Below are 129,377 nucleotides of genomic sequence, written 5' to 3'. Positions count from 1 at the left end.
TGGCTGACTCTGTTATTTGTTTTAAGTGAATGCTGAAAACTCATTTTTATATATTATCATTTCCTTAATCCATTCCCCTTCATTTGCTGCCATAGTTTGAAAGCACACATGTATGTTTGTGTGAATGTCTGTCGTTATGGCTGATTATGATTTAACATGCACACTTATCCTCAATATGTGGTTTTTATTAACTGTGAAGCACTTTCTAACCCTGTTTTATCAAATAAATAGTTATTATTATTATTATTATTATTGTTGTTGTTGTTGTTGTTGTTGTTATTATTGTTGTTGTTGTTGTTGTTGTTGTTGTTGTTGTTGTTATTTGTAGATGATCAAAAGGTCTGTCCTGGTGTGCCTCTAGTCTGAATACCTGTCCCAGGATTGTTAGTTGCATAAAACAAGAATTGCAAAAATTTTTGAGAATAAATTTGGAAACTCTTTGTAAACTAGTGTTGCTCTCTCTGTTGTACCACCACGACTTTTGACACATGCAGGGATAATGAGTAAAATAATGTTTGGTTTGTCATTGGGCCAATACCAGACCTCACCTGTTATATAAGCCCGTGTGGTTTTCCACACGTTTCTGGAGTAGCTGTGATGTGGGCAGTCTGTAAATTGTGTTAGACGAGGTTAGTTTGTTTGTGATGTTAATGTTGTGGTCTTCACATTCTGTTGATCGCCTCCCTCTGGCAGTAGCAAAGCATCCACTAACACACTGATCTTGGACATTTACTTCCCAATTTAGGATTTGGAGCACACCTGTGCCATTTTCCTGATGTTTAACGATGTTATTGTCAAGCCACCTGCTATTTTTTTATACTAAGAGCAATACACAGAGTTTCAAACATACGATGCTCAAAAAAACATAAAGGACCACCTTGACAACAAATCAGAAAATAATCATGCATGTGTTTTCCTCCCAGATCTGATCCAGGGCATCACTGAGCTCCTGGCTAGTGTGGGGGCCAGTCAATGGTATCACCTCCTTGATCCTCAAGTCCCTACCTCCATATTTTTACCACATGAGGCCAGGCAATGTTGTGCACCAGGAGGACCCCAGAACCCATTACGCCTGCATAGGATCAGGATTTCATCCTGAGAACTAATGGCAGTCAGCTTACCATTGCCTTGCCTATAGAACTTAGATGGATATGCCTCTCCAGACCATCACTGATACACCACCAAAGCAGTTATGCTGAACGATGTTATAGCTTCTCCAGATCCATTCATAAATGTCACATGTGCTCTGTGTGAAGTACAGGGCAGCAGTGGTGAACCTGCTAAGCCTGATATGCTATGGGAAGTGCCAGTGAGACTCCACAGAGCCCAGCAGTTAGCACAGTGCCTACAAGAGGACGCCAGTTCTTTAGGTCATCCTCGTGAAGTCTTTTACTGATTGCTTGGTCAAAGATATTTAAACCAGTGGCCTGCTGGAGGTCCTTTTGTAGAGCTCTGGCAGTGCTCATCCTGTTCCTCCTTGCACAAAGGACATTCTAAGACCTTGTCCAGCTCTCCCAGAGCAACTGTCTATCTCCTGGAATCACTTCCATGTGCACTGTGCTGGGAGAGACTGCAGACCTGGCAATGGCACGTATTGATGTGCCATCCTGGAGGACCTGGGCTACCTGTGCAACCTATGTATGGTCCATGTATTACCTCATGCTCCCAGCAGTGACACTCAGCCTTGCCAAATCAGTCAGACTACTGTCTCACTGTTGCCTCCTCCAGTGCACCTGTTACTAACTTCATTAACACCAACCTGCTGAAACTGATTAACAACCCCCTCGGCTACTTAACTGACCAGATGAATATCCCAGAAGTTAAAATGGTTTGATGCTTTAATCTTATAAAAAAAAAAAAGTGTCCTTTTGATTTTTTTGAGCCGTGCATAACAAAGCAGCTGTCTGTTCTCACATAAACTGCTTCATATTCTCTCTGTCTTTCTCACCAACAGTGAAAAAAGAAAGAAGTACAAATTAAAATGCATCATGACTCCGGCTGTCATTCTGTGTATATTCATGATTTGGCCTTTGGCTTGTCCTGAATAACACATCAAATTGACATCTTTGATACACAGCAGTGGTAACCTGCATATGAATTTAGGTTCAATTTAGTATATAGAAGGGTCACTGATGACAGAGGGGAAAACACCTAAATGAACCCATTTGACTTTGTATTTAAGCAGAAAAAAAGGGAAGCAAATGTGCAAGTAAAAAAGTCCTGCTTAGATCTGCTAAATCTGTGGATGTGCACATGCCGCCTTTCTGGCTTATTTAGTGATCAGTCCTGTGGCTAAATGCATTAGGCGGTAAAGACTGACTCATCGTGAATAAACTCAACCTGTGTGCCTGAAGAAAGCTGACAAGCTGATGCCTGTGGGACAAAATGTGCTGTCCTAATCCCCCAACTGTGCCATCCTTTTTGTAAAAATGTCTACTTTGTATTTTTTCAGTGTGTTCTCACTCTCACACTGATGCTAGCTCATGAACCCTTGTTATTAAAGTTTCGACTTTGCTAGGCATATTGTAACATTTCAGATTCTCGTAAGTAAGCTGCTGGAGGACAATTTTTATGGCTCTGACATTATTCCCCCTCCTTCCTCCTGACACAAATAGCAGATACCCAGCCTGACAATATGTTGATCCCTTTCCAGCTCACTTCACGTAATGGGCTATAAACTGATATCAGAGCATCAAACTTTCTTGTGACAACATCCGTGGATATAACATCTTTAAGGAGCTGGTGAGTTGTAAGATGTAAAGCTGTTCTGAATGGGAACTAAAAGGCTAAACTGAAAACTGACAAAGAAGTCTGGCTCCATAAATTAGCAATAATATGCTCACACTACATCAACAACTTGCAGCATATCCTCTGACTAAAATCATGCCAAAGGCAGAATATTCTCTTTTTCTAACAACAACCAGAAGTTAAGAGAAATCAAATTTTTCACCAGCCTTTTATGTTCATTTCTAAAATTGGACGTCTAGATTTTCTAATAAATTTGCAGTTTGTGTTTTGTAATGAAAAGCCACTTGTCATCAGCTGTTGAGGCTGGTCTATAACCTCTGGGCATCTCAGCCAGCTGATATGTCTAACGATGTCAACAACTGCTGGATTTCACTGAAAGGACAAGCTATCATACTGTCATAGCTATAACACAATCCACACTGACACCACAGCGCCTAAAACAATAACTCTGACAATCCAGCTCAGCGTTTCTTTCTTTTTAGTGTCACTGGAGGGACTTGCACGGAAAGCACACAGAATTAACAGGATAAAACATTGGCTCCAAGAGCTGAAAACAGGAACTCATTTTTATTTAAATGTTTTTGCCCTACTGAGCACAGCTGCAGGCATACATAAAACACCCCTGATTGTAATGTTTAAGGAACATCTGTGGACATGTGTAATATCCACATCACACACTGCTCTTCTTTCTATCATCTGGTAATTGTTTTTTAACCATTATCAAAAAAAGACAGACAAAGATATTCTTCATCTTTCCTTCTTGTTCATTATTGTGTTTTCCCCCCCAGATGATAGTAAGAACAAGCAAAAGGTCAGGGTGATCCTTTAATATGGATCTGTCCTGTCAGGTGCAGGCAAACAGCTGCTCAATAAGGTTTTGTCATTCATGAAAAACTAAAATGCCATGAGACGCCTGCTTGCTACTAAATCATTCAATTACTCTCCTGAAATGAGGAATATGAGTTCATTAAAATGCTGGTAATGAAATTACTTTCCAAAGTCCAAATGTTCACTGAATCAGGCTCTGTGAAGCTGTGTGATTTGCCGTGATTGCTGGAATAGATTCAAAGAGCCCTATCTGATGTATCGCTCAGTGAAATGGAAGCTTTCACATGAAATTATGTTGCCTCAGCCTCGTGTTTTAAGTGATCAGAGGCTGAAATGTTTCATCAGTCTAAATTAGCATATTTAATTTCCAGTGGATTAGAAATTAAATATTTTTGGCCCCAACTGATTTTGCAAATGATTGAACAAATACTTCTAAAAAGTTCTTTAATTATATGGTCACGAGTTAAAACTGCCTTCCAGATAATAATTTCTGCATTTCTCAAATAAATACAGATGGACTTGGAAGATTTTGGTTCATACTGACATGATAGCACCATGCAGCTTATTGGCATGATGGTTATCCTGCTGGAAGCAGGTGTCAGAAGAAGAATACATAAAGGGGTGGAGATGGTTAACTACACTACTCAAGTAGTCTGAGGTGACTAAACAATGCTCAGCGGGGTCTTAGAGGGCCTAAAGTGTGCCTAGGAAATAGTCTTTTTGTGTCATGTTAATCATGTTTCCCTCTTCCTGTTTCTTTATGTGTTGACTCAGTTGTGTCTGCAGCTGTGTTCCCCACCTGTTCACTATTACCCCTGTCTTCCCTTGTCCTTTGTTGAGTTGTCCCACTTACTGTAGCTGTGTGCTTTGTGCTTTGGTGAGCAATCAGCATTAAAATAGTTTTTCTATGCTTGCTTTCCAAGTTCTGCTTTTGGCTCTACAATGTGCCTGCCACACAGCTGTTTTTATTGGCATTAGCATCTTGAGTTGAGTGAGGATATTATTGTGTCATTTTACTGATCCAGATGTTTTCATCTGCCCAGTTACTCCCCACTTTAGATTAATCTTACACTTGTCTTTTCAGGAACTAACCCCTTAACTCCAAAAAGTACTTTTTCAAACAGCTGGATATCATCTAAATGCAATACTGTGTGTTTTCCCAACTTTCCTTTACATGCCATCTCTAGGACAGTGCCTATGAGTGTCACGGTTTGACAGGCAGACCGTGGGGGTGTAGGGAAGGAGGACCCAGGCGCGGTGCTCTGTGTGCGAACAGTGCGTTTATTTACAGTGTATGGTGCAAAACAACAATAAATCCCCGTGTTTCCCAAAACTCCCGTGTCGTGTCCTCCTTGTGCTCTCTGCTCCGTGTCTGCACTCCCGGTGCTCGCTGCCCTTTGAGCCTCCCACGCTCCTCCTGCGGGAAACAATAGCGGCAGCTGTCAGGACACTTAACCATAGCAGGCATGCACTAAACGACTAACCCTAAACTGGGTGACTAACGTGGCATGCGCATATATATATATCACGCAGTGATCCCACGTCGGTGGGAGCTCCAAGACTCTCCTAAGTAGCTCCCCCGACGAGGCCTAATGAGCAGCAGGTGTGTGGCTTCGGGTGTGGCCAGTCCGCCAGCAGGGCCACACCCACCAGGCCTGAAGGCGCCCGCAGAAACAGATATACACACACACACACACGTGCAAACAGGGAGAAGGACAGCAACACCAAATATACATACAATAATAATATAACTCATATCTGCTCGGGGATCCTGGGTCACTCAGACCCAGGACCCTGACAGTGAGAGCTAATAATCAAATTCAATTGAAAAAATGTTGCATAAAAAAGCTTAGTAAATATGATACTACACAAAAGATTATGGTGAGAATCAGCATGCAGTTCGAGATGTTCACATTAAGGGCTTCAAAGCTATAATACACAATGTGAGACAAAGCAGCAGGAGATAAATGGATAAAGTGGAAAACCGCATTAAAAACTTGCAGGATGCTGCAGAGGTTCTATGAATGCACTGAGCAGAAGTAATTGAGGTATGTCTGTGGATTCAGCGACATCTTTTCATTGTCACTTTGAATCTGGCTCCGTTCTTTGAAGAGTTTTCTAAGGTGAAGCAGGTGACAAAGCTGCTCCTCTGATGACAACAAAAGAGCGTTTTCAAGCCTGTAAGTCACACAAGTTTTAGTGGTTTCAGATGCTCATGAAATAAAACTGACACGCGTAAAGTCACATGATATTATTAGAAGAGAGAAAAGCTTTTTTTCCATGTTTGCTAAGTTCCTGCTATTTTACTTTTATAAAATGGAACAATTTAACAATCATGATGCAGTTATCTGCTGTTTTAAACCTGGTCATTCAGCTTTTTAGCTATTCGGTTTTCATCAGTATCACCACACACAAACTGCTCTTGTAAAGATATTAAATGATATTTGCCTGAATCCAGACTCAGGTTTGATCTTAGTGCAACATTTAACATTTCTAATTGAAAAAGTACTATTGGACAGATTAGAAAATTTGATTGGTCTCATGGGAATGTGAAATACAGATATATGGCATGTGTATATTTACAACACACATGTCATATATCTGTGTTTCACATTTCTCACACTATCTGAAGATTACATATATGTCCTGTGTCCTTCCTCTGAGACTTGGTACACTTTATCATCATACATGGGAAATATCTTATTCATTGTCACCGATGACTCATGACTCAAATGACCGCATGCATGACTATTCAACAAAGAAAAAAATTCTCCAATCCTTCTTTCAGCTGCTCTAGCAGTGTCTACTCTTGTCTTTGACACTTATTTATCGTTTGAATCAGTACAAAATATACAAAAAAAAAAACTTATTAACATGAGTAAATAATAATAAAGTGCTATCAGTATTTCACCACCATTTACAAGAAACCACAGGTGCATCCTGGTTTAGGTCGAAATAACCTTCAAATTGGAAGAAGCAAACAGTAAGAGTAAAAAGCCAAACATATTGTTAATTAGACTTGAAAGTGTCATGTCATGATTATTGCAATAAACTGTGAAGTGTTAGATTTTATGTTGCCACTGTAGCCAGTTCTTACCCGGATGCATCAAAAGTAAGAAAATAAACTGTAACTGCTGCATGAGTAGTTCTGGAAAAGGTCATATTTAATGCTTTGGTTACATAAAAAAAAGAAGAAAACACACACACACACACAAACTTTGCTATACAAGAAAATCTAAAAAGTGCTTGTCTTTTTAAAATGTGAAATAACAAGAATATAATGTATATAAAATATATGTAAAAATTCAAGCTGATGTAAGACAACTCCAGGTAGTTACTTCTTATGTTTAGTCAAGCAAATTATGTGCATGATGTCAATTTCAGATTTAAATAAGTCAATTTTTTATTTATTTATTTATTTGGCCAGTGCCAGACTCAATAGTCACAGGGCTGAGCAATGAACAACCATATAGAAACGTGCTGAAATGCATTTTTAAAAATATGACAGATTACTTTAAATCAGGGGCGATTCTAGGATCAGAGCTTTGGGGGTGCTGAGCACCCAGAGAGCTGCCCATCCAGGCAAGGTAAACTTTACTCATCACAATGAGACGTCTTCCCCGTCTCTGTCAGTCCCTGCATCCCTAAATGCCTCCAGTTGTCCCGAGTTCTGTCTGACTGCCTCCTTGGTGCATTTAAACCCCTGTTCCTCCCTGTCCTCATCGTCTGTTGTCTTCATCTCCATTATCAGTCATCATAATTTTACCCTCTCTGTGCAAGTCTGCAAATTTCTTTATTAAATCATAAGTTTCTTAAATTCATCAAGTCTCTCTGTGCCTGGGTCCTCGTCACAAAACATGACATCACTGTTTTGTACATTTTAACACAATTTAATCCCCACATTTTTGAAAGAATAGCAAAACTTTTTTGAAAAGTCTGTAACAAAACCATCAAATCTGATCAAGGTTATTAAAATGCTGTCAAAGAAGAATGGATTGGAATTAAAAAAAAAATACATATCCTAACCTTAATTACTGGGGAAAAATGATGAATGATGCTCATAGTGAGTAAAAAGTAAACTGTGTGCATATTTTGGACAGAGATTCACTTCTAAAGTGTATGTATAATACAATACAGATACATAAAAAATACACTCCAAAAATAGAAGAGTCCTTGAAATATACAAAATATTATTAGAAAATGGAGACACTTGGCCTTTGGTACAATGTATACAATGTATGAAAAGATCTTTACTGCAGATACTACTATGGCTCTGCAGATTTTTTCTTTTCTTTTAACCTATGTCGCCTCACCTTGAGGTTGGTAAATCTGTCTATCACATTTTGGTGGTCAAGTCTCTCACGCATCTCTTTCTCAACTGACATCACAGCCAGGTGCTGGAGTCTGCTTTGACCCATGGTCCTTCTCAGCCAGGTATGGAGCTGACTCAAGACACTAAAAGACCTTTCACAGCTACAGCTGCTAACTGGGTTTGTTAGGGCAACCTGAATAACAGTTTTCAGTTTGGGGAAGATCTGATTATCCAGAAGATTGTACAATGTTAACATATCTTGAATGGCACCAGCCTCACTCTTGAGCTTTATAAAGTCTTTGGCAACCGTGACTTCCTCTGACTGGAGCTCAATATGGTAATGCAGTGCCAGGGCTGACAACCCAGTTTGTTTTGCAGATTCTGTATAGCAGCTTTAATATAGGGAGAACACAACTTCCAGATTGTATGAGTTGTTTGTATTAGTTGTTTGTCTTTCTTTTTCTTTGCCAGTTAAACAGTTACTGTTTTGCCTGTTAGTACTCCCTGTCTGTTTTCTTACCTGGTACTTCCTGATCTTGTACTTTGTCCTCATGTTCCCCTCTCTCCTCTTTGGACTGACAATCTGTACACACACACACACACACAACAGGAGTTATAAGGTTAATGGGCATCCAGTCAGTTAGTTAGTTAGTACCTTGGGTTCAATATCGGCACATGCACATATGGCAAAATAACCAGTTTCTCTCATTACATTTCAAACAGGACAGTGGTAACAACAGCAGGCTACGGACAATGTTAAGTTTTAGATTTTAAATAGGCTGTATACATTTCAATAAGATCAACAGGGCAGTCAAATATCGCTAATTTTACTACAGAGCAAACATCGTCGGAAAACACGTTTTCAAATAGGGCTGCCACAAACGATTATTTTGATAGTCGACTAGTCACCGATTATTTTTGCAATTAGTCGACTAATCAGATCATGCATCCATTGGATGTACAGCATACAGCTTATTGCACCAGCAGCATCTGCTCTCATATAACTATCATTAGCTTACAGCTCTAAGTGTTTAAGGTATGTGCTAACTAAAAATAAAGACAAGATGATAGTTTATTAAATTTGAATGAAATTTGCAGATTGTTTCGGTGAAGTTTAATAAACTCATTGTTATCTAAAATATAACGGGACGCCAGAGTATATTCTCGAGCATCTCACACTTCTGATAATCAGTTGTCTGCTTGACGTTTATTCAGCTGTGTAAAAACTATAACTTTAATCTCAGCCTAACCGATTTACTCAGGAACAAATAAAATACTAAAAAAAGGTGGTCTCGGCCACCATCGCTCTGGCAGCAACAGCGCTAGAGCGAGTAGGAGAGAGCCGAGCTGGAACAAACCATTTTGGGAGGGGGGAGGGGTTATCTATACTTTTGTTGTTAAAATGTTCCATCTCAATTAAGTACTGTATGCTTTTTATACTTTTAGTAGTGTGTCCCACAAACAGCAAATATTTTCAAAAAAAGTAAGACATCTTTGGTTTGTGTGTTAGAAAATATTGAATTTATTGTATCAGTAAAATTGTATGAATACATTTGTATGCCTATATGGGCCATCAGCACATTATTTGAAAGCAATATGAAAATTGCTATAAGCACATGTGCGCGTGTGTGTAGAGAGAGAGAGATCGAGAACAAGCTCTTATTTTGAAAGTTCAGTTAGCGCTCACCACGCCCTCCCTTCCTGTGTCCTATTTTCCAACATCTGGAATGGTCAGCTGGAGACTCTCCCACCAGCAGCGGGCTGAGAGCGGCGTCATGCGTCGCTTAAATGTTGCTTTACTGAGGCTGCAGAGGAGATTTAGGGTGCTTTGTTGGAATGTTAGGTGCTGTATTTTGTAGTTTACAGAAGTTTTGGTGCAAAATCTGAAACCTTTAAATATTTTTGGGCTGTTTAAAGAAACAAGCACAAACAAGCTTGAGTCCGAACATAGTGCTTATCGTCCAGCATTTAATTTTCAGTGAGTGTGGTCACTTTAGATAGTCACAAATAAGAGTTTTACAACAGGGTGTCAACTGTCTCCATATATTTATGTCTCCCTGTATTTCCTGTTTAAAATATATATATTTTAAAAAGTGGGATGCAAATTTGTCCACACAATGGTAAATTAGGAACATATAGATCAGGGGTAGGCAACTCCAGGCCTCGAGTGCCGGTGTCCTGCAGGTTTTAGATGTGTCCTTGATCCAACACAGCTGATTCAAATGGCTAAATTACCTCCTCAACATGTCTCGAAGTTCTCCAGGGGGCTGGTAATGAACTAATCATTTGATTCAGGTGTGTTGACCCAGGGTGAGATCTAAAACCTGCAGGACACCGGCACTCGAGGCCTGGCGTTGCCCACCCCTGATATAGATAAATCGTTCTCAGCAGGATCAGTCAGCTATGTATCAGAATCCACCACAGCACACACAGAGTTAACTACCTGTTGTGAATGTGCATCCTCTTTATCTCCCATTCAGAAAAACCAGTCAACCAGCAAAATTAGAGGGTGATCACGGTGGGAGCTAACTATGGTTTTGATTATATGCTTGGTGCATATGAAAGGTTAGGTGTGCATACATTTCACCTCCACCCACAGTACTGAACCTTCAACAGTCCCAGATATTGGCACATTTAAGTATTGATTATACACCAGGGCAGAACACACACAAAGAGAGAGCTTTCAAATTAAAATTCACTTTGCAGTAGAAACATGGCAATTATGCCAAATGGTAACTACGCTTGTTTTAGTGTGAAGTATAAACAAAAAGATTTCAATCGATTGAATGAATAGTTGTTGTCATCATAAGGTGTGCAATGAAATTTAGTTTGACTTTTTCTCAAGATAAAAACAACAACAAATAAATAGAATGTATTGGGGTGAACCACAGTTCAAGTTGTCAACGAGGGAATGTTCTCCCTCAGACACCTCAACAAGATTATGTTATAACTCTGCATTGACAGTCTGACCCTGGGAGACAGTTTCACTCAGCACCACTGGGAACGTCAAAACGAGAAGCATGCTTCTGATCACGCTCATCTCCTGTTGTGTCGTCTTTGGGGATACTGCGGGCTCTCTATCTGAAGACCGCTGATTGGTGTCTGAATTGTTGTGAGACATGAAAAACGTGACTGTTTAAAACAAAAGTTGTTATTTGTTTTCTGTGCAGGTCTGCAGGTCCATAGTGAAATTGCAATATATACAATGTGTAACCAGGCAACACGGGATATGTTTGGCTCGTTAGACGTGGTACTGAGCAGCATTAGAAGACAAATTCAGGTAAAACAGTCAGTTTGGGCCTTGCTATTGCTGGACTCACGTATACATTAATTTTGCATAAATATTTATCCATAAAACTGTGTTTGCAAAAACTGAAGACGAGGAATACACTTCAAACATACAAAAACAGCTTAGTGTAGGCAACCTGTATAGTCACATATTAATATGTCCACCAAGCTGTGGAGGAGATGAACAAAAGCTAAGTAATTTCCGACTGAAAACCACTGCTACGCCACTCTAGCAACGAGGTTTAAGGAAAATTTCCAGCTACACATGGAATTGTGCGAAAGTATGTTTTACAGTCTACTGAATTAAAACTGAAAGCTGAGTATCTGCAAGGGTTTTTATTCTCAACCTTAAGGGGGTTCTGAGTGAAGTGAGCGCAGCTCGTATTCCTACTTTAATATCATCATAGTCATTCGAATCTAAGTGTTTGCAATGGAAAGAACTATAAATGTTGTTTTAAATGTCTGCCTGTGTTTGAACATCCATGTCTGAGAGTCTGACGTGCAGGAAGGATGACAGAAAAGGGGAGAGCGTGTGTGTGTGTGTGCGCAATATGTATGTATGTGTGTAACTGCAAGTGAGGCTGGAGGAGAGTGCGACAGACCAGGAGGAGAGTGCAGTGAAAGAGCCGCACATTGTTCAGACTTAAGGCTTCAACCTGAGTTTACGCAAAGGAATAACAACACAGGGACACACTGGAGGTAAGAGCATTTATATCCAGTAAAAAGCTAGAGATGCTCCAGTGCAGAGCTGCAGTAAATCACTGTAATGTTTATTCACTATCTGATATAGGAGGCACTTCATCGTTCAGACTAAAAAAAATCTCGGGTGTCATTGTGTAATCAACCAGTTCATTAAACTACTACTTTGTAATTACCTTTGTTTACACAGTAACAGCGCTTTACTGAGGATTGCAGAACTCTCTCTTAATTCTCCCAAATTATTATACGCTACATGTGATCAAGTCAATATTTACTTGAAAAGGAAGAGATTCGATTTCTTTCAGCTCTTTTACAAGTGTCACATACAAGTTTTTATTGAATCCAAAACAATGCATTTCTGACTTTTTTGTATCTTGGTGCATCAGCTGTTAATTTACCAATCAATCAGTTATTACGTCTTTACATACTGTAAAGCAGATAAATGAGGTTCAAACACTCGCAGGTCTTTTTCTTGTGGCATTAACTCCATTACAGACTATTACATGATTTGACCTGTTTAGGACAAAGAACGTGTTGAATGAATGAAAATGTGATGTGTCAAAAATGATAAAAGCAGTGAGGTATAAAAATAAATCATGAATATTGCAAGATACAGAAAAAAATACAAAAAAAGATATGTTCTGTGTTCTCAGTGCCCCCAAATGAATTGAAAAGTGTGCAGTGTTATTAATGTCTGACTTATAGTCAGACATTAAAGTTCCCTTTGTATAATTCCTGCAAACCTGTACTGACTTCATGCAGTTTTAAAGCTTGTGAAAAAACACTCAAGAAATGACATTTTTGACTTTCATAAGAGACGGTGTCATGGAGACTTTGCTGAAACAGGTTATTTTTGTCCACTGACATGATTCGGACTCACGATTTTGATTATTTATTAAATCATAGCAGAAAAGTGAAAAGTATGGTCTCTACTTCAGGGACAAAAGCTCTGACAACTGGAAAAAGCTTCTGGGTAACATATGGATTGTGGTGCTGTGTTAACAGCTGCAGATTAGATAATTGATTGCATTGCTCACTAGCCTCAAACAATGACCAATTAACATTCAAAAAAAGGATGTTTTTCCATTTTCCTCAGTGATTTCTATAAGTGGCCAACATGTGATCAAATATACAATCTTTCAGAAAACTATTCTTACTCATTTTAGGGCAATACACGTTACTTCCATAGGTCATCATTGCTTTCTACACCTATTTAGCATCTTCTGTAAAGTTGAATTCCTTTAATGCAACTCTGTTTAAAACAGTTCAGGCTTGTATTAACTATATTGTATTATCTATTGTTTAATTCAGTTTAATGCACACCAGTTTAATTTGATACATTTCAGGGCTGTGATAGATTGAATTGAAACTTAATTCCATTAAACTGAATTAAAGAGTTTCTTCTCCCCGCCTTGAGGTCTGGCATTGTCACTCAGTAGATACATTTGTCTGAATAATTAAAAAAAATGTAATAAAAAGAAATTGTCTATAGAGACTTAGAGACAAAACAAAAGTGTCTGGCACAACGGGGCATTCAGATCATGATTGTGCCTGTTAAAGCTGCCCGACAGGACAGGTTAAAAAAATAAAACTACAGTTCAGGACAGTGTACACGCAGGTGTTATGTCAGCCAGAATGATGTGGTATTCTGTTCTGGCACCAAACTAAATAAATCAGTCCATTTGCAAGTTTTATACATAGCAATGTCAAGTGGGTTCATGTTTTGCAGCTGCCAGGCAGATATTCAGTCAAAGAGACAGAAACTAATGTTACTCCAAGGTCCTACATCTACAGTCAAACCACAAACTTTGTTCCTTTTCATCCTTGTCTATGAATTCTTACCTTTAGATCTCAGTAAACTCACAATCACTGTTCTTATATCCAGCAAAGCTACTGTACCTATAGACGAGTAGTAAAGGTAAAATATATCCTTTTTATCTGAAGTGGTAGGTTATTTTAAATGTAGACCTTTAAGGTGCTGAGCAAACACCACTAAACACACAAGATGTTTTCATCATGCAACTTGGCCCCAGTGGAATTTGCCATTTTATATTTTCCTTTTATGAAAAACTTTATTAATGTTAAAATGTGATAAACTCAAAGATGTAGAACGACATAAGAAAGGTAGAGAAATTATAAATTTTTATTGATGGGCTCAGTTGTTGCCTCAAGGTGCTTTATGATGTAAGGTAAAGACCCTACGGTAATACAGAGAAAACCCCAATAATCAAATGACCCCTATAAGCAAGTAAGAGTAAGAGAACCAGGCTCAGGCCATTGGCCGCGCCCGGCTGGGGCAGACTGTGGAAGACAGCCAGAGTTCAATAATGAATAATTTTAAAATTAGTGCAAGTTTAAAATGGCTATATTTTAATAATGGACAATTTTGCGTGGTGCAGAGCATCTTGTGGTAGCCATAGTTACTATGAGCCATCAGTCACATGGGCCAAGAGACTAGTTAGAGCGGTGCCGGGAGGTTGCTGGAAGTCCTGAAAGTGATCCAAAAGAGGGCGCTAGTATTGTCTTTGTCTAGTTTATGCCAATAGTTTTCCCGCAGACCTTTCTGGGAGTAATGTTAATATATATCACATACAATATGAAATTCTAATATTATAATATTCAATAATTGACAATACTGATGGCAATTTTGCACAATGTGAAAGAAAACAATCATAGGGCCTAATTTTATATGTGAGACATACAGGCCAATGCATCAAAGGTTGGCCAAGGTAACACCATCCAGAGTACCTTGTTATCCTGCCTCTCACTTTTTTAGGGCTAAAACACTTTAGTTTATTCTAATTTTAGGATTAGAACATTACAGGTCATCCATGCTTTTTTGTCTTTAAGGCTTGGTGAAGTGAAACTTATTGTTTCATCTTGTTTCATGGATATAAAAAGCAAAGTGTGCAATGAAAGTAGAATATATACAACTGAGGGTAATAATGCTTGATGTCAAAAGCATATGTGAACCCTTTCTAACCAATTTTTAAACTAATTTATACTCCAGCTGCGTTATATTTGGTCAAATAACCGAATCCATAGACTTTTATGTAACTATGTAGTGTAATTTTTTCTTTCTTCCTATAATGACACATCTGAAAGTAGTCCTACAAGATGCTCATTTGCATCCATAGTCACTGGGCAGGTCACTTAAAACTGTAACGCTGTCTACAGAGTGTACCGCCACCTTATGACAACTGAGATAGGGTCCAGCGTGTCCCGATCTTGAATTGGTTTAATGGGAAAAAATGGAGAGATGGAACAGTATATCACACAAAAATGAATTGGCAAGATGGTAATACGATCGCAAACTCTCAGATATATAACTTGTAAAATTCGTAGACAGACAATAGGTCAGCTATAAGCACCAGATCTATTCTCAGTTTTGTATTCAAACGTGTACGGATGCAGGATGTATTTGTTATTCATTGCACTGCGTACACTGTGTTATTTCTTGGAATAGAATGAGAATCAACATATGCTGTGTCATTATGTCCAAGCTTCTCTCTAAAAATGCAAATATAGTCAAATCCTTTTGCATTTTTCTTCCAATAAAACAGAACTAACTTGGACATCAGGGACTAGAACATGGAAATACCTATGACACTACATCTAATTTATGGCAAGCTAGTACACTCTGCAGCTGCAGGGGAATAGTTTGTGGTATGTAATTCATTGTAATGCACTAGATGTGCCCAGTGCAGTAGTATGCAGCAAACATACCAGATCACTCAGCACATTTTCTGTCCACATATCCCAGAAGGTTTTAATCACCAAGTAAAGTACATAATACTTAATGCAATGCACTGCACAGAAACTCTGCTAGAGGTATAGGGGCTCCTCCATCACATGTAATTGTTGTATAGACTCTTTGTGGTGTTTTCCAATAAAGTTTTATGAATCTGGGAAAGAAACCATTTCCTTTCATTAACACCATCGACTTGGAATATTGAATCTTACCAACTTCTCAGAAATTTAAATTCAGCTGCTACACCAGGTGCTTTAGCTAATACCAGAGCTATTATAGTGTCTTTGGAAATATTTAACTGTTTATCCACCAGAAAATAACAAATTACCACAAAGGGCGAGTAACAAATACCCTGAAAATTAGAAAGGAAGTTTACTTCCTTTTCTGTCACATAGACTCAGTGTGAATACACCCATCACAAACTCAGTCTTTTAAGCTATCTTTGTGACATCACAGGATGCCATATTAATAAATAAGTGTGTTGTACAGCTCTCTCCGTGCCCTTTTATGTGATATATTACTCAATATGGTTTCTCTGAATTTCTTTTCAATGTCAACTTTGACCTTAGGCGCTAACACTGAACTACCTAGGTATTCTGCAATTCAATTCAATTCAATTCAATTCAATTCAATTCAATTCAATTCAATTCAATTCAATTCAATTCAATTCAATTCAATTCAATTTTATTTATATAGCGCCAAATCACAACAAATGTCGCCTCAAGGCGCTTCATAGATACAGAGAAAAGCCCAACAATCATATGACCCCCTATGAGCAAGCACTTTGGCGACAGTGAGAAGGAAAAACTCCCTTTTAACAGGAAGAAACCTCCGGCAGAACCAGGCTCAGGGAGGGGCGGGGCCATCTGCTGCGACCGGTTGGGGTGAGAGAAGGAAGACAGGATAAAAGACATGCTGTGGAAGAGAGACAGAGATTAATAACAGATATGATTCAATACAGAGAGGTCTGTTAACACATAGTGAGTGAGAAAGGTGACTGGAAAGGAAAAACTCAATGCATCATGGGAATCCCCCGGCAGCCTACATCTATTGCAGCATAACTAAGGGAGGATTCAGGGTCACCTGGTCCAGCCCTAACTATATGCTTTAGCAAAAAGGAAAGTTTTAAGCCTAATCTTAAAAGTAGAGATAGTGTCTGTCTCCTGAATCCAAACTGGAAGCTGGTTCCACAGAAGAGGGGCCTGAAAACTGAAGGCTCTCCCTCCCATTCTACTTTTAAATACTCTAGGAACAACAAGTAGGCCTGCAGAGCGAGAGCGAAGTGCTCTAATAGGGTGATATGGTACTACAAGGTCATTAAGATAAGATGGGGCCTGATTATTTAAGACCTTGTATGTGAGGAGCAGGATTTTGAATTCAATTCTGGATTTAACAGGAAGCCAATGAAGGGAAGCCAAAACAGGAGAAATATGCTCTCTCTTTCTAGTCCCTGTCAGTACTCTTGCTGCAGCATTTTGGATTAGCTGAAGGCTTTTCAGTGAGTTTTTTGGACATCCTGATAATAATGAATTGCAGTAGTCCAGCCTGGAAGTAATAAATGCATGAACTAGTTTTTCAGCGTCACTCTGAGACAGGATATTTCTAATTTTAGAGATGTTGCGCAAATGGAAGAACGCAGTCTTACATATTTGTTTAATATGTGCGTTGAAGGACATATCCTGGTCAAAAATGACTCCAAGGTTCCTCACAGTGTTACTGGAGGCCAAGGTAATGCCATCCAGAGTAAGAATCTGGTTAGATACCATATTTCTAAGCTTTTCAGCGCCGAGTACAATGACCTCAGTTTTATCTGAGTTAAGAAGCAGAAAGTTAGTGGCCATCCAAGTCTTTATGTCTTTAAGACATTCCTGCAGTTTAACTAATTGGTGTGTGTTATCTGGCTTCATGGACAGATAGAGCTGGGTGTCATCTGCATAGCAGTGAAAATGTATGCTATGTCTTCTAATGATGCTGCCTAGGGGAAGCATGTATAATGTAAACAGAATTGGTCCTAGCACTGAACCCTGTGGAACTCCATAATTAACCTCAGTGTGTGAAGAGGACTCTCCATTTACATGCACAAATTGGAGTCTATTAGATAGATATGATACAAACCACTGCAGTGCAATACCTGTAATACCTACAGCATGTTCTAATCGCTCTAATAGGATATTATGGTCAACAGTATCGAATGCTGCACTAAGGTCAAGAAGGACAAGCACAGAGATGAGTCCACTGTCAGAGGCCATAAGAAGATCATTTGTAACCTTCACTAAAGCTGTTTCTGTGCTGTGATGAGCTCTGAAACCTGACTGAAACTCTTCAAATAAACCATTCCTCTGCAGATGATCTGTTAGCTGTTTGACAACTACTCTTTCAAGGATTTTTGATATGAAAGGAAGGTTGGAGATTGGCCTATAATTAGCTAAGACTGCTGGGTCTAGAGATGGCTTTTTGAGTAAAGGTTTAACTGCAGCCACCTTGAAGGCCTGTGGTACATAGCCGATAATTAGAGATAGGTTGATCATATATAAGATCGAAGAATTAATCAATGGCAGGACTTCTTTGAGCAGTTTTGTAGGAATGGGGTCTAAAAGACACGTTGATGGTTTGGAGGAAGTAATTATTGAAGTTAACTCAGAAAGATCGATTGGAGAAAAGGAGTCTAACTTAACATCAATGGTACTAAGAGTAGCTGTAGATAATATTACATCTGTGGGATGATTATTGGTAATTTTTTCTCTAATGATAAAAATTTTATTTGTGAAGAAGTTCATGAAGTCATCACTAGTTAACGTTGCAAGGCCTGATGTATTGTTTGAAGTTTGAAGACGATCGAATGAGGTGAACTCCAGCTTTGGTCGACTCTATTTTTTTCTTTTTTTTGCCCCTGTCACAACTTTTTTGAAATTTGTTACTGGCATCAAATTCATAAATTAGCATACAGCTTTTAAAAGTCAATAAAATGTCACCGTCTCAACATTAGATATGTTCCGTTTGATGTGTGCCAATTACATACGGTACAGTCAATGTTAAATAGCTCCCCACTAACAAAATTAATTAGTGTCATTCATCATTTACCATTATGTGGATATTCAAAGAGAGAACTGTATCCCACCACTTTCGCTAATCCTCGTCTTTTCCACCCACCTGACATCAAAGGGCCAAGGGAATGGAAAACAGAAGAATGCCAGATTGGACATTTCTTGTATTGCAGGCTCCTCCTGCCTCCAAGTGTAGACGTGTCGGCCTGTGCAGGTGAAATACATCCAAAGAAATGATAAATAGACTAATAAATTGCGCTTGTAATAGTTTTTTTCTGAATGTCAATAAATCCCATGAAAAGACACAAACTAGCAATTACTTTATACTGCAAGTGTTGCTAAATGCAACCTGAATCCTTTGCCTGTTCAAGTAATATTTGCAAATAACTGTAGCAGCAAATTGGAAGAAAGAAAAATATTCAGCTCCTTAAAAAAAAATCCACTAATTTTGTCTTTTTTCCTTTTTGGTTTTTGGCTGAGTGGATGCTGCAGCTGCAGCTGAGAAAGTCTCTGAGAGGGCAGAGTGGTTAGAGCAAGCCAAAACAGCAACATGACGGATCTGAAAAACAAATAACAAAAGGAATAAGAACAAGTGTCTAAAAGTCACTCTGAAGTCTGTTATTTTACTGAAAAAAATGTGATAGCAACAAAATATAGACTGGAAACAGTCGCTTCCTCAAAAATACAGATTTAGTGTCTGTTGGTCCCTCTTTCAAACATCTCTCACAGACGAATGACTGTATTTCACAGACCTGTGTTTGATGTCAACAAAACAGTCTGACTGAGGATGTCACCTTTCACATTAGTTTCCAGAACATCATCACACATCTTAAAGCTTTTAAAGATCTATATGTGCAGGAAACAGCAATTTCAGCTTATTCAACCACTCAGAAGTTAAGTAAAAACAACAGTAACAACTGATGTAATTAAAATTGAGAGAACTGGTTGGGAAAGATGTAGAAAGATGAACAAAACGTTGTTAAAAAGGATCTATTTTAGATGTCATGACAAATGTGTTGTGACAGAGATGTATAATGACTCACTCATTACTTATTAACTCGTCAGTAATTTATCTACTCTACCTCATTTGTTAGTGTGATACACCATACTGAGCAGCCAGTGAAAAATCACTCATTTTTTCATCATTAAAAAATTTTTAGTTGGCAAACCAGTGTGAATGTCAGCTGAAATATTTGACCATGGAGTTGTGTGGAAAGGCACATTCTGCTTTCATGGTTGATGTTAAATATTCCTGTGTTGAATAATGATTGGAGAAATAAAAAGTGCAATTAGATAACTGCACATGCATCAGTCAGTGACAAAAGTCTCTTTGGCCACATTGAAGGTGAGTTCAACCTCACTAAAATTCAATTCAATTAAATCTTATTTACACAGCACCAAATAACAACAACAGTCGCCTCAAGGTGCTTTACATTGTAAGGTAAAGACCCTACAATAATACATACAGATTGTTATTATGACCCCCTATGAGCAAGCCCTCTGGTCACAGTGAGAAGGAAAAACTCCCTTTTAACAGGAAGAAACCTCCGGCGAACCAGGCTCAGGGAGGGGCGGGGCCATCTGCTGCCACCGGTTGGGGAAAGAGAAGGAAAGAGAGAGACAGATTCAAAAAGGTTAAAATAAACACTTTAGGGTATAAAGGTTAATAATGGTTAATTGATCATTTTAAGCTAATCAAGATGAGGAATCATTTGCTTAAAGTAAATTGAACTACTAATTACTCAATATCTGTTTGGTTATAATTGCTAGGGATGGGTATTGATAAGATTTTCACGATTCCGATTCCATTTTCGATTCTGTTTAACGATTCGATTCTTTATCAATTCTTTTTTTTTAAAAAAAGGAGAACAATAAGGTTGATTAGCTTAGAACTTTGTTTTATATCTTCTCTTTGAACAAGATAGAAATTTAGGAGTAACATGGCCTTACAAACCCAACAGTGAGATCTTAAGAGATCCACAGCCTACGGCTCTTCAATGGGGTGTCACAGGGTCCCCGGAAAAACATTGTAAATGTAAAATAATGAAATAAATATTCTTCTGTAGCAATAACAAAGGATAACATAAATTATTCTGTAGCAATTACACAAGAATATCCAGTAATGTCCCTGCCTACAATTAAACACATTCACTTACTGAAAATCATCTGCTGTGGCAAATGGGTGCAAGCCTTTGTCCACAAACTTAGTCACTGTCACTCGGTGACATTCGTCTATCCTGGCCTGAAAGGAGACACTACCGGTAGACTGCAGCGACAACTGCCAGCATCTGAGCCAGACTCTGTCTCTCTCATCATGGTCACCTAAACGCACAGTAATGGCAGGTTTTGTAATAAGGAGCGGAATTAAAAACACGACATTCATTTAAGGTTATCGCGTGTTTTGTGAGCAAATGCTTTTGCATATTCGTAGTGTTTCCTCCCTTAAATGAAATATCTACTTTGCAAGTATTGCAAGTTCTCCTGTTGTCATCCGTTCTCGTAAAGTAGAACCAAACTTTTTAGCGTTTGAGCTGCTTAGGCGTCGTGTTTCCTGCCAGGTAAATGACGCTCCGCAACGTGGTGACATCATTCGGGGCGACTGGAATCGATAAGGGAATCGTTTGCAAAAATGGCAAACAATTACAAGGAATTGAAACAGTGGGAACCGGTTCTCAACAAGAACTGGGTTTCGATACCCATCCCTAATACTTGCTATACAAATACATGAGGAATCCAGTAATCAGTTCATAATCTGTTGCACAACCTCTGATTTCTTTATATTTTCTTATTTTTTCGGGGGTTTTTTGCTACGTGAGGTTACTTCCTGAAACAGGTGCGAACATGAAAAGGAAAACATGTGGAAAAAACGTTTGTATAGTTCTGATGAGTTTGAAAATCAGTATTTGGTGCAGTATAGCCACCTTCAAAACAACCTAATCTCTCTAAGGCAAGCTTTCTTGTAATTTCTTTAAATAGGAATAGTTACCCAGGCTTCCTGAAGTGCGATCCAGAGCTCTTCTTTGGATGCTGGATTTTTTGAGTGCTTCGGTAATGTTGCAGTCTGACCTTTAGATAGATCACGCCATGACAGAGCCTCTACCATGTTCTACAGATGGCTATAAACCTCTCTCCTAACCTTCTCTGTACATATTGACAACAGTGTGAAAAATATGATTTTTTTGGATATTGTTTATCTGCTTTAGATGGAGTTTTAGGCCTCCCACTTCTTCTTTTGTCCCCCACTTGTCCAGTTTCCTCAGATTTAAGGACATTTAGAAACTCTGGAGAGCTACTGCTCAAGATTACTTTAAAAATGACAATAAAGTCTGGCTCCTTGGAGGGTAGATATAAAGAAATGGAGGTGGCTCAAAGCTTTTGCACAGTGCTGTAATGATTCTCATATACATATAGATGAACATTACCTGACAATTAAGTGATATAAGTGCCAGAAGTAACACTTTCTTTATCTGCTATATAGTCCTGCGTTCAGGGTTGAGGTAGGAAATACTCTCAGTTTAATAATTATCACGCAGTTCTTGATTCTTTCCTTACTTATTTTGAAACTCATTATTTATCCTCACTATTCAGTGTTGTCTACTGTGTGTTCAACTGGATTGATGCTAATAACGGTTTCCTCTACTTTTTTCCAGCCAGTGAGCTCGGCTAAGTCGGCAGGATGTCAGCTTTCAACTGTTCATTTGATTTAATAACTGAAAACGAAGAGTGGCTTTGTCCTAAAGGAGAAGCGTGCACCAATATTACTCATGCCATGAATGGGACCTTTCATAATCTCACACATCTGACAGAGGAGGGGTACCTGGAAAAATATCTGGGTCCTCGTCGATCACCTGTGTTCCTCCCCATCTGCCTGATGTATCTGATCATCTTCCTGGTAGGCGTTGTGGGGAATGTGCTGACGTGCACCGTCATTGCACGCAACAAAGTCATGTGGACACCAACAAACTACTACTTGTTCAGCTTGGCTGTGTCAGACCTGTTAGTGCTACTGCTTGGCATGCCATTAGAGCTGTACGAGCTGTGGCAGAACTACCCCTTTCTTCTGGGAACGGGAGGCTGCTACTTTAAGACCTTCTTATTTGAGACGGTCTGCTTGGCATCCATCCTCAACGTGACGGCACTGAGCATAGAGCGTTACATCGCCGTGGTCCACCCGCTGCGAGCAAAGTATTATGTGACACGTACTCATGCTAAGAGAGTCATTCTCACTGTGTGGGGTGTATCAGTTTTGTGTGCTGTGCCCAACACAAGCCTGCATGGGATTGTCTTCTTGCACAGTTGTCCCACAGACCCTGCTGGAACCATAAATGTGGAGATTCCTGACTCAGCCGTGTGCACGTTAGTGAAACCACGCTGGATGTACAACCTGACAATCCAGATGACCACCTTGCTGTTTTTTATTCTGCCCATGCTCACAATCAGTGTTCTTTACATGCTCATTGGGCTGCAGCTAAAGCGTGAAAAGATGCACCAGGAACTGGAGCCAAAATCTGGTTTCGGACAAGATAGCTGCTGTAACATCCGCACACAGCAGCAGAAGGCACGTCGCCGGCAAGTCACTAAAATGTTGTGTGAGTATATGGATCTGCTAATGTGCCAACTTTTACCTTCTAGTTCACAGTCTTGTTATGTAGTTTGTGCAGAATTGAGTTGCTTAGTTAGAGTTAGTTAACTTTACCTTTAGGGACACTGCTGGTGTGATCACATAATCCCATCCCTTATGGATAGTAAGTCTGTAATCTGATGTAAATCAATTAAAAAGATGTTTTAATAAGGAAAACAAGAAGAAAAGGTTAACTCAAGTGTCACTTTGTTATATTCTATCAGAAACATAGCTTTGAAAGGGTTTGTCATGGCTCACATGTGCTTTTGCATCACTCAGTGGTGAAGGTGACGTTAAATTGCCAATCTTTCTCAGATGTGATGTGATGATAAATAATTTATTGACCTCTATTTCAAAGCAGCGTTCAGCGTGCATGATAGGAAGACCTCTAGGCTTATTGTCCTCCTCATCTCAGGTCATATTCCTTCAACAAAGTGCAAAATATCGAAGCGCTGTGACTTTTAAAAGGTCATAGTATTCTTGGAAGATTTTCATCAATATGCCTGAAAGGAAGGGATCAAAGGAGCTCAAAGAAAGGAAGGCAGTTCGTGCCCAGCTGTCAAGAAAAGTCACTGAATGCTTGTGATGAAAGCAACAGAAACAGCTCCTGTTGAACAGTGTGATTGTGAACATCAGTGCTTCTTGTTTTCTCAAGCAAACAATATTCTAGATAGTTCAAGCCAAATACAACAAGCTAGCTCTGTCAGTTTATTTTTAATTAACAGCTTCTTCTCAATGTACATCTTATATGCTTTGTAAGATTCAGTACAGATCATAACTATGTGAAGTTACCGTTTCACCTCTTAGAGTACAGTCACACAGACTGAACCAAATTCAGAAATGTTCATGTTCATTCACTGTCTGCGCAAAGGTGAGATGTGCACACTGTACAAGACACCTTTGGAGTGTTTTTCTGAACATGGCAGCACTAAAAGAAGTATTTTCACTGAATTCACTTGAGGAGATGATATAAATCCCTGGGAATGTTCTGGATACAGTTTAACCGACCTTTGAAAAGTTGGGCCAAAACAAAGCAGAAGTTTTTTTTTTCTGGTAACTGTTCTCTTTTCAACTTACTTCCTCTTTCATTAGTGTGTCTCATATTTTTGCTGTTTTCCTCAGCATCTATAATATTGCCACTTTTTTTAAAACATATTTATATTCAAGGATGTGACAGGTTCTGTTAAAATAAAAATCAATCAAGTTTGGTGAATAAATTTCCTTGGAAAAGAAAATGCCTCAAAAACCTGTACTCTGCCGAAGAAAACTGCAATTAGCTTCAAAGTAACACAAACAAATCTTTTTTTTTTTTTTCATTTCATTTTTTATTAGTTGTTGTAATTTTCAGCAACAATAATCCAGTCGAGAAGTCTGCCAGACAGAATAATGTCTCAACTAATTAGAATGCACAATTAAAGTCCAAACAACAATTAGAGAAGGTGAAAATGTGGTCTGGCATTTTGAAAAATTCTTGTTGTCTTATTCAGCCTTTTGTTTGAGATGTTCTTTGAAGTCATGACTGTTATTTGGCTGGGAAAGGGCTAAAAATGAACACAGGCACCTAAATCAAGGCTCAAATACTCATATATTGCATCGGTTAAGCACGAGGAAAACACTAATGTTGAAACATCCCCTCTCATTGTGTTCTTGTCTCTCTCGTGCTGTTTTTCAGTTGTCTTGGTTGTGGTTTTTGGAATCTGCTGGGCTCCGTTTCACACTGACCGGCTAATGTGGAGTTTCATCAGTGACTGGACTGACACCCACTTGGAAATCTTCCAGTATGTGCACATCACCTCCGGAGTGTTTTTCTATCTGAGCTCAGCAGTCAACCCGATCTTGTATAACCTCATGTCAACGCGCTTTAGAGAAATGTTCAAGGAGGTCATGTGCCATCGGCCACATCCCATCACTCCCAGAAAACATTCGCTCAGTGTCACCCGGGTGACGCTCCGCAGTACCCTGAGTGACGCGGCGCTCAGCAACGGAGCTGCTGTCGTTGAGGCAGAAGACGAAGAAGTGAGAATGAAATATGAGACCAGTTTTTCTTGTTAAAAACACATTTTATGTCATGTTATGGGGGACACATTAAGAGAGACTTGCTTGTTCTGAGCCAGTGCATCCATCAGCTGTCATCAACATCCAGTCTGCACAGATGCATCAGCAAAATATCTAAAATAGTCTTAAGTGGAAGAGTTGCAGAAAAAAAAGTGCACTCCTCTGCTAAAGCTGTCAGACCGCTGTCTGTTTTGAAAACTTAACCCATAACTCAGCAAATCACACACCCCACATGAACACTAAACTTTTTAAAGAGGGGAGGCTTATGCTGATCAAGCTATAAAATATGTTCCATGAATGTACACACCCATCGGTTTATAAAGTTCTCAATACAGGTCACTACTATACATTGCAACAAAAAAAAGTACTGCAGTACATGTGGTTACATTACTTTGTTGTTACTCCAAAAAGCACATTGTTACATAATTACCAGTTAACAATATAAACCTCCCAATCTACTTCAGATTATCCTAGGAACCACAAGAAGCCTGCAGTCTGTCAGTGAAGTGCTCGATTTGGATGATATGATCCTGTGAGGTCTTTAAGACTATTTAAGATCTTGCATGTCAGGGGGAGGATTTTTTTTTATGACCCAAACTTTATTAGATTTTAATATACATATAAAAAACAACAACAACAACAATACCCTAAAGATAACAGAATGGACATTCCCAGTAAACATAAGAACAAATTGAGAATCAATGCATATTGATTCTCAATTTGGGGGAAAAAAAAAAGGGGGGAAAAAGGGGAAAAAACCTGCAAATACACAATGATGCCAATATTTCACATAGACCAGATTACAGCTATCCTATTTAGCCCAACCTTAACTACTTTAGCTGGATACGTCACTGACCTGTATGTAAAAAGTAGTTAGCCCACTTATCATTACAGTCTATTTAGCAGTCTATATGATAATCTTTCGTAAGCTGCCACTTGTCCCAAAGAGGTATACCACTGAGAGAAGGTAGGAGTCGATGAGGCCTTCCACTCTTTCACCAGCAGCTTCCTCCCCAGCAGTCAGGGGGAGGATTTTAAATTAATTCTGGATTTAACAGGGAGCAAATAAAGAGTATATATATGTGCTCCTTCTAGTCCCTGTCAGTACTCTCGCAGCAGCATTTTAGAATGAAGGATAGCTGGTTATAGCATACTTTTAAATGATGACATCGGTGTATTCTGAGAACCTGCATTCTCAACTTGCATTACAAAAGAGAAGCGTGGAACTCAACTAGTCCTGAAATCTACAGGTTTCTTTATATAATAACAGCCACTGAAAAAACAGTTTATTTAAGCAGGGCCTTAAACATAACTCCCCAAATTTCTGCCAATAGACATGACCAAGATGGCTGCCAAGTGGTCAGACTTGTTTCTATGTGAACCAATAAATGTGAAAGTCAGAAAGAAGCCACATTTGTGTGTACAGTAGAAAATGCTTTAAATGATGATATTATTGAGGAGTAATCTAGGCATACAGTTTGCAGACAAAATAATAAAATGACCAGTTGTGTTGAATTTATTTGTTATTTGTTAAAATACTATGAATATAATTTTGAATGTAAAATATTAATGTCTTTTGATGTAAGAGGTAAACTACACTGTATGTATATCAAATTATTGGTTATTTCTATCATCACAAACTACCTTGATGTGCATTTGAAAAATGTGTATGTGTACTGCTTATACTGGTGTTTTAATGCTTTGTGTACTTCTTAGAGTTGTAATATAAATGTTCTTTACTCACTGTTGCCGTTCAAAGTCTCAAAGATGTAACGTTTACACTCAAACCTTTTGAGTGGATTTTTTCAGAGTATTGTGTTGAAAACAAAACATATTCAATCTTGGCTGTAAATGTGTTAAAAATACACATTCAAACCCATTTTTAAATTGAGTCTAGAATTTGTTTGTTTAGTTTTGTATCAGGAATAAAATGTTACTTTTACAGTGATTAGCCCCACTGTGAAATGTAGGAATGGCAAAGCTTGACTTTATATCTTAATTGGTCAAGCATGTCGTGAAAATTCACCTAAACTTTCTCACCAACCAGCTAAGGTCCCACTTCCACACTCTCCTGTCGTTCCTGTTATTAGCAAAGGGACTCCATAACAATAGCGACTAGGTGAGTGATGATGCGTCACAACAGTTCACGTTATTGTCCTTAATTCAGCCTCGCCACCCCTGAAAAAGACAAAAAAAACAAAAAAAAACAAATCTCCTCACTTTAACTTTATTTCCGGCAGCCACCTGTGTGTAACAGAAACACATAACAAGTTATAGGATTCACATTCTCATCATTACGAAGACAACAGCTAAAACAATCTTATCTGCAGACATGCAGATGAAGGAGTCAACATTCTAAATGATTTTCAAGTCAGCGTGTCCTGGCACGTGTCACATGGTACTCTCAGTGAAAATTGGCCACATGTCGATTAATCAGCCATTCACCATTTTATTCTCCCTCCAAAAACAGTTTTGAGTACTTTGTTTCTGTGCCAGAACAACATATCACACAACAAAGCACCTAAAGGTCTACTTTAGAAGATAACTCAGAAAAGCTGCAGATTTCAGCATGTTAACGTCACTGTTTTTCCACAGAGGACCCTTTTAACAAGTGCTGCAGGCTCCTGGGATGCTGAGTGTTGCGCTGCTTTGCAAAACACCGCATGTCTAGCTGACAGCAGTGTGGGGTAGCAAGTAGAAAATAATAGGGTAAGTGCTTTGGCATTTTGGCAGCGTGTGCTTTTGCTTTTACAAGTTTAAATTGAGGCAAATGAATGAAACCTCGGACAAGTCAAAAGCTCAGCAGGAGTGAGAAATGCAGCTGATGGTCACAGATGGTGTGAGCAATGCAGCGGTTTGTCTTTCTTACCAGTTTACAGCCTGCTGTGGCACAACAGGAAAAGTAATGAAAGTTGTTTTGTTTTTTAAATCAAAAGGGTAAAATTACAATAAACGGATTCGACATTTTTCATGACAACACTAAACCAGTGGGGGCGAACAACAGCAGGAAACAAATTTCACAGTCCGCCTCCTGAAATTAGATCCTTTTGTTTCCATCTATTCATCGTAGCTCGACAGGGGAACTGTAAAGGGGAGCGCTTTCTTATCTCAAAAAGGACCATTTAGAAAAATTGAAAATACAAGTTTCAGTTAAACTTTTTACCACACATTGCACATGAGTTTCCTCCTGTCTTACTTCTCTCTCGCAGCAGATGGCCCCGCCCCTCCCTGAGTCTGGTTCTGCTGGAGGTTTCTTCCTGTTAAAAGGGAGTTTTTCCTTCACACTGTCGCCAAAGTGCTTGCTCATAGGGGTCATATGATTGTTGGGTTTTTCTCTGTATTTATTATTGCAGGGTCTACCTTACAATATAAAGCGCCTTGAGGCGACTGTTGTTGTGATTTGGCGCTGTGTAAATACAATTGAATTTAATTGAATGAGGACTGCGTATCAGGAGAAGTGCATCAGAACGAGAGCATCTAATAACTTCAAATCTGTTCACTAAAAACTCAAGAGATGCAGATTTGTTCACACTATGTGTCATCACCTCTCAAACGGTCTTCTGTTTAAACCTGGATTTTTAGTGACATCTCAAAACATCGGCGTTTTAATTCCTGCCGGCCTGTTATTTTGCTAAAATAGCTGTATGACACCACAAAACAATTTTAAACATCTCCATCTGGCTTTGTTTAGCAATCTATTTGTGCTTAGGGCCAGAAGTCCACTGAAGGAAATTCACACAAGTGATGTGTATTTACAGGTATTAACCATGTGTGCCTCTTCCTTAAAATTGAAAAGGCATTGCTAATAGATTTTCAAGGCATTTCAAAATAATCAAATCTCTCAGGGCTGGAGGCGGCGTCATTTTAGCTGTTGTTAAAACAATATCTGGTTTTCAGGCAGAACGTTTCTCCTGAGGCATCTGCTGGATCAGCGTAATCATTACCAACAGGTACCATCAGCCACATGATTCTCTGGAACATCTGCAGTTTTCATATGTACCTACACAGTGTTGGGGAGTAACGGAATACATGTACCGCCGTTACGTATTTAAAATACAAAATATGAGTAACTGTATTCTGTTACAGTTACCGTTTAAAAAGGTGGTATTTAGAATACAGTTACTTTGTTGAAATAAATGGATTACACGGCTGTCACGGCAAGTGAGATGAGCCGTGTGGAAAATAAAGGAGGATCCAAACGCAGGCACTTGTAAAGGTGTGATGGTGGTTTATTAAACACAAAATAAAAATGGACAAAAGGCAAACCGAACAAAGACTAAACTATACTGGAAACAAACTGAGTACAGAACACAAACCTGAACATGAACGAGAGCAAGCAGAAACAGATTGACAGCAGGGAACACACGGATGAAACATGGTGGGAACGCAGACGGACCAGCAACAACAATGACAGAGGACACGACTTAAATACACACAGAAAAACACGGGAATTACACACAGGTGGTGGACACAGCTGGGAATAATCAACAAGACGAGACAGAGGGAAAACTGAACACACTCACATGAGACTCAAACCTTCACAATAAAACAGGAAACGAGAACACTACACGAAGACGCAGACCTGACACTGAGAGACAGACGGAGAATGACACATGGAACCTGAACTAAACTAAACGTGAGATACAACCGAGAACAAATCCTTAACATGAATAAACAGAAACATAGAATTCTAATAATAATAATCCTCATAGTGCCCAAAACCACGACAATTAGTCAAAAATAAACTAACAATCCAAAACTCAAAATACTGGGTCGAAACTGACCCAGAACCGTGACAGTACCCCCCCTCCAAGGGCTGGCTCCCGACAGCCCTAAACAGAAAACAGGACAACAAAACCGAGCACCAGACCAGGGCGGGCGGAGGGGGTCCAGGAAGGAGGGTCCGAAACAAAAAACAAGGAGCACAACAGTCCAGATCAAACCAAAAAAAACAGGTCAACACAAAACAAGACTAGTCATGAGTCCACAGGAATGTCCGGGGGTCGACAACACAAGAGCCAAAACAGTTCCGGGGGCCGACCGTGCACACGGCAACGGCGGCGACGGGCAAGCAGTTCCGGGGGCCGACCGTGCACACGGCAACGGCGGCCAAACAGTTCCGGGGGCCGACCGTGCACACGGCAACGGCGGGCAAACAGTTCCGGGGGCCGACCGTGCACACGGCAACGGCGGGCAAACAGTTCCGGGGGCCGACCGTGCACACGGCAACGGCGGCCACAGCGCAGGTCCGGAGGTCGGCCGTGAGTCCAGCGGCGGCAACGAACCCTTTCCGGAGGCCGTCCACAATGGCCATGATGCCAACTCAGAGGCCTGGAAAATGGCCGCCAGAGGCGAGGCAGAACATGCCGAGCGGGCTCTGACGGCGGCGTTGCAACCGCAGGACCAGACGAGGCAGGACCAGACGAGGCAGGACCAGACGAGGCAGGACCAGACGAAGGCGAAGCTGCGGCTGGACCAGGCGTGGATGAAGACACAGCGGCTGGACCAGGCGTGGATGAAGACACAGCGGCTGGACCAGGCGTGGATGAAGACAGCAGCGGGACGGCTGCGGAACCTGACGGCAGCGATGCTGCAGGAGGTGATGTGGATGCAGGCAACGGTGTAGGAGACACAGGGGATGATTCAGCAGGTGGTGGCTGAACAAACTTCCCCGGACCGTCAGAAGACGTGAGGATGTGCTTGCTGGGTCCTCCAGGACCCCCAGCAGACGAGGCGTGGTGCTGGGTGGGCTCCTCAGACCCACCAGCAGATGACACTCGAGGCTGGACGGGCGACACGGGCCCTCCAGCAGACGACACTCGAGGCTGGAGGGGCGACTCGGGCCCTCCAGCAGACGACACCTGAGGCTGGACGGGCGACTCGGGCCCTCCAGCAGACGACACCTGAGGCTGGACGGGCGACTCGGGCCCTCCAGCTGACGAAACCTGAGGCTGGACGGGCGACTCGGGCCCTCCAGCTGACGACACTCGGGGCTGGACGGGCGACTCGGGCCCTCCAACAGACGACACTTGAGGCTGGCCGGGTTCTCCCGAACCCCCAGCTGACGACACTTGTGGCTGGCTGGGTTCTCCCGAACCCCCAGCTGACGAAACCTGAGGCTGGACGGGCGACTCGGGCCCTCCAGCTGACGTGGCGTGAGGCTGGACGGGCTCCTCCGGCCCTCCAGCTGAGATAGACGGCTGAATGGGTCCCTCTGGTCCTCCAGCAGAGGACAGGGGCAGAGGGGTGAACTCACTGGACCTCTCAGCAGGGGATGACGGCTGAGACTGCTCAGTAAAGTCCTCTAGTGAAGCTGCTGGTGCTGGCATCTTGACCTCTAGGGGTCCAGAGTTGGCTGGTGGCTGACACCCAGCCTCTGGGGAGGCCCTAGAGGGAGCAACTGTCTCTGAGATGGCCAGCTTAAGTGAACCAGCTAACGTTTGTATGAAGTGTATTCCCTGCTTGTAATGAGGCTGTGAGGATGATGGCTGAGTGAATGAGTGGGTGGGCTGCTGAGCTAGTGGCGACTGAGCTACAAGTAGCAGAGACGATTGTAGTGGAGGCGTAATAGATGGTGAAGTGGCTGACTGAACTGGGGGCAGCGCGGCTGCTGACTGAACTGGGGGCAGCGCGGCTGCTGACTGAACTGGGGGCAGCGCGGCTGCTGACTGAACTGGGGGCAGCGCGGCTGCTGACTGAACTGGGGGCAGCGCGGCTGCTGACTGAACTGGGGGCAGCGCGGCTGCTGACTGAACTGGGGGCAGCGCGGCTGCTGACTGAACTGGGGGCAGCGCGGCTGCTGACTGAACTGGGGGCAGCGGGGCTGCTGACTGAACTGGGGGCAGCGGGGCTGCTGACTGAACTGGGGGCAGCGGGGCTGCTGACTGAACTGGGGGCAGTGTTACAGGCCTGGCATTTGACTGGGATGGAAGTGAGGATGGGACAATGGAGCGGACACGGTCATAAACATGGAACGAGGGTTCAGAACAGGCATTCTCAGACGCTATGGCCATGGATGAGAAATCATTGTTATCCTCAGTCGACACATAAAAAATAGCCCCAGAATAAACAGTCACAGAAGCAACAGAGTCAACAAAAATGTCCCTTTTACTCACCACAGCCGGCTGCTCTGACATTCTGAACTCCGGCTGTGGGGTGCCGCGCCGGCGGCGCGAACGTCGCTTCCTCCATGGAGACGGCTCCGACGGGCCGGGTAACTCCTCATCCGGCGGTACGGATGGCATGTCCTCCGTTGAGGCGAGCGGGTGAGCAGTAGCGGCGGGAGGGTGGAGGTGTAGTTTGTGGAGAATGAAGTTTTGCACGAGCGGGTGCAGTGAGTCCAATAGCCAGGGATAATCTGAAATCAGCTGTTGTAGCCTGACTTCCAGAACGTAGAGAAACGCTTCTCCCTCATGCTCAAGCCACAGGTTGATTAATCTTGACACTGAGTCCGTTATGAGCTGTCGAAGCTCCGTGGGTGGGGTGAATGCCGCTGGATCCATATCGGGCTGGTCCGTACTGTCACGGCGAGTGAGGTGAGCCGTGTGGAAAATAAAGGAGGATCCAAACGCAGGCACTTGTAAAGGTGTGATGGTGGTTTATTAAACACAAAATAAAAATGGACAAAAGGCAAACCGAACAAAGACTAAACTATACTGGAAACAAACTGAGTACAGAACACGAACCTGAACATGAACGAGAGCAAGCAGAAACAGATTGACAGCAGGGAACACACGGATGAAACATGGTGGGAACGCAAACGGACCAGCAACTACAATGACAGAGGACACGACTTAAATACACACAGAAAAACACGGGAATTACACACAGGTGGTGGACACAGCTGGGAATAATCAACAAGACGAGACAGAGGGAAAACTGAACACACTCACATGAGACTCAAACCTTCACAATAAAACAGGAAACGAGAACACTACACGAAGACGCAGACCTGACACTGAGAGACAGACGGAGAATGACACATGGAACCTGAACTAAACTAAACGTGAGATACAACCGAGAACAAATCCTTAACATGAATAAACAGAAACATAGAATTCTAATAATAATAATCCTCATAGTGCCCAAAACCACGACAATTAGTCAAAAATAAACTAACAATCCAAAACTCAAAGTACTGGGTCGAAACTGACCCAGAACCGTGACAACGGCGGTACTTCCCTGTTTCATAATGTGGCGGGTCAGGACTGTTTGGGTTTTGTTTGACAGCTACGTTCTGTTGTTCCAGGTGGCAGCGTTAAGGTTGCCATGGTTACAGGGTGACGCTCTCTCTGCGTGTTTCCTGGGTGAGAGAGGCCTTTTTGTTGTTGTTGTGCTAAGCTAATAGGCAGAATGCTACCGGTATAGCTCTAAAGAATGTAGCATCATAGGCAGTGTAGTCCGTGCTGCAGGGAGAATGGACTGCCATAACGGGTATGGCAGTTGTGCGATAGCAGAGAGAGCAAAAGAGAGAACGGGTGAGAGTGGGAAGCATTTTTTCCTTGTAGTTTTGTGAGATATTTCTCATAATGCTACTTGAATCTGACTTTTCGAGGGGAAAATTTACAAATCTCATAAATGCAGACTGTTTTATCCTCAGACTTTTATCCACTTACTAGATTTCATATTATATCTAACCCACAACTCTGTAACTCGCTCCATAGATAAACATGTTATGTTACAGCAGCATATTCATTACTGAGACGTGTAAGTATTGTAGATATACAGTATGCACAGTTTCCCGATATATATATATCTACATATAATGTTTGATCAAATTTAATATGAGAACATTTATGAACGTTTCCACATTCATGGATAAATCACATCATGAGAAATAGAAGTTATACAGTGCATACAAAACAAATATTTACTAGTGATGGCAATTCATAATTCAAGGTTTTTCAACCCTTTCATATTTGAATTGTAATAACTATATATAAAATTAGTTTATATTTAAATCAGTGCAGGACCTGAGGAGGTCTTCTGATCTAATTTAAGATGATGACTAAGTCTAGTTGACTGCCCCATCCAGACAGCAGCGTGAAACAATGTCGGGGCTCCCACTGTGCTTATCCAGCCATGTAAGAGTAATCCAACAACGTAGTGGTGAATGGAGCCCATTTGTTCTGACTTATCACGCCGGTCTCTGTCCAGATCCATGTGTGCTGCAGGACAGTGAGTCCTCGACACAGTTAAATAAAACGGTCTTGATTGCCTTTTATTCCTCTTAATTAGCTTTGGGACCTGCAGTAATTTAACAGCTGTACTGAAATATCTACATACTTAATACATTTTATTTAAAAAAAAATAGCGCCTTTCAAAGCACCCAAGGACACTGTACAACAGATAAAAACAAAAAAACTGGAAATATACACAATAATAAGAATAACAGATAAGAGTTAAGAGCATACAGAGGTTTAAACATAAGCCATTTTAAACAGATGAGTTTTGAGGGTGGACTCAAAAAGAGGGAATGAACTAATATTTCTGAGGTCAGGGGGTAAGGAATTCCAAAGTCGAGGGGCAGAGCAACTAAAAGCCCCGCCCCCCATTGTAGTAAGACGAGCGGAAGGAACAGAGAGAGAAAGGGAAGATGAACATCTGAGGCACCGGGATGGGAAGTTCATCTGTACTAAATCGGAGAGGTATGGTGGAGAGAGAGAATGAATAGCCTTAAATGTATAAAGGATTATTTTAAAATGGATGCGAAATTTAACCGGGAGCCAGTGAAGCTGCTTCATGATTGGGGAGATGTGGTGGGTAGAGGAAGTCCTAGTAATAATACGGGCAGCAGAATTCTGGACACGTTGAAGCTTGTTAATGGATTTTTGTGTAAGGCCAAATAATAGTGAGTTACAGTAATCAATTCGAGAGATAACAAGATTATGGACGAGAATGGCAGTGGCATGAGGAGTGAGGAAAGGGCGGAGGCGATTGATATTACGGAGTTGAAAATATGCTGCACGTGTGACATTATTGATATGTGAATTAAAGGATAATGTGCTATCAAGAATGACACCCAAGCTTTTCACAGAGGGAGAGATAGGGACCAGCGAATTATTGATGGTGAGAGAGAAATTGTTAATTCTGGATAGTAATCGTTTAGTGCCGACCAGGAGAACTTATCCTGCTCTAACCAAAGACTGTGATGAGGCAAGAAAAACTCGGTCCCTTTGTTCTCACTTGGCCAGTGTGAAGCAAAGCAAAGAGTAATCAGGAGTCTGATCAGGTGACATCATGTCCTTGCTGAATATGGGACCCCAGGGTGAACATCAGTTGGAGGTGTGAAAAGGGAGCGTTTTGGGAAACCGAGTGAGGTCCTACATCAGTCTCATGCTGTGTTAGTCAATTCAATTCAGTTCAAAGGTCCTGGGTTCAGCTGGCTGGCGCTTTGCTAAGTGGAGATTTTGTGCTCTTCCTGTGCCTGTGAATAACTGTCTGGCTCTCGCTGTGTGTACGCCTTATGATAAACCGCTGGCCTGTCCAGCATGCATGCTTCTTCTTGCTCTGTGACAGCTGGGATAGACGCCTCACTGGCACAACCCTGGCTTGTAGAAGCAGAGGGAAACAGATGGATGGCTAAATGAATAAAACTGTGTGGATCAGCTGTGAGGCATGCAATCAGGAAGCACTTATTAAACATTAATACTGACACTATGGGAAAAGGAATTTATTCATTTAGGAGTTTCAGCATAGGTGCTTTCATTTGCATGTTCTCCCTCCCTGTCATTCCTCCCACAGTCCAAAGAGGTGCTTATGAAGTTAACTGGTCTAAACAGACTGTGGATGTGAATGTGAGTGTGTGATTGTTGGTCCTGGTTGTACCTCACCTCTTGTCCTTTGACAGCTAAGATAGGCTTCAGAAAATGGATAGATGGGCGGTTTGGCTCTATCCTCACATTTCTTCATTGTATCTATCTGAAAATTGTTAAAAAATAGTCATATTTAATTCTGTAAAGAGTTGGTCTGGTCTTCAGGCAGAATGTAACAGAAAAACAAACATGTTTCATGATTGATGTGCTGCTTTGTATGAGCACAAACTGCACTTGGTTGATAAGTGTGTCACTCTTTGTGGTTAGTTGGTGCATTCACCCGGTCACTTTACTTGATGATGAGCATCATGGGAGAGAAAGCCAGGTCAGAAATTAAAAGTATATATTTTTAATAACTGCAGCCTGTTTTTAGAATAAGACATTTTTATTTGTGTCGATTTTCTTCTTTTGCTATAGGACTTGCAAATGAAAAAGAACTGAAAGTGCAGCGTGATGATTTAGAAAAAAACATAAATGAGAGAAGTGGACGATGTCCAGTTGATTCTGTTGGTGTTAATGTGATGTTTCTGCTGTTTTGTCTCCTGCAGCTTATTGGCTTTTCATTTCTACTGACCAGCAGTCAGCCACATTACCTCTCTTCCTAATGCTCTGTTTGACCACAGGTATTATCACCATCATCATTACCTGTGTTGGCTGCAAAATACCCTGGAACAATTTCAATTTTCAAGTGCACCTTCTTCCTGGAGAGGTTCAGCTACATTAGTTACTATTGTAACTAATGTAACGTTAGTTACTATTGTTACTAATGTAGCTTGTGGGAGATTCAGGGAATGGTTACCTCTAAAGGTAAATCTTCAGTACTAACATATACATAAAAAAGCGATAGCTTCAATATGATCTTTTACACTTAACAAAAGCCTTAGAACAAACCTTCTGCCAAGATCGAAATAAAGGAGCTAAAGTATTCTGTCTAATGGTGGTCACTGCTCTAACATAGTAATAAAATTGCAATACGATAACATAAAGGTGCAAAACGTTTGAAGTTCTTAGCCTAACGGCATCTTCCCAAGGCTTAGCAGCAAGACTATTAAATATCACAGATAAGATGAATTTTACCTTGATGGGCAAATCGTTGTACCACCCACTTGAAGTGGTAATAATTTACCCACAGCAGCGGTAAAGCTGCAGTCCTGCCATGTTTAATGGCACCACAAGGACAAAATACACAGAACTCCTTCTAACTGTTGAATATTTCTTAACATTGCAGTGGATTTTAATCCCAGAAATGAGCCTGCTGAAAGGTAATTATTCAGGAAGCCTGGACATGTGACCACATAAGGACCCTTCATATCAAAGGAAAACTTGCCTTTCACTGGAGCTCTTAATATACACTCTTTCTTTCTCTCTCTGTGTTGTAATATATGCAAAAGTCTTGATCCACACCTTATCTCTTTACATTTTACTCGTCAAATATATGAAAATACCATATAGAGAGAAAGTCAGTATTTAGTGTGACCTCCCTTCAGTCTTTTGAACCTTCTTTGGCAAGCGTTCTTCAAAGCTCTTCTTTGGATGTTTCTGCCTTTTGTTCTATTTTCGGTCAAGACGACCCCACAATGCTTCAATAATGTTCAGCGCTAGCCTCTATGCACCAGTAAGACCTGTTGCCATGGATTTTCAGTGCAGTTCTTGTGTAATTTGACATACTTCAGCCTTTCCCCCTGTTCTCCTTTCCTTAAGTATGGCTTTGTGAAAACCGCCACGAGACTGTAGCAGCATAGCCACAGCATAATTTGCAGTCAAGCAAACTATACTATAACTATAAACTTTATCAAAAGTACACCTTCAAGCTTAATCTTAAAAGTACAGGGAGTGGCTGTCTCCAGAAGCCAGACAGGGAGTTGAGTGGAGTCCAAAACACATGTAATCCTGCCCTACTGAGATAACTGGACATTATACAAGTCTGTAAGATATTATGAGGTCTTACATCCTTGGAAATATGAGATATGAGAGCATGTTCTGTCTTTCTGTTCCCCGTCAGTATTCTGAATGTGCTACCTTCCTCTAACTGTAATTTCTTTATAAAGTTACTTTAAGTTACGAACAATTGCAGAGAGAAATGGTTATGTCCATGCAGTCAGGCAAAAATGATTAGGAGGCTGGTGCAGTGGATGACAAGATAACTACACAAGGGAAGCATCTTTAACTTTGCTTTGCTCTTACATCTGTTACATCTGTTGCATAGCAACAGAACTAAAATGATTCATGTCTCACAGTCACATCCTTTATTTCTAACTAAATACACTAAATACAAAAGAAGGGGACAGAGAGTTTGCAATCAGTCCTCAGAAGCGCTGTATCAACCTACAAATGAAGAAATTAGGATGGCAGAGTCAGTTGCTTTATTTAGGTCATGTATGAAAAGATGCTTTTATAACAAGCTTTCCACGATTTTGACTTTTTTTTTAGTCATTTTGTTTCATTCTGCCTCACCTGTAAAACACTTTGTAATGGTTTTACATTTAAATTGTATGACAAAGCGAAGAACCTGAAATTATTTCATAATGGACATGCAGCTATGACCTCCTTCACACTGAAGTAATCACTTTTTGTTGCTCACTTGAATTAAGATAAGATAAGAGAGAGATAAGATAAAACTTTATTAATCCCTCGGGTGGGTTCCTCTGGGAAATTTGGTTTCCAAAAAAGCACAGCACCGACAGAAGTTACAGAGTTACAGATATATATATATATATATATATATATATATATATATATATATATATAATACAAAGACATATATAGATAAAATATACAAAGGGGATAAATAGAATAAATAGGAATAAAAATAAAAATACAAGTGAATTGCACATTTCAAGTATGAAGTCTATTGCACCGCTGATTATTAACAAAAAGTATTGCACAAAAGGTATTGCACAGTGAAGTGAAGAGGCACTACAGCTTAGTTGTTCCCCCCTCCCTCTCCCCTCCAGAGAGGAGTTAAACAGTCTGATGGCGTGTGGGACAAAGGAGTTTTTAAGTCTGTTGGTTCTTGTCTTTGGGAGAAGCAACCTGTCACTGAACAGACTCTTCTGGTTGTTTATGGCCGTGTGCAGAGGATGCCCAGTATTGTCAATAATGTCCAGCAGTTTCTTTAGTGTCCTTTTCTCTGCCACTGACACCAGAGTGTCCAGCTTCATGCCGACCACAGAGCCAGCCTTCCTGATCAGTTTTTCCAGCCTGGATGAGTCCTTCTTTGCTGTGCTGCTCCCCCAGCACACCACAGCATAGAAAAGTACTCCAGCAACCACCGACTGGTAAAACATCCTCAGGAGCTTCCTGCAGATGTTGAAAGACCTCAGCCTCCTGAGGAAGTACAGTCGGCTTTGGGCTTTTTTGTACAGGTGCTCTGTGTTGCATGACCAGTCCAGTTTATTGTCCACCCACAGCCCGAGGTACTTGTACTTGTTGACCACCTCCACCTCCTCTACCTCTATCTGAACCGGCAGTGGACCTGCTCTGGACCTCCCAAAGTCCACAACCAGTTCCTTAGTCTTTGAGGTGTTGAGTTGCAGGTGGTTTGTGTGACTCCATGTGACAAAGTTCCTCACCAGACTTCTGTACTCCTCTTCCTGATCATCCCAGATACACCCCATGATGGCTGTGTCGTCTGCAAACTTCTGAATGTGGCATAATTCAGAGTTGTAGCAGAAGTCAGAGGTGTACAGGGTGAAGAGAAGAGGGGACAGACGTGATGTCCTTCAGCCTGACGTACTGTGGCCTGTCGGTGAGGTAGTCGGAGATCCAAGCGACCAGGCAGGGGTCCACCTGCATCCTGTTCAGTTTTTCCTGAAGCAGACAGGGCCGGATGGTATTAAAGGCACTGGAAAAGTCAAGGAACAGGATCCTGACCGTGCCTTTTCCCCCATCGAGGTGTGAGTGGGCTCTATGTAGGAGGTACAGGATGGCATCCTCCACTCCGACACCCGCCTTGTAGGCGAACTGTAGTGGGTCCTGGGCATGTTGTACCTGTGGTCGGAGGAGGTTGAGGAAGAGCTGCTCTAGAGTCTTCATAAGATGTGACGTCAGTGCCACCGGTCGGAAGTCATTCAGCTCATTGGGCCGGTTCCTTTTGGGGACCAGGACGATGCAGGATGTCTTCCATAGGGCGGGCACTCTCCCCAGTCGCAGACTGAGATTGAATTATTGAATTATGTGTTGTTTACACGTCTTTGGAAGGTTCATAGAAAAACAAGCAATGCCATTCACCAAAATGCTATCAATTTTATGTTTTCTATTAAAGCTGTCACGATTTACAATGGAAATTAAAACGTAAATCATATCATCAGTTTAAATTCTCTCATTTGCAGAATGAGCAATGATGCTAATAAACTTACTGACTAATAAACATCTGAAGATTTCATTTCTGATTACTAGATATGCGTGGAGGATTTATCTGTCTTTGCAAGAAGCTCATGAGACACAGCGCATGGCTAAACCCTCAGTCTTAAGTAGTGCACATGTATTTTTCTACTAAATATTTAATTCTGATACTATTGCACATGCCTCCTGAAAAGAAATGTTGGATAGACGCAGGACATTTCCATGACACAAATTTCCATCTTGGATGCTGCCTGTTTTATCTTTTTGCCTCCTGGCGAGGTGAGTAATGATGGCACTTCTCTGAAGGATGTAGTTTAAATCCCTTAAAGCTTGTAAAGGCCTCCAATCGTGCATTTTAGCGATGTCAGAATTTCACCTTCCCCCTCAATAAAAATGTCTGAAAATCACTGAAAATGACATCTCAGCAGGACACGAGGTCAACTTGAATGAGCCACTTGAAGATCAAAAGAAACACTTTTATTCTATTATTCTATTGCCCTTGCACAGTCCATTAAAGCACTACCTGTCTGCCAAAGACGCCTGCTGCTCATTTTTCTTTAATGCTCATTTTTCATTGACTCTAAATTTGCATACTGCGGATTGAAAATGTCTTTAAACTAGGCTGGAGCCTACTTTAAGATGCCATATGGCATAAAGGCTGAGAGGCAGGACGAACCCTGTACAGAGTGCCCGTGGATGCGAGGATTAATGCCCCATTCATGCTCATATTTACACACCTACGACCAAACTAGAACTACTGGTTAACCTAACACATACAGATGTCTTTGGGAGGGCGTCTAAGTACCCAGAAAGGTCCTGCACAGGGAAAAAATGGAAACTGCACCTAGTCAGGCTCCAGCTAAGGGTTTGAACCCAGAACTTTCCTGCTGTGAGTTGACATTTCTAACCACTGTACCACTGTGCCGCCTCCTTAAGGAGTATGAGCTGTAGCTTATCCGCTCCAAGCTTCGGCATGTTCTCCAGTAACAAATGGCTAGTTGAGTTGTCATCAGTGTTGGTCAAGTTACTTGAAAAAGTAATCAGTAACTAATTACTGATTACTTCCCCAAAAAAGTAATCCCGTTACTTTACTGATTACTTATTTTCAAAAGTAATTAATTACTTAGTTACTTTTTAAAAACACGATTTACAACCTGAATAGGTGATAAAGTGATAGATCTTTCAGCCCAATTCTACTTTTTCTGCATAATCCATCATACAAAATGTAATCAAATGGAAAAGTCTCTTTTTAAAACTTGTTTTATTCGTTTTAATCTTTTAACTTTATGCATCAAGCAAAAATTTAATTATCTGCAACATTCTCTGACTTGAATAAATTAGTTTAACATTTAAACCTATTTTCTGCACATTCCAGCACATAAAATGTTTTTGTGTGTGTTTACACTCACTCTTTCAAATAGATGCAAGTAAAACACAGCAGAAAATAAATAAAGTCAAAGACTAGCGGTCCTGTTGCTCTATTTTCACCTGTAAAGCAGGAGTGGGGTAGGCGGAGGTTTACCCTGGTGCAGGTGTGCTGCAGCGGTGAGTTGAAGAATCCGCGAGTTTCTCTGTGAATTTCCCATTACGTCGTAGCTACTCGGTGCTTGTTTGGAAGTTTAGGGGTTTTTTTGCTGTAAAAAGAAGTTTTCTTCCCACGCACAACGGACACTAATGTTTTTGTCACTTTTTATGGAATCAAACTCAAAGTAAGGTCAGTACTTCCACGCTTTAAATGCTGCACGCTCATACTCTCTCTGCACTCGATATATGATCCATTGTTGATCTGCACACAGCTGTTGCCACGAACGTTGCACTCGCTTAAAAAGTCGCTCGTTTTTGCAATAGTAATCCCTTACTTTACTCGTTACTTGAAAAAAGTAATCGGATTACAGTAACGCCTTACTGCCCATCTCTGGTTGTCATACCTTTCAATCAGCTCAAAGCAATTAGTCCACTCTTCTCTGACCTCTGGCACCAACGAGTCATTTTCAATCACAGAAGTGCAATTCACTGGACATTTTCTTCTTTGCAGTCTATATAAACCATACACCACACACACCAAACCATAGTGATTGTGTGTGGAGGTCGCAGTGGATCGCTAGTTTCAGAAACACTCAGAACAGTTTGTCTGGCACACATTTTCTTCCCCATCCTGATTCTCATTTTAACCTGCTGAGTCCATCAGCAGTTTGCCTTCACCATGTCTACATGCTTGAGTGCGCTGAACTGCTGCCATGTGATTGGCTAAATGACATATTATAAAGCAGCTAAACAGATGTTCTTATGAAGTAATCTGTGAATTTGTGTAGCGAATGTAATGTATATCTAACAACATAGTAACTGAAATGTGCACAAACTCAAATAATATCTTATGCTTATCTTACGTGGTGTAAAACTCAGAAATCGTGTCATTTGACACATCAAAATGACTGAAAGACCTGATGCTGGGACAGATAGGGGCACTGGTACTTATCACACACAGGAGTAGACTGACATCAGGCACGTTCTCACCACTTGAAATCCTCTGTTTGATTTAGCCAAGGTGTGACACCTGGATAGAGCGTGCAGGAGGCAGGACATCACACCCGCTAGCTTTGAATTTTCTGAATATACTATCTGCTATTCTCCCATATTGGCTCAGTCAGACATTAAACAGACTTTGTTCACGGGAGCAAGTGCTGCAAAGACTGCTCAAAGATATTCATCGACACACGCAGCTCTGCCAGCTAATGCCTAGAAAGGCTCACGGCTCCCGCGCATGTGTGAAAACGGCTATAGACAGCCATCCCCAGGGGGAGAGGTGAAGACAAGGAAAACAAAGCCTGATGAATTCATCGCCACAACTCTCAACACAGAGTCTGTCAGTGCAATGTAAAATGCAAACGCACGACCTTAAACGCAACCACTTAAACCCATCTGGGAGCGTGGAAACAAAAGATGAACCCTCGGCTGAAATTGCCCCGTCAAATAGGAACAACATTAATCTCACACAGCTGACATAAGCTTAGATCTTGTTTGATTTCAAAATAGAAAACAAGGTGGACACAGTGCATTAGGGGCTCATTTCATCCTCCTTGTGTACTCTAAAGATGTCATTATGATCTAAGACAAGAGTTAGGAACAAAAGGCAGAGATATGAGAAGAACACACTGAGAACTAAGAAGCCGTAATAACATCTGGTGCGTCTTGGACCAAACAAGGAGATAATTTGGTTAATCATGAAAGGGGCTTATTTTCCTGTCCTACTTTCAACATTACGGCATCAAGGAGACAAGCTGGGTCCCTCGGTATAGGCTGTGACTGATGTCAAAATGTCCACACGAGGGACACGGAAACCAGCCCTGCTCAGACACAGACCCAGACACTGGCTAAAAATAAATAAATAAATAAAACATTTACAATACCTTTATGCTAAACTATAGACTAATTAGTCTTGCTAAAACCAGCGAAGCAAGAGAAAGCATGGTTTCCTCTCTGCTATCGTTTAACAACTGTGTTTTTGAGTGACTATTTTGCATTTTGGTCATGTAAAATTAAGTTACATTATACATAATTACAATGATGCACTTTATTGACTCCGCAGACGCGCATAAAGATAGACTACAAAACAGGATTGCATAAAAAACACTCTTGCTGCTATAAAAATCAAACCATGGTACAAATGGAACGTGACACACTGAACTTTAAGGTCTTAAATGTCTCGTTACCAAGGTTACCAGTAAAACAAGGCACTAGTGCAGTGGTGAGTTTTCTTGTCGGCTTTTCACCAAAAAGTTTTGTTCATTTCTTTGTTTATTTGTTAAACCACACAAGGCATCTAACACAAGGCATGAACCGCTGTTACATCTGTTGTGTTGTTCACAACTTGGCAAAGAAGTTTTAAATCGAACTTTTAGACACTTTGTTACACTTTGTGTTGGGATCTTGTCAAAATTGATGGATTTATGAAAGCAGAAAACTAATATCAGATTTTCATCCAACATTTAGTACAACATCTGTTTGACAACAGCTTTATTTTTTTAGCATGAAAATGATCCCAAACACACTGCCAGTGCAGTAAAATCATACTTGGAACACTATCCTCCCCCAGAGCCTACAACATTATTGAAGCAGTGTGGGATCATCTTGAGAGAACAGAACAAAAAGCAGTCGACATCCAAAGAATTATATTTCAATTCAATTCGGTTTTATTTATACAGTGCCAAATCACAACAACAGTTGCCTCGAGGTGCTTTACATTGTAAGGTAAAGATTCTACAATATTACAAAGAAAACAGAGAAAACCCCAACAATCACATGGCCCCATATGAGCAAAGCTGTGGCGACAGTGGGAAGGAAAAACTCCCTTTTAACAGGAAGAAACCTCCAGCAGATCCATGCTAAGGGAGGGGCGGGACAAAAAACATGGTGTGGAAGAGAATGTAAATAACTGAATGCAGAGAGGCGCAAAAAAGAAAAATAAGAAGAGCTTTGAATGTCCTTCAATAACGCTGGAGAACTATTCCTGAACACTACCTAAAGGAAACTTGTCTGAGAAAGTTCAGGATGTGTATTAAAGTATTAAAGAGCTGACGGGATGGCTCAAGACTTACACAATACTCATACTGTGTATGGATTTGTCTTGACTGATATGATTATGAGTCGTGCCAAAAGCATCTCTGTAAAGAAGCTCCTAATCCTCATAACTGTTTCCCTAGATACCTCTCTTTAACACACTCAAAGATTACCAATTTACACAGCCTTGTCTCTGCCTAACAGATAATGGTAGAGATTATGGTTGCTGTAGAAACCAGACAATATTTCAATAAACTCTAAGGTGAAGGGAAAATGCACCTGTTCCCTGTGCCCTTCAAACAGCCATCTATAACAAAAAAGAGTAAATTGCTCTCTGTGGTAATGCTTCCTCCTTACGTTGCCCTCTGGGAATGTAATGTTTTGTAAATTGGCATCTAATCTTTCGATTCAAAGGCCATCACTGATGTCCTGCATGTATCGAAAATTGGAAAAATGAAGCCTGACAAAACCACTTCAAGATTGTGCTCTGACCTTCCTTTTGTATGGAGAATTTGGTGCTGTTCTTTGTAATAACGTCTGTCAATCAGGAGACAAAGTAAGCAAATAAATGAAAAAAGCACTCAGCTTCCTTGAATTTACACGCACATTGCATTCACCTGCACTGCAACTGGGGCTACCAGCCATTTAACCACCAGCAGCCATTGCAAGTTAAAGACAGAGCTTAGAGTTGAGTGTTTCCTGATATCACCAGGAACAATCTCTCATAATTAATCTGTTATTAAGTAACAAGCATCTACTAAAGCCCTTTAGCAACTCCTTTCCCCCCTTTTTTTTTGAAGGCTTTAATATGTAACAGAGGATTCCTCAATAACTCTTTATTACTAAATAAATATACTTATAATATGATTTTTTTTATTTTTTTATATGTGTCCCTCTGTAGTCATAAATGGATCGGTTCTTGTATAGTATTTGTCACATCATTCCCTCACACATTCATCCAAACACTTTTTCTATTTCTATGTCTTTTTTTCCCCTTGTTTTTCTACTGTAAGAGCTTTCTATTCTATGCAGTGTCTTACCCAAAGATAGTTTGGCATGCAGACTGGAGCAGCCATGGATGAAACCACCAACCTTCCAATTAAAATACCCGCTGATCTACTTCCTGAGCCACAGCCACCGCTTTCATCTGTTCGCCTAGTCATCCACCCAGAAACTCCTCTTACACAGTTGAGTTACATCTGTAAATGTACATGTGTGTCAGATCTATGTCGCAGACTGGAATCCCTTTTTAAACATTCACCTAAACCTTCTACAGAAGCTGCACCTCCTGAGATATGTAGTTACACGCCGGGTTGAATGGCCTTCCACTTGAATGGTGTGGAAGGCTGCAGTGTAAGGATGAAATGATTACTACATAAGGTAGGACGTAAATTCCTGCAAAATTCTAAATCAAGCGTCGTGCTCCTTAAGGTTACTAAAGGTACTGTTTAACTCGTACTCTAATGTCACCGTGTTACCTGTAGGCTAAAACGACCCATTTTTAGCATTATTGCACTAATAAAATGTTATAAAAGTATTACATTGTTTTTACTTCACGACAAAAAATTCATCTAATTCATACCCCAAAAGACTAACTAATATATAGTATTATTTGAAGTCTTCACATTGGTTGACAAAACCACCTAACAATGAACTAATATCACAGTTATACAGAAGGACAGGACACAGCATGTACTCGTTTTAAAATTGTTACCTGCTGTTTTGTGTAATTATCACTTTCATGTAGTTTTTAAGAGGAAAGCAATTTCACCTTGAATGCATAATTATAAAGCAAAACTGATTAACCTTCACCTCCTGATTAAAGGCCGAGAGAGAGAGAGAGAGAGAGAGAGCGAGAGAGCAAAAATGTTTTGCTGAATGTGTTTCACACTGTAAAATGTAATATTGTGTTTAATTAAAAATATTAAATAGGCTGAACTCAGTTTTTATCAATTTGTTATCAGAACTCAATTTAAATAAGTTACCAGTACTTTTTATGCAAAAATGCTGATAAACTCAATTTATTTGAGTTGTCTTAACTTAGAGAAACTAAGTAAGCTGGAAGTTTTGCTTCTCAGTGCGGAAGGATGAAAGATGTGTTTTGAAAAAGCCCCGTCACTACCGTCCTCCTCCCTCTTGGATCAGTCTGCATGTTCATGGTGCCAGCATTTGTTATGGAATATGTTGAGCAAACCTGGAAAAGCGTCAGCTCAAGATATTATTGTTTTCATTGCTGTGAATCTTTACCTGATACACTGACTTGGTGAGTAAATGTTTACTCTTATTCAAACTGATTTTGTGGCTTCTCTTAGTTTAGCACCAGGTTTATAATCTAGCTAGCTAGTTAGTGTTAGCCTAGCGTTGCTGCTGCCGCTGGGCTCATGTTAGTTAAAAATTAACACCACAGCCTTAAAAACCTTACATAAAACTATGTCTGTGAAATTTTCTGTTGATTGTTTGAAATAAAAAAAAGTGAAATAAGAGCCCAGACAAAATTCTTCGGGAGGTGCAGCCGTTAGGGGTGGGGTGTGGGGGGTATTTTCAATCCATAGCCATAACTACCTACCTAACTAATTATATATATATATCATGTTTAACCTGAGTAGCAAAAGACCGCAGGGGGATTGAAAAGAATACGCCAGGAGTTAGCTGTGCTCGCGGACTATATCGAGCCTTGACCTCCCGGTCAGCTATCGCCTGGTGGATAACAGAGCTCTCCGAAAACGTGGAAGCACTTTTACAAATATGTGATATTTTGATAAATTAAGTAGATATTTGAGCATTACACAGCTACATTCTCGCCCGAAAATATCTTAAAAGGTTATTTTGTGACCCAGAAAGGGTAGTCTGGGGAAAAGGAGGATCGCATTTGTCGGCTGGTTGTCGGAGCCTGCCGCGTAAGTGGGGCAATGGCGGAGGAGCGTGGCTAAAAAACTTTCCCCAGGATTATCATCCTGTAGCTTAAGGTGTCAGAAAGACGGCTCTGTTGTTGGACATGAGCTTTTGTTATATTTCTGTTTCGGTCTTTGTTTTGTTTTGTGTGTTTGTGTTTTTTGGTTTCAAAGCAGGTCCAAACATAAAGCAACTCAAAGAAAAATCATTTTCACCAGAAACCTTCTCATATTGTTCAGAATATAAACACTTACTTCAGTGATGAGTGACTGCAGCCATCAAAGCTGCTCATAAACAGCAAAGTAAATAACAGCAATAAAAACACAATTACTCTGTGGAAAGTATAAAAATCTGATACAAGCAGACGATGTGTATAACACGCTGCATCAGTGAGTGTAATGTGATGCTGAACAAAATAACTGAATCAGCATAAATTCACTTTGAGGCTTACAGCAATACATGAGCGTCAATAAGAAGATTATAAAGTGCATGTAGGGAATGAAAAAAGCTGAAACCCAGAGTGTTCACAAAGTGTGCACAAAAACAACACACAAACTGCCACCAATAATTATTTCCGCCTAATTATATTAACGACCAATTCTTAATAGTTGGGTGGAACTTATGGTGACCACTGCATCGACTGTGTTCATGCAAATCCTGCAATCCAGTAATTATGGCTAATTTATAAATATAGCTACTGAGAGGGAGTTTGATTATCACTGTCAGCCACAATGATAATTACAGGTTGCCAGATTAAACTATGCAGAAGATATGGCAGCATATAAAAAGAAGACACAAATCTGAGCTACATCAAACGGTATTTTAAGACTTCTTGTGGATATGTCCTCCTCCTCTTTCAAACTCCCGTTTTTGTTCCCTTCCCTCTCCCGGTTTGATTTATTGATGCACTTAAATTGATCCTGTTATGTTGTTCTAAATGTAAACCTTACCAGGCACCTCCAACAATCATCATTTCTAATAAAGTATCATAGAACCAGAAAAAAAGTTTATAAAGAGATAAAAGAAAAATGTAAACAGGAAATTTTAAGTCAAGATTTAATCCAACTTCATTCAGTCCCCATTTATTTATTTATTTATTTATTTCCACATGTTTGTCCTTACGTGATTTGAGCCAAAGCAGTTTGAAATCATTTCTGAGGGGCAGGTATTTAGGTGCATCTGCTGGCTTTAAGCCGGAAAAGCAATTAAGGCTCAAGAGAAAAGTGTTTACTCTGAAAAATCAATAGACCTGCTTAATCACTGCGCATGCTTTTGGGAATAGGCAAACTAAAAGTGAAAGGTTTAAATAACACATCCAAACATAAACTGTGAGGAACGCTGACCAGTCCATTATTTTTTTTAAATAATAGAAAATGTGTCTGTGGTGTTTTATTCAATGACCTGGTGTAAACGTCATGTGATAAATGGCAGCATTTTTCACCAATAAAGGGCCAACTTTTAAGCATTGTGCTATTAATAGTATTAGTATAGTATTAATAGAAGTGCTTGCTCCAAGGGGTCATATGATTGTTGGGTTTTTCTCTGTATTTATTATTGTACGATCCACTGTGCAATATAAATCGCTTTGAGGCGACTGCTGTTGTGATTTGGCGCTATATCAATACAATTGAATTGAATTGAATATTAATACCTGTGACAAAGACAAAGGCACAGCTGGTTCCTGTGATACAGCTTTAACACCCACACTGTGATGTCCAGTAAGTGGTGGTTGAGACTATTTTAAACAGGACATAATAAGCAACGCTTCTTCTGGGTTGCTGTTCTCAGCAAATCCCATTCAAAGACTAAAAGAAAAACAAATTGTTTGTTGGAGCTTCCTCACCACTTTCCAGCCTCCCCTAGTGTGGCTCTCAGCTCTAAGCCCTTCCCTCCTACTGAGAATATAAATCTTTAACAACTGTTCACAAACATAATTGAATTAAACTCAGGAAGTCGTTTTTAAGTCAAAATATGATCACTGTTTCCTCCCAAAATCAAGTGTCTATAAAATATCAATGAAAAAAAAGATTCGCCAATCTTTTAAATCCAGTATTTGATTTTTTTTATGATTATTTTAAAGAATTAAATATGTGAAGGGTTTCACCACACTGCTTGAATAATTTAAAAAGAACCGAAATGTGAATTTTGAATTCATATGCCCATCCAAACCTCTTTTTTAATGAATTAAGGATGAAACACAGGACTAACTGGACAACATAATAATGCAAATGATCCATGCTGAAAAAAAGAGTCCCTGAGTAAAGCATGTCAACCATTTACTACATTCAGGCACAACATCCTCCAGGTGTATCTTGTAGGGATGCAACGATACCAATTTTTTCAAACCGATACGATACCGATACTTGGATCTGAGTACTTGCCGATACAGAGTACAAAAACCGATACTTCTACCACACACACACACACAAATGCAATGAATTGGAAGACGGGTTTTATTTTATTCTCTGCCGATAAAAAATAAAATCTTAATAAAAATGACCACAAAAATATTTCAAGTGAAAAATAAGCACTTCTGTTAAATTATTGCGGAGTCTCCACATTGTAATTTAACAAAATATCACTGAACTATTGGCACTGTCCCGAGCTTTCAGAATAATAAATAAACACTTCTGTTCATTTATTATATTTCATATCACAGCTCGAGTATGCTGAGAAGACGGTGCAATCCTATGTTTTCCACAACCGGCATTGGCTGGTCATCCAGAGAAATAAAATGAGTCCGAGCCTCTGTTATTTTAACTGCCCGTGGATTTTCTCTTGACATTTTTCTTCGCTTTTCCAAAACCTGAGTTAAAGTTGGCTGTTCTGGTCCACACTGCTGACATTTTGTTTAGCCTAGCTACAGCAGCCTCCAGTTTCTCTTTTTTATCTGGAGCCGCCAGTCTCACTCGCCTAACCCTGTGCCTGTTTAGCGCAGGATGTCCCCCTAGTGGCCAATCTAAAAAACTACAACAGAAATAACAAGCCACCCTCTGACTAATGAAATAAGTTAGTATCGGTTCATGGTATCGGTTAACTTTTACGAGTATGAGTACACACACATTTTACAGTATCGGCACCGATACCCGATACCAGCATCCCTAGTATCTAGCGTAAAACATAATTATACTGCTTCCAGAAAAGCAGACAGTAGGGTGATGAAAGCAAATTATAATAGAGGGTATGAACAAAATGCCGCAGTCACTGTCTCCTGAGTGACAAACACACAATTCAATTCAATTCAATTCAATTCAATTTTATTTATATAGCGCCAAATCACAACAAAAGTCGCCTCAAGGCGCTTCATAGATACAGAGAAAAACCCAACAATCATATGACCCCCTATGAGCTGCACTTTGGCGACAGTGGGAAGGAAAAACTCCCTTTTAACAGGAAGAAACCAACGGCAGAACCAGGCTCAGGGAGGGGCGGGGCCATCTGCTGCGACCGGTTGGGGCGAGAGAAGAAAAACACAGCAGTTAGTATTTGCATTTACATAAAAAAAACTAGATCAAAATCATTTCTTACATTGTAAAGTCTCGCTGTGCAGTTCTTGAAAAAACATACAACATACAACAGAAGCAATGTGAGGAGGTTTGATGTTTTAGTGCAATGTTAACAAAGCTCACTGTTTTCTGAATGAAACTAAAAGAAAGTGCAGATTTTTCACATGATTGTGATCATTCACATCCTGTCAGCTGGACGTCCGTCTGAAATTCATATTCATTCAGTCTTAATATTGGTATTGGTGAAGAAAAAGGTTGTTGAAGTTTAATTAAAAGTAACCTGCACTTTGAAGACATTTATATCCTATTATATTAAAAATCTTCGGTTTATATCTGATGTTTTTAAAAACTGAAAAGGAGAAGCAGAAGTGAATGGATGGATGGATAGATGGAATATCAATCTCACCATTAGTCCTTTGCAATGAACTCTGGGTGGTGATATCAACTGTCTGGAACGGTGAAGGAGCCTATGCTGAGATAAACATGCATTCTGTTCAACCTTTTTAATTTGAACCTGATCTAATGTAACCGAGGAGGAAAACATCAGGCAGTACTGAAAACAAGCAAAATCATTGGAGTTTGTGTTGCAGCTGCACATTTTTAATAGACCAAGAAGCAGACGCTCCGTAGTAAAGAGCTAAGTTTCCTATCATCAGCTGTTGGAGGTAAGGTTAGCAGAGGTATGAATCAAACTATCATTTCATGATGGCAAGCACCGTGCTGGTAAAGGGATAGTCATGGTAACCAACTCAGATAGACTGTGATCTTTAAACAGTGCTCATTTGGTACTAAGGGGCCCAAAGTGTGCCAAAAATCATGTCCATCACGCCATTACATCACCAATTCTAGTGTGAATCACTGAATGTTTCTCAAAGCAATGTTTTTCCAGTCTCCTATCATCCAATTTTGGCGAGCTGCTGTGAACTGTATTTTTAGTTTCCTTTTCCTAGCTGACAGGAGTGGCACCCGGTGTGGTCTTCTGCTGCTGTTCAAAGAGGCTGTTTTGCATACCTTGGTTGTAACAAGTTGCATGTGAATTACTTTTAGCCTTCCTATCAGTCACTTAAATCATCGTTCTGCCTCATTCTGATGCTCAGTTTGAACTTATTTACTTACTTATTATTTTGGTGCACTGAAAAGCTAGATTTTTTTAATCTGGCTATGAAGCACAGCTGAACTGTGAATGAACTCAAATACATTATAAATATATATATTCAGTTTTATCAGCTGTGGGATGATTAGTGTGAATGGGATGCATTTAAAAAGCAGATGCTTTAATTAGTTAAAAAGATGCAAATATATGCTAGATTTGAGTTCTTGGATGAATAATAATTTAACTGGTTTCTGGGTTTCTCCTACTTACAAAGTTTACAGAGCATAACAGGAAAATAAAGATTAGGCCTAAAGATTAAGCTTCTAAATATTCGGACTTTTAACTTAAATAGACTGACAACCAGTCTACATGTGTTTTGTGGACTTGGAGAAGGCATTCGACCGTGTCCCTCGGGGTGTCCTGTGGGAAGTGCTACGGGAGTATGGGGTGTCTGGCTCATTGCTACGGGCCATTCGATCCCTATACAACCGTTGCAAGAGCTTGGTTCGCATTGCCGGCAATAAGTCGGGGTCATTCCTGGTGGGTGATGGGCTCCGCCAGGGCTGCCCTTTGTCACCAACTCTGTTCACAATTTTTATGGACAGGATTTCTAGGAGCAGCCAGGTGGCGGAGGGCTTTCACTTCGGTGGCCTCAGAATATCATCTCTGCTTTTTGCGGATGATGTGGTTCTGTTGGCTTCATCAGGTGTAGGGATGGGTACCGGTATCCTGCTGACATAAACGGTAGTAACCAGACCGAAAAGCAGCGCACATTTCGGTGCTTTATTTCGGTGCTTTATTTCGGTGCTTTTTGTTTTCCTTAGATGTCATACACTTTGGATTCTAGCCAATCATTTTACCTTTCCAAGGATAGTAGGCGGGCCCAGGTACATATCTTCTTTTAGAGCAGAGCTACAGATTAAAAATGTCCAAGGCTAAGCGGTCAAAAGTCTTCCTGTACTTCACAGCAAAAGATGCAAACTCAGCAGCCTGCAACAAGTGCTTTAAGGTGATACTGTCAAAGGAGGTAACACCTGGAATCTGATGAAACACCTGGCGACGTATAGTGTTTTTTTAATAGCCGAGAAATGCACCATATTTGATAGCTTGCTGCAAGATCTCACACCGAGCACATCTACTGCGGGTGTGGTGCCTGTTATCGGACCGGGAGTTAGCAAAATCCCCCAAGAATCCGAAGAGGAGAGTCCTGGCCCCTAGCCCTGCCAGTGTAGCAGAAATGATGAGGATGATGATGCAGCAGCAGCCGTTCTTCTCTGCGTGAGTAGCTTAATGTTGTTTGTGTGTAATTTACATTGAGTAGGCTAACCACGTTATTACATTAATGCAAACACCGTCGTAGTTACATGCAGCTGATAGCTGATAGAGGGATACCATGTATGCCCTATAGCTGCAGAAAAGGCTAACATTGTTATCTTTTTACAAAAAACAAACAAACACGTAAACATAAGAGGTTTTTGGACGAAGTTTGTGTTCTCCATTCTTTAAGCATTGGTTCGAGCACCGTTTAAGCACCGGCATCGTATCAAAAGTATCGGTTTGGCACCGGTATCGGATAAAACCTAAACAATACCCATCCCTAATCGGGTGGGGGCCTCCAGCTCGCACTGGAACGGTTCGCAGCCGAGTGTGAAGCAGCGGGATTAAGGATCAGCACCTCCAAATCTGAGGCCATGGTTCTCAGCCGGAAAAGGGTGGAGTGCCCACTCTGGTTCAGGGATGAGTTCCTGCCCCAAGTCAAGGAGTTCAAGAATCTCGGGGTCTTGTTCGCGAGTGATGGGAGAAGGGAGCGGGAGATCAACAGACGGATTGGTGCAGTGGCTGCAGTGATGCGGATGCTGCACCGGTCCGTCGTGGTGAAGAGAGAGCTGAGTGTAAAAGCGAAGCTCTCAATTTACCGGTCGATCTACGTCCCTACCCTCACTTATTGCCACGAGCTGTGGGTAGTGACCGAAAGAATGAGATTGTGGATACAAGTGGCAGAAATGAGCTTTCTTCCGAAGGGTGGCTGGCCTCTCCCTTAGAGATAGAGGGAGAAGTTCAGCCATCTGGGAGGGGCTCAGATTAGAGCCATTGCTCCTCCACATCGAAAGGAGCCAAAACCATCAGTTTGAGAGATTAAGAGGACATTCATCTTTTTCTGTTTAAGTTGGGCAGTTCTTCAGAGTAATAAAATGTAAGTTCAGAGTAGTTTTAGTAGTTTTACTGCTTTATATCCAGAGAAATACAATCTACCCCGCTACATATACCAATCAAACTAGGAATCACTGACTAATTGTTTCATGATCATTTCAGCTCTTCATGTGTGTTTAATCTTTCACCATAATTCTTTTTCCTTTTTCAGATGAGGATCTTCTAAAATCCAGGAGAGATGCCAAGTGCCATGCCTAAATAATCAAATTACAGACCCTGGACGCAAATGTTCGGTGGGCTCTAACCAGCTTCTTTTGGTTGGGGCCTACCAATCAAAACAAGCTGATGAGGGCTTTATAGACACAGTCAGGCAAAAAATTATTTGAACCCCTGCTGATTTTGTAAGTTTACCCACTAACAAAGAAATGACCATTCTATAATTTCAAAGGTAGGCTTCTTTGAACAGTGAGAGACAGAAGAAAAACCAAAAAATCCAGAAAAATGCATTTCAAAAAAGACAAATGATTTTACATTTTCATGAATGAAATAAGTATTTGATCCCCCATCAATCAGCAAGATTTCTGTCTCCCAGGTGTATTTTATATAGTAATGAACTGATATATAAAAGACAGCTGTCCATGGAAGCACTCAGTCTATCCTCATGGAGTTTCAGTGATAATGAGGACGGTGTGGAACCAGCCCAGAATTTGGAACTTGTCAGTGATCTCATGGGACCATAGTCACCAAGAAAACAGTTGGTAACATACACTGTAAAATCGAATTAGTTCCCAGAACTCAAAAAAATCGAGGAAACTCGTTGCCTCAAAAAAATTGAGTAAAGCTTAGCTAAAAATGACTAAATTAGGATAACTTATTTATTATAAGTACTCTGTACAAGCTCATTTGTTCCCAGAACTCAAGAAAATTGGATCAAGTTTACGTAAGATGACCAAGTTAGAGCAACTTACTCATTTTGAGTACACTGTACGGCCTTGTTAGTTCCCAGAACTCAAAAAAATTAAGGAAACTCGTTGCCTCAAAAAAACTAAGTAAAGCTTACTTAAGATGACTGTTAGGACAACAGCCATCATTGCAAGTCTGCAGTATTAAGAATAACTTGATATTTCTGACTGTACAATTATAATTGTTTACTTACAAACAAACATTTCAAGTTCAACTAAATGAAAAAAACAATTTGAATATGACTAAAAATAATTAACAACACTTTTTGTAATGATGTTAAAATCAGCCCAACTTTTATTTTCAAACACAACAAAGTATAACAGCCAACATACTGGACACTGTTCTGCTGAACAAACAATTATATTGCCATCACTGTTATAATCTTACAATGAAACAAAGTCTCAGATGTAATTATTCTGAAAATAAGTTTAGGCCTACCACAAGTTTGTTTTGTACTTACATTACTTATATAATCAAAATAAAATATTTGTTGTTCTGTCACAAGTGCAGTCTCTAATTTAAACAACACATTTGTTTTGCATTCCAACACATGAGCTGGAATGTTGTATTATTTTAAGGATGGCTTGTTTCCAGTCCAGGCATTACTGCCTGAATGACTATCATGGATCGAGGTGATCCAAATGTAGGTGTAGAAGAAAGTCTTTAACTTCCCTTAAGTACAGTGTCAGTGGATGTGGGTTGGAGATGCAATGAGCTTGAACCTGCAGGCGACCATCTTCACTGACCACACCATCTGTGACGGAGGACTCATCTCTTCTGTTGTCCTGCAAGCAAACAATCATATTTTTTGGAACATGAACTGAATTGCTTTCTTAAAACATTTTTTTCTGCATTTGGTATAAAACAGACTCCAATTTAGACAATCTCAGGCTCCCTCCCCACCAGAGAGGTGACATTCAATGTCCCACTGTCAGTCTGGATAGCCCTGACCACCACCCAACACACAATAATGTAATGAAAGCATCATTTTAAAAAGGGCTACGCAAACATGGCCAATAACTTTCATTCTAATGATGTGCAAAATGATTTGGGCACAAAACAAATTTTGTTGTTAGAAAACTTGCAGACTTCACTATATACAGTGTAGACCCTCTAAACTAAGTTTGGGGGATGTGATCTTTCAAGAAATGCAGACAAACTGTTGTTGTTTGTTTACTTACAGCATGTCTTGTAGAATTAACTGGAGTCACCAGCAACAGCATCGTGCAGTCATATCTCAAGTCTAATAACAGAAGACAGGAACAGATCAGTACAGAAACAACTTCCCCAAACCAAAGCACAAATCAAACAATAAGTAAAACAGGCTGATCTAAAGTATGATTAAAGTTCAGCCTGATTAATATAAATGTCACTGACAGTTGCTAATATATTGGAAAACCAAAATACTTACCACTGAGTTGATGTATTTCTGTCCAACAGCAGGAGTGCTGGTCCGGGGCCTCCAAGACAGTAAGAAGCAAGCAGAGGGAGAAAAAACAGAACATTTTTCAGAAACTGATTTGATCCTTAATGGCTGTGCAATTATTGTAACATAGAGTTTGCTTATGTTGTTAAATAAAGTCTAGATTTGACATTAATAGATGCCATAGATGTTCAAAAGCTGCCACAAAGCATGAAAAAAAATGGACGTCTCCGAAAACGTTGGAGCATTTTTGCAAATGTGTGATGTCTTGATAAATTGAGCAGATATTTGAACTTTACACATCTACATTTTCGCCTGAAAATATCTTAAAAGTTTATTTTGTGACCCAGAAAAACAAATAAGTTTTTTAGCCGCGCTCCTCCGCCATTGCAGCGCTTACAAGTATGCACAGGCTCTGACAACAGGCCATTAATGAGATCCTCCTTTTCCCCAGATTACCCTTTCTGGGTCACAAAATAACCTTTTAAGATATTTTCAGGCGAGAATGTAGCTATGTAATGCTCAAATATCTACTTAATTTATCAAAATATCACATATTTGCAAAAGTGCTTCCACGTTTTCGGAGAGCTCTGTTATCCACCAGGGCGATAGCTGACCGGGAGGTCAAGGCTCGATATAGTCCGCAAGCACAGCTAACTCCTGGCGTATTCTTTTCAATCCCCCTGCAGTCTTTTGCTACTCAGGTTAAACATGATATATATATAATTAGTTAGTTATGGCTATGGATTGAAAATACCCCCCACACCCCACCCCTAACGGCTGCACCTCCCGAAGAATTTTGTCTGGGCTCTTATCTCACTTTTTTATTTCAAACAATCAACAGAAAATTTCACAGACATAGTTTTATGTAAGGTTTTTAAGGCTGTGGTGTTAACTTTTAAGTAACATGAGCCCAGCGGCAGCAGCAACGCTAGGCTAACACTAACTAGCTAGCAAGATTACAAACCTGGTGCTAAACTAAGAGAAGCCACAAAATCAGTTTGAATAAAAGTAAACATTTACTCACCAAGTCAGTGTATCAGGTAAAGATTCACAGCAATGAAAACAATAATATCTTGAGCTGACGCTTGTCCAGGTTTGCTCAACATATTCCATAACAAATGCTGGCACCATGAACATGCAGACTGATCCAAGAGGGAGGAGGACGGTAGTGATGAGGCTTTTTCAAAACACATCTTTCATCCTTCCGCACTGAGAAGCAAAACTTCCAGCTTACTTAGTTTCTCTAAGTTAAGACAACTCAAATAAATTGAGTTTATCAGCATTTTTGCATAAAAAGTACTGGTAACTTATTTAAATCGAGTTCTGATAACAAATTGATAAAAACTGAGTTCAGCCTATTTAATATTTTTAATTAAACACAATATTACATTTTACAGTGTACTGCGCCGTGAAGGACTGAAATGCTTCACGGGTTCCCCTGCTCAAAAAAGGACATGCATAGGCCCTTAGAAGTATGCCACTGAACATCTTAGTGATTCAGAGGAGGACTGGGGAAAGTTATGTGGTCAGATGAGCTATTTGGCATCAACATAACTTTTGGAGAAGAACGCTGCCAAAGACTCCAAGAAGATTGTGCCCACCGTCAAACATGGAGGTGGAAACATTGTGCTTTCGGGTGTTTTTATGCAAAGAAAAAGAGGACAACTGCACCACATCACAGGGAGGATGGATGGGGACAAAACGTAGATGAGAATCTCCTTCCCTCACCCAGGGCATTGAAAATGAGTCATGTGTGGATATTCTAGCATGACAATGATCCAAAACACACGGTCAAAGCAATAAAATATTGGCTCAAGAAAAAAGCATATTAAGGTCTTGGAGTGGCCTAGTCAGTCTCCAGGCCTTAATCCCATAGAAAATCTGTGGAGGCAGCTGAAGGTTTGAGTTGCCAAACATCAGCCATGAAACATTAATGGCTTGGAGAGGATTTGCAAAACTAGTGGCCAACTACAAGACACATCTAACCTCTGTGATTACCAACAAAGGTTTTACTGTACATGAGTCTCTGGGTTCATGCTGCCCAGAATACCCACTGGATAGTTCAGCTTGGCTGGGCACTTGTTAAGACAGAAACATATATGAAAGTGACCTCCAGGGTGATTTAACACAACTTTTCAATTTCATCGACAAACTGAGACAGAAGAGATCTCAATTCCTTAACTGATGATCTTTGTTAAATAACTCTGCTAACTGTGGTTAAAGGGAACTTGTGAGAAAATAATATATAGGAGGAAAAGCCAATATAAAAATGCGATTTTTTTAAATGCAAAGAACATGGGATGTTTCGAGCCCCGGCTCGGACAGTCTCGGTCATTGTGTCCTTGGGCAAGACACTTCACACGTTGCCTGCTGGTGATGGCCAGAGGGGCCAATGGCGTGATATGGCAGCCTCGCTTCTGTCAGTCTGCCCCAGGGCATCTGTGGCTACAACTGTAGCTGCCTCCACCAGTGTGTGGTGACTGAATGAATAGTGGAATTGTATCAAAATGCAATCCGTTATTATTATTATTATTATTATTAAAATCCAAACTGTGTTTTAGCCCACATTTTAAAAACTGTACATTAGGAATGTAATCAACTAAAAGTAAATACAAATGTGTCTCACTTGTTTTTGATCTAATACGTTTAGAACCACTTAAAAAAAAAAATTCTACATCAAACAGACTGAAAATGGCACATGTCACAGATAAATGGCTGGTAATCACTGGGATAAGTAAGAGAAAGTATGTAATGGTGCTCACAGTGAACGCCACAGTAGACCAAAAGATTCAATTCAATTCAATTCAATTTTATTTATATAGCGCCAAATCACAACAAAAGTCGCCTCAAGGCGCTTCATAGATACAGAGAAAAACCCAACAATCATATGACCCCCTATGAGCAAGCACTTTGGCAACAGTGGGAAGGAAAAACTCCCTTTTAACAGGAAGAAACCTCCGGCAGAACCAGGCTCAGGGAGGGGCGGCCATCTGCTGCGACCGGTTGGGGTGAGAGAAGGAAGACAGGATAAAAGACATGCTGTGGAAGAGAGACAGAGGTTAATAACAGATATGATTCAATACAGAGAGGTCTGTTAATACATAGTGAGCGAGAAAGGTGACTGGAAAGGAAAAACTCAATGCATCATGGGAATCCCCCGGCAGCCTACATCTATTGCAGCATAACTAAGGGAGGATTCAGGGTCACCTGGTCCAGCCCTAACTATATGCTTTAGCAAAAATGAAAGTTTTAAGCCTAATCTTAAAAGTAGAGATAGTGTCTGTCTCCCAAATCCAAACTGGAAGCTGGTTCCACAGAAGAGGGGCCTGAAAACTGAAGGCTCTGCCTCCCATTCTACTTTTAAATACTCTAGGAACAACAAGTAGGCCTGCAGAGCGGGAGCGAACTGCTCTAATAGGGTGATATGGTACTACAAGGTCATTAAGATAAGATGGGGCCTGATTATTTAAGACCTTGTATGTGAGGAGCAGGATTTTGAATTCAATTCTGGATTTAACAGGAAGCCAATGAAGGGAAGCCAAAACAGGAGAAATATGCTCTCTCTTTCTAGTCCCTGTCAGTACTCTTGCTGCAGCATTTTGGATTAACTGAAGGCTTTTCAGTGAGTTTTTTGGACATCCTGATAATAATGAATTGCAGTAGTCCAGCCTGGAAGTAATAAATGCATGAACTAGTTTTTCAAAATGACTCCAAGGTTCCTCACAGTGTTACTGGAGGCCAAGGTAATGCCATCCAGAGTAAGAATCTGGTTAGATACCATATTTCTAAGCTTTTCAGCGCCGAGTACAATGACCTCAGTTTTATCTGAGTTAAGAAGCAGAAGTTAGTGGCCATCCAAGTCTTTATGTCTTTAAGACATTCCTGCAGTTTAACTAATTGGTGTGTGTTATCTGGCTTCATGGACAGATAGAGCTGGGTGTCATCTGCATAGCAGTGAAAATGTATGCTATGTCTTCTAATGATGCTGCCTAGGGGAAGCATGTATAATGTAAACAGAACTGGTCCTAGCACTGAACCCTGTGGAACTCCATAATTAACCTCAGTGTGTGAAGAGGACTCTCCATTTACATGCACAAATTGGAGTCTATTAGATAGATATGATACAAACCACTGCAGTGCAATACCTGTAATACCTACAGCATGTTCTAATCGCTCTAATAGGATATTATGGTCAACAGTATCGAATGCTGCACTAAGGTCAAGAAGGACAAGCACAGAGATGAGTCCACTGTCAGAGGCCATAAGAAGATCATTTGTAACCTTCACTAAAGCTGTTTCTGTGCTGTGATGAACTCTGAAACCTGACTGAAACTCTTCAAATAAACCATTCCTCTGCAGATGATCTGTTAGCTGTTTGACAACTACTCTTTCAAGGATTTTTGATATGAAAGGAAGGTTGGAGATTGGCCTATAATTAGCTAAGACTGCTGGGTCTAGAGATGCTTTTTGAGTAAAGGTTTAACTGCAGTCACCTTGAAGGCCTGTGGTACATAGCCGATTATTAGAGATAGGTTGATCATATATAAGATCGAAGAATTAATCAATGGCAGGACTTCTTTGAGCAGTTTTGTAGGAATGGGGTCTAAAAGACACGTTGATGGTTTGGAGGAAGTAATTATTGAAGTTAACTCAGAAAGATCGATTGGAGAAAAAGAGTCTAACTTAACATCAATGGTACTAAGAGTAGCTGTTGATAATATTACATCTGTGGGATGATTATTGGTAATTTTTTCTCTAATGATAAAAATTTTATTGGTGAAGAAGTTCATGAAGTCATCACTAGTTAACGTTAAAGGGATGGTTGGCTCAAAAGAGCTCTGACTTTTTGTCAGCCTGGCTACAGTGCTGAAGAGAAACCTGGGGTTGTTCTTATTTTCTTCAATCAGTGATGAGTAGTAAGCTGTTCTGGCTTTGCGGAGGGCTTTCTTATAAAGCAACAAACTATTTCTCCAGGCTAAATGATGATCCTCTAAATTTGTGAAACGCCATTTCCTCTCCAGATTACGAGTCATCTGCTTTAGGGTACGTGTTTGAGAATTATACCACGGGGTCAGGTACTTCTGATTAGAGACCATAGTTTTCACTGGAGCTACAGTATCCAGAGTCGTACGTAGTGAGGAGGTGAAATTATTAACAAGATAATCGACCTCTGTTGGGGTAGCGTTCAGATAGCTGCTCTGCTCTGTGTTGGTACAGGGCATTGACGATGATAACAGTGGCTGGAATTAATATTCTTAAACTTAGTTACAGCGCTTTCAGAAAGACATCTACTTGATAAAGTCCACTCTCCACTGCTGCGTAATCAATTATTGTAAATGTAAATGTTATCAAGAAATGATCAGACAGGAGAGGGTTTTCAGGAAACACTGTTAAATGTTCAGTTTCTGTGCCATATGTTAACACAAGATCTAGAGTGTGATTAAAGTGGTGGGTGGGTTCTTTTACATTTTGAGAGAAACCAATTGAGTCCAACAACAGATTAAATGCCATGTTGAGGCTGTCATTTTTAGCATCAACATGGATGTTAAAATCACAAACAATAATTATTTTATCTGAGCTCAGAACTAAATTAGATATAAAGTCTGAGAAATCAGACAGAAACTCTGTGTAAGGCCCAGGTGGACGATAGATGATAACAAGTAAGACTGGTTTCTGAGTTTCACAGCTGGGGTGGACAATGCTAAGCATCAGGCTTTCAAATGAATTAACAGTCTGTCTTGGTCTTTCATTAATTAATAGACTGGTGTGAAAAATTGCTGCCACACCGCCCCCTCGACCTGTGCTTCGAGATTTCTGGTAGTTAGAATGACTCGGGGGTGTTGATTCATTTAAACTAACATAATCATCCTGCTGCAACCAGGTTTCTGTAAGGCAGAGTAAATCAATTTGTTGATCAATTATTAAGTCATGTACTAACAGAGACTTGGAGGAGAGAGACCTAATATTTAATAATCCACATTTCACTGTTTTACTCTTTGGTTCAGATGTGGATACTGTATTGTTCTTTCTTTGTAAATGTTTAAGTTGTTTGTTGCTAGTTTTTAGTTTGTTTTTTGTCTTTTTGGAAGCTGACACAGTCTCTATGGAGATGGGTTTTGGGGGGGTAGCAGGAGGAGGGAAGCTGCAGAGAGGCGTGTAAGACTGCAACTCTGCTTCCTGGTCCCAACTCTGGATAGTCATATTTTGAGGGGTTTAATATATTTGTCGATATTTCTAGAAATGAGAGCTGCTCCATCCAAAGTGGGATGGATGCCATCTCTCCTAACAAGACCAGGTTTCCTCCAGAAGGTTTGCCAATTATCTATGAAGCCCACATCATTTCTGGGACACCACTCAGACAGCCAGCAATTTAAGGAGAACATGCGGCTAAACATGTCACTCCTGGTCTGATTGGGGAGGGGACCAGAGAAAACTACAGAGTCCGACATTGTTTTGGCAAAGTTGCACACCGATTCAATATTGATTTAGTGACCTCCGATTGGCGTAAACCGGGTGTCATTACTTGCCGACGTGAATTATGATTTTATTGAATTTACGTTTACCCTTAGCCAGCAGTTTTAAATTTCCTTCAATGTCGCCTGCTCTGGCCCCTGGAAGACAATTGACTATGGTTGCCGGTGTCTCTAGCTTCACATGTCTGAGAACAGAATCACCAATTACCAGAGTTTGACCCCAGCGGGTGTGTCACCGAGTGGGGAAAACGGTAGACCAAATGAACGGGTTGGTGGTGTACCTGGGGCTTCTGTTTAGGACTACGCTTCCTCCTCACCGTTACCCAGCCGTCTTCCCCAGCTGCTTGGGATCTGCCGGGGAACAGCTAGCGGGGCCTACGCTATCTTCGGCTGCACCAGCTACAGGGGGCCTGGCTAGCTAAGGGTGAGTGCAGGGTGCGAAGCCGAGTCTCCAGTTCAGTAATCCTGGCCTCCAGAGCTGCAAATATGCTACATTTGTTACAGATATCATTACTGCTAAAGGAGGCCGAGGAGTAACTAAACATCTGACACAATGAGCAAGAAAGTGCAGAAGGGACAGGTGAAGTAGCCATGGTGCTAGCGAGTCGGCTACGAGCTAAGCTAGCGAAACAGTACAGAGACAGTGAGTGAATACTTTGGCTATAAATTAGGTAGTGAGTACACAGAAAGTGTGCTTCGGATGAAGCACGTGAAGATTATACTATGAAAAAAGAATGTATTAAAAGTTGTTAATTAAACTGCTAAGCAAATAAGCTACTCAGAAACACCACTGTGTTTGAGCAGGAACAGGAAGTGATACTATACCACAGAGCGAGCGAACACCAAGTGGCAAGATCAATAAATTCATTTTAATACTTTAATATTAGATTAAATGTATTTAAAGAAGTTTTATATATATTTACATAAGTGCCCGCCTGAGTCATTTCCATCTGTGCAAGCAATGTTATATGAAATAAATTCCCCGTTCAAACTCAGTTGTTTTGTTAATTGTCTGTTTGATCTAGAGAAGTATGATTTCAGACATCATTTAATGGTGCCACTGCCACTGTGATGCCACCATCACTGCTGGATTCTAACTGATCTTCCATCAGCTCTAATTTCCATATAACTCAGTGAAACAAGGTAATCAACTCATCACACCTTTGTCTGCAATAACCTAATACATATTTCAAAGTATGGTGGCACGGTGGTTAGCACTGTTGCCGCACAGCAAGAAGGTCCTGAGTTCAATTCCACCATCAGGCCGGGGTCTTTCTGTGTGGAGTTTGCATGTTCTCCCCATGTTTGCGTGGGTTCCCTCCGGGTACTCCGGCTTGTCGGGTACTCTGCAGCTTGTGGGGATAGGTTAATTGGATAATCCAAATTGCCACTAGGTGTGAATGTGCGAGTGAATGTGAGTGCGAATGGTTGTCTGTCCCTGTGTGTTGGCCCTGCGACAGACTGGCGACCTGTCCAGGGTGTACCCCGCCTCTCGCCCTATGACAGCTGGGATAGGCTCCAGCGCCCCCCGCGACCCTGAAAAGGATAAGCGAATGGATGGATGGATGGATATTTCAAAGTCAATTCTGCCATATTTGCCAGTCATACACAGGAGTAAAATATTGTTTCACCCAGTCCACAAACAAAATAAGAATAATTCAAAGTTAGAAGAATATGAATAATGCATGTACAGTGTCAATAGAAAATTGTACTTAGTAGTCAGTATAGACTTTTAATAAAATAAGTTTGCATATGATAGAATACTGCATGATGACCTCTTTATAACTCTGACTGTTTTTAGTTCACTGTGACCCGTTATCATGCAGGGAAGGAGCAGTACCTATTAGTGTTAGATAAGAGCAGTTTCACTTTGTGCCAGGTAGAGAAGCCTCTCCTGGCACACACACACGCGCACACACACATATACACATCCACATTCCAATGTAATCCAGTCGTTAAGTCTGACGTCACTAGCCGTGTCTGGGCCTAAACTCCGCTGCAGGTCCATATATCAAACGATCACTGTGGCATTACTGAGAGTTGAAAAACAGTCTAAAGTCTTTCATCTATAATAAAATGATCAGTGTTCTGCTCTACCAGGTGTAACAATTGAGTTTAACATCCAGGCATCCATGAAAATGGAATTTATGACATTTAACGGAGTTAGAAGTTAGCAGGAAGTTAGCTCGCTAGCTTCTATCTAAATACAATATAGCATCCTGACTGCGGGGTTTTGGAAACAAATTAAAACGTACAGCTCTGCTATCACTTCCAACATAAATGAAGACAGAAAACTAAACAGCAGTGACGTTTGTAGGGTTACTGAAGTTTGGCTAGCTGGTATATAATGATGTGCTACGTGACCACTAGCGACACAGCTATGTTAGCATAATATAAACAAGCTAACTTTTTTTCCACTCGATAAAAGTTAACGTGAGTGTTCTCGGTGGTCAGGAACAAATGTAATCGCATGGCAGGATGCTGTAAAAGGACCAAACTTCAGCCAGGAGAACAACTGAGATAATCCATCCACAATACCACATTAGTCATTCATATACTGCTGCATGGGTTGGGCTGTAGTTACATCCTAAGGTTTTAAAAACTGAGCTTAAATAAATGATTAGCGGTAATAAAAGCCAAGGGAGGTCAACAGTGATCACTGACTGTTTTAGGAGCTTTTTGAGATTAAATAGAAGAAAATACAAAACATTAAACATGTTAACAACACAAAAGCCATATTAAACGCAGACTACTTTAGGCCCGGAAGTAGGATTCGTCACGTCATCACTTAACGACCGGATAAACGAATGCACCTACTTTGTATATAAATAAAGACCAGAGCGGTAACAGAGCGCACTTCACAGGGCCCCCACTCTGATGTGAGCGCTCTGTGGCCGCCCTTGCAAGTAAAAACTGCAGCGTGTGTGTCTCCACTCTCTGACTCTCAGCTGAAGAAGTGTCTTTTAGAATAAATCTCTTGACATACAGTAAAGGTTTTGAGCCACGAAGTAGTCCATGAAGAAGACCAGGGGGACAGCAGTGAGCTTTCCGGCGATATTTTCTGTGCACTGCAGTAAATGGCGCTGCTGCGGTTGGAGGAAGTATATTTTTTGAACCACACAGTGATGTAGGTAGTCAAGATGCTTTCAATTCTGCCTCAGTAGAAGGAGCACAAAATCAGCACCGGGGCTCTCGCTCACATCAATCTGCAGAGGAAGTTTACTGTGTGTACTGTCTTTTTTGACCATAAATGCATTTTTGTTTGTCCAGGAAAGGTCATCTGTGTTATGCACATCCATAAATGTGGTGCTGCTCACCCTTTCCACAGCAGAACAATCCCTTTTGTTGTCTCCAAATTTAAGAAGTCATTATTGCCACTGTACCACACGACCAGTTGGTTGGCCTCTCTGCTCACCCTTTCCACAGCAGAACAATCCCTTTTGTTGTTTTTTTGGTGAGACCACATTACGTTTGTGTCATCCACAAAGTTAATGAAACCACATGCTTGAAGGACTGCAGTGCACAGCGTGATGGTGGTCGATGTGTTGTTGTCGACCCAAAGTGCTTGTGGTCCCCCATTGATGAGGTCTATTATAAAGTGAGGTGTTTGGGCTCAGCGGGTCCAGTTTGCATACTAACTCCAAGGGGGATGATTGTGTTGAATGCCTAGCTAAAGTCTATGAACAGCATTCTGACACAAGTTTTATTTTTTCATGTGTGTGTGTGTGTGTGTGTGTGTGTGCGCGCGTGTGTGCGCGTGTGTGACCTGGTGGGTGAGAGCTGAGTGGAGGAAAAAGGAAGCAATGTTACTGTCAAAGGTCTCTGGTGGGTGTTTGTAGTCGGTGATGGTCTAAATGCCTTTCCCCAGACTCCTAAAGCCTTTCCTATCTCTGAAAAAATGTGTCAGTGTTGTTGGTTTTAAGTAACTGTCTGCTTCAACATGACCCAGCCTGATGAGAAAAAGCAGTCCTGAGGTGCTTCAAATACCAACGCGCTTAAGCTTCTTCTGCTTTGTCTCACAATGTTTGCAGTATTTCCTTTCTGAATGGAAAGAAGATACCAAGTTTGGTGTTGTGCTGGGCTGGCAAAGTAATGCAAGGCCCTGAAGTCATTATGTTAGCGTGCAGTCTAAGTTGTTATTTGTCATTCTGTTGATGTCTGGCAGAACCCAACTACTACACAACTATTTGCACACCAACAAAGACAACTGTGACAACCTTGTGCACGTTTGACTTGGCCTTACCTGCTTCACACTTAAGATTTACAGACTGTTCACAGGATAACAAATAATTATGTTAGTGGTAAGCTGATCATAAGCTGATCAGTTAACCTGTGACTTAAACAGCTTCAATCAACATCTGAGAGCAGCCCAAGAGATGACAGAATACACAGAGAGACTGGAGGAAGACAGTTGACCCTTTTATAGCCCCAATCCAGGTCACTCAGGCCAGCCTCATCTTAATGGAACCAGGGTGATGGCTTAAAGTTACACCTCTATGTAATACCTGTGGCCACAGTTTAAAGGTCTGTCCTATAATCTCAGTAAACTATACTGCTTTGGTGAGAGACCCCTAATCTCAGAGCTCCAAAAGCAAACCCAACTGAGTTTCTGGAACAGCTTAAACATTTGAAGGTTGCTTGGCACTCCGAGTTTTGAGGACGAGAGACAGGTGGGCTGTTTAAGCAAAGAAATGTACATTTTTCAATTTTCTAGAAAAAAAAAACATATTTCATTTATCTGGTGGATATCTGTCTTCATATGCATTTCACAATTTCTGCAGCATGCATGAGTTATATTGACTGTATGAAAAATAAGAAAGTCACTGCACGCACCATTTTGTGTGGATTGTTGCTAGGTGACCAAATAATTACCAAAAGCTATACATTTAACTAAACCTAAGCTATTTTGTATAGTGTGTAACATGTGGACTTTATGGTTTTGTTTATTATTGTTTTAAATGCCATTATGGCACTTTTATCATTGCCATCAAATTGGTATTTCTTTTTTTGTTGTTGTTGTAAACTATAGTTTATTTTAAAATAACAGTAATGCAGTGGGGCAGCCACACCGGCGAGCAGTGTGTAGGGACAGTACCTTGCTCAGGGGTACCGCAGGGTAACCATTCAGTGGATTCGAACCCCCAACCTCCCGATCATGGGGCAACCACTCTACCTACTGAGCTATCCCTGCCCCAAATATGAACTAATTAGTCAGTTTAGAATGTTTTGTATCATTTGTACCATTTTTTTAATAACCAGTGTACCATAACAAATATTTCTGCTAATTCCAGTTTCTCTACTGTAAAAACAAGCCTGAATTGTGTAATGCAATCATCTGGAGTTTGGAGAACCTTTTATTGCACAACAGTCCCATATCTTGTACATGTTAGTATAAACTGGTATATTATAGTCCCTAAAATGTTAAATTGCGGACAGAAAAAAGACTTAAAGGAAACATCTTAACCCTTGACCCCTGTCCTGAGTGCTTTCTGAGACTTTGTTGTGCTGTGGTGGATATTGTGACAGGTTGACTTTTTCTTTCCTTAGATATAAGTGTCACTGCAAATCAATAAAAACTTTATCTGTAATCCAATGTATTACTGAACAGGTTTATCCTGGTGTGAGAATTCGCTTCCAAACTGACAAAGCCTCCATCCAAAGGGCAGATGAAACCACATCTCAGTCCAATTAAACACCTATGGATTTTGTTGAACGAAGATGTTACATGTTTTTCACACAGACAAAAACACCTGCAATTCACTTTATTTACAATAAGAAGCCAGGGGGCTATGAGTGTAGACAGGGTGTCAGTACTGCTTCTGGCCACAGTCCAGGGAGACTTCTGGGCACAAGTATGGAAGATGCCTACATGTCATCAAGACGGAAAAAAAAGACTTTAGACATGACACTATGCCATATTTTTAAAACTAAATGCTAAAGAGTTTAATTTAGAATTATCATGGGTACTAATGACCCAGTAGCTAACAATTAGCTAAAGTGTCATTTAAAATTCAAGCTACAAAGTGACTGAACCAGCTTGATGAAGAAAAAAAAAGGTAATGTAAACGTAAACGTAATGACATGGTCACAAAGTACAGGGAAGCTTTTCAGGCACGGTTAGATTATGGTGCTGTTCTATCCACACACAATATTACTTCTGTAGCTTTATACAGTCCATTTGTCTTTGACATAAAAGGATGAAAAGACAGTCGAGCATGCAAAGCTATGATCACTTCACTTCTGAAATTACCATTAAATAATCACAATAATGAAAACACCACAGAAATAATGTTCGCAATAAGCCAACAAACTCACGATGGCTGAATCTGCGATGCACTAGATCGCAGTCAGACTGACTTTGATTCAGGAACCAAAGGAACACTGAACAACCAGACAGAAAAATGTGTTGACGTCAATGAATTTTAGCTTCAATTATTCATTCAGAATCCAAGAACATTCGATGCTTAACACGATATATAACATAAAATGGTTCATAAATTTCCTGCATCAGTAAATAAAACTAAGCATTTAAAGATACAACTTATAAACATACAAATTAAATCTTTTCCTGTTCTTTTATGACCTGTTTGTCAGTGGAGCCTTGTGTAATTAGCTCTCAGCTTGATGCCATCACTGTTCAAAACGGCATCACTTAATGAATATATGTTATTAATATATAGTAAAGAATAATTTGTTAGTGTTTTGTATATTTACAGAAGGTGGGTTTCCTAGGCAATTCATGATTTCTTTTACTTCATCTTGGACATACTTAGACAGTCTCTGAGCTCTTATTTTGAAAGCTGCTGACCAGTTAACGCAGGCCCTTCCTGTCTGCCATTTCACATGGATAGACATTCATACTGAGGTTTCCTAAACTAACTCCATCATCTTAGACTGCATGAAGTTTTTTTTTTATAGCTAAATCCAACCAGGACCTAAAACTGTTTCCGGGTTGTTATGTGTTCTGTGCAGAAACAGGGACCAGGAGTCCCGCCGCAAACTGCTGAACAATTTGTTTTTCCTTTGACGAAGTCGGGACTCGTGGCGGTTCCCACCCGAACACACATAACTTTAATTTAAAAAAATAAAAATAAAAATCCGTGCATCTGGATTTTGGCAATTACAGGCAGATACTGACCTCTGCTGGACCAGTTCTGCTCACTCAACTGCTCGAAATAATACAATCTTTTGTTTTTTCACAATAACATTTTCCTATACCAACAATAGCCTTTTGTATGTCTCTGATTCACTTTTTGTTGTGATAGTTGAATTTCAGCAGTGTGGGATAAATAAAGTTATATTAATAGGTGTAGAGGTGAAAAATTAAAATGTCACCAAATATATTAAATCTGACCTTTATTCATTTGTTTGGTTTACTGCATAAAACAAACTAAAGACTTTTGTGAAACTGTATGAAGACAATGACACTTTAAAGGCTTTTGGCTTGGAATAAACCTGCCTGGCCTTTCTCTGTGCATAGAGCAGATGACCATATTATTACATGTATTAAAAAATGCTGGAAACTGCACATTGAAAGCAGTCAGCTTTCAGAGAAAGCTGACTGCTTTCAGAGAAAGCTCATATTAGAAAGCTCACATGTTATTCTCATAAACAGTAACTTGGGCATATAATAGACCCAAGTGAACATAAAGTATTGTGACCTTGTATACAGTAACAATATATTTAACATTTTATACAATTACAATGTTTTGAGGTAAAAAATAAATAAATAAAAGCCATAACAAGTCTTTGTCCTTAATAAGTCACAAAATCTCACTGAGGTTTTTCATTTTAAAGACCAGATGTGCGTCGCTTCTTTAGTTGAGGCCAGCTCATTTTCATGAAAAAGTCTTTTTTCCTGTGGTCCATCCTCTCTTCCTCAGTAGTAATAGCTTCCAAAAACTGCGACCACACAGAACAAGCTGTCCTGTGGAGGGACAATCAGAGTGCTTTTTAGGAAGCGGACTCTCGAGTGATGAACATGTGACTGAGCTGAGCACTTACATTCATGAAAACATCCTCTGCATAGCTGTCTGTGTCAGCATCCCAAAAACACCTGGAAGACATCCTGGGGAGAAAAAAAAACACAAACAGAGACCAAGCTAAGAAAATCTTAAAGTTTGAACTACTTAAAAAAAATGTTGAAAAAATGTAAAATAATGGTTGTGTCTTCATGAGACAGTTCTACCGTTTGCTTTTACTGATACTTCAAATTTTTAGTAACTTTGAATCACTACAGTTTTACCTTAATCAGGTGTTTGCTGATACTGATGATGTAAATATGAAGAGCAGATCTTTGATAATAACCTGAATGATCCGGTCTCCGTTCTCTGGTACAACATCATATACAACATTCTCTGGACATGTCTAAAAAATACACTGAGCCCTGAGACCTAACCGTAATCCCTGTGTCAAAGTCAGTTTCTGAAAGTCAAGAGCAAGACTAATGTTTCCAGTACCAAATGAAGACTTACTTGACTCCCTGCCCTCGCTGTTCTCCAATGACCACCTGCACAACAAGCTTATATTTGTCGAATCCTAAATCTGTTCACAAAGAGAATAGGATAGTATTTTATATGTACATCCAAAAGAAAAAAATACTGTGTAATATAAATATTAGTCAATATTTTTTACTAATCAAATTTGTTTGAATGGGAAATAATTCATTAATATTGTGGGGCCAGGAATTTATGGTGTTATACATTTATTGCTCCAACAGGCTGTTGTGAAGATCCACAACCCTTTTAGTCTTGTCTTTGCTGCATTTCCACTGCTGAAACTTTCAGAAATGTTTGCATTCAAACCATTGTGGTACTGGAGCCCTGAATAAGTCAACACGCATCAAAAAGCTAACATCGATAGAAAAAGATAGATCCCCAACACCACTGGCTAAAAATACAGCCCCCAACCATGACAGAGCCTCCACCGTGTCTTATAGATGTGTACACACTCACTGTTGTGTCTCTGTTCTGACTGTCCTCTGTCTATACATACTGATGACTTGAACCAAAAATTTCAAATTTGGATTCATTACTCATTAAGACATGTTGATTTTCAGTCCAGATCTTGTGTAATTTGGCATAATTCCAGCCTTTTCTCTCTTTTTCCTTTCTTAAAGAATGGCTTCCTGACAGCCACCATTCAGTGAGACCATTTCTGATGAACCTTCAGTGAAGAGCAGATGGATCAGCAGAAGGGGCAGTTCCATCTCTCAGGTCCTGTGTCAGGTCTTTGCAGGATTTTTTTTCCAACTTCTTAAGGAAAAAACCTCATTTACCTAAAGATGTCTTAATGACTTTTAGATACAGTTCATCTGCTGTACATAGTTTTTTAAACCTGGCACGTCTTCTTTTATCTTCCACTTCGTCAGTTTCCCCAATATAATACTAGCACACTGGACACTATGCTAAGATATACTTGATTTTGACAAAATAACTTGTTGGGAATCACCATGTTGGCTCAAAAAATATATTATGCCTGTCAAATTATATGTTCATTTTTCTTATATTCAACTAAAGTAATGGGAACAATCATGTGTTTTTGTGACAGGCTGCTTGTAACAAAGTGTCTAAAGACACAATTTAAAAAGTTTTCTGTTATAAGTAGACACAAACACTGGTTCATCCCCTGAATGGTTTATAGATCAGTGTTAAGTAGTTAACAAAAAAATTACGAAAATGATGCAAATGGTCAGGTAAAAGGACTGGACTGAAAATGAGAGAATAAGTTGGCCATGGCATTCAGAAAGCCTGGAGAAGTATTGCTCAGGACCAGTTTTTAAAAATGTAAAAAAGTTTGGCTCCTAGGAAGAAAAATATGAAGAAATGCGGGTTGACTCAAGATTTCTGCACAGTACTGAAGCTGGAAATCATGACACATATTGGCCTGAGATGTAGTGGTAGCTGCATGAAAAGATTAAAATGCCTCATCTTTACAGGTCTGAGGACCACAGTGCAAATGCAGAAAACAGCCGTTTGAAGGAACCTTTCAGTCACTTGGAAAAAAGTTCCTATGACACCCGGGTACCTCTACCTGAAACACAAGTTTACTGTCATTTAAACAGATACACAGATGGTTGCCACATTCTATAATTAAAGTGGTAATTATAAGCTGCGGCTAAAATTTTTAGAAATAATTGAATGTTCTGTCCTTTTGACAGCACATGAGAGCGACAATGCTTCACTCACTCTTTACTTTGTCCTTCACAGAGTCTGCCAGTGAACGGGTCAGCTCTGGGACTTCCTCTGGATTGTACTGCACCCCAGACAGTCGCTCCCTCACAATTTCACGAATACACTCCTTCACAACAGCTGGCCTGAACCTGCAAGATTTACAGGACAACAACACAGCAAATGAACCTTCCAACAAGCACAATGAGCCTCTGATACACAAATATCTTAATAATGGCAACATGCATGCTAATAAATGTCATGTGAACAATACATTCTATATTCAATAGGCTATAAAAATTTTCATTTGCATTTCCATTATGTTAATTTTTATTACAAGTACGGTCAGAAGTATTTCATACACATTGCATATTTGTGCTTATTTTGAGTTGATGTTCGGTTCATTAAGGGTCTTAAGCTTCACTGGCGTGACTGTCCAGGTGATACATGCTGAGGGAAACTGGAACATAGAAGGATGACTGCAATGCATGCTTACAATGCATATAACACATATAATCTAGGAATGTGTCAGGCCTGAGGCCTTAACTCATTTGGTGTCTTACTATATTTTACTCTACTTGGCAACAGATGACCAGAGTCTATAATTAGCCCCAGAGGTCCTGAGGGCTTGAAGTTTATTACCTTGTATGGAAGATGTTATAGAAAAGAGAAGTTCTATGTCTGCTTATAGCTATTAAAAATGTACAAGATGTATGATTAACTGTGACTAATGTCTGGAACCTATTTTAATCTGTAATTGACGCCATGGCGGGGCGTGTACCCCACTGCTTTATAAGTATCCACAACATGTATTTTGGTCAGAAGACATATGCTGATGTTTTCTCCGGGCTGTTAATAAACTCATCGTTTGATTGCACTTTTCTGGGGCCTCCGTGGTTTGTCTCACTGCTCTACATTGATCGATTTCGCGACAACTTATTTACCTATGGCACTGTATATTGTAATTACATGCCTAAAGTAATCACATTTGAATGCACTGGTACATCTGCATTGTACAGGAAAGATAGGTAAAGTTCCTGCAGATAAATCTGCATGAACGCTGTAACAGACTAAACTTCGGTTAAAAATTCAAGTTTGCAAACGTAACCACATTATTTTTGATTGACGAATTGTAGTATTTATACTACTAAATTACGTTTGACGTTAGATGTCATTTATTCAAGGCTGGAACAACTGCGCAGCTAAAAGTAGACCGCGAATCAGCTAGCTAAAAGGCTAAATTAAGTTTTCTTTACTTGTGTGGGGAAAAAAGCCGTTTAACCACATGAATCAACTCACTTCTGCTGATGATTGGGTCGTATGTGGTAGGTATCGGACTCCCCCATGGTATATGAGTACTCAAACTACAGTATCGAGCAAATAAATGTGAAGAGCGTCTTTAAGAAGCTAGCCAAATGCTACCCGTAACCATGGCGACGTTTTCCCTTGTTTCCTGTTTCAAAATAAGAGTACCGCTTAGCTAACCAGTTCGTTTTTCTTCCGTGTGTACATTAAACTTGATCAAAAAAGCACGAAAATCACATATAATGGCGCTACTGGACACTTTTCACAGTTTTTAACACTCGATTTCAGTTTCGATTTAACTCCGCTCTTCTCGGTGACTAGCTGAAAGATCAACAGCAGTAGAAGCTGTAGTAGGCCTCAAACCGGTTGTCAGTGACACTGCCCCCTGGTGATCGTAAACAGCTACAACATGTGGACAGCTGTCTGCAAGCCTTCCTTCATCATCTTGTAAACCTAAACACATAAACCTTCTACTACTTATGAAATCGTTTCTGTTTCCACCTAATGCATTTATACTCTGCCTTTACTCATACATGATTCACACTGTCTTAAAATGATGTTTTTTTAATATCTGTAATAATTTCAACTACTGGGCTACTCATGGTATCTGCGTGACTTCTGAATGCAGCTGGTTCTAATGCCTTTTAGCTGCAGCCTGATCAAATCATGGCTCCCATTGCTCAACGTACCTGAAGAAACAGACCCAAAACTGATAAGATGTGAGTAAATTTGTCTTTAAAGAACAACTTCCAGCTCTGACAATATACAGATGCAGACACATTTTCAACAGAGATTTCAAAAGTTTTTATTCATTTTTAATTTATGCTAGCTAAATGGTGTCATTACATGTGCAAAATCTGCATCTTTTTGCAATTTTTATTCTTACTTTAAATCACAGAGGTTGTTAGCAAAGAGGCACAAAGATGCACTTGTTTCATTTCAGTTGCTCATTATATAGAACACTTCAGACCAACAGGGGACAGAGAAAAATATAAATATTAATAATAATAATATACATTTGTATATGATCTTTCATGTCATTTAGCTTACTTCATTAAACAGAAGACAAATAAATAAATAAACTGCTATCCACCTCAACAACAATGCATTCAACAGAAAAAACAATATCATAAATTCCCAAATTCTTATTGCAACCTCACCACTATGTTTTTTTATTTTATTTACAACTCATTTTGACATAGTGACTCCTGTAAACATTATGCTACATTTACTGATAGTAGACAATTTTGACGTATGTGCATTTTGTTTGTAAACAATAAGTTTTCACATGTCTAATCACAAATGGACTTCATGTTTTGCTTGTGCAGAATTTGTGAATTGTATACCCTTCAGCTTTGAAGCCTTGAGCACTAACATTACCATTATGTGAGGCAAACAGCATAATTAAAGCCCCTGAATCAGATATTGATAATATAGGTAAATAGATTTAAAACTACAGATTGTTTGTACACACTCCTTTTATGCACCCCTCACAGTGTCCAGGCTCATGGGGACTTTTGACTTCATAGAGTCTGAAAGGTCGGTTGCTTTCCTCAAGGTTTTCATGGTAGCACTTTTGTTTGATTTTCTCCACCAGTTTTTCCATGAGGGTGTTTATGTTCTCAGATTCAATCTTCGGATTCTCCATTGGAGCATTTGTGCACTTCTTGCAGTTCTGACGTAAGGGCCTCACTTTGACAGTGCCCTGCCCATTTCTCAGGCACATGTGGAAGAGCACTTTCACCTTGTTGGAAGGCCACGTTCTTCGACACATGGAACATTTGAAACTTGAAATTAAAAAAGAGAAAGAGCATGTTTGTTTCAGTAGAAGTCAAAATTACTTTTTAAAAATTCAGAATTTTTCATTTAACCACACAAACTTGCACTAAACTCATGATTTGTGTAAAAGCTGATAGCTGCCCTATGTGTTGCACTCAGATGTTGGGTGGAATCAAATGCATTTACAAGGGCAGTGGGAGGAGATATAACTGAGCTTCTCATGCTTAACTGTGTCCCCTCTGACAGATCAATGTGTGATTCATATGATGTTTATGTTTAAATTTGTTTAAAAAAAATTACTATCGAGCTATGAAAGTTGAATATATTTCAAAGAGAAGAAGCTTGTGCTTTTTATGTTTACTCAGCTCTTTTGTTTTATTTAGAGAATACTCAGTGGAAACTTGTGGATGGATAGGTGAATATGACCTTAGTATATTCATTACAGTGTTACAGTGATGTGCCACCGCAGTAATACAATACATGTCATAAAAAGAAAGAGGAAAATCTAATAAATATATTTTTAGATGTAACTGAGCAGACCAAATTATTAGCTTTTTGGCTAATTAATAGTGTAATAATGACATTTGAAAAGTGAAGAACAAGAACATAAAAGGAAAACAAACCATCTGATGTTACTTATTCCAGTTTACACAATACCAGATAGAGCTAGAATCGCTAGATTCTAGCTCTATCTGGTATTAGAGCTAGTATTGGTAGATTTTAGTCTACCAATACTTGCCTGGAAGTCTACCAATACTTCCAGGCAAGTATTGGTAGACTAAAATCTGTATTTTTAGGTAAAATTGTATTTATACCACTTCCAATTATTTTCCATCATTCAAAGTCTGGAATTGTACCAAACAAGGAATGAACAAATACTCCTTAATAACTAAAATGTATTGATGTTGTACTGTTATCACGCACATTACATAATGTAAGGCATATTAATGTAACACAAATATACAATAGTGTAAATATTAACACTCATGCAAATACTAAATGCAAACCTACTGCAGTAATTAACAGTTGTTCAGCATACTGACCTTGCACTTGTGTTCCTGATGTACTCCTTCCAGTCCAAGTTTGGGTTATTAGGCTCAATATTTGCATCATATTGTAATTCCCAAGAGTCTCCTTGCTTAAGATCTTCTGCTTTAATCTGAAAGATTTGTGTCCATTCTGGTGACATCTTTTCAATTAAATCGGCTGAAGAAGAAAGAAACCCCTAACAGCTGATCTGTACTGTAAACAAGGAACTCGTGAGAATGACTCCTCAAGCTGCGACCTTTAAATAAGGCTGTACCAGCTGAGAGGAAACCGAAAGCTACCAGTGCAAAGCAGGCTTCCTTAAGTTTCTGTTATGGTTTACACAATGAACATCAGAATATTAGATGGCGAATCATTAGATTGTAAGTGAAATGAAACTGAAATGTTTTCTAGCAACACTGGAACCTGCTGGTTTATGTTGCCCTGCACACTTCTCACTGGGTGGGAATTCAGACTGTATTTATACTCCTAGCCTTTGTGCACACATTTGTTGTCAGTCACTACTTTGAGTGAAATATTCTCACTCTGGCAAAATAAATAAATAAATAAAGTGGTGCACATGTAAAATTAACATCTTTTTTGCTTTTATGTTACCAGAAAAAGCAAATAAATAAATGAATGTTATAAATTCTTATTCTACATTATTATAATTAATGACTAGTGTAGAGTTTCACACATTTGCTTAACAAGTAAAAGATTACCTGCTTGAACATGCGCACAGACATATGCAGAGCTACCTGCTACCAGGGAGAAGCTACAAAAACAAAAACAAAATCAGTAGAGTTGAGTTATAAGCACGATGATAAGAATCACGTGTTCACTAATGTTTTTTATCAGCTCTTTTTCCCACTAATGTTCACTAATGTCTTTTTTTATACACAGTGAAAACATTTGCACATTTTCGCCACGCTGTGTGCAAAAAGTATAGCAATACAGAAAAGCCTTCTGAGTCTGGACAAAGAGGAGCATGGAGAGCAACCAGAAGGTGTCAGTGTTGCTTAACAAGAAACGCTTTCAGTTTCATTTCTCTCAGTCTTCAGGTGCCCCAGTATCGATTGTACAAAAATGTAACTGAAACTTAAGATTTGTTTTACAGTTGTAAGTTTTGTCTTCCCCACAAACTCTTCTGACAGAGCCACAGTCAAAGTTCGCAGCTTGAGGAGGATGACTCATTCTCACCAGCTGTTTGTTTACTGCACACATCAGCTGTTAGAGTTATCCTTCTTCTTCAGCTACCAGCGACCACTTTAACTGAAAAGATGCTGCCACCTGAATGGATACGTATCTTTCGTATTAAAGCACAGAGTCTTAAACGAGGAGACTCTTGGTATTTAGAGTATGATGAAAATATTGAGCCTGACAACCTAAACATGGGCTGGAAGCAGTACATCAGGAACACAGGTGCAAGGTCAGTGTGGTTTGTATATTCAGTATGGTATGTTTCATAGGTTAATATATAAAAATATAGTTGCATTATGCCGATTACTGTGCATGAAGATTGCAACATTAAAGATGAAGGATGTAGTTGCTAAAATGTAGTTGCTAACGAGCCTTAGTTCATTAAAAGTAAAAAGAATATTCCAGAGTTTCAATGATGGGAGCATATTTTTTAGACTAGCAACTCTAGAACTGAAGATGTAAGATGGAGCTGACATCATTTGTTTCCTTTCACGTCCTTGCGTGGGTGCCGTCTCGTTAAAAAAAACAATTCGATGCAAGTTTAAACTCGTATTAAAAATAATCATATAATCACTCTAGACTCTTCTAGTAAAGTAACACTCCTCCCACTGCCCTTGTAAATGCATTTGATTCCACCCAACATCTGAGTGCTACACATAGGGCAGCTATCAGCTTTTACACAAATCATGAGTTTAGTGCAAGTTTGTGTGGTTAAATGAAAAATTCTGAATTTTTAAAAAAAGTAATTTTGACTTCTACTGAAACAAACATGCTCTTTCTCTTTTTCATTTCCAAGGTTTAAATGTTCCATGTGCAGAAGAGAATGGCCTTCCAACAAGGTGAAGGTGCTCTTCCACATGCGCCTGAAAAACGGGCAGGGCACTGTCAAGGTGAGGCCCTTACGCCAGAACTGCAAGGTGTGCTCCGAAGCTCCAATGGAGAATCCCAGCGTGGAATCTGACAATGTGCACATCCTCATGGAGAATCTGGTGGAGAAAATAAAACAAAAGTGCTACAATAAAAACCCTGGTGGACGGAAGCGGTATTTCAGAAGCTTTGACGTCGACAGCCCGCATGAGCCCTCACATTGTGAGGGGTGCATCAAAGGCGTGTGCACAAAATGAGCTGCTTTTAAAGTCAGCCTGTTTCTGTTCGATCATAACTTTGCCTTCTTTCATTCTGTTTTATTGTATTTCTTCTTTATGTAATAAGCAGATGCACATTGTTGTATTTATCCTTTTTTTGTGCTTGGTAGAAGACAGCTTTAGCTAATATATCGCTTTGTTTGTTAAAAACGTTTCTTAGCACAAAAGCTCTCATACATTTACTGTTACAAATGAATTAAATAAGTCAAGATTTAAATATGGCATGAAGGTCCACAGGAGTCACTTTTCACATTTAAATTTGTATTTTCTGATTTTGTAAATAAATAATACATCTTTTGAAAAAATAAGCATGACATTATTGTTCAAGAGAGGTGAGCAACATCTTCTTTAATTTGATTTAGAGCCACACACACAGCTGACACATGAAGCATGGTACATACCATGAATTTTGGTAAATATAATACATTGTTTTACAATGAGTATTTTTTTCAAAGAGAAAAAAACACCATTCTTCAAGAAAAAATATGCAAAGATATTATTGGATCGGTATTTTAAGAACAAACATGAGCATGTTCATGAATATTAATAAGTACACTTTCTCTTATGTTACTTTTTTAATTGTAAAAAAAGGGGGGGTGAACACATGCTGTTGTCTCAGACGATATTGTTTCTTTTTGGGGGGGGGGGGGGTTTTGGGTTTTTTTTGCCTGTCCCATTTGGTTCTTTAGCCGTCAGAATTGTTGTCTGAAGACCAACAAGGATACCCAATGGATTTATTTTGCCAAATGGATCATCATGGCATTGCCGTATTGGTCCATTTGATCGACCTTTGTTTTTATTATTTATTTTATTTTATTTTCAGTTGTTACAGACGGGACAGACATGAGTGAGGGATAGGAAAGGGAGAAAGAAAGAGGAAGGAAAAGAAAAACAGAAGGGGAGAGGGACAGTGAGAAAGGGGGAAAAAATATCTCCTGGATCACCTGTTGAGAGAAAAAGAATAGAAAACAAGCAAAAAAAAAACAAAGCAACATACTAAACACAACACCATCGCATTAATCTAGCTAAGTGTAAACAGCAGTAAATACTAAATATTGAATGTTGTTGTGCTGAGCGCCCAGCCCCGGACACCAAGAACCAACAATGCACCGACCCCTGAGGGCATCAGTCACCGGCAGGGAGTGTGGTGAGGGGAGATAGGCCTCCACACTTTGGAGGGCCTGGGAGTTCCCAGAGAGGTGGAGTGTAAGACCCGACCTGACATATAGACGCAGACAAACGGGCACACACAGACATAAACATGCATTCCCACCCTCATGCACACATATACAAACACTCAGCACTCACCCAATGTAAGGATTGACATAAATGGACATGTACACACAATTACACTCCCCAAACATACTCTATACCCCGGGTCCAGGTACCCTCGCCCCCAGAGGGGGAAATGGCACCCAGACCCAAGAGATGTTACCCTTCCCTCCGGGGTGGAGGCAAGTAGACCGTCAGACCGTCCCAGGCTCCGCAGCCAATCGGACAGCCAACATCTCCTCCCAGCCCCCCCGCCCCAATGGCTAGTAGAGAACGAGGGGGTGTGAAGACCCCATAGATGTGAAGACCATATTGTTTTCTTACAAAAATACAAAAAATGAAAATCTTCTGGAAATGTATTTTATTTCTCCATTTTTTTGTAACTCGTCAGTGCAAGAGGAGACTTTAGTGCATCATGTTTACTGATCCTGCAACTGTAGTTAAACTGCCTTTATGAAGTGTTTGTAGTGCAGACAAAGATAATACAAAGAATAAATAAAAATCTGCCATTAAATTATAACTTACTGTTTTTCATGATTTGAAAAAAGATATTCAAACATCAGTACAAGCCCCCTAAACCTTATAACTGGTTATGTCATCCTTTGGCAGCATAAACTGCAATCAAGAATCTGTGGTAACTGCTGATGAGTTTCTTTACGTCACTGTGGAGGAATTCTGGCCCACTCTTCTTTGCACAATTGTTGAAAAAAGGAAAAGGTTATCTGATAGGAGGTTTTGCATGAAAGCAAAGTCAACCTGTTTGTCACACAGCGACACCTCTTCATTTGCCTGTGATCAGCAGGTGTGGCGCTGACATCGCTGCGGTCAGTCCTCAACATTTTTCGAGTCACACACTGAGGTACATTAACTGTGGTTTATCTGCATGTTGTCTGAAAACACCTACAGGCAAAGCACTTGCCCTGCCTTTAGTTTTGCCTGCTCCACAACTTTTCCATGGGTTTGTCCACATCACGTTTTGTTTAGTGACATTATGTATATCTTGGCCATGAAGGCTGACTTTAGACTTGCGAGAGTTCATTTCCCAGATAAGTAGAGACACACTTTAGGACTGTAGGCGCTGACTAATAAGGCTGACAGCAAAATCTTTTGAATGTGTCCATTTTTGAGAAGATTATTATTCACGAGTATATCAAAGAACAGTTTCCAAAGCAGCTGGAATACAACATTTTCACTTTCAAAATGGTAAGGTATACCTGCATTGTGTTTATGTTATGTTATTCCTTAGGTTCAATACAGCACCACCAATTCAATACATCCTCTGTTACTTTATTTAAACATTTCATCATTTAACCATCAGACCTTTTGATTGTACTTGCTTTTATTCAAGGGTCTCCTGTCATCAATCAAGTTTACACTGATTATTTCCCTCAGTATCTTCGTACCAGGTAAGAATTTTCTGAACCATATTATGAGTATTTGAGTTTCATTTTCAACAACAGGGTAGCATCAGTTTCAAAAAGAAAAAGTCTAGAAAAAAGTTTTTGGTGTCTACTGAACAATGTTTGTGTAACAGAGTAAAAGAACTTCAGGATTAGTGAAATTATCTTGTACTGAGTTATAAATTGGAAATTCAAATCAATACAGAATTCATTAAATTCCAAATGATTTCTACAAAGTACAAGATAAACACTGATTTTTTTTCTTGTGAAAATCTCATTGCAAGCCAAACATTGCAACATAATTACACTCAATATTATTTCATTGTCTCATCAGCTTTTTGCAGTAATTACACCATTAGCTGCTCTCAGCCAACCCAACCTGCCCTGCTGGAGGCGCTGTCTCCGGTCTTTGACTTGAGTGACATACGGCCTGTGAGGAACATGTCAACATGCACCAATATCACTACTTTCTTCACTCTGTATGGGATTCTAGGGGTGGTATGTTCACCGATCAGAACATCACATCACATAAAATGTAACAAGTGTGTAGACTGCACTCTAAAACTCTTTAAGTAAAGGCAAAATACTTAGAGAAATAGATAAACCACACCCACATTGCTCAAATTATTCTCTTTCCATAGCAACACCAATGTTTTTTAATCCCTTGGCATATACTGGGTTGTCTTTCAGGATGAAAAAGCACAACTCTTGACCACTTACATTTGGCTACAGTGTGTGAGTACTGCAATGATCCGGCTACATTTGTTCTTCTGTGATACAGGAATAATCATATTTTTTAAAACATGATGATTACGTGTAGCATGCGCGATCTGTCCATTGTCATGAGTTTTGTTCTTTTAGTTGTGGATGAATGAATTTGTCAGCTGGGACCCAGTTCAGTGTGGTACAGACATGATGTCTCTTCCCTCAAGCCAATTTTGGATTCCCGATATTGTAATCAATGAATTGTAAGTGATATATTACCAAGCCTGTGCCTCTCAAAGCATACACATATTATAATCTATGGCACCAAAACAAGTCTTTTCCTTATATTTTCCTAATAATAAATACATTTTGTATTTGTCTTTGTTAATGTTTGGTCATCTCTTAGCAATTTTTATTATATGTAACTGTGCAGTTGCTATGTTTTTTATAGGTCCATAATTGTCTAACTACTAGACACTGTAATTCTTAGCAAATGTTCAAATAGGTGCTGTGTTTGTTATTCACGCCATCATTTTTCTAATTGTTCTTACAGTATGGAGGAAACAAAGCACCGCCTGCTCCCTATCTGTACCTGAACAGTAATGGTCAAGTGAATCTCGCTATACCTGTCAGAGTTGTTAGTTCCTGTAACCTCAATATCTACACCTTCCCCTTCGACATACAAAACTGCATTTATACCTTCAACTCCTACTTGCACTATGGTCAGAAAATATTTTATACATATACATTACATGTGGACAATTAGTGAGCTCACCTTTAGCTCAGTATTTTCCTCTTTGCTTTTCCACAGCATCGGATATAAAGATTTCTCTTGGAAGATCTGCAGAACTAATAACACAGATGTCCCAGAGTGTGATGGCCACCATGGGTGAATGGGAGCTGCTGGAAATCACCGCCAGTAAACCTAATCATGATGGAGAGGATGACAATGATTATTATGATGAGCTTAAATTTCATGTAGGTGGATTGCAGTGCCAATAAACTGCTGCAACTAGGCAGAAAGGAGCACATACTTGGGCTTGTTCACATACCTCGTATTAATGTGTCCATAATGCCTGTTTTGTAAATCCAACACAGCTAAAATCACGATTTGCTTACATACACGATCCACTTGGTCACGATAAGAAGATTTCACAGCACAAACATACCTGACCAAGTTTTCCCTTATTGTACAGATCAGAGTGAAGCGCCGGGCCACTATGTATGTGGTCAACCTCCTCCTCCCCAGCTGCTTTCTCATCACAGTCGACCTCTTCAGCTTCCTGCTGCCACCACAGAGCGTGGACAGGTCCGCCTTCAAGATGACCCTCATCCTCGGCTACACCGTCTTCCTGCTCATCATGAATGACCTGCTGCCGGTCACCGGAAACACCATACCCCTCATAAGTTAGTGACACTCAACAAAATGTCTACGGTGATTTCTTGAAACTGTTTGTAGTTATGTTTTTTAATTATTAACTTATCCTATACTAAAAAAAAACTATAATATGAAAGGTACTGGTTAAAGAAAGTTAAGGGAACCCTTACATCCCATATCAGACCTCGATCTTATAGAGTCAAGTTGAAAATCTGTACTCACAAACATAATAGTACATAATAATGCAGTATTAGCATTGTATACTTATATACTTGTTATAGATACACATACATAACATGTGTGAAACAGTCAAATCAATATTATTATGTCCAAATTTGTAAATACTGTTCACTTTTTTTTAAACTATATTTACATTTAAAGAGCAGCTTTTAAGATAAAAATATACAGATTAGTGGCTTAGACTGTGACATTGTAAACTTGTATTGTTTCTGGGTTCCTTCGTCTCTCTGTAGACGTGTTCTTTTCTCTCTGCCTGGCTCTGATGGTGGCCAGTCTGCTGGAAACAATCCTCATCACCAACCTGCTGTGTGGGTCTGCTGACTTCTCTCCTGTCCCTCGCTGGATGAGAGTCCTTGTTCTGCAATTTCTGGGTGTTATTGTTTGTATGCCACGAATGAATAAGAAGCCAAGAGTTTCAGGTATGTCAAACATAAGTAGCGAGTTTAGAAATCTAAGGTTACAAGATTAGGTGACTATGAATATTTTTTCTTGACTTTGCTTAGAAACAGACCTTAAGACCAGGACTGCTGTGGCAGCTATTGAAACTTATGTGGGGCTTCAAGAGCCAAAGGGGCAATCAGCGGAGGACCTGGCTGTGTATGAACTCAAGAAACTGGGCAAGGACCTCCAGGCCATTCGCCTGAAGGTTGATCAGGAGCTAAACGACAGCCAAAGCTCAGAGGAGTGGATGCAGGTGGGTTTCATCATAGACCGCCTGCTGTTTGGCCTCTACATTCTCTTCATCTCGGTCAGCTTTATCACCATCATCATTATCTGGGTGAACTCGTACAATAAGTAGACAACTGCCATGTGTTTCAAAGCTCTCCATTTGTGCTAGTGGGTTGAATGTTAGTGCATTTTGACCAAGATTTTGTCATTTTTGTAGATGGTGTGAAAAACTACCGTCTTAGAGCACATTTATGCAGTATGTATAGTATAGTTATACTGTATTTTGCATTGTTGTTTCATACTGGACTTTAAATTAGCTCTGCTGCATTTATAATCATTCATCTTTACCCTTCTGTGTTGTACTGTATAATTTTTAAATGGAGGAAACCACTGTATACAAAATAAAACGTCTGTAAAATTTAATTCAATTTGTGAGTGACATTCATTTCGAAACGCACAATCACATCCCTGTGTAGATTATATAAATGGTATTACATAGTATAATGTTTCCTTCTAAGTACTTCAGACTACAAGCTGTGCTTGAATCATACATTTAACCCTCTTTAGACTGTGGGAGGAAGCCAGAGCACCAAACCTATCGAGCCACACAACATAAAAAGTTCACACAGACAGGTCCCAAAGCAATCACGTTCAAACAGGGAATTTAGCTTTGAGACGTTATGCCAATCATGGCACCATCTTCTGCTTTCCATTTGATATTTAAAACTTCCAGTTTCAGCACTGTAGTTTTTGTTTAACACAAAGGTAGGCTATATGGGATATTCTTTTTATTATTATGATTTATGTTTTATTGCTTTTCTTATTTATACAGCATGTACAACAATACAACTTAATTACAGTGGGAAAAAAAAAACCCAGAAAATACAATGAGATTATACAAAATTGGGCCTCCCATTTTGTACATATTTCAACCATTTCAACCAGTAATCCTCAAATGAGTCCACCTGCAACTTTAGCCTTCCATTAAAAAAAATAATCTACAGGATACACCAAATGGATATGGTGTATCCATTTAAACACCATAATAAAATGGGAATGGTTGCTGATATTAAAGTCCTGTTTGTGGCACATTAGTATATGTGAGGGGACAAACTGCTCAAGATGGGTGGTGACCATGGTGGCCATTTAGAAGTCGGCCATCTTGGATACAACTTTTGTTTTTTCAATAGGAAGAGGGTCATGTGACACATCAAACTTATTGGTAATGTCACAAGAAAAACAATGGTGTGCTTGGATTCAACGTAACTTTATTCTTTCATGAGTTATTTACAAGTTTCTCTTTGTTCACAGCCATTGACATGTCGAAGAGGTTAACACGTGAGGAGCGGATCGAAATCGTGTTGATATCTGGTGAACGCAGCAACTGGGTCATTGCAGCAGGTTTCAATGCAAGACACCCTACGAGACCACCCATCTCCCATGCTACAGTTAGCAAACTGCTTGCTAAGTTTCGTGAAAATGGTTCAGTGTTGGATTTGCCAAAATGTGGACGCAAGAAAACTGTCACTAATGAAGAAACATCAGTGGCTGTCCTAGCTTCATTCAGCAAGAGCCCACAGCGTAGCACTTGCCGCATGTCACTGAAGAGTGGCATTAGTCGAACATCCCTTCGGCAGATATTAGCAACTCACAAATGGCATCCTTACAAACTCCAGCTACTGCAGCATCTCAACGAGGATGCACAGAATTTGCAGAATGGGCAAAACAAAAATTGGAACAGGACCCTCAGTTCACGCAGAAGATTTTGTTCAGTGATGAGGCAAACATTTATGTGAATGGTGAAGTTAACAAACAAAACCACCGCTATTGGTCAGACACAAACCCACATTGGATGGATCCCTCCAAGACTGTTGGAACAACAAAAGTGATGGTTTGGTGTGGTATATGGGGCACAACGATAGTGGGTCCATTCTTCATCAATGGAAACCTCAAGGCCACTGGATATTTGAAATCGCTACATGATGATGTGTTTCCCTCTTTATGCACTGAAGTTGGCACATTCCCTGAGTTTTTCCAGCAAGATGGTGCACCACCACATTATGGGTGCCAGGTCCAAGCATTCCTAGATGAACAGTTTCCTGGAAAGTGGATTGGTCGTCGTGGGCCAGTTGAATGGCCGCCAAGGTCTCCCGATCTGACCCCCTTAAACTTTTATCTTTGGGGTCATCTGAAGGCAATTGTCTATGGTGTGAAGATACGAGATGTGCACCACCTCTGCTGGCATTTCTCCTGTGGTGTTGCTATCAGTGTGTGAAGAGTGGGAGAAGAGGGTTGCATTGACAATCCAACACAATGGGCAGCACACTGAACACATTTTATAAGTGGTCAGAAACTTGTAAGTAACTCATGAAAGAATAAAGTTACGTTGAAACCAAGCACACCATTGTTTTTCTTGTGACATTACCAATAAGTTTGATGTGTCACATGGCCCTCTTCCTATTGAAAAAACAAAAGTTGTATCCAAGATGGCCGACTTCTAAATGGCCACCATGGTCACCACCCATCTGGAGGAGTTTGCCCCCTCACATATACTAATGTGCCACAAACAGGACTTTAATATCACCAACCATTCCCATTTTATTACGGTGTATCCATATAAATGGCCCACCCTGTATATCACATCAATCCACTCATTTATAGTAGAAGTGTCCTCTTTAAGCCAACGGCGGGCAATGGCCTTTTTGGAAGGTACCAACAGCACATTGAACAAATATTTATCCGGTTTGCATAGATTAAGACTCTCTAAGTTTCCTAGGTACAATACTGCAAAATTAAATTGTATTTTCTTTTGGAAGATTGTTTCCAGGACCTTATGTATTTCCTTCAAAAATGGAGCCACACGAGGACATTCCCAAAAAATGTGGAAATGATTTGCTGCTGCATGTCCACACTGCCTCCAGCATGTTGTGTTATGAGAATAATTGGATTTTTGAGCTGGAGTATTAAAATAACGAATTACATTCTTCCAACTGAATTCCCTCCATGAGGGGGAGCTTGTTACCAACCACTGCTGCCTACAGATTCCATCCCATTCCTCTCCTGTTAGGGAGAGATTACTCTCTGTTTCCCATCATGCTTTAACATATCTTGTATCATGACCCCTTAGATTGGTCAGTGAACAATATAATTTGGAAAAAAAATATGATAGGGTGATCTCTGTCTCTCTGTCTCTCTTCCACAGCATGTCTTTTATCCTGTCTTCCTTCTCTCACCCCAACCGGTCGCAGCAGATGGCCGCCCCTCCCTGAGCCTGGTTCTGCCGGAGGTTTCTTCCTGTTAAAAGGGAGTTTTTCCTTCCCACTGTCGCCAAAGTGCTTGCTCATAGGGGGTCATATGATTGTTGGGCTTTTCTCTGTATCTATGAAGCGCCTTGAGGCGACATTTGTTGTGATTTGGCGCTATATAAATAAAATTGAATTGAATTGAATTTAATCTCTATATGCATTCTCAAATATATAAATAATTTCTTCATTCCCAGTCGGATGTTTTAGCTTTTTATTCAGAAAGTCCCTCAGTTGCAAATATCTAAAAAAAATCTTGATTTTGCAACCCAAACTTATTCTTAAGATCCTGGAAACTCATCACTTTTCCATCTTTCAACAAGGTAATGTATGTGGTGAGACCTTTATTAGCCCATGTTTTAAATGTCGAGTCGGTCTTACTAGGCAAAAATTCTGGGTCATATGTAAACCAACTAAGGAATCTGGCCCTCTGTTTTAATTGATACTTTTTAAGTACTCTTTTCAATGTCTTTATTGAGCTTACTATCCAAGGGTTGCCTGGGAATCGTAACTCTGAGGGATCTCCTATCAGTGCCCCAACAGAAAAATTCCACTTCCTTCCATCTTGAACAGTATCCAGGTTTACACCAGCCCACCAGATTTCTTATTTGAGTTGCCCTATGATAGTCATGTAGGCAAAGGAGGCCTAGTCCTCCTTTTTCCTTGGGAAGCTGAAGTGTTTTAAACTTAACTCTTGGCTTTTTACCCGCCCATATAAATCTAGAGAGGATCCTATCCCATTCTGCAAAGTATCTGTCAGGGTTTTCTATAGAAATAGACTGGAATAAGTACAATATCTTTGGGAGCATATTCATTTTATGTTGTCTACTCTAGAAGACACGCTTAGAGAAGGGGTTAATGACCATCTGCTAATATCTACCATGATATCTTTTTTAAGTGAGGAATAGTTGATTTCTTCCAAACTGGTTATATCCATTGATAAGTTAATGCCCAAATATTTGATAATTTTTTTGTCCCAGCCTACTTTGTATTTGCTGAGCAAATTTGAGGGGGGGGGGGGGGGGGGGGGTAAAAGCTCAATAATATAGCTGGTATTTTATTTAAATTAATATGTCTAATAATTTGCAGAAAAAAATCCAACCTGATACCAAGTATCTTGATGCATAACTCATAAAGGAGAAAAGAAAATTAAATTTTAAATTCAACAGAGAATTTGACGCAGTAGTGACGCAGAAACACAGAAAGTGATTATAATCAAAGCAAGTATACCCAAGATGACATGAGGAATTTTGTTTTATTATTATTAGTAGTAGTAGTAGTAGTAGTAGTATCATCTCAGGTTATTTCTTTGTTCTCATCGAATGGGTGAATTTTAATATATTTTAAAAAACACGTTACATAAAATAATAAAAGCTTGTTTGGCAGACTAACACCTGCTTGTCACAGGTTTCTCTGATTTGCCTGTGATGGGCATGTGTGACACTGACGCTACTGTGGTCAGTCCTCAGCATTTTCAAGTCACACACTGAGGTACCTTACATTACCTGTGGTTTATCTGTGCTTTGTATGAAAACACCTACAAGCAAAGCAGCTGTCCTGCCTTCTGCTCCGCATCATTTGCCCAAGGTTTGTCCACATCACGCTTTGTTTAGTGACAATATGTATATCTTTGCAGTTTAGTCTTGCAAGAGTAAGTTTCCCAGATAACCAGCAGACACACCTTTGCTCTGCTGCTGACTAATACAGCTGTCAACATTTTTTTTTAAATGTGGCAATTATTTAAGGAGATGATTATTCTGTAGTATACCAAATAAAACAGTTTCCATTCAAAAAACAGCTGGAATACAACACTTTCACTCGCAACATTATGGTAAGGAATTCTTTCTCGTTACATTGTCACAAGTGTTACTGCTGAAGTTAAATACTAATAATAGTGCATATCTGTTACTTGAATCCAAAATGTTATTACCATTTTTTATCCATAAATCCTCCTGATTGTGATTACAGGAGCTTCTTACGTCACTCAAGCCAACCATGATTTTGATCTTCAAGACAGGTACGTGTTTTGTTAAGCACAATGAAAGTGTTTGCGTTTCAGTTTTAACAACAGTAGTTCAGTAGCTAATCAATGACGTTAAATATAGTAAAAGTATGAGCATTAAATCTGGAGAGAGACAATTGAATTGACAACTACTGAATTCACTTCAGTCAAATCCCATTGCAAGCCAAACACTACGACGTAATTACACTCAGATTCATGATTTTGTTGCCTCATCAGCTCTTTGCAGTGCTTACATGGTGAACTGCTCTGCACCAGACAAACCTGCCCTGCTGGAGTGTCTGTCTCCAGTCTTTGAAGTAAGTGACATATGGTCTGTGGAGAAAATGACAAATTCCACCGATGTCAGCACTTTCGTCGCTCTGTATGAGATACTAGGAGCGGTATGTCACCTGTCACATGAGCTTATTTACAATGTCGTTAGTGCTTCCCAACAGTGTGTATACAGATTTTATCTTTTGGTTTCTATTGTATCTGAAACTCTTGAGTTGACGGACTGTCACAAACAAGTTCAAACTTATTCAAAGAGAGGCTTTCTGTGTTTTCTGTGTTAGAGACTTTTTTTCTGGTCTTCCAGGATGAAAAGGCTGAACTTCTCCTCACTTATTATTGCACTATGTACTGCTGGATTTGCCTGCTATTTGTGCTGATACCAATTTTGTTGTTTTAGTCTTGGATCAATGAGTTTGTCAGTTGGGACCCATTTCAGTGGCGTACTGAGCTGCTACATCTCCCCGTAACCAAATTGTGTGTTTCAGAGCCTGTAATCAACGAGCTGTAAGTACAAAATCATTTACTCTTTATCTCAAACTCCGCACAAGTATTTCCAAAAGAGCAGACATCTAGAAACTCTAAAAATGAATGTTTCAGCATTATGATACTCTGTTGTTGTAAATGCCACAAATCCTCTGTGCCTTTGTCTTGAAATTACAAATCTAACTTATATGCAAACAAGAGAATATGATTACCCTTAATTAAAAACCCTAAATCTAATCCCGTGATTTGAGAATGTTGAATTTTTGGATTTTGAAAATGGTTCTCCTGAATATTGTGCAAAAAGACACATCAAGAAGTATTTTTACAAAATAATTTAGTTTTACTTTTTCGCTGTGACATAATGGGGATAGTGTTGGGGTTGTTTGTCAACATCAACAGTGCCTTTAATTTATGCCATGTCCTCATTTCACACATCTATTCACAAAAAAACGCCCTGTTCCCTGTGTAGTAATAGTGCGGTGGATGATGGTCTACCTGTCAAGGCTGTCAGCTCTTGTAACCTTGATATCTGCACCTTCTCCTTTAACATACAAAACTGCACTTATACCTTCAACCCCTTGCACTTTGGTAAGAACATTTAACAATTATGCATATCAGTTTCACCCTTTTTAATTATATCTAAATTGAATGTGAGCTCTGACTAAAGTCAGCTTTTTTCTCTTCACTTTTCCCCGCACAGCGAGGGACATAAAGATTTTTCTTGGAAGACCTGCAGAAATAAAGGCAACAGTCTCCGAGAGTGTGATAGCCACCATGTGTGAATGGGAGCTACTGGATATCACCTCAGATAAAGCAACAGAGAATGACATTAACAGTGATGGTTTATGTGCTGATGAGTTTAAATTTCATGTAAGTTGATTCTAATGAGAAGCTACAATAAATAGTAAGATAAAATCAAAGCTATGTTGTAATTTTTTCCCTATATTTTTTAAATGTTTAACATTATTGCAAAATTAAAACACACCTAAAAATATAAATTCAGTCTAAATCCTGAATTATACAGTTATATATCAAACATTCATGTACCAGGTAATGACAAGCATGGTTCACAGCTTAAGAGTACCTCAGTTATCTCTTCTTTTCTTTCCACAGATCAGATTGAGGTGCCGGGCCACTATGTATATGGTAAACGTCCTGTTCCCCAGCTGCTTTCCACATAGTGTGGACAGGTCCGCCTTCAAGATGACCCTCATCCTCAGCGTCTTCCCGCTGATCATGAATGACTTGCTGCCGGTCACTGGAAACACCATACCCCTCATATGTGAGTAACACTCAACAAAAAGTCTACACTGATTTCTTGAAACTGGCTACATTTGTGTTTGAATGGAAACTGGACTGGGAACATTCTTGTGTGTAAAAAATAAAATAAAAATATGTAAATCTTACATGGAACAGGTTTCCATGCCAACAGTATTTAATGCTAATGTTTATGTCCAGGCACACGCACAAATTCAGTCAACTAGGCTGCGACATTGTAAATCTGTATTGTTTCTGGGCCTCAGCACACACCGTTGTCTCTCTGTAGATGTTTTTTTTTCCATCTGCCTGTCTCTGATGGTGGCCAGTTTGCGACAAATAAACCCCATCACCAACCTGCTGTGTGGGTCTGATGACTTCTCTCCCGTCCTTCACTGGATCCGAGTCCTCACACAATTTCGGGGATTTCTTGTTTCCATGGCACCAATGAATAAGAAATCAAGAGCTTCGGGTATGTAGGTTTGTTTTTTTTTCTCAAATCTCTTTATTTGGTTTTCCAGTGTTATTTATCACAAAGGCAACTAAGATTCAAATATAAATGATTACATATATACAATAAAAATTAAACAAAGTAAAAACAAAACAAAACAAAACAAAAAAAGCAACAACAAACAACGAAAGAACGTTGGACAGAGGATGCTATTTATCGAACTACCAATGAGGCTCAGTGATCATTTATATCTGTACAGTATTGAAGAGATCTATAAAAGGTTGCCAGGTTGAATGGAATTCCTCCAACCTCCCCTTTAGTAGGAGTTTAATTCTTTCCAGCTGCAAGTGTCTCAATACATCTTGTATTAACGCTGATGTGGCAGGAGGCACCTTTTGTTTCCAATTTAGTAGAATCAGACGGCATGCCAGCAGCATCATAAAACGTATCACATTATTTTGGGTGGCTGATAGGTCTACAACAACCGGCTTCACTCCAAATAAAGCGCAGATTGGGTCTGGCTTAAGTGTTTGGGTATGTAGTTTTTAAGTAGCTTTGAAGTGGTTTAGAATCAGTAGCATGAGGAAATTCAGGATAACAGAAATAATTGATTTTACAGAGTTCAAAATAATTTATTTTGCAAAGTTGTAAAAAAAAAAAAAGACCTAAATCAAACAATCCCCGGCACATGAACTACTCCACAGGAAGGCAGCACAGGACAATAAAAACCAAAATAAACGGCACATATTGAGGGGCTGTTGTGATTGTAAATAATAAACAATAACTGAACATTGATATGTGCAATCAATAATGACTCAATTACACACACATGTACCTATCTATTTGTTTATATTTCTATACTGTTTATACTATATTTATTTTAAGAACATATTTTTATTAATGTATTTTTTCAATAGTTAAACTGATTGTTTGCTTCCCTTGCTTTGCACTGAATGGATTAGCATATAATTTTGTTGTGCTATTAGCATTATGGCACTAAAGATTCTGAATCTGATACTTTTTCTCTCATTGATTTAGAAATAGACCTTAAGACCACGACTGCTGTGGAAAATACTGAAGATTATGAAGGGCCTCAAGAGAAAAATGGGCCAGCAGTGGAGGATGGGGCTGTGCAGGAGCTAAAGAAAGGGGGCAAGGACCTCCAAGACATCCACCGGCAAGTCAACCAAGGCTCAGAGGACTGGATGCAGGTATTCAAATATTTATCTATTTTGAGTGTACAAAAAATACATTGTAAATATGTTTGCCAACCCTTATGGTCTTTTAGGATGGAGCCTTGGATATTTAATTTGTTTTTAAGACTAGAAAAACATGAAAAAATAATGTTGTGATATCATGAAAACAGAGGCTCTCCCTCTTATTGAAAACCCCAATAGATATGTCTGTATTTCCTGAGATTATATCAATAATATGTTTACACAGTGTTACCAGTTACAAAATGTAATTTTATCTGCAACTTAAGAATACAATGATGATTGAACCATATTACAGTGTAATAAAGTACTTAACCCAAGTAATCTAAAACATCAGTTTCAAGACCAAGATACACCTCATTCATTATTCACACTTGTATCTACTGTTGATTGTGTATATCTAACATCTAAAAAATATAAACTTGCTTTTACATTGTGGGCATACAAGGAAGGTTTGCATAAATTTCATACCAGATGTTTAACAGATGTAAGATGAAGAAATATTTAACAACGTCAAGGTTTAACAGTTATGTTCGATTTGAACGTTGATTTTTTTAATGACCTGTAATGACTGTCTTTAAAAAGATTCCCACGCCACTATCACACCACTCAAACTGACAACCACAGCTTTAATGTTTTCAGTGCTGCTCGCTGAAAGTCAGGCCTTCAAAGCTTCTATTAATCTTCATCTCTCTGCTTATGAATGGTAAGTTCCTATAATGCACAAATACACATTTATTTATATTATTAAAAAATAACTAATTCTTATATTACTGATTATTTTTATCTAATGTGTAATTAATTGTTGATGTGTTGATTTTCTCACAGTCACTATCCGAAATACTAAATAGTATTTAAACATATAAATGACGCATTGTAATGGTTCATCAAACTGTGTTATTATTTGCACTATACCGCTTATTTTATGTGCATAATCTACAGTGTCTCTAGACATCTTATTAAAAAATAATCTTATTACAAAATTATGTTATACCTGTTGAAATTCCAAACTGCAAATGTGATTTGCTATAGTCGGATTATAACACCTATTAAAGGATGTTTTGTATTGGAGGATATTTTTTTTAAATTTAAGGTCGTTGTACTTGACTTGTTCACTTTGTCAGCGCCACTCACACTGACAATTAGCTAGTCTTATAAATATTTAAGGAAGAGGAAACATGAGGTACTAGCAGCCAAAAATTGTTCAAAATACACATTTAGCCAGAAATGTTATGGACCATGTTGTCCAATTCATTCCTGTCTACATTTTAAAGATTTTACTTTTAAATTAAAAACTGAAATTCAAATTTGAAACTTGATAAAGTCAAGTTTAGATTTAGATAAATGTAGATATACATGATGCCTCACTCGTATTTGGGTCGCGTTTGCCAGAGTTGTAATTGTGGACAAAGGTATTTGCTGCGACATCATAAGGACACATTTCTTCTTTCCCTTGTAGCTCAGTACAGCTCCACCATACTGAACTGCTCCAACCCTGATACACCGTCACTGCTGGAGGCTCTTTCGCCAGTCTTCAACCTGAACGCCATTCGACCTGTGGTGAACATAACAACAGTCACTAACGTTGGCCTTTTCTTAACTGTGTTTGGCATTATGGGAGTGGTAAATGACACCTTTGTTACCATAAAACCATTTCATTATTAGATCATGCGCTTTTCTGCATACTGTACAAGATTAAGAGCATAAAATGGTCAAAAGCAATTTTCCATGAGGGCAATTTTTTATTTTTTTGAGAATAAATAAATTAAAATCTTCTTTTTCAGGATGAGAAAGCCCAGCTCCTCACAACATTTCTATGGTCAGATATTGTAAGTAGTTTTTTCATAGTACATTATCAAGCAATAATGAAACAGCTGATTTCTACCCATATCTATGCATAAAAAATGTTTTCATAGATGAAAGTTTAAGTTTTGCCCTTGAAATCTTTTTGGGCAGCAAATAGGCAAACCCATTAGTGACATAAAAGTGTTAAGATAAAAGAAAAGTTTTTGGGGTTCCCTTTTAAATTGAATTATCTCGAGTTTTTAAATGGTAGCCAGCAGGTTTTATATTGTGTTTATGTTTACATCTGCATGGTTTGTGTTGCAGAAATGGGAAAATGAATTCACCAAGTGGGACCCAGAAAGCTGTGGAACTACTCGGATTTCAATTCCAAGAACAAATCTCTGGGTACCAGATATTGTAATCAATGAAATGTAAGTGCCATCTTCAATAATTCGCTGATTAAGATCATTTCTTTTTTATGTATATGTGTTATCTTGAGACCTAGCCTGACGCATCATTAGCCAATAAAGCGCTAACTCTACTAAGCAGCAAAAACAAAAATGGAGAAGGTGCATACAGATGAAAGTAGAAAGGCATGGTCTCTGTACATACCGTTGTCAGGAAATATTTGAGTTGTGATTTCCATCTATCCATTTTCTTTCTCTTATCTGGTCGTGGGGTCAGCAGCATCAGCAGAGAAGCTCAGATTTCTCTCCCAAGCCACCTCCTCCAGATTAGTTAGGGGAACAACGAGGCATTCCCAGGCCAGTCAAGAAAAATAATCTTTCCAGCTTGTCCTGGGTCTTCCCCGGGACCTCCTCCCGTTGGGATGTGTCAAGCACACCTCACCAGGACGCATCCTTATCAAATGCCTGACCATCATAACTGGCTCCTTTCAACTGTCGTAGTTTGCTGTGTGACAGACCCAAACGCAGGACTTATACACGGGGGAGTAAACCCAAAACAGCAGCTTTATTGCTGGAAAAACTCCAACACTGATCCAAAAACAAAAACAAGAAACTAGGAAACTTAAAGTGGGCGTACGTTAGAAACACACGCAGCACAGAGGTACATCATGGTTAACAACATGACAATGGACAGAGGAAAACACAGGGCTTAAATACACCAGGGAGTAACGAGGGAATGGAAAACAGGAGGGAAACAGCTGGGACTAATCTGACATAACGAGACGAAGGGGAAGCAAAACTCAAAACAGTGAATGCAGGACACAAGACTATCAAAGTAAAACAGGAAACAAAAGACAGGTGCAGAGACGCAGACTTGACAAGGAGGCAAGGCTGACAGAGAAAACAGAGTGAACGTGAAGCACAGAGACAAGAGTACAACGGCTGACTGGGGAGACACAGGGAACACAGAGACAGGGGAGAGTAGACATGAAACGTGGGACACGGGAACAGAAACTAAACACAGGCTAAGATGAACACTGAGGGAGGGAGCACTAAGATTCCTGAGAGCTTAAGAAATTAAGATAACCAAAACCAAGAACAACAATAATCAAAGAATATTTAACCAAAAACACAAACACTGGGTCACCAGACCCAGCACCTTGACATCAACATGGAGAAGTAGCGGCTCTAGTCCGAGCAAAGTGGTCCTGAGCTAGGATAGTAACTCCATCCCAAGCAGGGTGAATGGTTCCTTTGGTCGTGGCTCTTCTCTTTGTGTGATCCCTCACCCAGGACCAATTTGCCATGCGAGGGGACAAAGCTCCCTGACAGCATAACCCCTGGGATCAGTAGGACACACAAACCCCTCCACTACTATAAGGTAGCGATTCACATAGGGGTCCGACTGATGTCAGTGGAATAACATAACAATAGTGTGGATAGGTTTGGTAAGACTGCTATCCACTATATAAAGGTATAATCTTTTTGATCTGCCTCCTACAATATTTAGCAGACAGAACAAAGCACACAAGTTAACACTTAGCAGTCATACTTAATATTAGGCGGCACTCTACATATCAACTGTAAGCCCTTTCTTCATACATTTTCTATTTCTGCCATGTAGCTATCGGAGTAAACTTAATTTTAATAATGAAGGCTCTATCAGCATACAGGCACTTGTGTTTCTAAATGTTATGTCTTTCATCTTCCTGCAGCATGGATGAAAACACAGCTCCAAACGTCCCATATACCTACATGCATTCTGATGGTACTGTGAGTGATTCACAGCCTATCAAAGCTGTCACCTCCTGCAGGCTTGACATCTACTTGTTTCCATTTGACATTCAGAACTGCACTTTAACCTTCAACTCATTCACACTCAAGAGTAAGTTCATGAGGATCTATCACAGTCTGTCCTATGAAATGAATGGTTTAGTTTATAAGACAGTAAAATTATTTTACTGACATTGATATGAATAGTCTTGTCTGACAAACTGACTATTTTCCATGCAGGTAATGCTCTGCAGCTTTATCTGGCAGGGACTCTAGAGAAGATGTTTGAATACTCTAAATCTATGACGGCAACGATGGGTGAATGGGAATTAATTGGAATTACAGCAAAGAAATACACACTACCATCTACAGCATCGGGCTTTTATGATGAAATTCGCTTCCATGTAAGACACTCTATTACACTATACAACTATAATGTTATTGTATGATTTAATTATTCATACTATAAGAAAACGGAGGACACAAAGGCAAAGGTGTCATGTTTCGGCTGTGTACAGGCAGGAGAAGGACCCAAACGCAAAACTCACGACAACGAAATTAAACTCAAAAAGCTGCTTTATTGCAGAATGGCATGGAAAACTAAACTGGGACATGGGTAAACTGAAATGCAAGGAAACACAGCCATGAGGGAGACTACGACACTGACAAAGAGAAACACAGGGCTTAAATACACAGAGGGATAACGAGGGAATGAGACACAGAAGGAGAGCACAGCTGGGAGTAATCAGGCTGGACGAGACAAGGGAAGCAAAACTAGAAACACTCACATGAGACATGGACCTTCAAAGTAAAACAGGAAACACACCGACTGAACTCTAAACATGCAAACTTAACAGCAACTGAGAAGACAGAACATAGGGACCAGAAACATGGTACAAAAAGGTCACAGTAGACACAACATTGAACACAAGGAAGCCATATTACAAAGCCAAAGAACTAACCTTTGATAACCATAACTGAAATCTAGGGAAACAAGAAACGGTACAACAAAGGACTCAAAACATAATCCATAATATAAAAACACAGGATCTCTTCAAAATAAAATAGGAAACATAATGAGACGCAGACATGACAACCAGAACTTGACAACGTAAGACACAGACATGAAACACATGAAGAGCAGGGGAGACTTAACAGGGGTTGGAAGACACAAGGGGAATCTGATAACAAAGAACTAGAAAAACTCATGAGCTTAATCATATAAACATCCAAATAAACTAAACTCAAAACACTGGGTCATAAGACCCAGGATCGTGACAAAAGGCTTTTAGAAAGTAATCCGAAACAAGAGTTTTCTCTTCATTATCAGATATTTAATAATTCAGTTAGTATATCAGAGGAACCTAAGATCTATAGAACATTTAAATCAAATACATCTAAAAGTTCTAAAAACATCAAAAACACCCAGGAACATCAGCACCGTCCTTAGTGTTAAATTCTCACTTTGCTGCAGATCTCATTGCGGCGCCAGGCCATGCTGTACATAGTGAACCTCCTGCTCCCCAGCTGCTTCCTCATCACCGTGGACCTCTTCAGCTTCATCTTGCCTCCCAAAGAAGTCGACCGGTCTTTGTTCAAGATGACACTGATCCTGGGCTACACCGTCTTCCTGCTCATAATGAATGACCTGCTGCCTGTTACTGGAAATGACATACCTCTCATAAGTGCGTTTACATTGTCTGGTTTGTTATACATTTCGTCCCAATGTGACTTTTTGGCCCAAATACTAAAGGGTTGCTTGTTCTGAGCCACCTAGAGATTTAACAGTATAACTACCATAATGTAATGATGAAGCTACATGTGAGAAAGAAAACGATGTATATGTATATGTATTCTTAAAAGTATACCTTTAAAAAGTACAAATCATCATATCGAATTATTAACAAAGTGCCAGGTTTTTGGTTACAATGCACAGTTATTTTTGTTATTTTGTTTCAACTTTCTGTTTGTAGGTCTGCTCATTTCAGTTTAGTTCTTATTATATGAAAATGTTTAGTTTTAATCAAATTTTTATCAGTTTCAGTGGTAGTTTGGGTCTTTTTAATTATTATTTATAAATAATGCATGACAAATATGTCAGAATCAAGATTTACGAAAATCAATATATGCATTACAACAAACACAGAATTTTTGAGAGCAGTTGACTCACAGTCTCATAGATTAAAGCGTCATCTGTGACCATTTTTGTCACCGAGCTGACAGGGGCTGAGGATATTTCTTAAATAGTTTACGGCTTGTCTCCATTCGCCTGAATAGACCAAAAATTTTCATGATTTTAATTTTTAAATATTTTGTCTGGATTTTACTTGTATTTCTCTGTAAAATGTAAACATTAATTATTATTCCACTATCATTTTTATAGATGTTTTCCTGTCTATGTGCCTGACTATGATGATGGGCAGTCTACTGGAAACTATTGTCGTTACAAGCTTCCTCTGCGGTTCCTCGAACTATTCTCGAGCTCCTCGCTGGATCAGAGTGCTTTTTCTTAAAATCCTGGGTCGACTAGTATGCCTTCCTCCAAAGCCCAGAGATCAGAACGACACAGTGATCCAAAATCCAGTCACACAGGGTAGGAAACAAGATCAGGATATGCAAATTCTTAAAAAAAATGTCAAAGCTGACATTATCTTCTGACTTGTCTCCGCTCAATAGAAATGCCAGTCTACTCTCCAGTGACAGAGGAATCCAAGACTCTGGAGCAGAAGGGGCCACTGGGTGAGGACAAAACCCTGCAAGAGCTGAGGAGCCTGGGCAGAGTCCTCCAGGCCATCCGCCTTCAGGTGGAGCAGCATCTGAGCAAAAGCCTGAGCACAGAGGAATGGATCCAGATAGGTTTAATCATAGACCGCCTGCTGTTGATCCTTTACATCATCTTCATAACAGTCAGCTTCATTACCATCATCATTATCTGGGTGGTTTCATACAATGCAGCCTAATTTAACTTTTTAACTTGTCTGTTCTTTAAACTCTTTGTATTCGTTTTTCTTGTTTAAAAAGAACATTTAACACCACACACTGAAATACTTTACCTTAACCATAATTCAATACATGTTTTGTCATTTTAGTATGCCAGTTATGCAAATAAATATATAGCAGAGTCGTGTTTTCCAACAAAACCCTTCAACTGTCTTAAATTTCAATGACTTTGTGAACCAATAAGACAATTAAATCAAGATATTTTAAAGTCCGGATAATAAATCTTACAAATATTCTAAGCTGTGTAAAAGCATCTTAACTGATGATAGTTTTATATTGAGTTCTTGTGAACCCTATACATACATTTTCTATAGCAGCAGTTTTCTGTATTTGATGTTTGGTGCTAAATTACTCAAAAGGCTTCAAAATTAAAATTAAAATTAAATTAAATAATAAAACAAGAGCACTCATAGTGTGCATAGGCATTTCACACCTGAGTCTCAACTCTCGCGGCCCGGTACCAAACGACTCACGGACCGGTACCGGTCCGAGGCCCGGGGGTTGGGGACCGCTGATGTAAATGACCAAGGTAACAGTAGATGCTGTAGATGATCCAATGGAAACTAAAACATTTTAATTTGTGTGACCCTGAACTTTGAAGCATTGCATACTAAAATGGTGTATTTTATTATCTTCACCCATTTTGGCTGAAATTGTTTGCTTCTATAAGCTGTAAAATTCCTTTAAAGCCTGAACCACACTAGAAGATGCTTTTTTTGTTTTTGAAAATGGACTGTTTATTGACCCTATTGATGATACTGATGATAAATTCAGTATAATTTTCATTTGTGTCATATTTGCTACATCCTGCATTTGTTTGTTATTTTAATGCTTAGAAAAAAAATTCCAATTTATTTCACGCTGACGATGCAGAAGTTTCAAAAATCCCCAAACTTATGTAGGAAATATGACAGATGGTTTTAAAGGGTCAAGATGTTTTCATGCACTGTGTGATTTTGCTACATTTATGGCGTCATTGTGATTGGGAAAAACTATGTTTTGCACAGTTCTCTACATGCATTTTCATATGATATATTACTCAGTGTGCTTTGGGGTGGGGGGGGTTCGTGGTCAACTTTGATCTTGGGGTATAACAATACTCTGATTTATTCCATTTGAATTCTCACCACCATGGTCATCACACTGAAAATCTTAGGATCTACATGATTGGCCTTGTTACCATGCCTTTGATAAACTTCATGGTATGCTGAAGAGGTAATTCAACCATTTTATTCAGCTGTGTTGGAGTAGGGATGGATCTAAAGCTGCAGGACAGTAGCTCTGGAGTAATTGGAGTTGGAGACACCTGGTTTGAAGCATATTGCACACCATTCTATACTGGCCCCCTGTGGTCATCTTACACACAATGTAGCATGCCGAAGTTGCATGTCACATACAATGATGCAATGAGAATCCTCCTTAAAATAGCCAGAGGGGGTTGTAAGACGTTTTTTCAGATGTTTGGAGCTGCAGGTGTTTGCACTTTTAAAGCACTTTTAAGAAAGTTAATATTTGGTTGGTTTTATATATTGTGCTTTTTTTTCTTTTGTATAATCATGAACTTAAGTCTGTTAATAAAGCTTGATTAATGAATTATATAATCACATGGAGCACAAGCATACTTCCAGCCTATTGTAAGATTGTGTTGTATAGATTATATTCAAAGTGTTTTTTGGATTTTTATTAAGAAAAAAAAACATCACGACGACACAAGCAAAGGGAGAACACACAGTTGTATTCATCAAAATGATTTATTAATCAAATTGACATAGCATAATCTTTTCACCAAAAAATATATGTTCAAAGCACCAGAACGGTAGCCCAGTATCCCACAGAACCGTCACAGAAGCTGTCAAATCAGCTCTGCAGATGGGGCAATCATAATTAGGGATGGGTATCGTTTAGGTTTTATCCAATACCGGTGCCAAACCGGTACTTTTGATACGGTGCCGGTGCTTAAACAGTGCTCGAACCGGTGTTTTAAGAATGGAGAACACAAACTTTGTCCAAAAACCTCTCATGTTTAGCTGTTTTTCTTTGTAAAAAGATAACAATGTTAGCCTTTTTTGTAGCTATAGGGCATATATGGTATCACTCTATCAAACAAGAAGACAGCCGCATGTACTAGGGCTGGGTATCATCACTGATATCTAGAATCGATTCGATTCCAATTCACAAGGTCCTGAATCGATACGATTCGATTCAATTCGATTTGAATCGGGGAAATTTTGCCTCAGACAGTCAGAAGTATTATATTTCAGATCATGCATCAGTACATTTCCTTATTTTTATATCTATAAAAAGAAAGTTGACACTTGTAAGACTTCATCAGAGGTATAAGCATCACAGCAGATGCCTTTGTATCAAAGTAGATGAGGATAAAACACAGAAAAACATGAAGCCGATTTTCCTGGCCTGGGATTTTATAAAAATATTCTGCAGTAGATCAAAAATGCTGCTGAAGTGAAATTTGTTCAGTATTGAACAGCAGAAATGAGGTTTTCTTTTCAGAAGTAAGTAAAAGGGAAAAAAACAGTGTCCGACAGCGCTGTACATAATAAGCAAGTTAATAATGCAGAAAACAGATTTTTAGACGGGAAACTGTTCTTGAAGTGTACAGAGAGAGAGAGAGAGAGAGAGAGAGAGCTGTGCATGAAGTGTGATTTTATTGCTGGGAAGCAAAGCAGCAAAAGTCAGAGGGAATTCATGATGATGTTGATGTGAAGCCTACACTGTAAAAAATGTTTGTGAAATTAACAGTAAAATTGTGTAAAATCTTGACATCAAAAATGTGTAAATAGAAAAACAAGAAAGCAATGTTTAATTTACATCAATATTTTGTAAGTAATACATATATACCTGTAAAGTCCTGAACCAAATAAAAGTGTTAATTTTACAGTAGGAATATGTTTTAAATATCAAATGTCCTTGTTGAATTTACAGTTTACTGTTTTATAAACACTGAAAAATTGTAATTTAAAAGTCAACACATACAACTGAAACAGTAACAAAATAATGTTAAAATTACATATTTTGTTAGTTTTTTTAAATTCAGAAAGTATCTGTATTACATTTCATAAATTCATTCAAACTCATTTACAACGTTGGTCACATACAGACCACTTTTTAAGTGGGACAGACCAGTGTCCATGTGTCTGTCAGTGTAAGGAAGTTATCAGAGATATCTTTATATGACAGTACAATTTCAACAGTACTTGTCAGTTTTTCTACATTTTAAAGACAAACTGTTGTAGTAAATAAATGAAATCATTCAGCATAAGTCTTTAGTCTTAAACTGTAATAAATAAATGTTAAAAATGACCTAAAAGTTATGGCGGCCCACTGGCCAGACTGTCATGTAATTATAAAATAGAAAGGTTTTGTTGATTCATAGAAAATGTCCTGTTTTTTTATAGACAGTGAAGAGACAGGAACTTTTCTTTCATTTAGTTGTTATTACTTTGGTGTAGTAGGAACGGCTATGGGGGAGGTCTTTTTCAGTGGGAGAAAAATCCAAAACTTGTTAAAATCCAAATTTCCAAAGCTGGCCAGTGGGCCAGACTAGAGTCTGTGCTGGGCTGATTATCTTTCAAATAGATGGCTGGTTATCTCCTCCATGTTAGTCATTTCTTTAATTTTGCACCACGTTCAATCAATTTTAGCCAGATTTTGTAAAAGTTAAATTAATCATTTACTCAAATATTTATTTTTTTAATGCCCAAAGTGTGTTAGTATTTAAAACTACACAAGCTCTACCTTGGCAAATCACTGAGCCTGAGAGTTTGTTTCTGTTCTTTGATTGGACTACTTAAATTATTGCGGGAATAGCAAGCTTGGTGGCTCGTGCCATTACGCGCTCAGTCTGCAAGCAGAGTGGTGGAGATGTGTATACGTTGAGATATTCAGCTATTTTAGCACGAGCAAAAGTTTTGGTAAGCTAACATTGCATTTTCTGTTATCTTTAAATACATGAGAGTATGTTTTCCAGTAATAGTATTAATGGCGTCTGACCGAGCGATAGGCTACTCCTATTTTTTCCATGCTGTTGTGGTTATTATAAGGTCATAGGAGGTTAGTAACCTAAAACAAATGTGCTGTTGACAGCTACAATGATTTCGTGCTCTTTTTGCAACAAAACGCTGAAGACGTTGAGGGGTTATGTGCTGCATTGTCGAGTTCACAGGAACAAACCCCATCATTTTTTCAAATGCATTGGTAGTGAATGCAGGCATACATTTTATGCTTGCGCGGCCTTTAAAGCCCATTTCTATCGGGTTCACAATGTACCTGCACCCCCTATTGCTGGTAGCGCCATTTTTACAGACTTAAAATGTGCCACTACACTTTGTGAGCACCAATTTCACACAGTGGAAGAACTTATATCCCACTTAAAACAGCATAGAGTGGAGGGGCGACCTGTGGCATGTTCAGTAACTGGTTGTAAAAGTATGTTCTCTGTGAAATTTGAAAAAAAAAATTAAGGAAAACAAAAATAATATGTACATTTGATGACGATATGTACTTCTCTCGGCACACAGACTCATTGAGGTGTGTAAGGTCGACACATATGCGTACATCTTCTGTCTTCTTCAGTACCACCACCAGGCCTGAGCACCAATCAGTTGGCTCCTCAATCCTGCTGATCACCCCTAGTTCTTCCATACGGGCCAGCTTCTGCTTAACTTTGTCCATCAGAGGCAACGGAATTCTCCGTGGCGTCTTCAAGGAAAAAGGTTGAGCTCCAGGTTTCACGACTGACGTATCTCTCCGAGACCACTGCATAGCTTTGGGTAGCACTTTTTGAGCGTCTCTATAGTTTTGCTCCCCAGACAGGCCACAAGCTCCAGCTTGCTAATGGCAGGTCTCCCCAGCAAAGTAGTGTGCAGGTGTCTGATGACAAAGACATCCTCTAGTATTTCTTTGTCTCCCTTCCTCAGTGCAAGCTCACTGACACCAACAACATCCAAACGACTCCTCCCAGGACCCAGGAGAGTCTTGGTTGATTTGTGGAGACTGGGGGGAGGGGGGGGAGCTCCGTGTTTAGAGCTCCTTAAACACCTTGTCACGGCTGCCGAGGCGAGCCGCGTGGTGTTGGAGGAAAAGGACCCAAAATGCAGGCAGTTGACTGACAATGCAAGTGACGTTTAGTTACAAGTAATAGGGTGACAGAACTGGCAGTGAGAAATGACAAATGACTAAAGAAACCTAAACTGGGAAAACCAAATAACAAACCTGAGAACATAAGAAACGGGATGCGGGGCAGAGAAACACAGACCTTCAAAATAAAACAGGAAATCCACAACACGAACAGGGCACAAGGGGAGGACACAGAATACCAACATCAGAATAAAACCAAACAAAAACAAGCTCCAGTGATCCAAACAAATTGTCCAAAACACACACACACACATACTGGAGTCCATGAACAGGGTCCCAAAACATAGTTCAGGAGGCCGGCCCGCAGGCTGACAATCAGGAGTCCAGAACAGTTCACCTCCGGAGGCCGGCTACGCGGAAGGCAGTGGCGGTGGCGACAGGGCAGATCCGGAGGCAGGCCACGCGGAAGGCAGTGGCGGCGCGCAAACAGTTCAGGAGGCCGTCCACGCTGAAGGCGGTGGCGGCAACAGAAGTCCGTAGACTGGCCATGGTGGCAACACAAATCCAAACACCGACCGCACGGAAGGCAGCGGTGGCGGAAGGCAGCGGTGGCGGAAGGCAGCGGTGGCGGAAGGCACCGTTCAGGAAGGCGTTCAGGAAGGCGTTCAGGAAGGCGTTCAGGATGGCGACGATGTCCCCTCAGCAGCCTAGAAGATGGCCGGCGATGTTGGGGCGCCAGACGCGGACTGGATGGCGCTGTGGCAGCAGCAGTACTAGGCGAAGACGAGGCTGAAGCTGCATCTGAGGCTGGAGCTGATGCTGAAGCTGGACCAGGCAAAGTTGAAGCTGAAGCTGATGCAGAGGCTGGACCTGGCGAGGATGCAGACTGGGAGGCTGCTGCAGGCGTGCGGGCCTCTGGCAGGGACAAAACAGAACCAGCAGGCACACGGGCCTCTGGCAGCAGTGACGCTGACTGGAGCTGAGCAACACATGGGTTTGGCTCAGGCAGCAACAGTAGGGTGCAGTCCTCGGCTGACTTCTTAGCCTCCAGGGGTCCAGAGTCGACTGCGGGTTGAAACTCAGACTCTAGGGAGACCCTGGAGAGAGTAACTGTCTCTCCAGGGAGACAGCTTTTGAGGAACGAAAACAGTCTCAATGGGTTTGTCTCTCTGCTTAGAATTAGAGGTTGTAGAACAGTTCTTTATGGGTTGAATAGACATAGCTTGCTGTACAGGAGCTTACACACACAACACAGACATCACATGGGGATACAGGTCGGAGATCGGTAGCGTTACAGAAAAAAACACTGAAATATACGCCTGTAATGTCCTTTTTCCCCACATGCATGGCATTTCACTTCATTCGTTGGACAATCCTGCTTTGAATGGCATGGAGCGCCACCACATTTCTGACAGGTTGGCCCTTTTTTGCCGTCTTCTCGGAATCCACGTGTTTTAGCTTGACGACTATCAGCCTGGAGAAGTTCGGTTCTAACAGCTCGCTAACATCGCTAGCCTCAGCTCTAGAGTCAGCTCGTTTTACCTCTTCACCTTTCCTCGCCATGTTGATAGCCTTCTGCAAAATCAAATCTGGGTCAAGCTGCATGCATTCTGACAGCCGTTTGTCCGTGATACCAAAACGAGCCTGTCACGTATCAGCTCATCATGTAGCACTCCATAGTTGCAATGTTCTGCTAGCACATACAGTGCAGTCACAAAAGCATCCACTGTCTCATTTACGCTCATAGATCACATTCTTCTTCACAATGAAAAAAGCCTGGAAACCATCATGTACCCCCTCACATGTTGTCCTTTGCTCAGCTGTTAAACTCAGACTGCGAAGCACATCGTCCGCCTCGTCTCCCATGCAGTAAATCAACGTGTTGACTTGGTTCTCCTCCGAACTGACGGTCAAATTACTGGTGAGATGGAATCTCTTGAACCTCCGTATCCATTTGGACCACTCTTGCGGTTTTGAAAAGTCGAAGGACTCCAGTGGCTGGATGCTGAATGTCGCGCTCGGCCCCTGTGCAGTCTCATCCGCCACATTCTCCCCCTCGTTTTTATGCGAGCTCCGCAAGACACAGGTTCGTTCAGTCGAGGTTATATGGATCAGCACAGGACTTCTGGCACCATGTCGTGTTATTCAATTGTACGCGGGTCCACTGTACGATTCATAACCACTCTTTATTTTTCCGTTCTTGCTCCATTCTATTTTTCCATTCTATTCAAAACATACTGGTCTTGCCCTCTAGTTGCCGTCAGCCTAACTACACTGACCGGCTGCATTAACATCTACTGTACAATGCAATTACACCACAATAACAGGCACCACACCCGCAGTAGATGTGCTCGGTGTGAGGTCTTGCAGCAAGCTATCAAACACGGTGCATTTCTCGGCGTTTAAAAAAACGCTATGCGTCGCCAGGTGTTTCATCAGATTCGAGGTGTTACCTCCTTTGCACAGTATCACCTTAAAGCACTTGTTGCAGGCTGCTGAGTTTGCATCTTTTGCTGTGAAGTACAGCCACACTTTTGACCGCTGCTCTAAAAGAACGTACGTACCTGGGCCCACCTATTATCCTTGGAAAGGTAAAATTATTGGCTAGAATCCAAAGTGTGTGACATCTCAAGAAAAAAAAAGCACCGAAATAAAGCACCAAAAAGTGAGCTGCTTTTCGGTCTGGTTACTACCGTTTATGTCAGAACCGGTGCCATACCGGTATCCATCCCTAATCATAATGAAGCAGTTCATTTCAAGTTGTAGATTCAAGCTGTTATTCATATTTTTGGCCACCAGACGTCATCCAAGAGGACTGTGTTGAAAAATTTTGCATAATAGAGATTGACAGACCACGTGACTTTCGCGCATTGCATGCCGGGAACTCGTGGCAAAACAATCCAAGTACCGCATCAAATGCAAGCATTTGCAGCACCGCAAAACGTTCATTCTCCAGTTCCAATAAATTCTTGGTTTTTCTTTGCCCACCAAAAAAGTTATGTACAAAACGAAGGAGAACAATGCCAGTCCGTACAAAGACAGACTTGATGAAAAGTCAAAGAAAAGATACGAGGAAAAAATCAAAGGAGTGAAAGGGTCAGACCCTTACGAGCACACAGAGTGGACAAAAGACGTTAGCGTGCTGCCCAACTCTCTTCAACGACGTAATCCGATAAAAAACAATCTCTTTACCCGTCGGCTTCCCGTGGCTGTCATGCGACCGGCTATTGCAGTTAATAATACAACAGCTTCCTGCCATTTTTTTATGTTTCTTTTTATCGCTGTGTAACTGATTTGAATTGAAAGCCTGCGTGCGCTAGTACCTCTTGCCATGAGTTCCCAGAATTCTTTGCGGTTTTACCCTTGAATGACGTCACATTTTCAATCTCTATGAACCCTTTGTCAACATAAACTTCAGGTCTTCAGAAAAAGTATTGGCCACAAACAAGAATATCAAGAACAGGTGTGTGATTACACCAGGTGGGTGGAAACAGAAGACAGGAACCAGAGGAAGGCCCCACTTTTGCACCAAAACCAATGCATGGTTTAAAACTTTAAAAACAATTATGATGATTAAACATTTATGGTATCTAGCAATGAGTGTTTCACATCACTGCGGAAGAATTGTGGGAGGTTTTGCCTGGAATATTTAATTTTTCTGGACTGAGCTGTAATTGGAAATAAAAATTCATTAAATTCCAAATTATTTCTAAGAAGTATGAGATTAATGTTGAAATTGTTTTATTGTGAAACTCATATTGCAAACCAAATGCTGCAACATAGTTTGACTCAATATTATTGTACTGTCTCATCAGCCCTTTGCATTGCTTGCAAGGCGAACTGCTGTAAGCAAACGAGCCCACCCTGGTTGGTTTGGCCACAAGTGCCAAAATGAATTAAATAAACACATCATTAGACCATTAATTACATTTGTGATTAATAAATTAAAATAGACAAAAATAAATATATAAATAGTTAACTAAAAATCAGTCAATTTCATTTAAAACATTTATGAAATGATTCATTTATTTCCCAATTGAATTAATTAATTAATGACACATTTAATTAGTTATTCAATTATGTATTTAATTATTTATTTTCAGCTTACATAAACACTAACTGCCACCAGACACAATTCACTTATATCTGTTGGGTTAAGTTTATTTCGCTGTTTTATTTGTTCCTGAGCAAATTAATATTAATAAGTATGCATGCATATTATTGTATATAACTTAAACCAAGTCTGAAAAAATAGTAGACAAAAAATAGTTTTTCAATAAACATGTTATATAAAATGATAAATAGCTTGGCTGGTAGGAGGTTTTGAAACCAAACACCACCTGTTTCTCACAGGTTACTCTTATTTGTTTGTGATCAGCCGGTGTGACACTGACGTTGCTGTGGTCAGTCTTCACCATTTTTTGAGTCACACACTGAGGTACATTACATTACCTGTGGTTTATCTGCACTTTGTTTCAAAACACATACAGCCAAAGCAGTCGCTCTGCCTTTAGTTTTCCCTGCTCCACATCATTTGCCTGTGGTTTGTCCTCATCGCACTTTGTTCAATGAGAATATGTATATCTTGGCCATGAAGGCTGGAAATTTGGAGTTGGTTTCCCAGAAAAGCTGCAGACTTGGAAGTCATGAAAAGGAATCTTTTGGTCTTTATGTTATGAAGTGTAACTAATAGGTAATGTACATAATAACTAATAGCAAAGGTGCATCTGTTACTTTAATGCAATATTTTACTGCTAGCTATTATTAATAAAACATCTTGATTATACTTCCTTTTAATTATACGGGGTCCTTCCATCATCAAGCCAACCATGATCGTTATATAAATTTCTGTTTAACCAATTGGTGAAAATTCAATTCAATACTTTATTTTCTCACAAGGAGAAATTAGTTTAGCAGCAAAAAAAGACAACATGCATGGGAACATAATTAGACTCAATATTATTGTTTAACTGTTTCATCAGTTCTGTGCAGTGCTTACATGGTGAACTGTTCTGTGCCAAACCAACCTGCACTGCTGGACTGTCTGTCTCCAGTCTTTGAAGTAAGTGACATATGGCCCGTGTCGGCCCTTTCCTCATGCTGTGTGGGATTCTAGGAGTGGTATGTTCACCTCTTTGAAGATGAGCTTGATATATAATTTAATGAGAGTATATACAGGCTGCAACATTACCAGAACTGCTTTCTAAAACTCTTCAAGTGTAGACAAATTACTGAGAGAAAAGCTTGCTGAGAGAAAATGCACCACATGAGGAAAGATAAGGAGAAAAAAATAACTCCCCCCAGACTAAGCTCCAACAGGGAGATCGGTTTGAGAACAGAAAAAAAAAACCCACCTCTGCACATAGCACATGAAAAAACTCTTAATACACCAAAGAAACACATGACAAGCAACAGGGGTGGTTTATTTTCAGCACAACTCATAAGTATTTAAGGAAGAGGGAATATAAGGCAGTAGAGGTAAAAAAAAAACAAAAAAGTCCAAAATACACATTTAGCCAGAAAATTTTATTTACCATACTGTCTGGTTTAGTTTCTGTCCACATTTTAAAGATTTTTACTGATAGATTAAACAGATATTCAAAATCAACTTCTGAAATATGAATCTTGAAAAAGTCAAGTTTAGATATGGATAATGTAGATAGATCATTCCTCACTTGTATCTTCAAACACAGATTTTCAGCGTAAACTTGCAATACAAAATATGACTACGTAAATACACAAATAGGAATTTCACTGAAAATTTAGCTGATCAGTTAAATGTTTATTCTACCTGTAGTGTGGGGTTGGAAAAGAATTTGAAAAACAAGGAAAACTGTATTAGCAGTTGTACTTGTATTTAAAAAACAGACTTATACATTTATATACTTAGGTTCAGGGTTAGGAGTCTTCATTTCATATGAATGTTTATGTGGGTTACTGAAGATGTGCTAGAGTTTTGATTGTGGACATTCATTCAGTTAGAGAAAACAAACATATTTGCTGTTAAATAGTAAAACCATATGAAGTAACCTTTGCAAATCACAAGGACAATTTTTTTTCTTTGCAGCTCAGTACAGCTCAACTATGCTGCACTGCTCTAACCCTGATGCATCTTCAATGCTGGAGGCACTTAAGCCAATTTTTAACCTGAAAGCCATTCGACCCCTGGTGAACATAACAACAGCCACTAACGTTGGCCTTTTTTTAACTATGTTTGGCATTTTGGGAGTGGTAAATGACACCTTTGTTAACTTAAAACCAATTCAGTACTAGCTCATATGTTTACCTCATATGCTCATATGCTATTCTGCATACTGTACAAGATAAAGAGCATAAAATTAATCTTTTCTTTCAGGATGAGAAAGCCCAACTTCTAAAAACATTTCTCTGGCAAGATATTTTTAAGTACCTCATAGTAAATTCTGAATCAATAATGTTGATTTCTATCCATGCTATCCATAAAAATGTTTTTATAGATCAGAGTGTAAGTTTTGTCATTAAAAGAAATTCTGTACAGCAGAAGGTCAAACCCATTAGTGACTTTCAGTTCAATTCAATTCAGTTTTATATATATAGCGCCAAATCACAACAATTGTTGCCTCAAGTTGTAAGGTAAAGACCGTACAATAACAGATTAAAATGATGAAAGACGGTGCCAGGCTCTTTAGTCTCTGGAGTTTCTTTTCATATGAAAACATCTGAGGTTTGAAATGGTAACTGTCTGGTTCATTTTATGAGACAGAAGATAAATATGCTCAAAGTATATTTTGTTAAATTTATTAAGGGTTAAAGGTTTACGTTAAAAACAGTGCTGTGTCTCTTACAGGAGACTGAAATGAACAAAGAGCACCACACCCAGGCAGCATACGCTTTTACTGTGTGTCATAAAAACACAATGTTAATGTGATTGGTTGAAACAGTTGAGGATGTACCACGGTTTTAGACTTGGTCCTCCCTCAGGTCATCTTCCACCCTGTATGGAGCAAACATCTCTTGTCTTGGTCAGGCCAGCAGAGGTAGATTTAGGCCATGATTTATACAGTTGTTTTCTTTAAGGTATCACAACCCACACCCAAATGCGTAAGAGGGGTCTTCTGTCTTGTGTCTGTTAGCATCAGAGTCCAACAGTCTAAATCCAAATCAGATTTGAATGTGTGATGTTAGATAAAACATAAATGTGTGATCGAAATTATGAGCTAATTGTGAAATATAAAATAATGGGGTTAATAATGATTAAAGATAAAAAAATAAAATAAATTCTAACATAACCAGCAGGTTTCATGATTTCTGCATGATTTCTGTTGTAGGAATGGGGAAACGAATTTACCAAGTGGGACCCAGAACAGTGTGGTTTTAGTCGGATTTAAGTTCCACGAACAAATCTCTGGGTACCAGACATTGTAATCAATGAATTGTAAATCCCATCAGCAACTATTCAAAGATTACAATCCGTGTATATTTTATGTTTTTGTAAGATCTTGAGAACTAGCCCTGAAGCATTTTTAGCTCATAAAGACCTAAGTAGCAAAAAAAATTAAAAATGTAGAAAATGCAAGTGAGAGTACTGTTGGGTTTTTTCATGAGAGAAGACAAATATGCTCAGATTATACGTTTTCACAATTTATTATCAAACGGTTAGAATTTCAGATTAGTTTTACATGGCGTCATGGACCTCAGAGGGCTCAGAGACAACCAGCCACACACAGGCAGCAAACACTTTTATTGGTGGGCTCACAGAAACACAACGTGAACATGATTAGTAGAATCAGTTGAGGGTGGTCTGATATCGGCTCGTGTTTCTTCTTCTGCACCTCTCTGGACATTTCCTTATATGGAGATGACCCTATTCCAGGCAACACTACCATTACCATGGCAACCACCTCTTGTCCTCTGGTCAAGCATGTACAGTTAGAGAAGAGGAGAGAGTCAATTCCATTTCCTAACACCAGATATTACGGCCCTGTTTTGGTGTAGGAGAGTCAGCCAGTTTTGTACCTTCTGGTGCCATCAAGAGTCCAGGCAGACCATCCCCCACAAATTCCTCAGAGAAGAAGTCCTCTCTCTGTTTATATCTGTTATTTGTGTAACAATCTAAATCTCAAATATTCTACAATACATATCTGTGTGTAGTAAATGATAAAACAAATGTGTAATGCTAATTATGAGGTAATTGTGTAAGATACAATAATGGAGGGACATGAGCCTTAAAAATAAAAAATGAATAAATTCCAACAGTACCTGAATGCTGTTGTCAGAAAATATTTGGGATGGGACTACAGCTACTTGCACTGGAAATAAAACAATGATAAAAGGGTGGATGGGATCATTTAGTGGCTTGTTAATACTCCTATTAATATTTGAAGGTTTTTGTCATCCAAAATGTATTTAGTCATAAAAATAAATAATTAGTGAATATTTTAGATACAGCGAATAGGCAAATATATTCCGCAAATAATTTGGAGTGAATCTCCGTGAATCTGCGAATGCTGCACTGCAAATAGGCAGGGGTCGACTGTAGATGTAATTTTAATGATGTAGATTGGTTTTATTTAAAATCCATACTGCAATAAGGTCAAACTGTGAAGCACTTCAAAATGTGTTTTAAAAACAGCTGTACAAATAAAGTTATTATTACTATTAACAGGAAAACAATGTAAACTATCACACAGATGATTTTATGTTCTAACAAAACTGGTGAATTTTAATTACCGTGTTATAAAAAATGACAACGCTTCACTGATAGGAGGTTTTGAAACCACGACCTTTCTCAACGGTTACTCTCATTTGCTTGTGATCAGCAGGTGTGGCACTGACGTCACACACTGACTTGAAAACCACATTAACTGTGGTTTATCTACACTTTGTCTCAAAACACATACAGCCAAAGTAGCTGCCATGCCATGCCTAGTTTTTCCTGCTCCACATCATTTGCCCGTGGTTTGTCCAAATCCGCCAAATCAATCTTTGTTTAGTGACAATATGTATATCTTGGCCATGAAGGCTGACTTTGAGAGGGGCAAGAGTTAGTTTCCCAGGCAAGCTACAGACATACTTCTGCACTGTAGCTGCTCACTAATGCATCTGACAGCAAAATGTTTTGAATGTGACAATTCTTTAAAGAAGATAAATATTCTGTAGTAGTTTGAAGACAAACTTCTCAGAACGGCAAGAATAAAATTTCACTTGCAACATCATGGTAAGAAATATTCTTGTCTTAATGCTACTAATAAGTAAAAACTGCCTTTTGTTTGGCCTCTGCGTTCTGTTCGTCTCAATCAGCTTCTTTGCTGGGTTACATACTTGGTTACACGTAAACAATACCATTATGTTTTTTATGGTATTGTTTATGTGCTACTGTAAGGTGACCTTGAGGGTCTGAAAGGCGCCTATAAATAAAATGTATTATTATTAGTAGTAGTAGTAGCTGGCTGCTATGTTTTAGAGGTCCCAATTTATGCTAGTGACATGAATGTTTACTTAATTTTGACTAATATCCTTAGAGGGTTTAAAAATGGGTACATAGATAAGAATTGATATTCAAATATTTTTTATCAGTTTTGGGTGAATATACAATCATAAAGCATGCTCATCACTCAAAAATAGGAAAAGAAAAGGCTTTAGCAGAAGTGTTAACAAGCATAAAATGACTTTTATGCAGTAAACGCTTGTTTGATGAATGCGGAAAAAAACAACATAGAATATGGTTGCTGAATCTTATGGTATTTCAAATTTCTTGAATAATCAAGTTTTTTAAACTGAAAAACATTTATACAGATAATGTAGTGATATCCTGAAAACCCCTAACCATATTTCTGTATTTTCCTGATACTATCAGTAATATGGTTACAAAATGTTACCAGTTAACGAAGATAATTTTGCAGTTTTCCTGCAACTTAAGAATATCATTGATATAATGTTATATTACAGTGCAGCACTTAACTCAAGTAATCTAAAACATGAATATATAGTTGTAACAGCTCTTATATATATAAAAAACACTGAGTCAATGACCCAGGTACCCTAACATGAGTTAGCAAAGTAAAAGTAATCTGTGTCCCTTGAGCTCTCGCACCTTCCTCTGTAGCCTGGGTTTCATCTATCTCTGTTAAGTTTCCCATACTTCCTGTTTTACTAAGTTAGTCTCCTGTCCTGTGTGCGTCATGTTCAGATTTGCTTCTCCCTGTCTTGTTATTTGGATCACACTCAGCTGTGTTCCCTCCTGTGGTTTGTTCCCTCGTTTACCCATGCCCTGGTTCAGTTTGAATGGTTTTTGAATTAATTGTGAGGATTTTCTTAAAACAATAAAGGCCGTGTTACATTAAACGTGAAAAACAATATTTTCTGTTTTGTCTTAAACAAAAATATTTATTTCATATCTTGAAATATCTTTTTCTACTGTTGGGGATATGTATCAGATTTTTGAAACAGACGAAGAAAAAGAAGAGATATAATCATTAAAAAACACTTAAAATGCCACTAAGAATCTTTACAGCAGGGGTCCCCAATCCCAGTCCACGACGGCCGGTGTCCCTGCAGGTTTTAGATGTGTCTTTGATCCATCACAGCTGATTTAAATGGATAAATTACCTTCTCAGCATGTCTTGAAGTTCTCCAGAGGCCTGGTAATGAACTAATCATGTGATTCAGGTGTGTTGACCCAGGGTTAGATCTAAAACCTGCAGGGACACCAGCCCTCGTGGACTGGGATTGGGGACCCCTGCTTTACAGGCATTCCTCACCACTTGCACACCACTGAACCTGACAACCTGTTTTGATGCAATTTTAATGTTTTTAGTGCTGCCTGCTGAAAGTAAGACCTTCTAAGCTTCTATTCATCTTCATATCTCTGCTTGTGAATGGTAAGTACAGCTGCTAAAATGTATAAAATTAATTAACTTGATTTGTCTTAAAAATGTATACACATCTTTTATGTGATTAATTCCTTGATTTACATTTTTAATCAATTTTTGAGTGTTGATTTTCTTACAGTTTTCATTCAAGTCAGTTATCCAAAATACTAAAAAATATGCAAATGATTGTATGCATGGTAATGGTTCAGCATTAGAACTTTTTATTTTGTCTGTTAATCCAGGGTCAGGCACAGGACTTGTTTATTTTGTTAGCATAACTTACAATTACAGTTTAGCCAAAACATGTCCAAATCACACATTTAGTCAGAAATGTGCGTTCGTGTCCACATTTTAAAGATTTTCTATGGATGGATTAAAAACAAAATATTCAAAATCTTCGGGAATCTGAACACTGAATAAAATCACGTTTAGATTTAGACACATTTAGACTGGTCATGCCTTGTTTGTATTTTTAAAAATGAGGCATGATATTTAGATATTAAGAAAACTTGCAATATATTAAGTGGGACTTTTACTGTAATGTTAATCAATGTTTACTCTGTACTCTGTTTTCACCTAAATGTAGGGTTGAAAAACATTTTGATGAAAAAATTGAAAATTGCACAAAACATTACCAGTCGTAATTGTTATTCCAAACCGAACCACTGTATACATTAAGGTTCAGGGTTATGGTTCTTCATTTCACACGAATGTTTATGTGGGTTTCTACGGAGCCCCGCAGGGGACATGGGAGAAAAAAAAAATTAAGACGGACTTTTGCGAGATCTCGCAAAAACTTTTGCGAAATCTCGCAAAACAAACTCGGGACCTCGCAAAAGTTTTGCGAAATCTCGCAAACGTTTTAGCCGCATTCTTCGGAGGCCGCCAGCTCGAAGCCGACCGGGAGGTCGAGGCACGATGTGCCGGGAAAGCGGTGTTCCTCCCGGCTGTAGTAGGTCTCCCGTTAACTTCGAGCTAGTGGGTGTCAGATCTCCGAAAACGTCGGAGCACTATTGCAAATATGTGATGTCTTGTAAACCGAGCAGGTATCTGACGTTTACACAACTACATTCACGCCTCAAAATATCAAAAGTGTATTTTGTGACCCAGAAAGAGTAATATTACAACTAAGTAGCTGCCGCCATTGTTGGAATTCAACTTTTGCGAGATCTCGCAAAACTTTTGCGAGATCTCGCAAAACTTTTGCGGTATCCCGAGTTTGTTTTGCAAGATCTCGCAAAAGTTTTGCGAGATCCTGAGTTTGTTTTGCGAGATCTCGCAAACGTTTTGCGAGATCTCGCAAAAGTCCGTCTTAATTTTTTTTTCTCCCATGTCAGGAGCTCCGTAGGTTTCTGATGCTTTGCTAGGGCCATTTATTCATTTGGGGCAAAAAAAACATATCTGCTCCTAGATAGTAAAGCAAATGTCAAGTCACCTATATAAATCATAAGGGCACATTTCTTCTATCCTTTGTAGCTCAGTACAGCTCCACCTTGCTGAACTGCTCTAACCCTGATTCACCTTCAATGCTGGAGGCCCTTAAGCCAGTCTTCAACCTGAACGCCATTCGACCTGTGGTGAACATAACAACCGTCACTAACATTGGCATTTCTATAACTGTGTTTGGCATTTTGGGAGTGGTAAATAACACCTTTATTACCTTAAAATCAATTCAGTAATGGTCGCATGTGCTTTTCTGCATACTGTACAAGATAAAGAGCATAAAACGGTCAAAAGAAATTTCTCATGAGAGGCTTTTTAAAAAATGTTGTCTCCCTCTCATTCCACATATTTTTAATTTGAGTTTTAAATCAAAATGAATAAGTATAATACATCTGAACATCAATAATTAAGACAAATGAATGATTCAGTTCAGTATGTGCTCTACAGACATTAAGGTTCAGTAAAACTATCCAGTTATGGATAAAAATCTTCTTTTTCAGAATGAGAAAGCTCAACTCCTCAAAACATTTCTCTGGCAAGATGTTGTAAGTAGTTTCTTCATAGTAAGTTTTCAAGCAATAATGCTGATTTCTATCCATGAAAATGTTTTTAGGGATCACAGTGTAAGTTTTGTCCCAAAATAGCAGTAGAAGGTCAAATCCACTAGTGACTTTCAGTTTAGTACAGTTTTATTTATATAGCCCCAAATCACAACAATAGTTGCCTCAATTTTCTTTACATCGTAAGGTAAAGACCGTAAAATAATACAGAGAGAAAGTTAAAAAGAAGAAGGACGGTGTCAGACTCTGGGGTTTCTTTGTTGCAGAAATGGCAAAATGAATTTACCAAATGGGACCCAGAAGAGTGCGGAACTAGACGGATATCTGTTCCAAGAACAAATCTCTGGCTACCAGATATAATAATCAATGAATTGTAAGTCCTATCTTCAACAATTCCCAGATTACAATCAGTTTCTTTTTTAATGTATTTTTATGATCTTGAGAACAGCAGCTTGGTAACACTGCTATCCACTATATAAAGGTATAATCCTTATCATCTGCCTCCTATAATATTTAGCAGACAGAAAGAAGCAGATAATTTAACAATAATAAGTCACTTATTATTAGGCTGCACGTTTCTCAAGTCTTTGATCTATTATCATCTGCAGATACCTGGTTATCACTTCTGGTGAAAATCAATATAGGCTACAGTCCAGTTTAAGCTATTTCTCCATACATTTTCCATTTCTTCCATGTAGATATCTGACTTCAATTAATGTCTTTTATCTTTCTGCAGCATGGATGAAAACACAGCTCCAAAGGTGCCATATGCCTACCTGCTTTCTGATGGTACTGTGAGTGATTCACAGCCTATCAAAGCTGTCACCTCCTGCAGGCTTGACATCTACTTGTTTCCATTTGACATTCAGAACTGCACTTTAACCTTCAACTCATACACACTCAAGAGTAAGTATAACCATGAGGATGTATCACGATCAATCCTGGTGAATTGAGTGGATTCGTTTTTAAAGCTGTTTTTTAATTTATATGTATATGGTTTTATCTGACTTTGACTGTTTTCCATGCAGGTAATGCTCTGCAGCTTTACCTGAAAGAGACTCCAGAGAAGATGTTTGAATCCTCTAAATCTAAGATGGCAACGATGGGTGAATTTGAATTAATTGGAATTGCAGCAAAGAAATACACACTACCATCTACAGCATCGGGCTCTTACGATGAAGTTCGCTTCTATGTAAGAAACTGCATTGCACTGTAAAAATGTAATGTTATTGTATGATTTACTTATTCATACTGTAAGAAAACAGAAGACAAGTTCTTTCAGGAAGTAGAAGAGTTTTTTCTTCATTACCATTTGACTCTATTGTCTGTATATTTGATAGGAACCTAGGATATATTGCTTCATGTATATAAAGAATTTGGGTGTATAGTTGCAGTTTCCCATATGGAAAAGATATATATAAATCTTATAAAGTTTGTATCTGTCTTGTGTGAAACTATGAAAAGCATACAAGAGTGAAAACAGATATAAGACCCCTTGAAAAATTATATAAATGAAACTTGTATGTTTTGGATACTTACTAAAACAATATATGAAAGTAATGAGAAAGTGGCCACTTTCATGAGTAAATCATATAAGCCTTACATGATTCACTATATGAAGCAAGCCAAATCTGATGCAACTCTTTTATAACTTTTTTCTATTTATTTTCCATATGGGTTAATTGCAGTTCAATTGTTTAATTACTAATAAAAAGAAACTTCATTACCTGCTGCCACAAGTATTCTGGTCATAACTAGTTCTCTACCACAGTAAACGGATTGAAAGGCTTTGTTTTACACAGTTAAGATGGGGAAACCACTTCACAATTAAGTTATATCTGCAAATTTATGGGCCTTGTCATTTAACTATTGTATATGTATGAGGTACTGTATAATCAAAGCACAAAAAACTATGTGAGATTAGTTAAATTCTCACTTTGCTGCAGATCTCATTGAGGCGGCAGGCCATGCTGTATGTAGCGAACCTCCTGCTCCCCAGCTGCTTCCTCATCACTGTGGACCTCTTCAGCTTCATCTTACCTCCCAATGATGCTGACCGGTCTTCATTCAAGATGACACTGATCCTGGGCTACACCGTCTTCCTGCTCATGATGAATGACCTGCTGCCTGCCACTGGAAATGCCATACCTCTCATAAGTAAGTTTACATTGTCTTGATTGGTATACACTTATTCCCAATGTTAGTCTTTGGCACAAATACAAAAGGGTATACAAATACAAAGTGGATGGGTGACTTGTTTGGAACGTTTGTGAGGATAAAGTCTTTTCTCTCCAAACAATAAATCATCCAGCATTTTCTTTAACTTATCTAAAGTCCGGTCAAATGGACAGCAGCCTAAGCAAGGAAACCCCGAACTCCCTCTCACCAGCTGCCTTCTGCTTATTAGTGATGTGCGGATCGATCCTGAAATATCGATTCCTCCGACACCAATCATCTATGTTCTAGAATCGATTCTCACATTAAAATATCGATATTTTAGTAATTTAGGGTAAATTTGTAGTTTATCATTAACAGGAACACAGTGGAAAGAAACTATAACATTCTGATTGTCTACATTCAAAGGAACTACTTACTCTTCTGCCTTTCATAGTCATGTGCGAAATACGGCTGTATAAATGTCTCGCAGCCCCTTGGCGTGCGCACTCACAACAATGGCTGAGCGTAATTGTGCGGACGTATTTTACCTCCACAAACAGCTGAGATGTGGTTTGCAATACATGTGGCAAAAATAGTGAGGTGTTGTGGCCATACTTGCCAACCTTGAGACCTCAGAATTAGGGAGACGTTCAAAAGGGCTGTTTTGGGGTGATAAATAAATTTTACAGTGTTTATTTATCGGATAAAATACGTTAAATGTCACCGTTATTATTGGCCGGCCCGGAAACAGCGGGGGTGTCCAAATTCAGAGGCTGCTTCCACCTGAGGACCCGGCCTTCGCAGTCTAAAGAAAGCCGGGTAGTACGTCACGAGCTCCCTCGGTGGAGTGAAACTCTGCCGTCTGCTCCTTGCTATCTAAAATATAACCGGGCGCTGACTTAAACTCTCGACCGTCTCACACTTTGTTTAATTAGTTTTCTGTTTAACGTTTATTCAGCTGTGTGAAAACCCCGGAGGAACCCTCCCGAGGGATTAATAAAGTTAAATTTAATTGAATCTAATCTAATAACTTTAATCTCAGCCAAACCGATTTACTCACGAACAAATAAAACACTGAAATAGCCAAACAATAACATTTTTAAGTTATCAAAGTGACTTATATATAATTATATAACTGGAATTGGCTGGGCCGCGCTATGAATTCTGCGATATGGTTTTCACTTTTGTTGCCCGGGTGGAAAATCAGGAGAAATTCGGGAGAATGGTGGCTCCGGGAGATTTTCGGGAGGGGCACTGAAATTCGGGATGGTTGGCATGTATGGTTGTGGCAACATCACTAACCGTGTCAAACACCTCAGAGTAAATCATATCACAGAATATGATGAGCGTAGGTTGAGACGAACTGAAGAGGAGGACGGGGACAGGTGCTGCTAGGGCGAGACAGACGTCTCTCACGGAGTCCTTTAGTGCTGCAGGCAGGCAAGGTGTTCAAATAGCCACAACTTCAGTTTTTTTATTTCTATATGATGAACTCTGCATTATTAAGTGATAAGAACAAGTAATCTGATGTCCTGTAATCATTATGATGCTATAATTTGAGATACAATAAATAAAATAAGTTTTTGTACAAAGTATCGGTATCGGATCAGTATCATCAATACCACCCTGAATATTACTTGGTATCGGATCGGAAAGGAAATCAGTGGTATCCAGTGTTGGGTAAGTTACTTTAAAATAGTAACTTAGTTACATTACTAGTTACGTCTATCAAAAGTAACTCAGTTACTTCAAGTTACTCGTTACTTTCAAAGTAACTAGTTACTAAGGAAAGTAACTTTGGTTTTACTCAGAATTCTCTTGTTAATGTGTTGCTTCCACAACTTTGCCAGTCTTCTAGCTTGCTTACTTGCCACAAGTGCACTGTGCCACCTACCAATAGAAAGGAAAAGATAATACATATTTCCACGAGAGAAATCCCACGCCTGGACCGTCATTGACTGCTGCCATGATTCTAGCCTACGTCACAGCGTCATATGCGCCTTTTACATTCAACACAAAAGCTGCAGTCGTGGTGCTTTCGATTGTACTCAGAACTCAGAAATTCTGCCTTCTGAATAGGAAGATGTAGGTAAGCTGCATACAGGGCTGGACTGGGACAAAAAATCGGCCCGGGCATTTTGACTAGAGACTGGCCCACCATTATAGGAAAAATCATAAAGCCTTTGAATGAAAACAAACACTGTTGTGACAGTGATGTTCACTGTTTTGATGGTATATGCATCAATCTATCAATCCTTTGTTGTAAGATTCAGATAATTATTTTTTAAAAGCTAGACATTTTAAATGAGAATAAGAAAGAAAAGTATTTCTTTGTGCCCCCCTCTCCCTTTTAATGCCCTACCTGGCCCCCCTGGCAAAACTTTGCTAGATCCGCACCTGCACAGTTACCAGCTGTCAGCTGCCTAAAAAAGGATCCTGGGGTTATCTGTCTCTCAGAAACAGTTCATAACTTCCCTTCAACTCATTTATGTCACCTAAAAGGTAAACCTGTTTCTCCATCACCTGTTCAGCTCTGATGATTCAGTAAGGACGTCTCCTGGTTTCATCTTCATGTTTCCCTCTCACCAGATAACCAAACCGATATCATGACCAGCAGCTTTTTTGCAGCTGTGGCTCCAGCAAACATCAGCTGATACTAGAAATTAATATTAAATAAATTCTAACAACAGCTGATCAAGCTTAAACGTGCTGCTGTTGTTTAACGCGACATCGGCTGGTTTCCTGTTTCTGGCGCAAAGTGGGCGATAAACAAACAAGAGAGAAAAGCCGATCAGCTGATCATTGATCAGTTTTCATGATTGAAGTAGAAACGGGAGAGGGAGGGGAAGAATGAGAGAAGAAGAGGCAGCTGTGCAGCAAAGACACAGAATAACTCCAGCTTTGTGTCTTTTTCATTGTAGCTGAAGTCCGGGACAAACTGTTCCTTTTCACCTCAATAAGAAACGCGTAATATTTTCTCTGAATACCAGACGGGACGGTTGGCAACTCTAATAACTTATGAACAAAATAAAGTTCAACATCATTAACTTCATAGCACCCACCCAGCTGTATAGAAACTACGGAAAATACGGAAAAAGTCAGAATAACGAAAATAAACTCCACCTAAACTTGGTTTATATCTGACCCAGATAGACTGCAGGTCATAACTTCTTACCTGAAGTTCAGTTCACACTTGGACCGGCGGCCGCCTCGGGTCTCTTTTCCTTCTGCGTCCCCTTTCCCTCATCCACCTGCTGCCTCCACCACTTGCTAATGTTATTGAATCTGTGGAAGCTCCGCGATGCCACCACACGAAGTAACGAGTAACGACCCTATCTAAATCCCAGTAACGACTAACGCGTTCCTGATTTTGGCATAATAACTAGTTACCGTGCTCGTTACCACAATAATAACGTAGTTACTGTAACGCGTTACTTAATAACGCGTTAGTCCCAACACTGGTGGTATCGCACATCACTACTGCTTATCCATGGAAAGATTGAGGTATTCCCAGGCCAGTCACGAGATTAAATCGCTCCAGTGTGTCCTGGGTATCCCGGGGGCTTTCTCCAGCTGGAACAGTTTACCCAGGAGGCAACTGCCTCAACTAGCGACCTTTCAATATGGAGGAGTAGCAGCTCTATTTTGAGCCCCTAGAGAGAGCCCATCCACCCACTGAGAGCTAATTTCTGCAATTTGTATTCACAATCATTTGCTTTTAAAATATTTCACAATAATAGTGGTAACAAGATCAGGCCTAGATTAAAAACCGTTGACGTTTCTCAACAACACTGCTCCATCTGTTGGTAAGTGGTTGCATAACATTTTTGTAACAACAATTTACCGACATTAGGCATCAATTAAAATGTTAATAATGAGATTAAACAACAAGTACGTCTGGTATCAATTTGTGACAATACTGAAAATGAATTGTCTAATCAAATAGTTGCAGACACCCCTACAGTTAAACATTATTAGTTATGCAACACTCTTTACAGTGAACTGAAGGAATGTATCTCTCTCTGTCTTCCTCCATCTCCATGTCCTTTTTTTAGTTTTAAATGTTTTTGTCTGGATTTAACTTGTATTTGTCTTTAAAATATTGACATTAATTATTTCTCTACTATTATTATTATTGTTATTAGATGTTTTCCTTTCTATGTGCCTGGCTATGATGGTGGCTAGTCTACTGGAAACTATCGTCATTACAAACTTCCTCTGCGGTTCCTCTAACTATTCTCGAGCTCCTCGCTGGATCAGAGTGCTTTTTCTTAAAATCCTGGGTCGACTAGTATGCCTTCCTCCAAAGCCCAGAGATCGAAACGACACAGTGATCCAAAATCCGGTCACAAAAGGTAGGACAGAATGTCAGGATGCGCAAGTTCTTAAAAAATGCCAAAGCTGACATAATTTTCTGTTGTTTTCTCTGCAATACAAAATGCCAGTCTCCTCTCCAGTGACAGAGGAATCCAAGACTCTGGAGCAGAAGGGGCCACTGGGTGAGGACAAAACCCTGCAAGAGCTGAGGAGCCTGGGCAGAGTCCTCCAGGGCATCCGCCTTCAGGTGGAGAAGCATCTGAGCAAAAGCCTGAGCACAGAGGAATGGATCCAGATAGGTTTAATCATAGACCGCCTGCTGTTCATCCTTTACATCATCTTCATAACAGTCAGCTTCATTACCATCATCATTATCTGGGTGGTTTCATACAATGCAGCCTAATTTAACTTTTTAGGGGGGTTTTTTTTGCTGTAAAAAGAAGTTTTCTTCCCACGCACAACGGACACTAATGTTTTTGTCACTTTTTATGGAATCAAACTTAAAGTAAGATCAGTACTTCCACGCTTTAAACGCTGCACGCTCATACTCTCTCCCACACTCGATATTGTTGATCTGCACACAGCTGTTGTCACGAATGACGCACTTGCTTACGTCACTGTCATGAGACATTCTCGCAAAAAAATCACGGTTTTAGTAACGCAGCATTCCTACAGGAACGTAATGATAATCTAATTACCGTTTTTGCAATAGTAATCCCTTACTTTACTCGTTACTTGAAAAAAGTAATCGGATTACAGTAATCGGATTGCTGTCTTGTTTAATCTTAGAATTAAAAAGACCTTGACTGCCCATCTCTGCTTGGGAGGCAGAAAGGTAGACAAACATGGATTCAAAACTGACTTCCAAAAGAAACGCTGAGGACCAGACACAGACGACACTGGGAAGAGAACATAATTTCATAAAGAACTAATTAGTGGAAACACAGGAAATAACACCATAAAAATAACACCATCTCTCAAAATCAAAAGTAACAAAAGGTCCAAAATGAAAAGCTGAAAATTCTGGGTCAAAGATCCAGGTCCATGACATATGTCAGTTACAAAGGGTAGAAAGACCGAAGCTGGCATACATTAAGCTGCTAATATATACGACGTGACTTACAAACAGCTAAATATCGTTTGACAAAAATTCACATTTTATGTGTTAAGTATCAATTACTTGTTGCCTTTACCTTTATTCTATTACTGACTATTAAGAATTTCTGATCTTGTGTAAGTAGTGTGATCTTAAGTTTTGTATCTGTGTGAAAATATTAAAGGTCTTTCTCACATTTTCTTTGCTGTTTGTTATTTTGTGTTTAATTCAAAAGTTAGTGGTAAATTGCTGTCTTGTTTAATCTTAGAATTAAAAAGACCTTGACTTTAAAAGTATAGCATTACTAGCATGTCATTATAATAAAAAAGCTGTCAGTCTTGGTCAGTTAGTTGTCAGTTTTGCAGTTTACAATTCATTTTAACAAGCAACTGAGATGGAAAAAGTGCAATACTTGCTCAGATTGTTGTTTTCTTTTGTTTGGTTGAGTTATGGACGTGTATGGAAGCCTGTCTTCTCATCTCTGTTTAAAATACATGAATGGATGGTGTAATTGATTAAACAGCATTTAAAATTTCACTACTGGTGTCCCACTGATTAATATCCTTTGGAATTATAAAGACATTCAATTTAAATACAAAAAGTAAAAATACAATGCCATTTGGAAAAGTTAACTGCAGTTCACTCAGTACATTATATTTAGCAACATGAAGACAGACAGCTTCTCATTAACAGATCTGCAGAGTATATGCGCATCTAGAGAAACCTTCACACCCATCCAACCACACCTGGGGGACAGCGTGTTGAAGGAATTGGGTTGGTCGTTGACCATCTATTAGCCATGAATCTTGTCTTCTGTCTGCTTTATAACCACTGTGTCTGGCTTCAGATGAAATCACCAGATCAGTCATCTACAGAGTTCATCTGGTTAAAAAAAGGATTATAATATGCTGAATTTATTGATTTAGCAAGTGTTTACAATATTCAAAATGTTACTTTTCTGTGTTTCATTTCACACTTGCCTGACTAGTAGCTCCAAGTTTAATATATAATTTCATTATGAACCAGATTATCGGGGTAATTTGAGCCTTCCAAGAGTTCTACATCATACATCTTTAATGACTTTTAAAAACAACAATGAGCTTCACAAGTTAGAATTATTTTGGATTTTCTCTAATCCACACAGGGTTAAGAGTATACACACACAGTCGAATATAAATAGCCATCCCCACTAATTTTTGGTTATATATCTTTTTGTGTGGTTTTGTGTAGCCATCAACAAGCCTTCCCATATGGAAAAGATATATATAAATCTTATAAAGTTTGCATCTGTCTTGTGTGAAACTTGTATGAAAAACATACAAGAGTGAAAACAGATATAAGATCCCTAGAAAAATTATATAAATGAAACTTGTATGTTTTGGATACTTACTAAAACAATATATGAAAGTGGCCACTTTCATGAGTAAATCAAATAAGTCTTATATGATTCACTATATGAAGTAGGCCACATCTGATGCAAGTCTTTTATAAGTTTTTCCTATTTCTTTTCCATATGGGTTGGGCATAATTCAAGATAATTGATTACTCTTTTTGGCAGATTTGATAGTGGTTAGTTTCCTGACTTGGAAGCTTAATGTTAGTCTGCTTTATGCATTCCAAAACCAGTGTTGATGTGTGTTTGCTTTCATTATCCTTTGGGAACATTGAAATGTGTTGCAAACATCTAGCTGTTGATTTGTAGTAAAGTTAAATAATTTGAAGGTAGTCTTCCGTCCGTTTGTGCTATCTACAAGTACTACTGGTAGCATAACAGCACCAGAGTATTTTGCTACCACTATCATGGTTGACGGTTTAGTGTTCTTTGGTTTCAAAGTCTCACCTTTACTCCAAACACACCGCTTGTTATTGAGGCCTTTGTCTTGTCTGACCATAAACATTTTCTCTAGAAAGCGTTTGGTTTGTCCACGTGGACAGATGCAAATAGGGATGGGTTTTTATAATCGATTTATCGATTAAAATCGATTCTGGCTTGGATAACGTGAAATCGATTCATTAAAATGCTGAATCGATTTTTTAAT

General features: G+C 39.5%; 6 protein-coding genes, 1 long non-coding RNA gene and 1 pseudogene across 10 annotated transcripts; 5 read left to right on the top strand and 3 right to left on the bottom strand.

Annotated features, from left to right (window-relative positions):
- The first annotated feature begins 11,389 nt into the window (after positions 1 to 11,389).
- On the top strand, positions 11,390 to 26,086 carry nmur1a (neuromedin U receptor 1a). Its single transcript, XM_085133512.1, has 3 exons — positions 11,390 to 11,875; positions 22,321 to 23,259; positions 24,964 to 26,086. Exons 2-3 carry the CDS (start codon positions 22,347 to 22,349, stop codon positions 25,341 to 25,343), a joined length of 1,293 nt encoding a protein of 430 aa, XP_084989638.1. The 5' UTR covers positions 11,390 to 11,875; positions 22,321 to 22,346; the 3' UTR covers positions 25,344 to 26,086.
- A 30,250-nt stretch (positions 26,087 to 56,336) lies between these two features.
- Positions 56,337 to 59,875, bottom strand: LOC146502460 (uncharacterized). The gene is made up of 3 exons (XR_014869425.1): positions 57,078 to 59,875; positions 56,848 to 56,909; positions 56,337 to 56,451 (listed from the first exon to the last, which is right to left on the bottom strand). It is a non-coding gene; the product is annotated as an uncharacterized LOC146502460 (long non-coding RNA).
- Positions 59,876 to 67,294: 7,419 nt separating this feature from the next.
- Positions 67,295 to 75,358, bottom strand: dynlt2b (dynein light chain Tctex-type 2B). Of its 3 annotated transcripts, none has more exons than XR_014869422.1 (6): positions 75,034 to 75,358; positions 73,753 to 73,886; positions 72,040 to 72,109; positions 71,570 to 71,633; positions 69,881 to 71,492; positions 67,295 to 69,430 (listed from the first exon to the last, which is right to left on the bottom strand). XR_014869422.1 is itself a non-coding variant. In XM_085133313.1 (5 exons), exons 1-5 carry the CDS (start codon positions 75,078 to 75,080, stop codon positions 71,445 to 71,447), a joined length of 363 nt encoding a protein of 120 aa, XP_084989439.1. In that variant the 5' UTR covers positions 75,081 to 75,358; the 3' UTR covers positions 69,439 to 71,444. The 3 variants fall into 3 exon arrangements, 1 of the variants encoding a protein (XP_084989439.1); XR_014869424.1 differs by having other exon boundaries at positions 71,343 to 71,492; XM_085133313.1 differs by lacking the exon at positions 67,295 to 69,430 and having other exon boundaries at positions 69,439 to 71,492.
- A 194-nt stretch (positions 75,359 to 75,552) lies between these two features.
- Positions 75,553 to 78,118, bottom strand: LOC146502458 (receptor-transporting protein 3-like). Its single transcript, XM_085133311.1, has 2 exons — positions 77,862 to 78,118; positions 75,553 to 76,826 (listed from the first exon to the last, which is right to left on the bottom strand). The coding sequence occupies exons 1-2, from the start codon at positions 78,005 to 78,007 to the stop codon at positions 76,493 to 76,495; spliced, it is 480 nt and encodes a 159-aa protein (XP_084989437.1). The 5' UTR covers positions 78,008 to 78,118; the 3' UTR covers positions 75,553 to 76,492.
- Positions 78,119 to 78,707: 589 nt separating this feature from the next.
- Positions 78,708 to 80,621, top strand: LOC146502457 (receptor-transporting protein 2-like). Its single transcript, XM_085133312.1, has 2 exons — positions 78,708 to 79,273; positions 79,841 to 80,621. The coding sequence occupies exons 1-2, from the start codon at positions 79,125 to 79,127 to the stop codon at positions 80,166 to 80,168; spliced, it is 477 nt and encodes a 158-aa protein (XP_084989438.1). The 5' UTR covers positions 78,708 to 79,124; the 3' UTR covers positions 80,169 to 80,621.
- Positions 80,622 to 81,771: 1,150 nt separating this feature from the next.
- On the top strand, positions 81,772 to 86,315 carry LOC146502456 (5-hydroxytryptamine receptor 3C-like; annotated as a pseudogene). The gene is made up of 10 exons (XR_014869218.1): positions 81,772 to 82,664; positions 82,810 to 82,867; positions 83,196 to 83,359; positions 83,552 to 83,596; positions 83,723 to 83,829; positions 84,120 to 84,288; positions 84,378 to 84,544; positions 84,763 to 84,973; positions 85,418 to 85,603; positions 85,688 to 86,315. The product of XR_014869218.1 is annotated as a 5-hydroxytryptamine receptor 3C-like (transcript).
- Positions 86,316 to 90,237: 3,922 nt separating this feature from the next.
- Positions 90,238 to 102,231, top strand: LOC146502455 (5-hydroxytryptamine receptor 3E-like). Its single transcript, XM_085134082.1, has 17 exons — positions 90,238 to 90,986; positions 91,124 to 91,172; positions 91,395 to 91,558; positions 91,846 to 91,952; positions 92,401 to 92,801; positions 93,045 to 93,213; positions 93,478 to 93,660; positions 94,678 to 94,850; positions 95,496 to 95,559; positions 96,313 to 96,476; positions 96,638 to 96,682; positions 96,963 to 97,069; positions 98,761 to 98,930; positions 99,059 to 99,222; positions 100,293 to 100,503; positions 101,202 to 101,411; positions 101,495 to 102,231. Exons 5-17 carry the CDS (start codon positions 92,706 to 92,708, stop codon positions 101,776 to 101,778), a joined length of 2,040 nt encoding a protein of 679 aa, XP_084990208.1. The 5' UTR covers positions 90,238 to 90,986; positions 91,124 to 91,172; positions 91,395 to 91,558; positions 91,846 to 91,952; positions 92,401 to 92,705; the 3' UTR covers positions 101,779 to 102,231.
- An 11,591-nt stretch (positions 102,232 to 113,822) lies between these two features.
- LOC146502454 (5-hydroxytryptamine receptor 3C-like) lies at positions 113,823 to 127,216 on the top strand. Its single transcript, XM_085134091.1, has 10 exons — positions 113,823 to 116,111; positions 117,711 to 117,774; positions 119,242 to 119,405; positions 119,709 to 119,753; positions 120,035 to 120,141; positions 120,505 to 120,674; positions 120,797 to 120,960; positions 121,715 to 121,925; positions 126,071 to 126,280; positions 126,371 to 127,216. The coding sequence occupies exons 1-10, from the start codon at positions 116,109 to 116,111 to the stop codon at positions 126,643 to 126,645; spliced, it is 1,413 nt and encodes a 470-aa protein (XP_084990217.1). The 5' UTR covers positions 113,823 to 116,108; the 3' UTR covers positions 126,646 to 127,216.
- Positions 127,217 to 129,377: the final 2,161 nt, after the last annotated feature.

This window comes from Neolamprologus multifasciatus, chromosome 15 (genome assembly GCF_963576455.1).
Source record: "Neolamprologus multifasciatus chromosome 15, fNeoMul1.2, whole genome shotgun sequence".
Taxonomy (NCBI): Eukaryota; Metazoa; Chordata; class Actinopteri; order Cichliformes; family Cichlidae; genus Neolamprologus; species Neolamprologus multifasciatus.
This window is presented reverse-complemented; position numbering and strand designations above follow the sequence as displayed.

Excerpts from the sequence above, each read along its gene's own strand:
- LOC146502458 (XM_085133311.1), bottom strand. The coding sequence starts at position 78,007 with ATGTCACCAGAATGGACACAAATCTTTCAGATTAAAGCAGAAGATCTT. Across the intron at positions 76,827-77,861 it reads ATCAGGAACACAAGTGCAAG|TTTCAAATGTTCCATGTGTC; the intron begins GTCAGTATGCTG and ends TTTAATTTCAAG.
- LOC146502457 (XM_085133312.1), top strand. The coding sequence starts at position 79,125 with ATGCTGCCACCTGAATGGATACGTATCTTTCGTATTAAAGCACAGAGT. Across the intron at positions 79,274-79,840 it reads ATCAGGAACACAGGTGCAAG|GTTTAAATGTTCCATGTGCA; the intron begins GTCAGTGTGGTT and ends TTCATTTCCAAG.
- dynlt2b (XM_085133313.1), bottom strand. The coding sequence starts at position 75,080 with ATGGGGGAGTCCGATACCTACCACATACGACCCAATCATCAGCAGAA. Across the intron at positions 73,887-75,033 it reads CGACCCAATCATCAGCAGAA|GTTCAGGCCAGCTGTTGTGA; the intron begins GTGAGTTGATTC and ends TAAATCTTGCAG. Across the intron at positions 71,634-72,039 it reads CAGCGAGGGCAGGGAGTCAA|GATGTCTTCCAGGTGTTTTT; the intron begins GTAAGTCTTCAT and ends TTTTCTCCCCAG.
- LOC146502454 (XM_085134091.1), top strand. Across the intron at positions 117,775-119,241 it reads CATATCTCTGCTTGTGAATG|CTCAGTACAGCTCCACCTTG; the intron begins GTAAGTACAGCT and ends TATCCTTTGTAG. Across the intron at positions 120,675-120,796 it reads CAACTCATACACACTCAAGA|GTAATGCTCTGCAGCTTTAC; the intron begins GTAAGTATAACC and ends TTTTCCATGCAG.
- nmur1a (XM_085133512.1), top strand. The coding sequence starts at position 22,347 with ATGTCAGCTTTCAACTGTTCATTTGATTTAATAACTGAAAACGAAGAG. Across the intron at positions 23,260-24,963 it reads GCAAGTCACTAAAATGTTGT|TTGTCTTGGTTGTGGTTTTT; the intron begins GTGAGTATATGG and ends GCTGTTTTTCAG.
- LOC146502455 (XM_085134082.1), top strand. The coding sequence starts at position 92,706 with ATGTGTGAATGGGAGCTACTGGATATCACCTCAGATAAAGCAACAGAG. Across the intron at positions 93,214-93,477 it reads AAACACCATACCCCTCATAT|ATGTTTTTTTTTCCATCTGC; the intron begins GTGAGTAACACT and ends GTCTCTCTGTAG. Across the intron at positions 93,661-94,677 it reads TAAGAAATCAAGAGCTTCGG|AAATAGACCTTAAGACCACG; the intron begins GTATGTAGGTTT and ends TCATTGATTTAG.